Source organism: Pezoporus flaviventris, unplaced genomic scaffold (assembly GCF_033815535.1).
Source record: "Pezoporus flaviventris isolate CSIRO_AGI_PZ_B2104156 unplaced genomic scaffold, CSIRO_AGI_Pfla_v1 ptg000031l, whole genome shotgun sequence".
Classification (NCBI taxonomy): Eukaryota; Metazoa; Chordata; class Aves; order Psittaciformes; family Psittacidae; genus Pezoporus; species Pezoporus flaviventris.
In genome coordinates this window covers 40,697,378-40,841,556 of record NW_026892579.1, presented here as the reverse complement: position 1 = coordinate 40,841,556, position 144,179 = coordinate 40,697,378, and the positions used below count along the sequence as shown (strand labels likewise).

The window sequence follows — 144,179 nt, the reverse complement described above, 5'->3', positions numbered from 1 at the left end:
GCTCTGATCTCCTAGCAAATACCTTTTCCTCAGCCTGCTGCTCTGTACAGTAGTGAAAATTAGTTTTCTCATGGATGACATGTTTTAATTAGTAACAATAACAGACTGAGTGAGAAAAAAAGAAGATCATTTAGTCTGCAGACTTGTAAACTCTGGCAGGGAAAAACGTGGCACCGCAAAACCTAGAATCCAGCAGGATCCAAACATAATGATGAAAATGCATGCCTTTTCAGATGCTTAATACAGATTTCTCATACTTCTAAATGCCATCAGTTGAGTACCAGCTGGTGTCTGGAGATAAGGTGCTTTGATTTCTTGCTTGTCACTCATTTGTCACTCAAATGAAAAACTGCAGAAAGAAAACTGAACCAATATTTTAAAAATAAAGGGCATCACTCCAGAGAAAGACTGGATTCCACCTGTTAAGAGGAGGAGCACTGAGTTAAGACCACAGCTAGTTCTGGTCATATAGTATACATCGAGTTATTTGAATACTAAATAAAACACAGTAGTAAGAAATATGCATATACATCTAGGATGACCAGCTTCTGGCCATCACAGGACCAGGCCGGTGAACTGCAAAACAAGCTTTCATGGTGGTTCTGAGTTGTCTTGCAACCTCACTTATGCTCAGCCTCTCTTTCCATGAGTCTTCTGCAAATTGCGATGTTATTAACACCCAATTGTCTATATATAAATGGTTTTGTACTGGAAGGAAACAAGTGAAACTGGCTGCTGTTTCATTTTAGCATCTTCCCTCAGAAATTCTGTATCTGTCACATCTTGTCTTTGTCACAGTATGAAACATACATGGAGTTTCCATACAGACATGTGCGTGCACTGTAGCCCTCACTGTCCATACACTCACAAAGATATGCATGGGGCCAGCAAGACTCAAAGCAAAATGGAACACGCAGGAGAGTGACACAAAATCCTTTACAAGATACAAGCCTTTTTTTCTGTTTTCCAATGTATAACGTTTACATTTCTCATCTAAGTATTACCTTGATGAGTAACCTGTACTGTTTGGGTTTGATTTTGTTTTGTTTTGTTTTGTTTTGGGGGGGAGGGGGGTTTGCAAGTTTGCGAAGTTTTGCCAATTCTCCGGAACTCAAAAAATGTGCACACATGCACAAATCTGTTACAAAGTCTTCCTGTCAGAGATCCACGAGCTAACGTGCTGATTTCATCCCCATATCTAAGTGGGTTTTGGCCAAGGGCCCATTCTAGCGCTGGATGCTCAGAGACAGAGACAGTCCAGAGCTGCAACTGGGGTGGAGAAGGAAAGGAGCTGCCAGAGAAAGCTCAGAGCTCCAGAAAGATATCCCCATGGCGGCTGTTTAGCTAGAGAAAAGGCTTGGGTACCTTGTCTAAGGTCCAGCCAAGGCTTGTGATTCAGTTCAGAGCCAAGAGATAATAAAGCTACAGCTATTAAGAGCTTTAAAGTGTCTTTCTAAGTAAACCAAGGGCTGACACCAGATGTCACTTTAGAAGACTGCCATCAGCCCTGCTCCTGCAGCTCTGGGCTTTCTCTTCCTCTCAATTTAACACTGAAGTAAAACACTGGCTTTACTAGAGTTCTTACCTGAGGAATAATTAGTCCCTGGATTGAGCAGGGCCTGTGCTCAATGTGTCTATGGCTCATCTTACTGCTAGGGTCAGGACTAGGTCTGAGAGCAAGACCACAGTTGGAGCAGGGATGGAAGAAGACAGAAAAGGCTGTAGAAAGTATCTTTCCTTGGACATGGTGTAACTAGGAGAAGGTTTGGGCTGCCCTGACAGAGAAACACTCTAGGATTAGGTTTAGGATCAGGCTGAGAGAGAAAGTCAGCACAAAACTACATCTATAGGGCAATTGAAAAGAATATTCCAAAGCAAATTAATGCCCTAAATCTTCTCTAAGGAATATTTAACCCCTAAGCTCTTAGCTTTGGAAGAGTATGGTTTCCCGACCTCTCCCTCCTTCCTGAACTTTCTAAACCGCACTAAAATCTTCTGGTTTGACAGTAATTAAAGAGGTTGCATATAACAGCACCAGTAACATCACAAGGCAGTAATATGTCACAACAGAGGTAACATGAAGCAATGTTAAATAGGAAACAATTCATTGGAACATGGAAGAAAGTGCCATCTATAGGGTGGTTTTTTTTAATAATGCTTAGGTGCATAACAGCTTTTGTGCATTTGTGCCCTCTCTTGGTAGCCCTGACTGAGGATTTTATTGACTGTCCCCAAGCTCACAGACATAGGCATGTGGCAACTCAAACTGAGCACAAAGAAGAATTTACAAGAAAATATTACACACTTCTTATAAATTAACAACCATTGCTGCTTTCTACTGTGTAACAACTAGTCTTGTTAGCATTACCTCAGTAATGAATAACCTATCCTGATTTTTCTGTGACAGTGTTGTCATAAGTCTCTATTGGGTCATATGTACACAAACCCACTCACACACATTTTCAAATGGTCTGCTGAGATCACCATCAGCTAAAAGCATCAGAGCTGCCACTGAAAGGAACATAATTCTGCTCCAGGCTGCAAAGGGCACCTAGTCTTATATAGACTGAGAAATGGCACAGTGGCATCTAGTGGATATTCACTGCATTAGCTGATACCTCGCAAGAAGTCCTAATTCATTAGGGCCATACCCTGCACCAGTGCTGAGATAGAGGAGTATAAAGACAGCTGAAGGGCAGGTGGAATTGGGATTTCTGCCTTTCTGCCTTCCTCTCTACCACAGTGAAAACCTTTGGCATCAGGGGCCAACCCCACGTATGGCCACTCTCAGCTACTCTTCCAACATACAGCTTTCATGAACTGGTCCTTAATTTCTTCCCATCTCTCCTTCTGCTTCAACACACTCCAGCTAAAAACTTCCTTCATCACCTGGCTATATGTACTATACAGATATATTATCTATTTTCACCTACCTATGCAGCATTTACTTGTTACTTAGGAAATTGGTCATTCCAGCTCATCTTTCTAAACCTCTGTCACCTTGAGGCCTTCTCTAAAACAATTCCAGTCTATTGGTTAGGGGTGGGAGTTAGCAAAACAGTTCTTTTTTCTTGTTGTTATAGTCGTGGCACAAATAAATGCAGCTAATGAGGGAATTTCTGTTGCCCAGTAGCAACTCGGGCTAAGAAATTGCAGAAGAGCAAATAAGCCTGGTAGTAGCTGCCCTACACAAGCTTTTTCCAACCCCTTCCCCAAAATAATCAACTTCTTAGTGAAAAATAGGTAATGATTTGACAACATAAAACAGCAATATGAAAGCAGGCCAAAAAGTTATTCAGCACTGTACCTTGGAAGAAGCTAATAACAGCAAAAATAGATACATTTTCCCAGCACAGCCTCAGCCACCACCATTTGGTGGTTACGGGACATTCCAAGACAAGAGTTCATGGCTAACTAGCCATGGGTGGCTTTTCTTTCCAGAATTTGTCCAGTTACGTTTCTAATCCCTTTAAATTTTTACCTTTCAAAAATCCTGCAGCAAGTAGTTCAACAGTTTAACTACCCAGAGGAAAAAGTAGGAACCCATAGGAACCCATCTGTAACCTATCACTCTATCCATGCCACTCATAAATTTACTCCTTCATTTTTACTGTAAGTTAAAATAAAACTTCACAAGGTTACACAGAATGCCTCCTTACCACCACATTAATCTGTAATGTATCAATGCATTGCTAGTGAGGCAGTAAATTACAATTTTTAATCATTATTCTTCATCTGAGTCATGTCTCCTTCTCCTGGAGTCATGTCGGAGCAGAAACCAGCTCAGCTTTTCCAATTCATATAGTGCCTTTATCTTTGCTTTACATTTGCTGTTTACCAGAACTAATTGAACAAAAAAACTTCCTCTGCTGAAGCCAGGGGAAAGTTGTCATGGCTTGTAGTGGGGTCAGGTATTTCTAGGTTTTGATGGCTCAGAGTGCAAGAGGTTTAAGCCAGTCTGCCAGGCAGGCTGGTCAGCAGTTCCCCAGGCTCAATCTCACTGATCTTTCCCATAGGTCTTTGATTTACTTCTTTGTATTTAGCAGCTTCTTCAAGAATAATACTGCCTGTAGATACCACCAATGCACTTTCTTCTGGATACTGGTTCTAGCAGAATACATTTCTGGTTTATTGTGACCTTGTCTGTACTGTTGCCAGCCTGATGGCCAATATTCAGACTATGTATTTAAAATGATGACTCACATTGTTTAGTCCTGATGATAATTTTTTTTAGTCCGAGTTTCCCTTCACTTTCATAATTTTTTATAGTGTCCTGTATGCTATATGTTCCTGCCAGTGCAGTAGATGAGCCATGTGGAAAAGCCCATGCCTTCAGGATAAGGCAAAGCAGGGCAGTCAATCACAACAAATATGCAGCCTTGCTGGCCAGCCAGAAATAGAGCCTGGCATTGTGCAGAAATACTCTGCTGGAGTGCTCTGCCAGCCTGAACTGATCACATTGAAAAGAGAGGAGCAGGACAGTGCCATAGCACCCTGCTCTGTCAGCCAGCACCCTCAGGGATAAAAGGACTGCTGGAGCTGGTTTGGTGTGCAGGCTCCCCTTTCCAGCCAAACTGGGCTTCCACACCCCCATACAAACAAGCTAGTAGAGATCTACTTCTATAAAACATCTGAAATACTCCCCTCCACTGCCACGTTTGGTATTTTTCCCTTTTTACAGTTTCCCTTGGTGTACATACACGGTGGCGTTTTTCAACTCTCTCAATATCTGCTTTCTCTTAGTCTTGTTCCACCTTTTACTCTTCTTAATTAACCTTTAAAATCAACATTTCCAAAAGCTCCAATATAACACAAGCAAAGCCAGGCTGCCCTTATGAGATGTGCTTATCAGGGTTTTAAGGTGAACTCCCCTTCCCAGGGGCAAAAGAGAACCAATATAGCCCAGAGAAGCTAAAGGAAACAGGTTTCTATATTCAGTGACTTACTAAGCAAGACACAAAGAGGGGGAGCTGAGGCAGACTCATAAGCTGCAAATGAGATGCTAAGAACACAGATTTCTGCAGAAATACATGTTTGTAACAAGATTTATGTATCTGCAGCCCTTCAGGGACAACTAGATATCACTTGATTTTCTTTTAACTTATTTACATTCCCTTAAAACAATCTAACAGGAATGTTAACTCAGGTCTGTGGTGCTGGCTCTTAGCTTTTCAGTGGGCTGATGTTTTGACTTTATTGAGCAGAAGATGCTGTGCATACACATGCAGTGCTTGTCTAGCAGAGTTATGGTGATTAGATGTGTAGAACTATGCAGAGCTATAAAGAAAAACCCTTGCATGGTAAAAGCTTACCTCACCAGAAAGCCTTGTACAGAAATACTCTTTGTCATAAAAAAAAAAAAAAAACAACAGCTTTAACTACTCTAGCAATGCTGTGTGCACTGCACAGGGCAGATGCAGGGACAGGCCTTCTGAGAGCTAGTTAGGACCACTGGAGGTGGTCCTCAGAGACAAAGTTTGATTGCTCAGGGTCATATTCAGCTGTGTTTTAATAGCTCCAGGGATGGAGGTTCCAAAATTTCTGTGCTCCAATGCTCAGCCATTCTCAAAATGAAAATTTTTTTACTAGCATCTAACCAGAATTTGTTGCAATCTTCCTTGGTTGCAACGTTTCCCTTGGTTCTTTCTCAGGATAGGCATAGTGGGAATTCAAGCTGCAGGACTGAGGTTCACTGCAAACAAGCTGTGCTCATAGAAATTCACAGTGAGCTCTAAGGCCTTTCTATACAACAGGTCAACCTATATGTGATACATTTAAATCAGACCATTTTTCTTAAAGAAAGACAGCTATGCTTACTTTATTACAATAGCTTTTTCTCCTTGCCACACTGGTCAAATAAAATAAGCCAGCCATTAAACTGAAAAATGACAAGAAGCTTACTGGGCTTCCATAACATTTGGTATGTATTACACTTGTCTTTTACTGATAATCCCAAGGTGACTTGCAAAGTGACAGGCAGTCTGGCCTTCTGTACAACCATACACAACTTAGTCATCCCAGAGATTCATGAAGGCTGAACTTCTAAGTTTAGCACAAAAGAGAAGCAAACTGAAGTAATGTTAATCACCTGGATCCTGTGGTCTGAGGTATGGTCTCCTCCCCACCAGGCATCATGTTGTTTCCCCAAAAACTTACTGGTTTAAATGGTTTTGTGTATTTTGTTCTTTTAATTCAGGATGTTCTAGTGCATCTGTCACAAAGACGCTGAATATTTTATTAGCTGCTCAAAATGCTGTTTCTGTGCTGTCAAGCCGTGTTAGGTACTTCATGTTAGAAGGTTTAAGACTTACTGCATTTGCAAGTAGGCTGGTCAAGCTGAAGAAAACAGAGAAATGGACCCGGGGACACCTCCAAGACAGTTGTTCCTTGTTCCCATCACTTTTTACTAGTTCTAAGGCTTCTCCTGCCGTAAAAGCTGTCTGCAGTAAACGCTTCTGTCTGCTGCCTTCCGGTAATTACAGGCCACTAAGGTTAAATACCTGTTATTAACATAAATGAAAAATGCTACTTCAGGCGAAGCTTGCTTTACTGTAAACTGCATTCCAAGAACACTCAACCATTTCTGAGTTTTGGAGTCAGAAAGTACTTGTAAAGCCAGAATCTATGTGTGTTATGCACCTCCTACTCATCTGACAGGGCAGGAACCAGGCAAGATCCCTGGAATGTGGAATACAAGATTATTCCTCACATTTACATTTATAACATTAATCTTCTCGCAGTCTGTTCTGTACAAGTGTTCTTCAAATACTGTATTACCTTTCTCTGGTAAATATTCGTGGGTTTTGTATCAGCCAGCTTCCCTGCAGGCACCCATGAGGTCTCATGGACTCATGTACGGAACGACCCCTGCTGTACCAGTGTGCTGACCTTGGAAATCTGAAAGTCCCTTCTAATCCTGTCCCTGCAATTACCTGTACGTTTTTAAATATAGACTCAATAACTTGTGTCATTAACCTCTCCAGATAAAGTATCTTCCCATTATTCCCCTTTTTACGTAGCCATGAGTCACGAGAGGGTTTTTTTACCAGTAACACCACAGAAGTTCATGCTGCAATGGCGAAATAGCACCTAAATCTTCTTTCAGAGACTCCATTCAAGTACTGTCTTCACTGAGATAGTAAAGCCCTATGTGAACTTATTAAAACTTTTAATACATTTTGTCTGAAGGCATTTATCAAATACCCTGTATTGTTCTGTTTTCATCATTATTCATCACTCTACTAATATTTATCTTGGTGCAGGTTTTATCAGCACAATCTTACGTGTTTTTCCAGAACACACATAAAAATGTAGAATTGCTTCTGGTGTACAATCATTTCCTGTAGAAACTCACTAGGAATTTACTGAGTCAGTAAAGATCTGCATTAAAAGCTTCTTACTTGGCAATACATACTTTAATACATCCTTCTTGGTGCTATAGAAGTATTAAGCACAGCCATTCAACTTACTGTTGCATGACACTGACGAAAAATAAAACACACTACCTCTATGCTGTTCCTTCTATTAGCCACACATCCCCACTTATTAATTTTCTCTTCCAACTTACATGTCATAAAACTATCATTCTATTATTTCTGGTGTTGAGGATTTTACCTGGAGTTAATGTCATGATAACGACTCAACAGTGTCCCAAGGTGTCATGTTTGCTTTTTTCATCATATTGGTGGAACTTAAGAGCAATTTAAGAAAAATACTTATTCCCGTGGGAAGGCTGATCAGCAAAGCAGCTCCCCTTTGCTTTAGGAGTATCTAGGAACAGACTTGAACCTGCTTGCTCAGCAGTCTGCCTTTTATAGATGGAAATGAGAAGATGTTGGTTACTTTGTAGCTATTCTGATTAAAACTTGTATTCATGTGTCCCTGTTCCTCCACTTCTGAAACAACTTGAGAGTGAAAATGGCTGCCTGTCCTCACTACAGTGCTAGCAATTTCATACTCTTAAAAAGCAGGACTTAATCGTACTGAAAAGTGCTACTTCTGAAGCAATGGGTGTGGATCCAACTGCTGGAAAACTATTTCAGTGGTACATTAAGCTCAGCTACTACCTACACTAAAAAAATTCACAGCTCACTTAACCATTGAATCCTAGCTCTTCAAAGCTTTTGGACAGATCTATGCCCACCAACAACACAGCCCAAGCTCTAGTACCCTCCTGCAATGTGCCATCACTGAAAAGGATGGAAATAACCAGCTTTTTGACCAGCTGTTTCTAAAGCTTTTTAACTAGGTTGCTGATTTTTCATACTAAATAGCCATACATATATTGTGCTGCTGAACCCAAGCTTCCCAAGTCTCTGTCGAGTGCAAGCAGGTTATCCAGGCTTTAACACCGCTTGTATCAGCGTTCACTAGCACTCCCCTCCCCCTATAATTATTTCCTTGGCCTACAGCAGATGCAACCAGGCTGATACCCGCTTTCACATGCACGCTTGTGACTTGCAAACAGTTTATTTTTCAAATCTCGATGCCTGCCTTGGTTTTCACAGCAGTACTGTTTAGGCTGTCAAGTCCTGGAGGCTGATGTCTGCACTTAGAGGCAGCAGAGAAGAAGCTCGGGCACCAAACAGGACCTTCTCCCCGAAGACCTGCGTGGGCTCCAGCCGGCACCCCCAGCACCGGGAGACAGGCAGTGCCTCAGGACCCTGGGAAGCTGCTAGAAGGAAGCTGACCGCGCTCTTCCCGGGGCTGCTCCCACCATGCACACCTCCGCCTCCCTCCTGCCCATGGCACCTTCCGGCCATTCCCGCACCCCAGGCCCGGCCCAGCCCTGCTACCCATCTCCGTCCCTCCGGGGTTGCTTCGACCACCCGCTCCCCGCACCGGCTAACGCGGACCCCTCTCATTGGCTATCTCAGTGAGTGAGCGTCGGGGCCGCCAATGGGCGGCAGCCACGGCGGGAAGACGCGCGGCGCGTGGGCGGTGGGACGGGGCGGGCAGGTTCTGGTGGCGGTGGCCTAAGGAGCGAGAGGCAGCCATGGGGGCGCGTGCAGCGGGCTGCCTGTGGTGGGGTAGGATCCGCGCGCGGCGGGGCCGCTGAGGGGACGGGACGGGGCGGGCGGAGGGGCGGTGGGTCGCGGCTTCCCTGTCCGGCTGCTCTGGGCCCGGCGGGGGTGCGGGCCTGTCGCGGCCGGAGGAGGCTGGGCGGCCATTGGGCACGGATGCGGAACCGCCGTGAGTCCCGGTCGTGGAGGAGCGGGGCCTTTGAGCCGTGCGAGGCGGTCCTCGCGGTGGCAGGCAGCGGGGCGGGTGAGGGCCCCTGCCGGTTCCGGCCGCTGCGCCCTCGGGGTTATCAGTGCCTCGGTGGGCTGCTGAAGCTTAGGGAGATGATTTAAAGGTCTCGGCAGCAAAACCAAACAAACGGTGCTTGTCTCTAGCCCTAATAGGACCAGGCAAGCTTTAGTTTCCATTGAGCGGTGATGTTTACTTGCCTGGCTGTCCTGACGCGGGAGCTAGTGCTGTAAGAGCAGCAAGAAAGCAATGAGTGAAGACAAAAGGAGGAGCCCGTAGGGAATTGTGCTGCTTCTTCCCCTGCTGCTGGGTCTTCTGTGCCAAATAAATCGGTAAACCTGTGAAGCAGTCCCACTCGGGCTCCTCTGCTGAGGAAGGAGTGGATATTTTAAGGAGGAAGCTCACAGAATCATCATCCACGTCCCATAGCGAAAGGTTTTTTCTCTCTCCCCTCCCCCATCTGCATTTTCCTAGCTTAGATGCTTGTAGGAAAATTATCCTTTTATTTCCTAAAGATTAATTAAACCTTGAATGTTGCACTGTAGAAAGGAAGATTATGCCACCAGTTCATGAATGGCAAAACAAAGAGCAGTGATATATGACTTGGTGAATTTCACTGTGTGCTTTCTTTTGTGAGTTCTCTTCAGCAGGTATTTTTAGGTAAACTAGGACTTCTCTACTTGAAGTGGCAGAAATGGCTGAGGGAAGTCTGTTCAGCTTCTGAATGGATTTTGCTAGAGGTTTCCTTAGGTGATGCTAAAATATGCTGATTTAAATATAATGGTCTCATTCCACCTAAAGAAGGGTTTCTTGCTTGAGAGTAACTGTAACATTCAAGTAGCTTTTTCCACCCTTCTTACTCTACCCCAGTGGCAGCTGCTACTGTAGGTCACCGTAACATGCTGTGACAGCCACAGATTGCATTGGAAGTCAGTTAATCAGTTCTGATGAAGTGCTCTTTGTACATAGGCATGCTGAATGAAGACAGCCAATCTAGTGTATAAATCTGGTAATGTAAACCGACTAGGATCGCACCAGAAGAAAAAGGTTGGGTCCTAGGGCTAAAAGAAGCATTTAGAAGAGGGAGTATGCAATGGATAGGGTGGTGGGCTGCAGCACGTCAGTTCAGTCCAGATCTGTGGTTGAGTAACCTGGAAGATGTCAGCTTCTCTCATCTGCAGGATAGAAACTGGCTTTTTGTGAGCAGGACTAATAAAGCATAGGTGGTACTATGCAGTCTGTGTACCATGTGCTCTGAAGTTTCTGCATCATTGAATTGCATCTTCCTCCCACATTCAGTCTTGAGAGAGAATATGCAGCTTCCTATACAATTTACTAACCACTCACAGCAAAGCTAACTACTTTATTATGTAGATCTAATTTAGATGTCTGAACTCTTACTCCCACCAGTCTTTGGTGGGTTAAGGAAAGTCTTCTGTGTGGATTTTGTTACAGAGATGGTTGTCATATTTCAATCTCTCTGACTTGGTAGAAGGAAGGATTATGAGGTTTTATATGCCAAGTCTGAAGAGGTAAGATCCAGAAGTATGAAGTCTTTCTTCAGAGAAAGCAATTTCCTTGTACATTTCAATTTTTTAGGATTCTAAGAGTGCTTGAGTTGTTAACCAGAGATTTAGCTGTTCTCCAGTCTGTTGCTAGAGAGATAACTCAGTGGTAGACTAAGATCCTGATGAGCAAGAATGAAGGATCTCCTTACACTAGCATCAAGTCAGTCTTCAAATCAGTGTGACTATACTAAAACTAGTTGGGACAGTCCTGAGTTATATGGTCCTATGAAAGATGTGTTTGCCTGCTGTGCAAGAGGTGTGGGCTTAAGAGGTTCTATGAGAAAGAACTGAAAGAAATTGAAGCTAATTGTGGGGATCCCTGTGGAAGTTCTGCTGGTCTGGTAGGGTTAGAGTAGCAGCTTTGACAAACTGTTCTTTGGAGAGTTATAGTGGGAGTGACATAACCCTAGCTAGCTTTAGGCGCAGTGAATATATTGCATGATCCTGTGGAATCCTGATTTAAGTGAGGAGGAGAGGCATATATCTTGCCTTAAATTCCTTTTTTTTTTTTTTTTCCTGGTCTTTGAATCCATTGAGTCTGTTGTGTCCCCTCATCTTTTTTTTTTTTCCCCTTCCCTGCTGATTTGCAGGGAGTGGGGAGATGATTTAACTGTGGCAACAGGAAAATCATAAATGTTCTGCAGGAATGCTGATTTCTTTGCTTTTTGTTCTAGGCACAGTGAGCTGCACGTTATTCCTTGTGGTTAACAGTTTATACTCGGCCAGTGATGATGTGATAGAGCTGACACCAACTAACTTCAACAAGGAGGTCATTCAGAGTGAGAACCTGTGGCTCGTGGAGTTCTATGCCCCATGGTAAGAATTACAGCTGCATACTTGCCTGTTCTTATCATGGAGGAGCAGCATAGGAATCTGCTGCTGATCAGCGCAGGGTTTCAGTCAGTTGTTGGCAGTACAGTTATCAGTTCGATGGCCTCATGCCTAGCAAAATAACTCCAGTTATGAGCAGTTCCTCATGAGGAAAAAAGGCAGGAATTGGTTTCAAGTTGGTAAATAGGGTCTAGTAACAAAATCTTATATGCCATTTTGCTACTTCATTTTTTACTGGTCAGTGTTAAAAACGACTAATCAAAGTGCAGTAGGTGAGAAGGCCCCTCACTTCTGTCTCATTCATGCTGATGTAGAAGCACAGAGCTTGAATTCACACTTAAAATTTCCAATTTCCTTTGAAAAATACTGGATTTATGCATCTGAATTTAGCACTTCTATCTCCTGTCCTGCTCATGTCCAAAGCATGGAGTCTCTTCCATGTAAATTCTGATGATGTGTAGTCCACCTGTGCACAAGTCCTCTGTGCTATTGCCATCCAAAACTCCACATTCTGGAGAAAGGGGCCTTTCATTGCACAGCCTGATTGAATCTGGTCTGAGAGGCCTGGGGAAAGCTTGTTGTGACACCTCTAGTGTTGTTGCAGCTTTACAGGCAAAAGAAAGCTTTATTGAACAATAGCAATCAAGTGTGGAACAGGTATAAGTAAAATGGTAGCTCCTCTTTCCCTACAGACTTGTGATACTGTGACTGTACTCTAGTTGCCAGTCAGCTGTTGCTCTTGTCTGCCAGACACCTCCAGGAAATGTGCCACAAATTCTTGCTGGTGAAGAAGTTACCTCTAGAATATTTTTTTTCAGGTCCCATCACATCCGTTTTAGTTTGCAACAAGCACACTAGTGTGCCAATCTGGATTTTGCTGCTCATGTTTGCCTCTGTGCTAGATGTGTGCGCATATGTGTGTTTGCATGCACTTGTATAATACATATGGAGTACATGTGTTTTCGTCAGAAGTCTGATGATGTGATGTTGCGGCATAGCCTTTTCCCCTCTTCGTGAGAAGATCTTAACTCTCCTAAGTTTGCTGTGAGTGATTGTTTGGTAATTGCAAACCTAACAAGACCATTCTGTATTTTGTGAAATAATTATCAGGTCTGAATGACAGTTACTGTGTTTTGTTTCCTAAAAGGTGTGGTCACTGTCAAAGACTAACCCCGGAGTGGAAGAAAGCAGCAACAGCATTAAAAGTAAGTTGTTTAGCCTTTCAAATGTGCTTGTGGTAGTGGATTGAGGAGAGTTTGGCTGTTGGTCATCTGGCTTGGGGCTTGGTCCCCAAAACTGTATCACTTTAGTCACACTTGTCCAGCCAGGAAAGTGGCCAGTCAGAAGCACTTAACAGACAGTATTTTTTGTGGGTGTTTTTCTTTTTTTAAAAGAAGCCATTGAATTATAGAGGAAGCAAGTAAATTCTGTCCCTGTGAATTCCCTTCACTGTTTTCCAGGGCTGCTTTTAACAGCGCCAGAAGGCATTGGAATCTGGTCATCCCCCCAGATAGCATGTTCCTCGTTTCTTCCTCACTGTTCTGTTGCCTGCCTCTAAAGTACAGGAAAAGCATGTAAAAACAGTGTTCTAAGCTGTTGGTGATGAATATTTCTTTAATTACAGAAAACTTGGTCAGGTAGTGATTTGCTGAACTCTTGCCTATGTTAAATATATTCCCCTTCTTCAATCACAAGCTAAAAAATTACAAACAATTTAAAATCTGGTTTGTCGGGATGAAGAAAGAATGGACATATGGTATTCTGTAGGTTAATGCTTCTGGGGGGGATTGCACCTCTCTTCTGGTGACTGTTTTTGTACCCTCCTAATAACACACTCTGCACCCCCCCCCCCCCCCCCCCAGCATTCACAGAGTATAAAATGTGTTAAATCATTGTAGAGGTCTTGTCTTAGTATTTGTTTTTACTTCCACAGGGTGTAGTGAAAGTAGGTGCAGTAGATGCAGACAAACATCAGTCCTTGGGTGGACAGTATGGAGTCAGAGGGTTTCCAACTATCAAGATATTTGGAGCCAACAAAAACAAAGCAGAGGATTATCAGGGTAAATGTGATGCTTATTTGTGTGTTGCATGCCTGAAAACTTTCTGGGTTATAGTAATTATGGTGGCTGCCAATGCTGTCTTCTGTGGTGTTTCCTTCCTGTCTAGTGTTTGTAGCAACTGGTACATGGTTGGGTGGAACTAACTTGACCAAACTGTGCATGTCCTAGTGTGGGCTAACAGTCCCACCTGCAGTTGGTGGAGATTGCTAAGCAGTTCTAAAGAATTATTCCTTTCTTCCTGTTTACTGGGAGCTTGCCACAGTCACCCCACATCAGATAAGGGTGGCAGTTAAAAATTGGAGTGAAGTAATCATATTGTTTGTGCTTGTCAGTGATGTTCTACCAGTAGTACCATATCACTCATAGTCCAGTCCTGCTTTTTGTGCCTACCTTAACCTGGCCTTTGATGCTTCAATAGCTCATTTTGCTGCTTTGCAGGTGGCAGGACAAGTGATGCTATTGTTGACGCTGCTTTAAGCGCTCTTCGGTCCCTGGTGAAAGACCGTCTTAGTGGCAGAAGCGGAGGATATAGTTCTGGGAAACAGGTATTTGAGGGAATGTGTGTGTTTGAATGGAGACAGAAGAGCCTGTGCTCATTTCACAGAATAGTTGAAGTTGGAAGGAACCTCTGGAGGCTCTCTAGTCCAGCCCTCCTGCCCAGTGCAGGGCCAGCTTGAGCAGATTGCTCAGGGCTGTGTCCCACTAAGTTGTTAGTATCTCCAAAGACTGAGACTCCACGTGGATTGCACTTTTGGGGCAACCTGTTCCAGTGTTTGACCACACTCAGAGTAGGAAAGTTTTCTCCTGTATTTAAACTAGATTCTTGTCTTTCAACTTATGCCCTTTTTGTCCTGTTAACTGGGTATTGCAGAGAAGAAGCTGCCTTTCTTTTATTTACTCCCTTTCACTCAGGTATTTATATACATGGATAGGATCTGTGTTAAGTTTTCTTTCTTTCCAGCTGAGCAATCCCATCTTTCTCAACTTCTCATCATATGTCAGATTCTCAAAGCCCTTAACCAGCTTTGACCCCTGGCTGGACTTGCTCCAGTGTGTGTATACTTCTTCTACTGGGTATGCTGGGGAGCCCAGAACTACACCCAGCACCATTGCGTGTCTCACACAGTGCTGAGCAGAGGAAAAGATCTCCTCCCCAGCTCTGCTGGCAACCCCAAGTGTAGCTTGGGGGGCTGTTGGCTGCCTTTGCCACAGGGCTGCAGCGCTGGCTCATATTCAGCTCATCCACCAAGACCCCCAGGTCCCTGTGAAAAGCTACTTTACAGTTAGTCAGACCCAAATATGAGGTGATTCTTCCCCAGGTGTGTCTCCCTTTGAACTTTGAGGTCCCTGTTAGCCTGGTTCTTCAGCTGGTTGAGGTATCATTTGCCTAGTTCTAGGCTAAGCTGAATGGATGAGGCTTTTCTGAATTTGGTTGTGTTCTGAAGTTGGCTTGCTGGATTTCTCCCTGAAGGCAAATTGAAAAGCTTCTGGCTCCTACTACTGTTTCTAAATCATGGAGCAAATACACTCCAGTGTCCTCAGGCTGGGCAGGCAGAAGACTTGGGTGATCTGTGCCCTGTACTGTGTATTGCTCTTACACGTGTTTGTTTTGCCTGGAAACCAGAACACAGTGGTGGGAGAGGGGTTTGGAGAGCACTTTGTTCTTGGGCAGCTCAGAGCATGAAGAACCAGGAAAGTGTTCCCTCCTCTTGTTAGTCAGTTTGACCTGATTTTAAGAGAAGGATCGCTTACTGTTTCTTGAAAGTGCTGTGGGAGCAGGCTGTGTGTATTGTCGGTTCTAAAAATGGAGAAGTTGTGTAACCTATACTGCCTGTTTTGTGTCTCATTCAAATAAAAACCATTTGGTATGACATGATGCACTTATGTGAGGGTCTGTTTATTTCTTACAGAGCCGAGAGAGCGGAGGTGGTGATAAGAGGGATGTGATTGAGCTGACTGATGACAGCTTCGATAAGAACGTCATGAATAGTCATGATGTGTGGATGGTGGAGTTTTATGCTCCATGGTGTGGGCACTGCAAAAAGTAAATGAGCTTTTTCTTCAACAGTTGAGTTCACATTAATGCTTTGTTTTGTGTGATACCCTTAATCCCCTAAAGGAGAACTTGCATCTCTGGTATGTCAGAAGTGGAGGTTTCTGCAAGACGTTTTACCAAGCATGTATGGGCTTTGACTGCTCAGGGCACCTTGATGCTGCTCTGGCTGCAACCCACCTTAGCAGTAAAATGCCCAGTTACCAGTGGAAATAAGATCCAGAAGTTATGTGGGACTTGAGTCTCATTTGGAATAACCCTCCTAGCTGTCACTGCCTGCAGAGGCTTTATTTTTTTTCTGCGTGGTGTATGCTACATGAAATGTGGTATACTTTTGCTAGCCTTCTTAAAGCTCAGAGAACTTGTACCCTTCGTTTTTCAGCCTGGAGCCAGAATGGGCAGCTGCTGCCACTGAGGTGAAGGAACAAACAAAGGGAAAAGTAAAGCTGGCTGCAGTAGATGCAACTGTTAATCAGATGCTGGCAAGCAGATATGGGGTAAGTGTGCTCTGCAGTGGTTACAATTTCTTTTACATCTCTAGTAAGTCAGATTTCCCTGTAACGCATACTGAACTGTTCCTTAATCTGGCACCATTTAAATGGTTGTGCTAAAAATACTGTTGTGTCACACACCATTTTCCCACAATATTCTTTCCTGAGTGTCAGTAACAGTATAAATGAATAGGATGAGATAAATGAATAAATCTGGATGTTGCTGATGAAAATGGCTCTTTATGTCCATGAAATCTTGTATAGCTTCATCATCTGAAGTGAAAGGTCTCTCAGACTATATGCTGGCTGGGTATCACCAGAACTCGCACATCTACCTGTACATCTTGGAGCCACATATTGGAGATCACTGACAATGTTAGCTGCCCCCATCAGCTATGCTGTGAGTCCAAAAGGAACTGATACTTTTTAATTTTTAGTACAGTACAGGATGTTCACAGTATGCTGCTTAGTTTTCCTGTGCACATGACTGGCAGTCAGCGGGAGCACTGAACAAATTTTAGTGGGAATGTAGCAGGGGGAGCTTAAGGTCTACTTGTTGCCATAGAGGCACAGTGCTGTCCCTTCCTACCCAAGAAAAACAGGGGAAACTACTGTCTAATGAAAATTAAGAGTTAAAATAGCCCTCGTGGCACTTAAACCTGCAGTGCTTGGTACATCTGAATTAAGAAGAAACCATTGCTCATTCATCAAACCTAAGACTTGAAACAGCATATCAGTGTATGTTAACCTTGTTTTTAATTATTGCACAAGTAGGAAACAATTGTTCAAGTTCAGTTGTAACAGGCTGGGAGACTTGATTCACATAGGTGTTGAATCTCTTCCCTTTTTCTTCATGTAAAATGTGTTGGAGTATGACATAACTTCCACCATAAATTTTCAGATTTATGTGATCTGATGGTTTCAACTTTTCTTGCAGATTCGTGGATTTCCTACCATTAAAATTTTCCAGAAAGGAGAAGATCCTGTTGATTATGATGGTGGGAGAACCAGATCTGACATCGTTTCTCGTGCTCTGGATCTGTTTTCTGATAATGCACCACCACCTGAGCTCCTGGAGGTACCTCTACATCATTTTCTCAGATTGCTTTTCCATCATATCCTTTGCTGCAGTTTTTACAGGACTATGTTACTGTAAATAGCCTAAACGTGTTGCGTGTGCACTCTTTTGCAGCAGACAGTCAAGGATGATAAGTGTGATCATTCAGCTGTTATTTATTTTTCACTGAATTTCTGAACTGAAAGATTATCAGAATTGATACAGTGAAGACACTAATGGGATGGTATCAGGGTGTCTGAATCCTGTTGAGGAATGAGTGAAAAGGTTGGGTTCTGTGCCCCATCTTTCATCTTACAACAAGAGGGCATGGTTTTGTCATTGGCAAGCCATCCATTTGGAGATGCATAAGAACTGAGCTCGCTTGTTGTCCAAAACACTCCACTAGTTTCAGCTTGATGTTGGTGGATTTGAAATGGTGATCAGTTGTCCCCAAAGTGGGGTGTATCCAACACAATCTGTTGGGGTGCAGGAAGAAAAAAGAAAAGACTTGTACTATTAATATCTTTAACAATGATGTTTGTTTCATTTTTGTTACCCTTTTAAAATGTCAATTTTCTGCATGGCTTATAATGTACATAATGTTAGTACAATAGTACCTGCATGTAATTGATAGACATGTACTGGGGCTGTGTGCTTAGAAATTTTTTTACTGGCAAAGGGGCACAGTCAAAGTTTGGAGGTGTAGATAAATGGGTTGATTCCTTTTTAAGGTAGGGCACACAAAACTGGTAATTGCTGTTAACGTTGATTAAATGTCCTCATCCTCAGCAGATGCTGCACTCTGCTGGCTCTCCTTATACTAGCAGTATTATGAATGAAACCTACAGGCATACGTGTAGGTCTGGACGTGCTGTTCCCAAGGACAGTGTTCCAAGGACAGTGATTTTTAGTATCTGTGATCTTGCTGTTTGCTCTAAGCCTTATTTGGTACTGCTTATTTTTGTGTTATGAAGTCTTGGTGGAGGACTTTGTGAACTTTTTGTAATTAGTCTTGCACTGGGGGACCAGTGAAGTAGAAGAGTCTTGTAAGCATTTCTGGCAAGTTGTTCCAATGCTTATTACCTTGTAGTATGGAGTTGATAGGCAATTGGAGGGAAGTGCAGTCACAGCTGGGTAACCATGTCTTAATCTCATTGACTTTCTGCTGCTTTCTTCTAGATAATCAGTGAAGATGTTCTGAAGAATACCTGTGATGCTCATCAGCTCTGCATCATTTCTGTCTTGCCTCATATTCTTGACACAGGTAGACATACAAGCAAACAGATTTCGTGTGAATTTGTCACTTAGAGCATGTAGTTGTGTTTAACTTGTTCAATCCTGTCTAACAGGAGCTTCAGGGAGGAATTCTTACCTGGATGTCATGTTAAAAATGGCTGAAAAATACAAAAAGAAAATGTGGGGGTAAGTCTCATTGTAGACAAGTTATCTTTGAAAAGATGTGAGCATTTTTTAGACATAACAGAATCTAATTTGTATGATAGCAGTCTGTCCGCAGATAAGAGTTGTTCCTTGTTCAAGATAGTGTATCTTGGTATCTCACAAACTGTGCTGTGGGTGGGGATGAATAAACTCCTGGTTTATTCATACTCCTTGTTGGTTTTCTTTTCATCCTCTCAAATCTACAAATGAGATCTAAGCAATAGTGAGTTCAGATTAAGAATTTTTTACTTTTGTCCTGAATGCTACAATATTTTTAGGACAGCATTTATCCAGTTTCTTTTAGAGTCTTTCGCTGGTGGGTGAGTCTGCCAGTATGACTGAATCCTCAAAAAATAAAAGTAAATTGCAGTTTATTAACAAGTTTCATGCTCTCAATGAAGCAGACCACCAGGCTTCGCCTTTTCTCCTCCTCCTCCTCTCAAGCAGAGGTTAGGATCCCTGGGTCTTCTCTAGGTGAGAGTTCTGACACAGACTGCTGTGAAAGGAGGGCAAAACGGCTTGAAAGCCTGGGGAAAATGCTGAGACTAGTTGATTCCAGAGGTTCCTCAGGGGACTTGCTCTAAGCATTAGAGGAACTGAAACCTGACCAGCAAGGAACTAATACTGAGTGAAATACTGGTCTTGCAGATCTTGGCAAGAAATCCTCTGCAATGGGATTTGGGCTGTGAATTTGTCATATTTGGATCTGTGAACCATTTTAAACCTTATTATATAACAAAGTATAGCAGTTTGTTCAGATTGGTAACATAGTTCTTTCCGTGGACTGTGTTTTGCTGCTGTTCTGGTCCAGTTTCTAGTGGCTGTGAACATGGGGCTGGCCTAGAAGTGCTGTCAGGGAGGGGCTTTCTTCTGTTACATGGTTCAAGACTGAGATCCTGCTGACTTCAGTAACAGCTGACACTGTCAAGGGCAGTTCAGAGCCCAGCTTGAACTCTACAGGGTTGTGGGATATGTATGACTTATATGATTGTAGTGCTCATCCTAATTATTAATTTTCTGTTTTATAATTTCCTTAAGGTGGCTGTGGACAGAAGCGGGTGCTCAGTCAGATCTTGAGAGCTCTTTGGGGATTGGAGGCTTTGGGTATCCAGCAATGGCAGCTATTAATGCTCGGAAGATGAAATTTGCCCTTCTGAAAGGATCATTCAGTGAGCAAGGGATTAATGAGTTTCTCAGGTATGACACCTTAAGTGACTTAAATCTTTCTCTTTTGTGATTCTTTAAAACAAAATCAGGCTCTCCTGGATCAGGTGAGACTTGCACAGTTAAGAGAATTAAGGCAATACGTATTCACTGGAGTCAGGGAGTTATTTCAGTGGGAATTTCAGCTAATAAAGCAGTCACTGTTTTTATGGTGGACAGAATTAAGAAGTTGGCCATTTGGACTTAAATATTTTAGCACAAATATTGAAAACAGTTTGAAAAAAGAAGTGAGCTTTGATCTTGAAAAATTCTGGCTCTCTGGTAATCAGAAACATTGGTGGGAATTGATAATTAGTAATGTCTGATTCAGATGGTGGATTCTGATTTAGTAATTGGGGAAGTTCCAAGTTTGGGTGTCTAAATAGGTGCAGTTGAGGTTCTGTATGTTGCTGTTAAGCTTTCTGGTTTGGTCTAGTCCTGTCTTCTCTCTCCCACCTTCCCCATTCCCCTGGCATGTGATAAACTAATTGAAGGACCTGAAGTAATCCATCCAAAAAGTCAGCTCAAATTCAGTGAAACTGCCTCTAGCTGGGCAAGAGCCAGTGCTGAAAAGAACTGAATGGGGAGAGGAAATGGAAATGACAGAAGGTGGCAGCAGCAATTAAACAGAGCAGCTAAGCTTAAACTGTTACTTAAGCATGGTCAAAGTGAAGTGGGAATTCTGCTTCTGGGTAAAACACCAGCTGCCATAAGCTATGTATGTACATATATAATGTAAGCCTTTGAGAGCTTACATTAGCAGTATCCTTGCTCAGAGAATGGCAGAGGACAGTCAGAATTACAAAAGCAAATACAACAGTCTCTCCTCACCTTGCCATAGGAAGCACATTAATTGAACGTTTTTCCTGCTGGTTTAATAGATACATTGCTATATTCTCTTACCTGTGTAAGTGATCAGACTGTCTTCTTAATGCCAAAAAGGGACCATTCTTGGAACATCAAGTAAAAATTAGGATTCAGGTGCAAGGAAAGTAATACCAATCACTTTGTGCTAATGCATGCGAGAAACATCTGCCTTTCTCAGACATGGCAAATGTCTCTTAGTGTGTAAAATCCATCTTAATGAAGCCTCTCCTGGTGAGGGTGGATGGTGCTATCAGGACACAACAGCCAACTTAACAGCTTGTATTACATTAGGTAATTGGTTTGGTATTGTCTTACTGCAGAGCAGTTCTTGCTAGAATCACCTCTCACTTGACACTTCAGCTCAGCTGTGCTGCCTAGAGAAAGCAGTACAGTCACATTGGGGGCAGCTGGCTGTTAACTCAGCTTCATGCATGCAGCTTCTGTAATCTAATAGGCATTCTCAGCAGTGTTGACCAAATTGAAGAAGTTAGCACTAAGAAGTGCATAAAAATTGTAGGTCCCACCTAGGGAGGAATGCTTGTTCAGTCTTATTTGCCTCTGAAAGAGTGCAAAGGGATTAGCTGTTTGGGATTTTAAGTTTAGGCTTTTTGAGGAAGCCTAATTAGCAAGTGCAAGATGGAGTATCTCGAAGCTGGTTACCTCCACCCCACTGTAACCTGTGGATGTTTAGTCTCTGCTTAAAAACATCACTAAAAAGATGATTATAAAAGATTTCAAGTAACAGTTGCAGGTGACTTCCAACACTAGAAGGCTCTTGGAGTCGCCCTAAGTGATAAACAACACACTGTTAAAGGGGCTGTGTGTGTCCATGGTTGTTAAACTGCTGAAATAATATAATTCATATTGTTTGTCTCTTTGAATCCAGTTGCAAATTTGCAGTGCTGCTTTAAAGGCTCTATAATTTTCTGCTTCTAAGATGGAAAAGTTTTTGCTTCTAGACAGTTTAGATTTGTTTCCAGAGATCAGATCTTGAAGTTTATTTCCTTTTATCTGAAGCAGGCACTGTTCCAGGTGGATGGAACTGAAGAAACTTCTTTAACTTGTTTGTTTTGGTTTTTTTATTTCTCAGGGAACTATCTGTTGGTCGTGGCTCCACAGCACCAGTGGCTGGTGGAGCTTTCCCTAAAATTCATTCAGTTGAACCTTGGGATGGCAAAGATGGTGAGGTAAGGGGTGCTTCATTTCTAAAAGTGCTAATGATTTGCTAGGCTCAGAAGTGATTAGGTAAAATAACTAAGAACTGGCAATGTGAAAATTGTTCTTCAAAGATTGTGGTAAGTTGTATTGATGGTTTCCCATTATCTAAATCCTGCCACTAGACCAAACACCACATTCATTGCCTGACACTGTGGACAGATACTGGTGCCTGGCTGTTGGGATGTGGTCTGAAAGTTGAATCCCTTGAGCCTGAAACATGTTACTACTTGTGCTGAATAAGGGAGGTGGTAGTGTATGCATTCAAAGTAATGAGTGTTTCAGAGCCTTTCATTCTGCAGTATGCTGACCTTATTGTCAGTCTTAATGTCAGACTGTAAGGGAAAGCCCATGTAATAAATAGAATAGGGATTAAGTAGCTTCTTAAGGTTCAACATTGCTGTAAAAACTTAAGTTACTGCAATTCTTTGATCTACTTCAGATGGAATTAAAGTGCAAAATACAGTAGTATTAGTACATCTGTATTTGTCTTTATCTGGAGTATTTTTATTAGTAGAAAACAACCTCCTAGTTTAAACTCTGATCACTTGTCCTGTGCTTCATACACTTTGAGCTTTTATGAATGACAGAGATGACAGGAGGGAGCTTTACTCTCAGTATGAAGTAAGCATCTTTCAGAATCAGTGATGTCCTGTGTTAAGTGCTTCTAAACCCATGCTCAAAACATTCCCTTTTCCACAGCTTCCAGTTGAAGATGATATTGATCTCAGTGATGTGGATCTGGATGACTGGGATAAAGATGAGCTGTGAGATCTTCAGGAAACTTCTTTTCTTGGGCAAGCTTGTGCAGCAGTTTGCAACCTGGTTCACAATCGGATGGATATTCCAGTGGCCTTTTTATGGAGAACTAGCACATGCCACACTGTGCTATGTGATGCACTGCAGCAGTGAACTGTATACATCTCAAGAAAACATTGCAGAAATTCTATGAATTGTCATAACCAGTAAACTTGATTGTATTCTGTGTAACAAATATTTTGAGGACAACATGGATATTTCTTTGGAACATCTTGGGGTTTGTTTTGTTGATAGTGTGCTGTTTGAGTGTTGCTGGAGGCTGTTAGTCTAACCAATTTTAAACGTGATTTTTTTTTTCATGGAGGTGGAATCTGGTCAGCTTCTGTTTCAATTAAAGAATAAAACAAAATATTTTTGACACACAGTGTTAGTCTTATATAGAGTAACAGGTGCGCATGATAAAAGCTATCCTATTTTGGATGACTCTTGAAAAATGAGCTGTAGACTATAGAGGCTGGGGCAGAGGGGAGTCCTTAAACCACTCCTTACTGTGAATGATCTTGACAGTTTGGCCAAAAGCCTGCTTAGATGGACAATCCTAGTTTAAATGCTCTTTAGTCTTCCTCTTCTTTCTCAGGGGCTTTCTCTTTGTGCCAGACTTGGTGAGATCTTTAACACAATGGAAGCAGGGTGGCTGCTGCAGTGGGAGATGCAGGGAGCTGTTGGCCTTTCCTCAGGATTGGAGGTGAAGCTAATCTCCATTTTAGGACATAAGATAACATTTTAGGGCAAGGTGCTAACAAAAACACCATAGTGCTCTCTCCAGCAAGTTGGGTAATGGTAGTACTCTTCATTTCCCCTCTGACATTGCTCTGATTTGAAATCCCTATTTCCTTGGAAGGCGAATCGGGACTGAGCATGGCAATGGTTGCTGCTGCTTTTTAAATACAAATACTATTTTATTTTGTTGCTCTCCATGTCTTGTGTCTAGTGAAGTGACCCTCATATGATCAGTTTAGAATTATGGAATTGTTTCTGAGTAAGGAATGAAAGAGCTGAAAGTTTACCCTCCTTTCAAGGAAATAATTTAATGTGGATATTTATTGTGTAGTGTCTGTAAGAGATGGCCCTGAAAGGAGAGCTCCCTCCTGATGAAAGGCAGTGTAAGACTCACCGGTGGCCAACAGTAATTTTCTGGATTCAGTGCAGGAAATGTGCTCATCCCAGCACATGAGTTCTAACTAAAAGGTCCTGGCAAAAACTAAACTGAGGAGTACTTGGGACTAGAAGTCATTCTACAGTAAGTTCCACAGCAATTCTGAGGCTCTCTTTTCTTAAGCTTTTATTTTTGAAAAAATTAAACTTTGAGGTTTGCTCTGATGCTTTTTAGGTTTTCTGTTTTTTTTTGTTGTGTTTTTTTTAAGTTTGCTTTCTTAGAAGATAAGGACTGTATACACCTGGTAGATCCATTAGCCACCACACTTTTTAAATTGCTTTATTTCAAGTCCAGTAGATATACCATCTTTGTAACTTACCAAAAATAATAAATACTACTATAGTACCTCCTGCCTCTGAAATATGTTTTTGTAAAACTACGAGATGTTCATATTTAAGTCACCGTAGAAGTTACTGCAAAAGGTGGGAAGATCTTATGCAATTATCCTGTTACAGCATCTGCATTTGAATTTCAGTAGCTAAGGATTGTTTTACAGCAACATTAGGGTTGAAAATTAATAGACGAAGCTTGAGCCAATTTCTTTAGCTGCTGTCAAGAAGACTGAGGTCCACTTTAAAGTAGACATAAGGATAGTATTCTTGGTTACTCAGTTGTAAACCAGGGATGTCCATGCCAGGCTGCAAAAGGAAGCAATGTGATTTAGCTGCAGAAACAAGCTTGCACAGTTCCAAGCTACAATGATTTGCTTTTATGCCCTTTTCCACAGGTGGAATGGAGTTTTACATTTGCTGTGCTAAAAGTGGGGAATTTGCCACTGAGAATCTGGGGGTTGTTTGGTGGTTTTGGGCTGCCTAATGAAGGTTAGCATTGAGAAGTCAGGCTTGGTTGCAGCTTTATGAGCATGTGTAGTAGCACTGTTGCGTGCTTCAGCTCTAGAGCAACCCAGTTCTTTCTCCTCCCTTCCTGCACTGCGAATCCTGCACTTGCTGGTTTTAGGCTGTTCTAATGCCTAGTGGTGTATCCTGAATTGACTGTACAGTCAAGTTATGGAAAGGGAGAAAGTGAGTGCTGCTGAAGGTTTAAACTGAGGTATTTGATCAATGACAGCCTTTTTCAGGGGATAGAGGTGTCACAGCCCCAGTATTTGGTTCTGGATTAATTTTCTTGCTTTGTGTTGATCTGAACATAATTAAGCAGATCTATTTCAGTCCAGTGGCTATAAACATCAGATGCTTCAACAGAAAATGTAAGCAATCTATGCATTTCTGTTGTAATCTGAGCCTGTTACTCTAATCTAATCTGTAACCATCTGTATCCAGCAGCACTGCAGGGTGCGCGGAGATGTGTTCCCTAGCACCTGGGCAACGGAAGTATTCATCTGGCTAAACTGGCGCAAGCTACAGCATGTGCACTTGAAGTCCAAATACATACATACATCCATTATACTTGCTGCTGCAACTTCATCCAGGTGTTTGAAGACCACATTCAGGACATCTCTCAGCCGTTTTACAGACTTCCTGTTTGGCTGCAGCAGCATTGCTTGGAAATTCACAGGGAGGCCATACCTTGGAACATATCAACATATGTGATCATCTCTTGGGCAGAGGCACACCTTTCTGCTCCTTCCCTTCTCCCCCCTCGGCCTCCTGGCATGCTAGCTGATGTTGCACTGCAGAAACAACCTCAGTGGTGGTGTTTTGCCTCTACCTGAAAGCATTTCCTTTTTGATGCCAAAACTCAACTAAACAGTGTCTTTCTGGTTTCCACTTCCTTGAAACTGCCCCCGCAGAACTGTTTTTTATCAACTTTGAACGTCACCTTTTTTGTGGTCATCTGTCGTCTCCTGTGAACCCCTGGCACAAGGTGTGTAAGGGATGTTCCCTCCCACAAAGACCTACCCCAGGAAGAGAGCTGTATGTTTTGACTTCTACAGGAATCTCTGCCAGCACTGCGTGTTTTCCTACTTACCTCAGGACAGATTCAACGAAAACCCTCAAGGCTTTCACATGGATCCAGGCTACAAATGCTTCGCTGAAGTTCACTTTCAGCCAGCGCAACAATGGGCCCTATGAGAACAGATACAACAGCGTTGTGATCCCCTTGCTCTGTGAAGCAACTCCATAGCTAATCCCACTTCAGCCATCATGGGCTGCTGAGATAATTGTCAGGTGGCTTGTTAGTGGTTTCCAGTTTATCAGAACCTTGGGTGACCTCAGGAAAAGCATGCTATCTGTCCTGTGCCTCAGTCATATGGACTAAATGGAGCTCCCAGGAGTCTGCTGGAACCATAAAGCCATTTCTGAGTGAGGTGCTTAGGCATGCCAGTAGCAAAGGATGTCGTTACGTGGGCCACCAAGTTGATGTGCTACTTACATATTGTTGTTTCTTATCAGAAGCTAATTTCATCAGCTCTTCCTTTTCACATTTCAGTTCCTTCTCATCAAAATAAAATTCTCGAACCATGAACCTATAATCAAATGACATTCGCTCTCACAAGCCATAGCCCAAGCAATATGCACACTCACCTAGAGAAGCAAGTACAGGGTGTTTCAAAGTTGCTAGCCATTTAACGAGTTAAAGTGGGTGGAGGGTAGGAGTTGAAGTCACTCCAAGAAAGCAAGCTTCCTGCTGTCTTAGCATGAGAGCAGGAAGGACAATTCCAGGATCTGTAGTTTGGTACTTAAAGAACAGGGTCAGTGATTCTGCTGCCACAGCCCCTTCCCACCCTGCCTTCTCAGAGGCTTTAGGGCCGGAGCAGCCCGACCAGTGAAGAAGTCCCAAACCCAGTGGTGATTTCGGTAAACTGCACACAGAGCAATCTTACCCTTACCACCTGTCTGCTGCAGCCTGCCCTGCCTAGCAATCAGTGCTTCTTACCTGTTTTCCCTGGCTTTGGCCTTGAAGTCATCCATCACTTTTTTAAATAGGGTCACCGTGAAGAGTCCTCCCTCTGCATCCTCAGCAATCATTCTGCAGGAGGGAAATCACTGTTGTGGTTTGATACAGCAAATCCCCTGCGCCTCTTTACCTTCCTATTTCAGAGTTTTTTTCATTTATGCTGCTGAACACCACCCTGCTTTTCAAGAACTGATCTGAACAAAATAGGAAACAAAAACTTCATTAGCACTGGCCACGCCACCTCCAATGTAAAACTCCCATGAGTTAAGTTCGTGAACCCATCGCAGAACACACACATTCTGCCTGCCTGATTTTTTTGTGCTTCCTGGTAACATTCGCCATTTCCCATGTATTTGCGTTTTTGAGACAGGCAGTAACAAACACCTTTCTTCTTTCTCTGTGCTTTGCGCCTCTTCTATTTCAGATAACAGCACTGTCACCTCTTGTTCCCCTGGATTGGACCTCATGGTCTGTGTGAGCTGAGCAGTGGAATATTTAATTCCTAGGAAGGATTTTTTTACTCCAGGTGAAAGGAAAAGTTTATGCAAATGACAGTACACTGAATTATCCTGTTCTACAGCAGGAAACAATTAAAGATGCAAAGATAGTGTTTGATCTTTGTGAAAAGTACTTTCCGTAAGGTTGTATGTGATTGCATATGTCTGAATTATGCCTGGATTACTGTAACAAATTGTTTGGCAATTCTACACAAAAAACAAAAGGCCCTGGTCGAAAGTAGAAAGAACAAGATAATGGGAAAAGGGAACAATAAACTAATTGTAAACAAAACATGGATGATTTTTTTTTTTCTTTCATCTGCACTTCACTTCAACAGAGTAATTTCAGATTCCAACTGAGAATGAGATTGGGTAAATCTCTATGTTCAAATGGAGCCCATGCATTAGACAAATGATTCCTTCCAGGATCCAGCAATGTGAGGGGCTGAAATATGGCAGAGATTTCTGAAACCAACAGGGACTGTAACTTGGAATTTCACTTACTTGGTGGAGCGAGGTACTACCATATCGGAGAGGGATTCATAGGTCTTCTGCCACTGTACGTAGCTTGACCTTTGAGCAACACAAAACAAAGCATGGAAAACACATACCATATTATGGCAAGCAAAGGTATTGATAAATATAGTTAATTAAGCTAATGTTTTAGAATAGAAATGTTGGAGCTCTTCATGCTGGGTTATGTGATTAAGATACATTAAGCCTCTCCTATCCTTTCCTCTCCTAGTCATGAACTAGAGAGATATTTCCTTCTGCGCTGCACCCCAGTTGTCACTTTGGCTCTTGGCATGAGGAAGGGCCTGAAGCAAGAAGCTGATGGTGGGAAGAACGTAGCTTTTGGCACATACTTCCAGGCTGCCACACAACGTCCTTTGCTCCAGGACACCCCTACAAGCCTCCTACCAGGAGGCTGTTTGGGAACCCACTGCGTAACCATTAAAAACCTACATCCCGATTCTGTCCTGCTGTGAGTTTGGAGACATCTTTGCCTCTTTCTTTTGTGCCAGCACTACGCTTAGCAGAAACCATTCTTTCCCCTTTGCTAACAGCTCTACCTCTGCCCCAGCCAGAGTGCTGATGACCTGCCTCAACCTGATCCAGTATCGCCTGGATCCGGTGCTTTGGCCTGAAACTCAACACCACATCGAGCACATACGAGCGCACTATTGCCTTACTTTGGCACCACGACGAGCAGCGTGATAAGATACTCGGAGTTCAGAACAAAGTCTTCTTTATGCACAATGTCTGCTAGGGTCCGAGTCAGCAGATTTCCCCTATGGCGAAGAAGACAAATAAAAAATAACACTAGCAGGAGCCCAGCAGCAGCATAGTGGAGGCACTGAGCTGTGGGTGTAGTTGATAATACCATATATCAGGGTTGTTGCAGTAGTAATCCTGCTCAGTACAAGAGGAACCGCAGGTTCAGACCCCTGGTGCGTGTGCTTGGCTGAGGAGCCACTGGCGCGAGGCTACCATCTGCGGGTTTATGACTGAACGCCTCTAAGACAGAATCCCACCTAGACGCTTGATGTTGTGCTGTTGTGTCATCAGTCATTCGAGATTGACCCAGGAGATGACAGTCTTGTTCAGAATGTGTGTGTGTTAAAGCCCTTCCTGAATCTTCATTAGCGAAGACAGGCCTTCCTCATAGGAGAAGGAAAACTCCTATCTTCAAACCCGGTCTGATGGAGCTCGTCTAGCCTCGTAAGGTCTTCCATCGAAGAGAAGGACACTCTAACCAAACCTACGACCTGTGGACTTTGCTGTCACCATCCTAGCTAACTAGGCCATGGCAGTTAAACCTCAGGTGTAAAGGGTGGGGCCAGTTCTGCGCACGCTGCCCTCACCCAAAAAATCCACTGCGCAGGCTGGAAGGGCTCACTCTCACTTGTCTGTATGGGCGGGCGAGGGTCTAAACGGCAGGTGACAGCTTCCCATCTAAACAGCATGGGAAGCTGCAGATCCAACCTTGCATGTGAACAGACCAGCGCATGGGTCCCTCGAGATTGCTCAAGAGTTGACAGTCTTGGTCAGACACTTCCTGATTGCCTAAGCAGCCTTTTTTCCAACCAGATTTGCATATCCCACATGCCCTTGGTCATTGTGCTTGTAGTAAGCGTGGGTAAAGCCTGTCCCGAATCTTCGCTCGCGAAGCCAAGCCATCAATCAACCATATCAAGGTTGAAGAAGGCCAGGAAGAAAGTGTCTACACTTCTAAAATGGCCATTTAGTTATTTTTACTGCAACTAGAAAGAATAAAAAGGCAACTAATACTAATGACAGAATATTGGTGACTAGCACTAAGATAGTTTATGCCCTTTAGGTGAAATGACACCATTCTGCTACTATTGTTTCTACAGTAAGGGTGCAGCTGCTTGGGAAGTGCACATCTGAAGTTACCAGTCTGCTCCCAGTCACTGCTGCGTCTTACAGGAGGCACCTTCTTTCCCTCTGTGACCACACTTCAGTCAGGGTAAGCAATGGACCTAAGCCATCAAACCCTGGCAAACCTGCATTGCTGTGGACAAGCATGCAGAGATACCTCCCTCCAGGTGAAGGACAGAGGGAGCAGCAGTCTCATGCAAGGTGGGACCTGCAGGAGGGGGTCTCTTCAGAGTCTAAGCCCACCTGATCACATGAAGTCCTACCAGTGCTGCACACCTAGGATGTGTCAGTGGCTGGGGCTGGCTAGGCATGGCTGGCAGGCACTCCTTCCAAGTGCCAGGGAGGGAAGCCATGAGGAGTGAAGAAGGACCAAACCCACTAGGTTTGGGTTTGAGGTTTTCTGTGCCAGTCTAAATATTAATTAATTAATTAATTATACCAAGCTGGAAGCACAGGCCAGTGGTGCGTGCTGGTGGTGGTGAGGCATGCACACAGGAACTCAGCAGAGAGAGAAGACGCAACTGTGATACAGTTCTGTTGACCCTCATGGGCACTGCAGTCCTATGTTGAGCAGGTCTCCCTGAAGGACAGCAGTTCCTGCAGTGCCAGGAAGGTGAGGACCTGTGTCCAAGGAGCCTGAGTAGAAAGCAGTGGCAGATACGAGCATGTGTTGAGCGAGGGCTTGCTCAGCATCATCTAAATTGCTTTAAATTTACTACTTCCTGGAATTTACTATTCTCCCTAGTGATACCCTGAAAAAAAAAAACTCCAGGTATCAGCACTGCCATAGGTAAAGACCATAAACATTTGAAGACAGGAGAGAGAGCATTTGGAAAGCTCTGATAGGGCATTACCTGGACCAACAGAATGAAACTAAAATATAAGTGTGTGTGCTGCTGGTGAGGGATAGGAACAAGCAAGACAGAGAACGGCTCTCAGCAGCACACACATGGTCCATTGCACAGAAGTGGGTGTGAGCATGCACTGTTCTCAGTTCAGACATGCAGTGTTCCATATGCAAACACCATGTGCTGTACTTACACAGTTTTTTTCTCCAGGCTCTGCAAATTTCCTTTAATGTTGTTGTATGCGGCTGATCGGGTCTTTAGGTCTGCTTCTATCTGTGTCACTTGCTAAAACAAAGTAAAGAGAGAGTCAACTCAGTGCTCAAGGCATTGTCCTTGCCCACTCCTGCTCCCTCTGCGCTTCAACACAAGGACATGGCTGTCAGCCCCACATAAACGCGCCTCATTGTGGCCAGGGGGGAGCTGGTGTCAGAGGTCCCCTGTGGCAAAGCCCTCTGCAGAAAGCCGGGTTCAGTTAGCTGTTGCCCTGTGTGCTACAGCTGTACCTAAGGAGCAAGTTCACGGTTTTGTTTCTTACCTATATTGAACAACACATCGCTCCTTCGTGAACGGACTGATAGTGTAAATCATTCAACCAGCCTGCAGCACGTCTCTAATGCCAGGCCAACAATCTCACAAAAGAACTCCAAAATGGAGAATAACATGGCAGAAGATAAAAACAATAAAATGTTATAACGGAGGGGATTAAAGTGCAGAAAGTGTGTCAATGTACTCTAGTAAATCTGATAAAGTGCCATATGCTTATAGATGAGATAGGTGTAAATATACATACCATTATAATTACAGTATAAATTACAATAATATCAACTGCTTCAGTGCAGGCTTCTGAGCCTGTTCCTGCCCAAACCAAAGGCAAAGCTCTCACTGACTGCCCTGAGAGAAGGGACCAGAAACTGCCAAAAGACATGCTTACCCATGCTGATATCTTCTTAAAAACTGGAGTACAATTTACCTTTGCTAATGCTTCTGATATATTCTTCAGCGGCTGCTTTATGGGGTATTTGGCCATGTCCCACTCAAACCGTGTCAGGTAGCTAATTAGGTCAACTGAAAATGCAAAGAGATGCATGAAAGCAGATCACTTACCAGATGGCAGATCAAAGTTTGGGTAGAAGTCCCCAGCTATAGCCTAAGCACAGCTTTGATTAACATTAGAGATGGGAGTGAACCAGAAGCCCACCTCTGAGTCCTCACATAAATTTGACCCAGATCAAATCTTCACAGATCATACATCAGATCTAATAATCTTTCCAAACATCCCTGAACTTAGAAGTTGAACCAGAAATCTTTTCTTCATCACACCTAACAGTAGAGAACAAGTGTTACTGTAAAATTGGCTGTATCAGCAGGACACAGCAATGTGCAGCCATTCTTCTTCACAGGAGAAACAGCCTCATGTAACCTCAATCTAGATTATTGCAATATGCCTGAATTTAATCCTGGCAAGGGCTATCAGAAAAATATTTTGTGCCCAAGACCAGCAATAATACTCCAGGTTGGTGAGAGTTCGATCAAAGGTATTAAGAGCGTAGCTGCTGCCACTTCTCTGTGATTCAGTCAAGCACTCCCTAGAAATCAAATTCAGGTGTGACAAGAAATTCCTCATTAGTTTTGCACACAGAGCTCACCATCTCACACAAAGCTGTATAGTATTTCTCTAAATGGATAAATCCAGTCACAACATCCAACTCAGAAACTCACAGCAAGGCCCTGTGCATGCAGTCCCCCAAAACAAGGCACCCTCAGACCCTGGGAGCCATGGCTTCTTCCCAGAATTGAGGGGAAATGACACATCATGACACCCAGCTCTCAGAAGAGGATCATGGTGTTTCACTTTGAACACCAAGCTTCCTTAACGTGAAAAAATATTAAGGCTTGGTACATTATGGTACCAAATAAGGAATTCTTCTCTAGCAGCTCATGAAATCAGAGAGCTCTTTACCTGAGTCCTGAGAGTCTTTGGGATGCCAAACACACCCCTACATAGTGTTCTTGGTCCGCTTTATGGGATGGGAAAAAGCCACACATCCTGCCACAACAAGCACAGGGGCAGGTTACAGAGTCCAGAGTAAGGCAGTAGGCAAAGAGGCCAGAGGAAATGTCACCTAGAGGGTGGGCTTCCTTCCACACCAGGAGGGCAAACATGGAGAATGCTCTGGGGAAATGGGGAACAAAACAAGCTTAAGGCACCAAGTAAAAGGAGGGGCATACTGATGCTCATTGCTCTTTGCTGCCTTGTCCGGAGTTAATTTAGTCCCACATCAAGGTTTGAGCAGTTTCTTGTGGGATGGATTTTGAGGGTGTGGGGAAAACTTTATGAACCAAGATGCATGAGGAATGTGAAAAGTTGTGTAACTGCCATACTGAAAGGCTGAGGTTACTACCCTGTCTCATGTGATACTGAATACCTTTGGCAGGAGAGCACTATCCTTTCCATGGGCTTCTCTCACCCCACAACAGAGTCAGTTTACCCTATTAGATTTCCAAAGCACGGAAAGTCTTATGCTAGGAGGAAATAGGCTTCTTAGGAGGGGATAAACTGCCTGGGAGGCAGAGACTACTGGTACAATAGTGCTCTTCCCCTCCTTCTAAAACTACAGCTGTGTAAACCTCAGCTACATCAAGGGGTAGGGAGGTGACAGGAGACATAAGGCAAAGATCTAGCCCTTCCTGTTAATGTGGGATTGGGAATAAGCAATTTCTCCTGCACAGGGAGGGTGTGGGAAGGGGGCATGACTGCAGCAGGCAGGAAGAGCTATCACGAAGCCCCTGTGCATGTGGTTCTCTGGCAGAGCTTACTCATGGTCTCTGGGCAAAAGGCAGGGAGGTAAAAAAAATACTTGAGCCACAAAGTTCACAGAACATTTCCAGCACAGGGTATGTGACACAAGGATTTCATCCTGCTGCCTCTCTTCTAGGCTTTCTTGCTTAGGCTTTGCTGAATTGGATAAGAATGAAAACTGCAAAGAACATGGTATTACAGGGCTGAGTGGAGGAACAGTGTATTCACAGGTTCTTTAAAGACAGACACTGACCTATTTATAGCTGAGGAGATATGAAAGTTCCGTGAAGACCTACACATGCCCTTTCTATCCTTGCATTCCTTGAATCTCAGCAGAATTTAAATGTTAGACAGTTAAGCACGAGTTCTCAGCCTGCTTTACAAGTTTACTCCTGAGCAGTGTGCTGGCTCTGGTGAAGTTCAGTTCAGCAGGCTCATCTTGGGGATGGCACAAACCTCTGTGAACACACTGGCAGAGCTGAGCTTAAAATGCCACACAGTCCAAGCACTCTGATGCTCCTGGAATGACACCAGTCACATACGGAACCTGTCAAGTCACACCTAGAAGACTTCACATAGTTACCCATACAGGGGAGATGCTTCCTAGCTGCCCCAGTGCCTCCACAGCTTCCCAGAAACCCCACAGCATGAATCTCTGATAAGTCTAATTTACTCATCCAGCTCTAAGAGGCAATGTTAAACACATTCCCTTCAAAACAATTACTCAAAATTGTTATGCTTCCCATTTTGCTTTGTTTTGAGCTCATTGTAAAGAATGGAGTTATTTCACCACTTACCAAGTCTTAAAAATCCTTTGGGTTTAACATTACTATAAATGGAAGATAATTTGATGCAAATCTTTGAAGAAAATCTTTACCTACATTTCACAATTTTTATTGTCATGAGCAAGAAAGCATTTCCTGCTGTGGTGATATACTAAAATTCCCTTTATTACACAAACACACATAAGAGAGACATCTCCACACAGCTGCTTCTGACCATTGCCCACTGGAAAGTAGGGGGGGTGTTCACTTAAAGTGCTGTATTTTCTCGTACTTCGAATTTTTCTTCACACAAATCTAACCAAACCATTGTTAGACACACGGCCACCATCTTCATCAGGCCCTGGACCAAACTGTTGTCAGGATTACATACAACTGAGCTAAAATCAGAAAACTTGTATAGGGTGACTTAAACCAAAGTTTGAGTTGGAACAGTGTAATAGTCTGAACCAGGACTATGCAGCATGAAGTCATGTCTTATAGTTCTGTTTCTGATTTCATGACCTTGAGGAAGTCTTCAACTTTAGGGTCCTTTTGCTGACCAGAAAGGGGAGGAGGAAGAATTCATACAGCAAAGTTGCTGTTGTTGATAAAGAATGACACTGGAGTATTTTAGAGGAGTCCCCATATAATAAAGTTGACTCAATTTTTTAAGATAATAGTAATAATAGATAACCTTGGAAAAGTTAATGGCTCAGTTTAGTATGAGTTGTTTGAATGACCAAATCCAGATAGAATACAGAAATTAGTAACATACAAATAATTTTCATATCCTTCTATGCAGAGTTAATAGGGAAAGAAACTGGTGTAAAAAGAGGAAACAAAGGAAATAAGCGAAACCTGTTGTTTCTCAAGTCATAGGGATATCGTGATCAAGCTACGAGGTTGTTACTTGAGAAATCCATCGTAACCTGATCACTGTATCTCTACAACCAGACCAAGACTTTTCTCTAGCACTAGTACACACAGATGCATGCTTGTAACAACACAGCAATCATCAATCCTCAACATACTTTTGAGGCATTTCATTTTATCCTTTAGTCCTGAAACACAGTAAGTGAGATTATCATATTTGGCAAAGAGTTGCACTCATCAAATGTCAGTCTTATGTCATACGAGGAGGAGATTTCTAACAGAACTTCCTCCCCATCATTTACTCATATGGGTCTGAAGTACAACACTGGAGACAGTCAAAGGGAGATGGAGTGTGCATTCTTAGCTCATGTAAAAGCATCACTCTACAGGCCTGTTATTAGCACCTGTAACAAATGCAATTTTGTACTTTTCCAGGATAGCTGGGGCGGAATTTGCTCTGAAACATACTCGTTGTCTAATTGAGTGTGGTGAGGTCTAGCAACTGTCAATTTCTCAATGTTAATTTTGTCCATGACACAGGTTCTCTTTATGGCCTTGAGTACCATACTAGATAACAAGCAGGGAAAATTACTTCATGGAGGTTATAAAAACACTGCACTGACTACTTAGAGATGATGTAGGGGGGCATACTGGAAGGTAATAGGCTCCCACAGCCCTTTGGCATGTCAGAAGTGCCCCTGCTGTCACTGCCTGCTCTTCTCTGCCACACTACCGCAGGCAGCAAGGACAGGACTACACTGAAGGACATTTCCTCCTAAGAGGAGTAGCACCTGTATGTCCTGCCAGCCTCTAGCACAACCTTGTGAGTGCAGCCCCAGCTCCATCTTTTGGATCTGTTGCCCCACAGCCAGCTGTGATGTCAGAAATCCACGGTCAACAACATGACCTATCCCAGCACTGCAGGAGGGAAGGCAAATCGCTGCCAGACCACTGACAGATGTCGTGCAGCCATACAAAATGAGATTTAGCTGCCTGTAAGAGATCAAGCCCATACAGGGCACAGGAAGCTGCTAGGTCATTTTAGAAGTGCAGAAAGATGTCTCCTGCTTTCCTCTTCACTCCTCAGCTCTGGTGTTAGGAATCGGTTCAGTACCAGTGCTGAACACTGCCCTGGAAGCAAAATTGGTGCCGGATAGAGCTTCTGCTACCTTTGAGAAAAATAGGAGGGCGAGATGTGTTCTTTAAAAATGTTGCAGTGGTTGTCCTTTCTAAGGTGTGTGTGTTTGAATGCCACATGTTCATTTTCTGAAGCAAACAAAAAAACCATATTCACAGAACCTACCTCCATTGGCCAGAAGATTTTCCTGCACTTTATCTTTTGAGTCCTCCATAACTTCTCCTATGTACTGGACTATTTTCTTTATTACGCTGACATGTAAAAAGAGAAGATTTGTTAGTGAAGAAATGATTATAAAAAAGGTTGCCACAATGATCTGATAAACATGGAGATGTCCAAACAAAACACTTCTAAAGCAAGGCAGGTTAATTTGAAATTCAAATTAAGATAAACCATCTATAGCATATTGCAGAACTAAATGCCTTATTTCTAAATACACTGATCTCTGCAAACAAACAGGCAGTATCATTTCCACTATGCTCTAAATTTCCAGAAGATCAAGATTCAGTCTTCTGTACACTCATGATATTCAGCAGAAACCAGAAAGGAAGAAACCCACCTTTAAAGTGCCAAAGGTGATGGAGGAACAAGAGGCAACATACAGGCAACATACAGGCTGAATATCTGTTCTGTGGGACGCTAAATAAACCCCTAGGACTTGCTGAGATAAGGTTCTTACAAAGTACTCTGGAAAATTACAGTGTTCCCTTGACGGACAGCGAGAAGTTCCTTCTTACTCCTCTTCTTTAGGGGACTCTTCCTCTCTTTATCATGGTAGACAAGACACTCCTTTAAGGTGTGGGAGAATTAGATTCAAAACCTCCTTCTGCCTGATTCAGAGCAGTGATTTGAACAGAGTCCCTCGCTGTGAGCAGTCTGCAGGGACAGTGAAGGGTCCACATCAAGCTTCCCCATCAGCTGTGGTCTTGCCAAGCACTTCTGCAATATTCAGCTTGCAGACACAGCTGGTTTTTGGCTCCTTCACAATGTTCAGGAAGCCAAAGGAACTTGGAACAAGACAGGACTCCAGCCCAGTTGGTAAAATCAGTATAGCAGGAGGATAAAGACATTACAGAGAAAGTAGCCAAAAAAAGGGGTACAACCCAGCAGCTTTTCCCAGGGAGCTGAACTGCTTTCATTACTGTGGAGTGCAGCTGGTGGCTAACCTGATAGCTGGGAGACAGTTAGCTCTGGTCTCTCTCCACAAGTATAAATAGTGGGACAGGTATGTGCTCTCATGCACCTGACAGTCACAGCTGCCCAGGCTAGGTCCCTGCAGCAGGGCACAGCCAGAATGTATGTATACACTGGGACAGAGAAACATTCTCCAGTCCTGGCTTAATTTCTGTGCCTTGCATGCCATGAAATGTAAGTGGGATTCACTCATCCAATACATTCCTCACACAAAGACAGAACACACACACTGTGCACCACTGATGTCTGAGGCAAGTGAGAGGAATCAGATCTCTGTAGAAGCCCCATCACCTACTGTGACATCCACCAGCAAGCAGCTTTCACATCCAGCCCTTAAACCTCTGCCCTTAAATGAGACCTTGAGCAAATATCATCCTCAAATAATGCATTATAAAGGGAAAGGGTTTCAGCTAAACTGCCTTGAGAAGTAGTAATAAAAACCTGTAAAGAGAATAACTCCATTTAGCCTATTATTATGGCTTGGAAGACTCGCATATTTTGCTTTTGGAATTGCTGCAATCCCATTACTTTAAAAAATGAAAAATAAAAAAGGAAAAAAGAAAAAGGTCTAACACTCTTTAAATGTTAACTGTGGGTTAAAAGTTGCCACCAGCTAGGCCTTCAAAATACTGCAGGGAGCAGAAGCCCTGCAATCTGATGCTGCTGCAGAATGTTCCACCAACCAAGCATCCAGGAGAACCCCCGGGCTAAGGGTGACTGAGGGGACTGTCAGCTTCAGAGAGCTCCACATTGCCACAGGGAGACATGGAAAAACACTCTGCCTCCCTGCGTAAATAAATAATAAAAGTATGTGGAAACAATAGATCCTGCAAACTCCTGCCCCTTCTCTGCTGTCCTGGCAGGAGGCAGCGCTGACAGGTTTGCACTGCCTGGCTTTATGGGCAGCTGTGTTTATCCAGCAACAGTTTAGCAGGTAGCTCTTTCAGAGGAACAGGAACATAAATGCTACAGTCATTTGAATAGGCTTGTAGCCCTCTGGATGCCATTCAAGCGCTTGGCATTTTAACCCCTGAATCACTGTTTAGGCTCATAGCCCTGGGCATTTATTTAACACAAAATGCTTTTTATGTCCTTGTGGGACATGGCAGAGTAGTGTTGGTTATTCTCTGTTATTACTCTAATGAATTTTTCTTATTTTCCTACACATTCTTCTTATTTCTAAAACCTTTTGATTCTTCTTGGTTACCCAGCTTAACAGGCAAACAAGACAAATAGGAAAGGTCCTCAAATCAGCAGGTTAAGGGCAGGGGCCTCACTGACCCCTTTACTTGTGGCTATAGTAGGAGTTGTTACTGGCATTAAAAGGACAACTTGTGGAGTAAAGTGGCATTGAGCTGTACCATGTTGTCAAGACATAGGTAACTAAAGGAGCCAGACAGCCTAGGGAGCTCATACTGACATTTCACTTAAAACTACCCCCTGTGATCTTACACAGATACTACAGTCAGCCTTTCAGAAGTCCTAATTCTTCAGAAAGCTGGGGATTAGTTAAGTCCTTCTGAAAATCAGTTCTGTGTGATTTTTGGCAGTCCTCAAACCCAGATCCTACAGTTGCTTGCCCATCTGTTGCCCTGAGTAGAGACATGTTCTGTCAGAACAGATAGGGTGCACTCTGGCGTTGTCTCTCCCCAAATTTGCCCCCATTCCTGCTTCATGAAGAATCTCTGCAGTATGAACCAGAGGCCTGAACATGCTTATAAATAATTTGTGGCAGGTTTTTTGCAGGATCACAATGGAAAAGGGGTTTGGGGTTGGTATTTTTGATGAATTAAATTGCTCTGTCCTGCTACAAATCCTGAAAAATGGTTTAGTTTTAGGTAGCCCTCTGAGGAGCAGGGAGTTGAACTCTATGATCCTTATGAGTCCCTTCTAATTCAAGATATGAGTCGTATTCTTAAAAGTTCAATGTTGTATACAACCCAGAAGGATTAAATGTGATCATCCTAATACTAGTAAAGTAAAAAATCCTTTGGAGAAATGTATTCTAGCAGACTTACTTTTACCCAAACTGCCTAGCACAGATGTAAGCAGTTTCTATCAGTGTGTGTTTGCAACTGCCAGAGAAAAGCTATGAAAGTATCTAGCATACATAGACAAGCAAATCCTTATCGCTCATGGCTGGGGGAAAAAGGCAAAAAGCCCCAGAACTAACATGCCTGTTATCAAGACCCAGAACTCCCAGCAGCTTATACTTTCATTGCCTGAACAACAAGTCTACTTTGTGCCAGGTCTTACAACCTGAGATTTTCTCAGCCTGATGTACTATTCTTTGAACACCCAGGTCAGTTTGGCCCAAAAGGCAAATTGGGCAATGAGCCACAATGAGATCACGTGAGTCTTTGCATAAATAAGTTTGATATAATGAGAGTCAACATTCTGGTTTTCAAGAAGTTTAAAAGCCTAAGAGGGAAGAGGTCCAGATTTCATTTAGAACAACTTACTCTTCAGAACTCCTGTATTTGGTTGAAAAGGGCAGAAGGCTCAACAGAGCTAGTCTTGTGAAATAAGGTCAGGGAAGGCTTCATATTCTCTAAATGCTGTTTTATTAATTTAAGTTTATGGATGGGGTGTTCTTAAAAATGTTCTTAAAAAATAAATAAAGAACCCTCATAAGAAGTTTCCTTTTGAGAAACACCTTCCCTCACACTGCCACTCAAACAGATTGCTGTGCAGACAAAACTATCACAGACTTAATTCAGCTAAATTTTAAGGAATTATCATTCTTTCTGATATGACAACCAACAAAAGGGTTAAAGTCGATCCACTTTAGTCCAGGTGTAGTTCAGATTGAACTGAGTCAGACTGAGGTGAACACAAGGACATACTGTCCCATAAAAACAACGTCTGTTTCTCATTTGTAGGTAGTAAATAAGATCTATTTTACCTTTCAGCAAAGCTATCAAGTTTTCCCAACTCATCTGACAGACCAACAAGTGCATCCAGTGTCCCCACCTGTGCAAAAGATAAGAAGTAGGTGAAAGATGCACAAGTCTGCCTAACGCTTCTGTTAGCAGTCTTAGGGACACCAACTTGTGTGAATTCAACAGTTGGGCAGAACCTTATTTACTTGGTGGAAAATAGTAGCAATTCTTTTACCGAGACCTACTGGAAACCTTTTCCAGTAAAGGAAAAAAAGTATGTGTAGTCTCTGGAGCATACATCAGTGTCTTCCTTCCTGTTTTCATTTCTGTATCATCGAATTGCATACTCTACTCTTCAACCTGATAAAATAGTGACTAGAAATGCACACCATATACATACAAACAAATCAGACGTACCAAGAGAAATGAGGAAAGGAGCACTTATTCAAAAGGGGGTCTCTGCATTCTTTGCTACTACCAAATAGCAAGACTCTCATAAAGCCTTTTCCTCCAATATCAACATCTGCTTTTTGTATGACTCTGTTACAGTCATAGTCCCATGCTTATGGTATTGTAGTATATTGCTAAACCTTTCTCTTACAATGTTGCCAGCTCAACACCATGAAGGGTCAAGCTGAAGAAGAGACAAATTTTACATAGAAAAATTAGCAGAATATTAATGTGCTTTAACATTAACAGACTCACATCAATCTGAGTAAGGCCCATAGGTGGTAAAAATCACATGAACCTCAGGGGCACATGCAAAAAGCAACATTCCCAGACTGTCAGTAATTACTTAAGCACAGGCTCCCCTTTTACTTGCATCCTTATGTAATTGGAATAGCTCAAGTTATAACTGTTAACAATCTTTTTGGATTAAAGCCAGATTTTGGATGCAGTAAGTGTAGCTTTGTTAAGTGATTGGTGATGATAAATCCCCAAGGAACCAAGTTCCTGTGTAGCTCCATTGACTTTAATGCAGTATATTTAGATTTTTTCATAGCCAAAAGTGAAATAAAAATAAGGTTCAGATCGTATAAAATAGGATTAAATAATGCAAAGATATTAATAATGCATTAATAGTCTTCCTATTTATATGCTGATATGAAGCTGGATAATGTAGCTGAACAAACACACACATCCATTTCCCAAGGAGTAATGTGCATTATAGCACTGTTTTCTGTCAGTAGTCTTACTAGCATGGTTCTAGGTACTTGGCTACTCCCTTTGCAGTAGCGATTCAAGATGTACAATGCTGTATGACTTGCACAACCAGGAGCAAATGGCACCTCGAATACAGAAGTTTAGTTATTTGACTCATCTCACTTTCGCTCCTCATATGTACGTATATCTTTCCAACGTGAAGGTCACAAGGACACTGACTTCTTTTCTTTCTGATCAATTCTCAGTTGACTGACCACAACTCATTCCCCAAATGCAATCTTCTGCTCTCAGCATATTAACCCAACTGATAAATCCCACATTTAACCCAAATTTATTTAGCCACGGTTAAAACCGCTTCCTCATTTACCTTTAAGTCCGGAATATGGAATTTGCTGTTGCTGGACAGGTTGGATTTAGACGTCACCGTGTTCATCCTCTCCCATGCCTGCAGATTTGTTTTATCTCCCGGGGCAGAAATTAGCCAGAACTCCGACATGATCTAGTATTTTCCCTTCAGTCCCAGTTGCTGTAAAAACACAAAACAGGTAAGTGGTTAAAAAGAGCCCCACACTAAACAGGCTCTTCCCTAAGAACAGAAAGGGTTAGGATGGATCTCTGATTATTTTTCCAGAAACAGCAGGAGAGTGAGTCAGTCCTGTGCCTCAGGCTGACATGGAACATGAACTTCTCCAGAATGTCACAGAGTGTGGTTCCTCCTTTCTCAGGGTTGTTACATCCAGTTTCTGAATGAAAAAACAAACTTTTCTCCTCCCCTTTTCCTTCCCAGGCTGTTCCATTCTCCTCGCCCTGTTATGTGCAGTCCCCCTGTGGAGTTCAGAGACTTCACTAAACACCCCAAACATGATTGTTTCTGCTTGATAAATATTCTTTCAAATTTTTGGACACTGCTATGAAAAAGTGAAAGCAAGGTGTGCAAAGACCTCTGCCGAACACATAGGCTGCAAAAGATCCTCCTAGCAAGATGAAATACTGCTTTCCCATGTGTTTTAATTCCCAGACTGGATAGCAAGGAGCGGCAGGAAGGCAGGTCGCAGTGTACAGAGGCGGTATCAGCACAAGGTAGGCAATACAGAGAATCCTCGGAGGACAACTAAACCGGTGTTAACAGAGGAGATCAGGACAGGACAGCGAGGCGCAGAGCCACACTGGAATCTCCCGCTGCTCTGGGACGCTCTGCCGCGACTTGGCACCCTCTGCTCTCAGGTGCGACGGACAGAAGCGAAGATGCGGCACCGGCCTCCCGCGCACCCGGCTATGCCCGGGACCGGAGCAGCGCCGAGGGGCGCGGTGCGAGGCTGCCCCCCTCCCCGAGCCCTGCCGGCGGTGGGGGGAATGCTGCCGGGGGGGGGGGGGGGGGCTCTGCCCGCTGCCTCACCTGCGCGGCACCCGGCGCCGTCCCGCTGCTGCCAGCCCGGTGGTGGCGGCTCCCGGCGGAGCGGCACGGACATGCTCGGTGAGGCGGGATGGGGCGGGGCGGGGCGGAGCGGAGAGCGAGGTGGGCAGCCGCTGGATCGACGCTGAAGTGAGGTGAGGGTGTGCAAGCTCCGTTTCCGCGCGGAGAGGGCAGGGGCACCAGGTGAGACCAGCCCCCAGCAGCCGGGAACGGCTCCAAATCCCGCTGCTTCTCATCTCTTGCAGCTTCCCACCTTTTTGCTTCTAAACTCGCATTAAAAAAAAACAAACAAAAAAACCAAACAAACAAAAAAAAAAACAAAAAAAAAACAAACCAACAAAAGGCAGAGTCCATTGGTTTTATTTAACGCTGATCTCCTTTAGCAAGTCTGAAGGTTTTGGAGTAAAGAAACTTTTAGGAGATCCTCCATTTTGGGACTTACCTACTTTATTTAACAAACACTCAAGCTGTGCAGGAGTCTGTCTGCAAGGTAGTGATTCTTCCTCCCCCGTGGATGCTTATTCCGTGGTAGAATATAGCTGTGGATTTTAGTCCTTACTAAGTCGTGAGTTTGCCTTCTGTCGCCTTTAAGCTTGGCTAAGATACTGGGAGTATTTCACAGGTCAGGTGGAGTAAGTAACGTTCTCCAGAACGTGCAGGCAGTTCTCATTTTCCACCTGATTTAGTCACTATGCTGTCATACAGCAGTAGGGCAATCTCTTCACTACTGCTGTTTTATTTTTGTCCATGTTTCTGCATATCAAGTGGAAATGAAGCCCCACAGGAAATTAAACAGAAGGATGCTTTTGCGTTTCCAAAGGATCTGTCCTAAACTGAGAGGGTTTGGGAGTGCTGGTGCCAGGCAGATCTGGTCATGCACAGAAGCAAAGCCCTTGACACTTCCAAGAACATTAAATGAATACCCCTAATGGGTTTAAGCTTCTCCAGCACTAGAAAGAAGCAGCTGATGGAAGACATCCTGAATCATAGTCTTGGACTTGAACTGTTCCATTTAAATCATGCTTTAGGTAGCTAATGTGCAGGTCACGGTCTTAGACTCTAGATTTATGAACTCTTCAGATTAGCCAAGGCTTCATCTTCCTTTGCTTTAACATTTTTAGTGAGATATAAAAAAAGCAATACATGTGTGGAGGAGGAGAGTCTCTATTGAAAGCTCTCCAGAAAAAGATTTGTAGCTGAAATAACAATTCTATGGGTAGTTTTTTCCTGCCTTGTTTGTTTGTTTGTTTGTTCTTCTTCCTTTCTAGGCTAGCATTCAATGCTCATAAGTGTGATTATTATAGTTCTTTTCAATCATAGTGTCCCCTAGGACACAAAAAAGGACTTTCCAAAAGTTATGCAAAATAACTAATACATAGATGTGTGTGACGGCATTCATATAAATAGCGATTATTGCCAAATCTTCCTTTTTTCTTGTTCCCTTAGACTATATGTTTTAATAATGAAAACAGAATTAGCTGATATTTGGGTATGCACATGATATATTTCTACCCACAGACTAGTGATCTGAAAGGTATAGTAAACCTCATCCCCTAACAAGGAAGTTCTTTCCCATCTCAAGTGCAGTTCTCACTGGATCCTTGCTCCAGTCTCAAGCCATGGAAATGCTTAGCATGATTAATTTTTAATTAATCATAAGCATCTTATATATAGAATTGTGTTAGCTGACGCTAGTGTTAACACATGAGAAATGTTACTTGCTGCAGTGGCGCTGGCTGTTGGAGATGCTCCTGTACACATGGATATTATAGTGAATAAGGTAAAGTCCAAGCTGAAGAATTGTTGGATTTCTAGATTCTACAATATACACTATTTCCTTCCTAAACATTTTTATTGAGCAATGTCACTTATTTTTTCATATGGACTCATTTGCTTTGATTACTCATATTAAAATGGAAAATATTATGCTACTTAATGTTTTAGTAGAAAATTATCAAGGAAGTATGATGTTAATGCTTAAACAATGCCCTATTGAATGTTTTCTATTATCACATTTTCTGGTTCTACTGTGACTTTTTAATCTTTCTTTCCCCCATGACACATTTTTTTTCAGGCTGGATGAAACAGTAATGGAGGTGGAGGAGGGAAGCAGCATGCGGAACCACTTGCCATGGGATATGGAGAGTGTGCTGCATGCTCTGGTGGTAACACAGCTACAGCCGTTTGTGTCTCCCCTGCCATTCCCCTTCCTGGTCCTGTGTGCAGTGCCATGTGATCTCAAAGTTGTCTAATTCCCTCGTGATCATCATGTGTTTTTCTGCCTCCTTTGATCAATCAAGGAAATGAACCTTAAGTGACTTTGCCTCTCTTAGTGTGACATCTCTCAGATGCCACACTAAGGAGGAAAACTCTGCCTCCAAACAGCCATTAAGAGTACTGAAATATCCTGCTTGAAGTTATCTCCCAAGGGAAATTTCTCAAACAGATAACCAAAATTAATTACCTAGAAAATTATGACATTGATACTAATGGGAAATCTTGTTTTAAGCTTGCAAAACAGCAGCCACAGAGCTGTAATTCTCTATAAAACAATTTATACATCTATCACGTGCATTACCTGTTTAGTCTTCTAGTAATGTGTGGGTTGTTTTTTTTTTCTGCCTGCTTAGAATCTTTTAAGTCCTATTTCCCACTCATGTGTTTTATTATTATTGTAGCAAGGTATTTAAAATTATAGTCTAAAATATTTTAATGAAGGAACTCTTAAATAACTTGATAATGGATAATAAAATATTATTTAAATGAAAACATTCTTTCTATGTAGTTTTAAGATTAGTGCATAAACTGCTTCTTTATCGTAATTCCTTAGCTGTGTATCTACTTCTTAGTTATGTTAAAGAATACTGGAATATTGGTTCTTTGCTCTCTCTGTACTGTGAAGGGCAGCAGAGCCTTTCTGATGAATTCCTTACTGAATGTGAAATGCTGTTTAATGTGAATGTACCTGACAACTAGTACTCATATGTATGTATGGAGCACTGCCTAGCTGTCATTAAAATCAGTAAAGGCAACATTTGATTTGCTTATCACCACGTTATTTCAGAATATTGCACTACATTATCTGTCACCAGGTAATGCACACAGCAAATTCTGACACTAGAAACAGAAAGAATAAGCAAGCAAAATGATCTGCTCGTGGCTGAAAGAGCCCTCTGTCATGCTCATTGTAGTCAGTATGCCTATCTGCTCCATGTATGTTAATTTGAATGGAAAATCTAAATGTATATCGTTATACATGCAAGAAGGATTCATGGTTTAGTGTGACCCTGCCCACGACACGGGGGTTGGAACTTGATCTTAAGGTCCTTTCCAACCCTAACTATTCTATGATTCTGTGATTATATACAGGAAGCAATATGCCTTTTCAAAGCTTCCCCTGCACAGTTCAGGTCCCAGTGGTTGTCTAAGTAATGAGACAGTAGAACTCGGTAATCATCGATCTCCTCCCGGAGAAGACACCTAGTGGCTACCGCGCTACATTGCTCCTCAGGGTTCCTTCGCTGCGTTTACTAGGGATGAGATTGAGCTGCCTGAGCTTCTAGTGCCACTTGAGATGTCCTTGCACACCTTGACTGGCCTTCAGTTCCTGCTGCAGAAGGGCACGGGTTGTCCATAGGTCTTGGTCAGCCCCATCTAGGTGTCCTGATGCCTTATAGCATCTCAAATGCCACTAGACAATTTACATTTAGGCAAGTGAAGCTTCAGCTCTGAACCGAGAGTTTAGACATAAATCTACTATCCGCACAGGCAACTATATTTAGGTGTGTTGATCTCTCACGAATCTCAGCTACAATGCCCTCTAATACAACCTAGAATAGTCTTCTTTCGATTTATGATATTGGCATCATCATTGTTGCAATATATCACCCAGGGAATACTATAGTTAAGACCTACTTGAAACAGCTTCAGCTTGCATCTTGTACCAGTTACCAAAGAATCACAGGATGGTTTGGGTTGGAAGGTACCTTAAAGCTCATGCAGTTCCAACCCCCCTGCCATGGGCAGGACCATCTTCCACTAGACCAGGTTGTTCAAGGCCCGTCCAACCTGGCCTTGAACACTGCCACAAATGGGGCAGCCACAGCTTCTCTGGGCAACCTGTTCCATAGTCTCACAGTAAAATTCATTTTCCTAATATATAATCTAAATCTACCTTCTTTCAGCATGAGACTTTAGTTGCTTTCATTGTTTCTTGAGTTAATTTGATATACATTATTCCAATACTTGCTGTTGCTCTTGTAAGTTACACTAGGAACAGTCAGAATTTTGCATGCCTATTCTTTAAACGGTGATGCTACAAAGCAATATAGAAGGGTCTTTTATGTTTGCCGGTGAGATTCAGATCAACCAAACCCTGGATTCATCACTTTCCTTAGGCAACGGGCATGGTTTGCTGTAGGGTGAGAAAATTAACCTCCTTCACCTCTTCCACCAACCCTGCAGAAGCACCTTCTGCCTTGGTGATTTAATCACCCGTAGTGGCACCACAGCCTGCCTCACGGACAGACAGCGCTCTTCATCTTCAGGTGTTACAGGATGGAGAACAATAGGAGAGCCACAGGCACCTCCGGATCGCTAGAAATGAACGCTCAGGAAACTGGCGGCAGATAAGTCTCCATGGATTTGCTTCATTCCCGTGAGAGAGTGGCAGCCGGAGAACCCAGACTTCCGCCGTCCCCGAGCACGGATGCTCTGCCCTCCCGCCGGCGGAAGCAGCAGTGGGACGGAAGCGAGCCGCCTTCCGCTTCCCCTCCGCCCCGGAAGAGGTGGGCAAAGCTGCGGCCATGCAGGTCTCCAGCCTCAACGAGGTGAAGGTCTATAGCCTCAGCGCCGGCAGGAGCCTCCCGGAGGTGAGGGGCGGCGGGGCGAGGGTGGGCCGGGGGACGCGCTGCCGGCCCGGGCCAGGAGCTCCCTCAGCCGTCTGCCAGGGTGGGAGCGGTTAGAAGCGCGTTGCACGCTTTGGGCCTGAGCTGCAGCCTGGGCCCGAGAGGCTCATGGAGCTGCCCCTGCTCCGTGTGCGCTTGTGGTGAGGGTGAAGGGTCGGTAACTGAAACCAGCTGCAGGTATTTTTAAGCTGCGAATGCAGACTGAGTGCGTGCATCTGTAACTGTAGGTGTGTTACTCTGTAGATCTCTAAAACCCACGAGTTCCTAAGTTTTTGGAATTTTTTTTTTAATGTGGAATGATTAAAAATACCAGTGGCAATTTTAAAATAATCAAGGAGAAAAAAAAAAGATCATTAATGGCCTGAATGTCTTGTACTTACAAATCAGATAAACCTTAAGTGATTCTCTGTTTTGTTTATGAATAATGAGCTCAAGACTGATTTATGTATTTTCTTGCAGTGGCTCTCAGACAGGAAGAAAAGAGCTTTACAGAAGAAAGATGTGGGTGAGTTTTCCCATCATATGATCCCCTGTAATACTCAGTTACATATATAGTGTGCAAGTCCAGAGGGAGACACTTCATTGATACAGGGAAGTTATGCACAGCTTATATTTTAGAAACTACAAAATTAAAACTATAAATAATTACTCCAACTTCTTGTATAGCTTTATGTGAACAGCACATTATCTGTACTGTTTTAAATTTCAGATGTTAAGTGTAGATTCTACAGAAACATGATGGATGAATTATGTGACTACTTGACTGTATAGAAGAATGATTGATGAATTACACATATAGCTTATAAACCATATACTCCATATATATATGGTACAACCATGCTACCTAAACAACAACTTACTTTTTTTTTTAATAGATATCCGTAGAAGAATTGAGCTTATTCAAGACTTTGAAATGCCCACGGTTAGCACAAAGATTAAGGTATCAAGAGATGGACAGTATATTATGGCAGTTGGTGAGTTAACAGTGTCTCTCTGTAGCAAAGCTAGAAAACCTTGTTGCAGAGTGACTTAGTATTTTAGGTAGAATTGGTAAGAGTTCATTTTTGAAAGTAACATTGAACTGTTTTGGAAGCTTACTCTTCAGATGTGATAGACTGCTGTCTTGGTAGTGGTATTGTGAAACTGCTTTTTAGAATACAGATGTTGTTAGGAAGGGACATTTGAAGTCATCTAGTTCCAACCCCCCTGCCACTGGGCGTTTATAATACAATTAAAACCTAAACTGTTTATATGACAGTTAAAAACTAAATTCTTCATTATTTTTGTTGTCTGTAAATTTGCTTTAAATAACTTCTGAACGTCATTGTCAAGTATTGTTTTAAAGAATGGGGGATAATGCTACATTTTATAACTTTGTCAAAGCAGGATCCAAACATCAGTACTTCAGTAGGTAGTAATAACATAAGGAAATTTGGTCTTTCAGACTTAATGGAAGGTATTATTCAGTTCTGTATGATGTATCTATTAATCAGAAGAACTGACATACAAGAAGGGTGCTTTCAGGTACCAAAGACAAAAAACAAGGCTGTAGAGTTGTGTTACTAAGAGAGATGTTTTTCCAGTCGCAGAGGCTTTGGTAAGATTGGAATACGTACAGTTGAAGTGCAGTAAAGTAATATAAAACATTACAGTAGAGAGAAAAAAAAGGAAAGAAAAATAAGCTTTAATGTTATGTTTTTGTTAAAATTTTTAATTAAAGATCAGATTATTCTTCCAGGAACTTACAAGCCAAGAATCCGCTGTTTTGATGCCTATCAGTTGTCCCAGAAATTTGAAAGATGCTTAGATTCTGAAGGTTAGTATAAGCTATAGCTGTTAGCACAAGATGTCTTAAATGTGTAATTCAGATGGTACTCAAATAGAAACTTCCATCTCTGTGCTGAGGGCAAAATGTACATTGGGGGAATACAAGAATCTAGAGTAAAACATCACCTTGTCATTACCTCTGTATCTTTCCCTTTTCCTCCTCCTTCAAAATTCTTTCCTCCCTTGGGGTGGTGTGAAGAATGTAAGATTTACCTTCAGCTAGTAAGCATGGTGCCCAGAGTGTGAGTGAGGCTGAAGTCTTGTTCTCTGTTTGGGGTGGGGATTGTGACATGGGTACGATGGCTGGATGATGGCCAGGTCTACCTTCTTTCCCCTTTGAAGCAGTAAGGTAGAATGCACTATGGTTGCACCATTGCTCCTGAAATGAGCTCCCACGGCTTGCTTTCTGGAGCCCAAGCTCAGTTACAGGGTAAAGAGCATTTCCTGGGAGTGGGTTGGTTGGTTGGTTGGTTTGTTTGTTTTCTTGGAAGCAAGGTACTTGAGGATAGATGGTAGCATGGCCAAGAATCTAATTACACCTTGTTTGCTCCTAATTTGAACAGAGAACAACTGTGGTGAGGAAAGCCAGGAGCCACCTAGACAATGGGAAAAGGGGAATCTGCTGGCAGTTAGACTAGGGGAGGAGATCAGAGCTGCTGGGGCTCTTGAGTTTTAGGGTGCACAGATTTGAGGAATGGTGTTTGGGTTTTTTTGTTTTGTTTTGTTTGGGGGCTGGGATGTTAGAAGACAGATGGTTGAAAACTGGGATAGGGGGGTGACCAAAGCAATGAAAGGGTGAGCATAGAGTGGCAGAAGTCCTAAATCATTATGGAAAAATGAAACTGGTCTGTGTTGTGTGTGAAAGTAGTGTAAAAATAAAAATTGAGAACCACTGAGTTAGGTAAGAAAAAGGGGAGTGTTTTTTTACCCCTGTGCCTCAGGGCTACAAGGAGTCAGGTAGGGTGAAGGCATGGTGCTACAACATAGGGGAGGAGTAGTGGTGGAGCAGGGGTTCAGAGAGGTTGGGGAGAGGAAGGTATGGCAAGAGTGAGACCCACTTCGAAAGAGTAGGAGTCATAATAGTAAATGATTGCTGGTAATTAGAGCTTAAAGTATTTTTTTTTTGAACTGGCATCTTACTACACTGTGAAAGTATGTTTAATTTGTAAGGTAGCATAGAGTCACTTCAGGTAACTTTAAATGAGCTACCTCATTTAAATGGAACTAGTTTAGCTGAGGGAGCTACTCCCTAATGTTCCCAACCCAGCTCATTTGAAACTAGGCAAAGCTCAATAAATTGCAGTTTTCAGCAGTGTAGCTTTCAAATTTGTGATTTTTTTTTTTTTTTTTTTTAATATTGAAACTCTTTGGAAGTACTAACCCTGTAGAAGGATTGCATGTGCAAGTTTGTGCATAGTATGTCCAAGCTTATGTCATTTTTTTTTATCATCTTTGACGAGTTACTAAAGGTCCATGGACCACACACTTACTGAAAACCATTTGATTAGACCTTCCCTGAGCCAATAAATACGCAGGTGAGCATTGTGTTGAGGAACGTGTCAGGTATAAAAGAACGATAAAGAGATTACAAGATGCTTCATATGTTTCAAAAGTTTTAGAAAACTACTTGTTATTTTGCAAATAGAGTTATATAATTAAAGATTATATCACAGTGCCAGAGTTATGCATTGACACCTGTGGGGAATACTTATATGACTAAAAGTTAGCATGAGTGTAAATATTTTGAGGATTTATGCCAATGTTTGCAAGAAAGTTTGCTTACTTAGTTGACTTAAATTTCTCTTGCTCTCTCCTCTAGTGGTTACATTTGAGATTTTATCAGATGATTACTCAAAGGTATGTTGAATGCTTTCAATGTATAAATGAAAAAATGGTTTAATATGTATATTAAAATGCATTTTCATATATAGTAAATGCAGTCAATCAACACAACTTTTGGAACAGAAAGGGTTTTTTTTTTTAAAAGCAAACAGAACATTTTTTTGTACATACAAAATGTTGTTTTCTTTGTCTCTTTGTATTACAATTTGTCTTACCACTCTTAAGGTCTTTTGTCTGCAGTAGAGAAAAACATCAAATAATGTTTTTTTTACAAACAAAATAATGAGGAAAATGGAATTAGTTATTCTTTCTAGGATGACATTTAGTCACAATCCATTATGACAAGTGATACACCAGTACACCATTTTTGAGAGGTGAGATAGCTGCAGGTTAGTTAATAGCCTAATTTCTCAGTGTTGTTGTAGCCAGCATGATTGTAAGCATATGAATTAGGCAAAAATTGTGGAGAGAAGTAAAGTTGTTTTGTTTGTGTTTTTTTAAGTGTTTATTTTGATTTTTTGTTTGTGGTTTTTTGTTTGTTTTTGTTTTTTTGTTTTTTTTTTTTAGAAGAGACCTTAGCACTTCTGGTCCAGGTTTGTTTTAGCAAATACTTCTTATTTGATCAGAGACAGTGTCATCTAGCCTTCTAGCTTTAGTCTTTTCAAAATTTTCCCCATATTTCAAAGATGTGCATGAATTCAAGTAGCAGAAGGCAGTGACTGACACAGTACAGTAGCCTCTTGCTTGTTTGTAGAGGAGTGTGTCTGGTTGTACAAACCAGTTATTTGGGAGACTGAGGAATACACTGTGTTTGCAAATATGATTGAGTAGTTATGAACAGTAGCTGTTATGTGTGTTTTCAGCTGAAATTGGTACTGTATTTCAGACTGAAGCCCTACTTTCACAACTTAATACAACCCAATTTTCAATTTCATTTTTCTAAAACTTACCAATTATTAGAAAGAAAATAATTTCAGGTAGCTGTCATCATGTTTTGAACATGCCAGGAAGAAGGAATATTATTTGAGAAATTACACTTGAAGTACTTAGAATCATGAAAATGCTGATATGAGGGGGACCTTCAGACATCTGAGCAGGACTGTCAAAACCTGCAAGCATGGCAGTTCCACAGTTTACTGAATAAATTGTTAAAATACTGCACTACATCTTAGTAAATAATTTTTTCTTCCTGTTCAACCTGCCCAGGAAAATTTTTTACTGTTGCTACTGCAAAGAGTTTGACTCTTGTCATTTTTGTAACTGTGCTTCTGTTCTAGCTGCTGTTAGGTTGCCCTGCAGGGTGCTCTTTGCCTGGCTAAACAAGCTGAGATTCTTCCGACCTTTCTGTATGTTTGCATTTTGCCCCTTGTCTGTCTTGGTAGCGTTCTTGATGCTCTCGACATCCATCTTGAGTTAGGGTCCCAGCATTAGACACACTGCCTCGTTCTTTAGTAGCCCAGGGAACTTAGCTTCTCTCCAGTCTACTCCCCCTATCCTCATAAGATTGCCACTTGAGGCTTATTTTCATTTTCACTGTGAGAGCGCATTGTTGGCTTTCATTCATGCTGGTATCCATAAGGCCAGTTGAACTTCTGTGAAGAGCTTTGCTTGTGGTAAATTTCCAGTTAAAAGCATAAATCATTAGGCAGATAAAAGCGTAAAGGCATTAGGCACACACAGGATTGATTAGGATGTATATGAAAAACATTATGTAACACTGACTGTGCAGCTGCATCTGTAATCTCATACAAAATTGTAGTTACAGTTTTGAAAAATGATATTCCACTTGGTCTTGGACCAGGATGAGCGAGTCTACAAATATGGGTTGAAACATTAGGGGTTTCAACATTTCCGATATCAGTATTTTGATAAACATTTTCTGATATCAATATCAGAAAAAGCAGGGGGACTTGATAAATAAGCATGAAGTTCTAGCCCAGATCAGTACTTTTTCTGTGTCTTGTAAGGGAAGAATGTACAAATACATCAGTAAAGATGACATTCAGAATAACTTTTGTACTTCTCCTTTCCTGAGCTTCTCATCCTTATTTTTAGTTAGTGTTGCTAGCAATATACTCCAGCGGGAGGGAACTTAAAATCTTCATTATCTGCTACTTTTAGAAGATTCATGGACTATACATATCCTAAACTATATTACAGCTTTTCTAAATCTAAGCTAAATAGGGATGAGGCTCAGAGTCAAGAGTTAGCCTGTAATTATCCATATAATTTGTTTGCATGTTTTGTGGCATGAATTTGGGCCAGGCCAACTGTTCCTCTGTCACATAGTGCCTGAGCATGTTTTGAGATACAGCATGAATGTAACGGAGGTTGTGGGCGATGTTGTCTCTGGAGTAGGAAGAGCTCTTTCATATGGATATAAGTTGTGCTATGTTAACTTGCCATCAGGACTATAGAGCCAAGTTCTGGCCTATTTTATTTACTAGCATAGATCTAGCCTTCTAAAAATAACTTTCCTGTGGGGTTTTCCAGGACTGAGGTGTTTGCCTATGTTTCAGAAAGAAAATATATGCTTATTCAGATGGCAGACAAAAAAAAATATACAAAGGTCTTTGGTTTCATTTATTGGAACGCTCCTGTGCATCAGGATGTACGTACAGTTTTTGTTCTTAATATCTGTGAGCAGACTGATGTCTGCATGATATTATACCTGAAAGAAATCAGTAAATCTGGTGCCTGAAGGAAGTACAGATGTTAATTTTGGTGCAGCACAGCACCAAGATAACTAATACTGCTCTGGTTCCAGAGTTGCTTTTAGGGTGTCTGTCACATATAATCTTGTGGATATTCATTTAGTATTTATTAGTAAAGCTCTTTGCTGTACCTGGTGAGAATGATGAAGGACTAGTTGATTATAATTTTAATAGAAGTGGTTTAAAGAAGTTGTGATTAACCTGTTTGAGCTTGAAAAAAATCACTGAAGTCTGTGCTGTAAAATGAGGAGATTGTAATCTGCTTCTGTATGCTTCAGTGTTTTCTATTTTATTTTCAGGTTGTCTTCCTGCAGTGTGGAAGATTTGTGGAGTTTCATTCACAGCATGGCCATTACTACAAGACAAGAATACCAAAATTTGGTAGAGATTTCTCTTACCACTATCCATCATGTGACCTGTATTTTGTAGGAGCAAGGTATTGATTAAATGAATTCTTTTATTTCACTACTGTTAGCAGTATTTTCCAAGAATAAAATGAGCATTAAAAGACCAGAAAAGTTAAAAATTTGAAGTGGCATTTCCCTCCAAATTAATAATGGAGACTGTTTGTGAAGAGTGGTTAATGTGGGAAGACTAAGATTAATTTGATTTCCTGTACTGTTTTAAGACTTTCTGATTCTTAAACCAGGTACATCATATATTTGCAAATTTGTTATAGAAACTGCAATTCATTGTACTGTTTTAAAAAGTGATTGGCATCTAAGCAAGGAAAATTACATATGTTTTCTATCCTGGTTGATGTTTTGTGAGTCAAATCACATGAAATGATTAATTGACTTTGTGAGAAGACAGTAATAAAATGAGGTCTGTAGGGTTTCAAGCAAGGTAGCAATTCAAGATGTAACAAATCATAGGAAAAGATCTTAAAGGAATTCATGCATCTTTTCCCTGCAAAAGGAATAATTGGTAAGATATTGCAGTGTAATAAATATTTGGTAAACATGCACATTTTTCTCTGTTTTTAACACTTGAGGATAGATTTGTCTTATGTTTTTATGTTGTGAAGTCTGTAAATTATGTATTTGGTAAAATTAGGCTGTTAGAACTTTATAACTGTTCCTAACTTATGACCGTATTTTTCAATATTCATAAGAGAAAGGAGTAATTCTAGATTTTTCCTTTGTAGTTCTGAAGTATACAGGCTAAACCTGGAACAAGGAAGGTTTCTGAACTCCCTGCAAACTGATGCTTCGTAAGTTATCTGGGCTGCGTGACACCTATCTGTCATTTCCACCAGGTGGAAGCAAACTACTAGCATGCTTGCCATCAGTGCTGTATCTGAATATTGCCCAAATGCATTGAAGAGTTGAAAAGGAACATATGCGGAGCCTGAGCCTTATTTTATGTTCTGTAATTATTTGTTCTAGTTTTTATGTTTTAATTGAGTTTTCTTTTGTGGATATTTTAAAATTGCTTAATATAGACTTGTAATAGGTATTATATAACTTGATCTTAAGAGCGTTTCATTAAAACTGTGCCATTATTGCTCAATTTAGCCATCTTATAGAGATCTACCCACAGGGTATGTACTTTCCCAGACATGTCTTTGTCCTTCTGCTCTTGGAGTAGCCCAAAGAGAATTTTTATATCTCCGGCATTTGTTTCATTCTTTTGAAAACACTACTAGAGCAGAAGCCCGGCTTCTTTCATGTTGGGAGAGGCAGATGAGAACAACAGACTTGATGAGATAAAGTGGCTCGTTGGTGGGCAGCAGCTGGTGTTCAGTGGGTGGGGTAGCTTAATGGAAGAAGCAATATTTGGGAAGGCACGTTAGAGAAACTGAGCAGCAGAGACAAAAAGGGGAATCCTGCAGTGAGAGTGCCAAGTGTGTAGTGTAAAATCTGAATTGAGAGAGGTGAGACTTGGAAGTTGTGAAAAGGTTGTGAAGTGAGGAAGTTGGATGGGTAATAGAATTGGAGGTGGAGGCCTTTGAATGGAAGAAGCTGGAAAGCACCGTGATGAGTGGTGTAAAGAGAAATATTTGTACTTTGGAAGAGTTGCTGGAAAAATACAGGGCTCTTGGGTGCCCTGTTGAGAAATAGGATGCTTGGGTGAGGGAAAGGAAGACAGGCCATTCATCAGAATGCGGTGGAGGTGTAAGCTTCCAAACGTGAGTAATTGGGAAGACCTTTTGACATAACTGGGTTGTTTAAGAATGTATTGGAGCAGAGCAATATGGCAAGGCTTGTTGGTGGGTATGGGAAGAGAAATGCAGAGTCATTCACGTTGGAGAGAACTGTAGAGCTCAGTCTCCTGCTCAAGGCATGGTCATGCTGAATTCAGGTGAATATTTCCCAGGGGATATGAAAACGCCAAGGATGGAAGTTCCACAGCCTCTGTGGGCAACCTGTTCCAGTGCTTATTTATCCATATAGCAAAAAACCATTATCCTTACATCCAGTCGGAGCTTTATCTATTTCAAGTAATCAGCAGTGTCTTTGATGGCTCCAAATTCTTGGTAAGCTCCTCCTAGTGTAAGAAACTGCTATTAGGTGGCCATCTGTCTGTCCCTGCCTCTCTCTCTCTCCCTCCAGCTTTTACTTTTCCAGGCTGAGCAATTGTGTACCTGATTACAGAAACCTTTTTGGTTGTTCATGTGTTAAATTAGCATGAGGTCATTAAACTTGCTCCTTTTTCTGTTTCAGAGAAAGTAATGTCTGTGACATAAATCCTGTGCATTTCCTGTTTGCTATGGGGACAGCTGAGGTAAATATTAGCATTCCTTTTAATGAAAGGGCAATAATGTTTGCTTTTTTTATATTGGTTTGCGTGAGGATAAGAAGTCATGACAGGAACCTAATTAATTAATGTGATCTCATTGCTGTGTTAAGCATAGATCTGTTAAACAAGGTGACTTTTTAGAGCATAGGGCAGATACAGTTTCTAAGCTGCTTTGGTTGCTGAGATGCTCAAGAATTTTGCTGATGGGAGTGAAAATATTATCTTGCTTTACAGTGTAGCCATCTGTAGAAATTAGCTAGCATGTGTACCCTGTTAATCATCAGAGATTTAGTGTTAATTATACTGATTCAGATCACATTTTTGAAAATCAAAAGTGAAATGTGTGGAGCTTGTATGCTACTATTAGAACAACTCATGTTAACCTAGGAAATTCGATTAATCATGGATTAAATAATACATATTGTAAACATTTTCAGGATACCAGACATCAGTTGCATAAGCTTAAAATGTATTTTCTAAACTCCTTAGGGTAAAGTGGAATGCTGGGACCCTAGAACTAGAAATCGAGTTGGGCTGTTGGACTGTGCTTTAAGCAGTGTGACAGCAGATACTGAGTGAGTAAAGGCCACCTTTTCAAAGTGTCATCTTTTGGGTTGGTTTTTTTTCCAGAAGTTTTGCTTTTAGAAACAAATCCCACTTTGTGTTAAAATGGCATGCCCATGGTCCTCTCTTCTCACTGCTAGTGTGAATAAAGGGTTTTCTTAGTCATAAAGGAGTCTCTTAGTCATTGACCTTAGTAGTGGCTATTATTATATACAACCACAAGTTGTAAATGTAAAGAATGCAGCTTTTTGAAGTAGTGTTTCTGAGTGATACCTGTAAATTAATTTGCATTAAGTGTCTCAGTTGTTTTTAACATTTAAAAATTATTTGCAGCTTTTATTAAAAGAATGTCTAACTTTTAAGCATTGTGCTTTGCAGGATAGAAGGTTTACCATCCATTTCAGCACTGAAATTTGATGGAGCTTTGAATATCGCTGTTGGAACATCTACTGGACAGGTAGACTTAACTTTATCTACAACAGTGCTAAAGAGATCCTGGTTTTGCAATTGCCAGCCCAGGTCTATCACATGTTGAGTGCATTTATTGTAATGGAAATACCTATGACAATACAAATAAGTACAAGTATTTGCAAAAGCATATATCACATAGAGTAGCAATAGCCATTCTTAAACTACAGATTAATTTTGTCAGATGATCTTGCCCTTCAGAAGTAGGGACCATATAATATCATCACAACCTACATACTACACAACTTCAAATTCTGTAGTTTTTTTATGAAGTATGTGGGGAATTTCCTACTTTTTGAGACTCTTAATCAGTATCATCTCAATTCAGCAGATCTGCTTTCCCTTACCTTGATGGTGGCTAAAAAGGTAGAAGTCTTTCAACTACTATTTTTACTGTCTTTTCTGTAAGGGATCATTTAGATTCATTTATTCATTGTTGCCATGGTATTTTTAAAGTGAAGTATGGGGATTTTTTCTACTTTGGTCAGTCTTTTCATGGGTTTAGAAAACTGTAGCTTGTTCAAGAGCAGATATATATGGTGTTTCACTGAGTGAAAGTGATAGTCGCTGAATGTGGAAGGGGGTAAGAAAATTCAAACCTTGTAAGAGCAGCACAAGAATCTGAAAGTGAAATATTAATAATTAAGGAATACATAGAGCCTTGAAAACTATTATTTTTTAGAATAGATACTTAAAATACCTTCGAAAGATGGTGAGCTCTTAATTTTTCTAGACTGAAGCACATTGAGGTTAAGATATATTGCCAGAATAAACAAGGCACTCTTAATAAGTAAATTCTGTTTTCAGAATTTAAAACTACTTATGTAAGTCCTGTCCTTGCTTTTAAGTAAAAAACCCTCAAGTTTAGTTAAATCTTTAGTGTATGTGACTTTCTCTTGATCTTACAATATTCTAAGTTTAATCTGTCTCATTCTTCAAGGTTTTATTATATGATCTCCGGTCTAGTAATCCGTTAATAGTCAAAGATCACCACTATGGCCTGCCTATTAAGTCAGTTCTGTTTCAGCGTCAGTTGGATTTAATTATCTCTGCAGATTCTCGAATCATAAAAATGTGGAACAAAGATACGGTGAGTGTTTTTATGTTGGTGCATTCAGTTTTCTCAATCTTTACTTGTTGGTTGGTTTTTTGTTGTTGGGCTTTTTTTTTTTCATGCAGCTTAAATAATAAAGCTGAAATTGAGTGTAGGAAGTCGTGTTTTTAACATGTCCTAATTTCCATAGTATTTTGTCCAGTCTGAATGAATAAAGCAACATCTGGGAAATTATTCAACAGCCTGTCAGGGATAGAGTCAGGGTTTTTTTTTAGCTGTTTGTACATGTCTGCCTAAGATGCTTCTTTCAGTAGAAGGATTTAAACAGAAAAAGTAGTATCTTAGCAATTGCCCTGGTTTGCGTATTTCTCAGTCTGCTTGAACACATCCAGTTACAATTTTCGTCAGAGAGAAACATGGTTATTCAAGTTCCCTTGTGCAAAGAAGGGCCAACTTCAAAGGTAGATTAGTTAGTTTATGACCCATTAAAATCAGGTGCTGCTTATTTGCACAGAAGCCTATTTGGATATTGAAGCCTGGATCCAAATAACACATATTAGGCTGTATTGATGTATTATATTGCAGCAATGTCTCTATCCCTGCTTTTCTCACCTTTAAGTGAAACTGAAATTTTTAGCTTTCATAACACTATTTCATTGTATTATGCTGTTATTTTCCTTATCTTACTCTTCCAATGAAGCCTGCACAAAATACGTTACCCCATAGATTCATTGTGATACTACTGTAACTTGATTTGTTCGGCTTGAGGGGCTATGTTTAGTCATGTATTTCTTCTCAAAAACGTGCTCCATCTATGCTTTTCTGGCTTTACAGTGAAACATATCAAGAGCAGTTATAGTTTAGGGACACTTTTTTCTTAGTATTTCAGGCAGTCATTTCTCTATTGTGCTTCTTCATGAACTTTCAGCAGCCTCTTTTATTTTTCTGTGATCACAAGCAGTTTTTTGTAAGCTCCTCTGCAGTTATTTTTTTTATTGTTTAAAAGAGCAAATAAATTCTTGGTTATTATTTAAAACATCTGCAGTGGCCTCTCTCCACTTTTCCTAGGTATATATACATCTCCCTCATTGAGAATGAAACACTGTAGGGTTTGTCAGGTGGCCTCTGCAGTGGGAAAAGGGAGGTTTTCTTACTGCTGGAAGGCAAAGATAGCTTTGGACTCTTTCCTAGAGTATGTTCCAGCTGGCTCCACCTCTCCCAGATGTTGGTTCCTGACTATCTCTGGCTGGGAACCAACTGCAGAGGCAGACTGTGGGGTGGAGAGCGTATGGCTTTGATACCAGAATAGCCCCATGCTGAGACGTGCCTTGGGGTGGGGAGCATGAGGCTTTTGTCTGCTAAGACCGGGGTGGAGGAGGACTCTTATTAATCATCCAAGAGAGACCAGAGGTGGGTGGGGTAACTGCACGTAACTGGGAGGGAAAGGATGGGCCCAGAAAGGTAGGTGGGATTGCTGCAGGGAAGAAAAAAAGAGAATTAGGATCAAAATTTGCTCTGTTCCTGTCCCTCATTTAGAACTGTGTAGGCATGTACTCTCATGCTTCAGATTCTGTGGCCCAGTTCTTAGAGACTCTTCCTTTACTGGCTGTCTTGTGTGTTGGCTTATAAGAGCACCTGTATTATGTCTGGGTTTTTCAGACTGTTCCAATTCTTTTTCTTTTTTTGGGGGGGGGAGGGGGGGAGATGTTTCCTGCTTGTACCTCTTTCTTAAATAACCTTTATAACTTCAATTCTGGTCTAAGCTAAATGCCACTGGGTGCTTTTACTACTTTTATATTTAGACTGCTTTAATACTGAGTTTATAAAGTGCTGAGCTATATTTCATGTAACATGAGCAAGGTGGAAGAACCAAGCTCCAGACTCAAATTCCACTCCCAGTCCATAATTTCAAAAAATAAAATGATTTAAAGATACCACATTGAGTTGAACAAGATGGGAGTTACACTGACAATGTGCCAGGAGCTTATGGACTTCACCCCCCTTTTGCACAAAATAAAGTAAATCTGACACATATATTTTCAACACAAAAGTGTGGGCTGAGAAAACAGAGGTGCCGCTGTATGTTGCTGTGTCTTCAGCAACTAGTAGGCTAGGCTTCCTTGTAAGAGATCGGATCAGAGATAAAATTTAATGTTGAGTTCCTTGTGTTATATTCAGATACTTTAATTCTGCAAAATCTGTTCCATCTTTATTCCATTTTATTTCTTAGCTTCTATAATGGCCATTCTTAATGTTAAGGTTTACTAAATCATGTTGTTTGGAGTGCTTCATAATATAATTTCTTCCTACAATTTCAGGGGAAGATATTTACTTCAATGGAGCCAGAATACGATATCAATGATGTCTGCCTTTATCCAAATTCAGGTACGTTAGCTGTATTAATGTCTTTATTAAGTTCAAAAGGGAAAGCCTGTATTAATCCAAGCTGTGGTCTTTTTTTCTGTTTAGGTGATACGAATTAGTTCTACTTTCCTCCTAGAGCTAGGAATAAATGGTTACTTGTCAGTTAGTGTCATTTCTTCTGCATCTGTAGTAGATTGGAGCCTCTTCACAGTTAGAAGCTGCTGTGCTGTCAATTAAGTGGTTGACCTCTTTTGCTCTTTCAAATATCTGAAGTGTTTCATTTCATAAGAATAGGAATTTTGGCTTTTTGTCTTGGCTAAGTCCCAAATGAGTTAGAGCTTGCTTTCTAGAGCTAGGAAAAACCTCTTTACAGCAAGTTTACAATTTTTTACAAGTGTTTACAGCTGTTTGGTCTTCCCTTGTTTTAGATACAGCCCTTGCTGTGCCCTCCCTTAGATTGAATACTTTGGTTTTAAGTGTAGATTCCTAAGTGCACAGATTTATATGCTTTTCATGATTGTTTTCAAATTTATGTTGTCTCAACATTATGTTTAGAGGTCAAAACTGAGGGTCACTTTTAACTTTTCCAGATCCCACCACATGAGTAAAAATATTTTACAAAATGGTGTTTGTATGTGCAGGTGTGCTTTGGTTGTAGCTCAGATTGCACCTGACCTTAATTTTCGTTGCTTGATCTGAGTTGCTTAGCTCTTAACTACTGTGTGACACCTGCTTCCTTTTTAGAAGGAGTATTGGAAAAGATTAAATAAAAATTAGTGCCACAAGGATGGCATAGGGTAAAAAGCTCTTGATCCAGACAATGCATGTGTTGCAAACTGCTGTTATCCTGATTTTAGAGGTAGCAGTGAAGACAATGTGACTTGGACTTTGATTCATGCTAGCAGCTCAAATTCAAGATTGCAGATAAGCGAATTTGAGATTTCTAACAAGTTAAAACTTGTCTTTTCTGCCAACTTCAGTTAAGAATGTGTTCTTTTTTCTCTATTTCTGTAAGATGAGCACTTAAATCTTGATCCCTGCTGGGCATTTTTGACCTTATGCAGCCACAAAACCGTAGCAGGACCTTGCTGCTGAAAGTGCAAAGTCATTTCCATGGTGCTCAGGTTTAGCCCCCTCTGATGATGTTCCACTACTTATGAATTGGGCTAGGTTTTTCTGAGCCCTCAAAAAGACATTGCTACCGTTTTTGTGTGCCATGTATTTGTTTTTCTCAGATCAAAATGCCAGAAATAATGTAAGCAAAGAATTGGAGCCTGCCAAAACTGGGACTTTATGGCATGGGCTGAGCATGCATCTTGTGTGCCTTGTTTCTGTGTCTGAGTTGGTCAGGTTATATTTGAGAATAAATGTGTAGTAACACTGTGGACTGTGCAACATGGGTGTAGACAAACCTGATCTTCTCCCATCCATAATTGCTACAGAGAGAGAGGTCATTGAAGCCTTTCATCCAGGTATCACCTTTGAGTTTATTGATCTGATCCAAAAGAGAGCCCAGGTGTGAATTAACATCCATGCAGCATTGATAACAAAGAGCTCATGACAGGGAGTGAAACAGAAGTAAGGTATTTGACAGTGTTGAATCTTCGTATAATTTAGTTTGGAAGGGACCTCTGGGCGTCATATATTTCCTGCTCAAAGCAGGGCCAAAGTTGAAGTTGTATATAACTTCAAAGTCTAATCAGGTTGCTTTGGTCATAACCAGCCAAATTTGAATATGTATGAGGATGGATGTTACTCAGCTATGGATGCTCTGTAACCTCCCTGATACGTAGGCATTCCTCAAGTGCTGTTGCAGAAGTCATTTTCATGAGATTGTGGGGGAAGAATCTTGTAGCACAAAGAATTTGATGCACTCCCTAAGAATTGCATATCTCCCTAATGTTGCTTATTGGACATAGTTTTTCACGTGTCGGTGATTGTCGTGGTTTAAACCCAGTCAGGTAACTTGTTCACTCACTCCCAGTGAGTGGTGCCAAGCTGACAACAATCAAGGTCCGTGTTCGTCTCCCCCCCCTCCCTGCACCGGGGCTCTCCCCTTCCCCGCTCCCGGAGGAACGGGGAGGAGGATCGAGAGAGTGCAACTCCTACGGGTTGAGACAAGAACAGCCCAGCAACAAATCACCACCGCTACTATCAGCTAAAACAATGATAAGGGAAAATAACAAGGGAAGAGAATACGATACCACCGGCCAAGAAAACGAGTTCCACCCGGAAGCCCCTGTCCTTCCGGGTAACTCCCAGTTACCCCCCACCCCGGGCATGACGTGCTGTGGTATGGAATACCTCCCCGGCTAGCCCGGGTCAGGCGCCCCGTCTCTGCTTCCTCACAGCTTCCCCTCCTCCCTGGCAGAGCATGAGCCTCACAGAGTCCTTGGTCAGGGTAAACATCACTTAGCAACAACCGAAAACATCGGCTTCACCAACGCTGTTCTCAAAACTAGAAGTCAAAACACAGCACTGCACCAGTTAACACAAAGGAAAAAACATGACTGCTACTGCTGAACCCAGGACAGTGATCTAGATTGTTCGTTCCAGTCTTGGGTCTCCTCCTTAAGTCAGTTCTGCTTTTTTTACTGTTTTGTTCTTTGAGCGTGTCTGTAGGGCAGCAGGTTGATATCTTTTGGTAAGAACTGTTAGGTTGTATTTCATAATCATACAGAGACAGAAGGGAAAAACTAGGGCATGTTGCAATGGAAATGAAGAGATTTAAGGTAATAGGTGGTGCATTGCATGTTTGTCATAAATACTATTGCTCCAGAATTTAGGATGCTTAGGTCCACCACTTGCTTATTCAGAATTTAAAGAATAATAACAATTGAATATCTGAAAATAAGGAAATACTTCCAGTCATATGAGGTTGTAGTTATGGAAAACTGGATGAATAATATCTGTGTGCTAGTATAGCTATGGCTTAGTGCTCTTATTAGTGCCCCAGCATTCTCAGAGCAGTGCTGAATGTTTGTGAAGCCAGCATGGCACAGGAAACCCAAAAGATGTTTGCCTAGCTTGTGTTCTAACACTTGGTGTGAAACTGCTGCTTAGAAAGTCCATACTCTAATCTCACCCTTATAGAATGGTTTTAACACTGCATTGCCACAGTCAAAAAAACCAATGGAAAGGTGAAGTTACATTGTAATGTAAAATGCTCTGAAATAGTGACTATGTCAGTGGACAAGGGAAAAACTACAGATGTTATCTGTTTCTCTAAATTGGGGGGTTGGACTGAATTTGAGGGATGGACTGTTTGCTGGATGAGGACTTGGTTGGATGATTGCATCCAGAGGGTTATGGCAACAGCTCGATGTCCAGATGGAAATGAATGACAGGTAGTGTCCCCTGAGTCATCCATACGGGGACCAGTACTGTTTAATATCTTTATCAGTGACATAGACAGTGGGATTGAGTGTACCCTTGGCAAGTTTGCAAGTAACAGCAAGCTGATGGTGTGGTTGACACACCTGAGGGATAGGAAACCACCCAGTGGACAGGCTCAAGAGGTGAGCCCATGCAAACCTCATGAGGTTCAACAAGGCCAAGTGCAGGGTCTTGCGCTTGGGTCAGAGCAATGCCTGGTATCAATACAGGGTGGGGAATGAAGGGATTGATAGTACCCTTGAGGAGAGGGACTTGGGAGTGCTGGTGGATGACAAGCTGGGCATGACCCAGCAGTATGTACTTACAGCCCAGAAACCCAGTATGCTGGGCTGCATCAAATTGTTCTTTTTCAGTAGCTTTGTGTGAGTTTTGTTGTAGTTGTTTGTTTTGGTTTTTTTTTTTAATTTAGTTATTTTACCAACCAGCTTGAGTATTGCTGTCTTTCATGGGAAGCAACCCCTTGTGTGTCTTTGACCAAACTGCATGATGACAAACTTCAGTGTGGATGTCTTAAACTGGTTGTGGATCTCTTTTCTCTGATCACACATGCACAGAATGGGGCTACAGGAAAAAAGGTTTACACTTAGGAGTAATGTTGCCTCAGCTTCAGTAAAGTTTTAGACTTATAAATGAAATTCAGCAACATCTTCAGGGTATAGAAATCTGTGCCTCATTTGTTTTAATTACTGGAAAACAAGTTCTTAAGTTAAAACTGCGTTTTCTAAAACTGCTTCTCCCCTTTACTGTCACTTCATATTCTTGTTTTGGTTCCTTTAAATTGAAGATACTGTATTACAGAGAACTTTCCAAAGATGGTCTTACTAAAACATCTCCTCTAAAAAAAGAGTTCTCATTTATTTCCCTTTTAAAGTGATCAAACTAGGCTGCTGTGTAGTTTGTTAGGGTGTGGTCTCTCTTCCCATAAAAATTGCTTAAAACTAATGAGCTGAAACAATGAGAATGTGTGGAGTAGACTTCTCTGTTCCCAGAGTTGTTCCTTATTTTTTTTATTCTTTCATTTTGCCTGTAGTATACACCCATATACTGTTATAAAGACTGGTTTTGCCTCCTTTAATTATTAGTGGAAGACTCAAAGAGGAGGTTTTCCCTTTACTGTCATCTTTGAAGCACCTGCAGAATTAATTTCTGTCCTTTTATTTCTAGTGATTCATATTAAGTCAGTGGAGAAATGTTTTGTCTCCTGAAACAGTAGTGAGCATGCTGATATGTTATGGGAGCCTGTAACCTATATACAGTACGTCGTGTGTGTGTCTGTATATATATGTATATACTATAAATTCTTGCTTTTCCCTTAAATTGCCTGCAGACCTTTCCATGTATGGTTTTTAGCCTCAGTGTGCTGACTAAGCTTTCACAAATGCCCTGCTTTGCCAGGAAAGCAAGCCCCCTTTTTTCTGACATTTTGAGTCCAGCTGCATTGTGTATTTTTAATAAAAGGATTAGGTAGGAAGGATTACTCCACCCATGTTAATTGCGTTCCTCTACTTGGGTGTAAATTATATTTCTACCCTCTGGGTGTGTAGTAATTGACCCAGTTATTCATAGTCTCAGTGGCATATGTTAGAGTACTTTTAGATCAGAATGTTATCTAACTTGACTGTTCTTTTCTTCTTCGTATTCCATTTGTTGCATTACCTGGTGATCAGCTATGTTCGAAATAAAAAGTTGAGATAAATGTAAAAGTATAAGCCAGATGTCCTTATTATTCCCTTATGTGAAAGGAAATTGAGGGTATTTCTCATTTTGAGCTCATAAGAAGTCTTGTGGTAGTTGGAGATTTTCCATGGGTTTCAACATTTCTTCAGTAGTATTTTGTATTTAGAGTATTTACAGCCCTTGTTTGCGGTGTTTCTTAGATATATTTATAGATATTTCAGATTTCACTTTTGCCCCTGTTGGCTAATATCACTGCATTTGAAGCCACAATATCCTTTCTCTCATTTCGTGCTGAGAAGCTACTCTTGTGTTGGTTTCCCAAGATAAAATAGCAACAGAGGTATTATAAACCATGTTGAGATTTATGAATTTGTTTAGACTGTAGGTGTGTGTTTAACAACAAAACAAACCCAAACCCCCTTGTATTCATAATACAAGTTTATGCCTAAGGTAGGGTTTTGAGTGCAGTACTAACTGGATTTGTTCTAAACAGTATTATGGGATGAACTGTTTAAATTTGGTGTGAAAATTCACAGCCCACAGTTGTCAGGACTTAGCGTTGCTTGAAGTGGTGCTGAGCAGTTAAGATAAAGCACAAAAGGGAATGAATGTAGGAAAGGAAGCTTGTTAATTGTGTTGCTTTCAGATATTTTTTACCTTAGCATTTAATACAACGTAGACTGATGATAGAACCGAATTAGCTGTTCCACTGCAGGGCAAGAATGTTCCCTCTATGAGCTACAGGTAACATGATTTCACCCTACTTCCCTAACCTAGGAAGAGTTTTTTCCTTACAAATACTCACGTTGCCATTCTGATATTTTTACTATTTTGGTTTTGGTGCCATCAATTTTTCCATTTTCCCCATTTCTTTTCCTGGAAAAATATTTTAAGTCTGATGTACAAATCTACAGAAAACTGTGAATTAAAAGCCTCAAGTTTTATATATATATATATTTATTTAAAAAGTAGTTTTATTCTTTTGTGACCAGTTTTTTTAAATGTGGAAATCTCTTTTTAGGAATGCTAATGACTGCCAATGAAGCCCCTAAAATGAATATCTATTATATACCAGTAAGTAAGACAAATTGTTGTTGATACTGCTTTTTTAAAACTTAGTAGTTTGGTGCCATTGAAGTATTCATGTTGGAAAATTACTTATGCAAATTCCTATCTACATTCTCTGACTTTTCCTGATAAAGTAAATTTAAGCCTACCTTATTTTATTAATGTAGCATATGTAATTACTAAAAACCCAACCTGTAAGTTGCCCTATGCTACCAGTTCCAAAACTGGCTAGTAACAGAAGGAGATTCAAACGGAGCTTTGCCAGGAAAAGCAGGTTTTTGATAGCTGATCAGAAAAAATTCCTGAGCTGGGACCATGTAGCTTACTTGCAAGACAATTTTGCTTTGGTGTGAAGTATTTCGTTACTGCCTTTTAATATGCAATGTATAGTGACATAGTCATGGCAGTAGATACTCTGTTCTGACAAAGAAATGTTACTGTGTGGCTTCAAGTACAGCTCTTGTCTGTAGCTTCTGCTCAATGCCCTACTTGAATTGCAGCTTTTCCCTTGAGAAACTCTTCACTTGAAAGGCTTAACTGTAGGTTAGCTATGTTGTATTTCTGCGGGTTGGTTTCAGGAGACTTAAGAGCAAGTTGCCTGGGGTTAGGGAATGTTACAGAAAATTACGTGTGCGTTTCACACTTGCTTTGCTTCCAGTTCTGCAGTGCATTCACTGGGGTTTTTATTTTTGGCCTGGTAGGAGATAAATAATAGGATATATATGTGAATATGTACACAGAGTATCTGACCAGACTTTAAAAATATGTACACTTGAGTCATTTTGTTCACATTCTAGATAAATGATAAAATTTGTTGATTTTAAAATATATATTTTAATTAGTTTTTAAATCAGCTGAGAAGTCTTCCTTCAAATTGTAAATTTGAAATTAATTTTAATTCATTTCTTTAGTTTACTTCTGAGTTATCCCTGTGTGCCTTGTATGATCTTGATTACATTTTAATATGGAGATTCATCAGTTTATATCTTTCTTTGTGGAGTAGACACTATATACCTGTTGTATGTACGTGTCTAAACACAACAGTATATCCCTTTAAACAATTCTATGGTCTGGTTATACCTTCTTGTATTACTAGATTTTTGCACTTAAAGGTAAAAATTTGTACATGAGTTCTTTGTGTGTCATTTATGTCAGGTTGTTCTTTGGATGTAAATTGTTTATGTCTCTAATTCAGCTCTAACCAACTTAAATTTTATTAACTGGAGTTATTTGATGCTTTGGATAACAAGGGGTGGGGGGACAACAAAGGTTTTTTGTATTAAGACAAAGTTTTAGTTGTAGTTAGAAGCTGAACACTTTGTTTCTGTTCACTTTGTCCTTTGTAAGGTTTTGAAGAGTGTCTCTACAACCATCCTTTTATCTGTCTTTTTAACTAATGGATTGAGGAAGATAAACTCCCTTATTTTCAAAGTCTGTTTATTTTTTTACACTTGAATGGACTAGTTACTCAAGTAATTCAGGTGGAAAAAACATTCCTTCTGTCACTAAGGGTAAGGTTCAGCTTCTCTCTGAAAACTGTGCATTGAGATTTTTTTATGCAGGTGTGTATGATGTATGGACTTTACACCTATAGTACATTGCAGGCGCATATGCAGTGTTGCTGCTTAGCCAAAAAATTATTTAGTTGTCTTGACTGTCACCAGCAATGAATGTTAGAACTTGTTCTAGCCAGTATTATTCTGAGTATTCTTCCACATACTGTAAATCAAAATGAAGAATGCTTTTTTTTCACTCTTTCAAAAATCTTGCTCTCATAAAATCCTCTGTGAAATACTGAATTCACGTTCCTGAAGTCAGATAAGTAATTTTACTCAAGAAAAATAAACAATATATGTTAAATCTTAAATCATACTTAACAGATATTGTTTCAAAAATAAATACTGACTAATACTGTCTAGTATTTTTGCAGCATGCAGGCTATTCCAATGAGAAATAACACAAATCTTTCCTTAAACCTTCTTCCTTTTTCTCTGTTCTCTGATTATTGGTATCTCGGTCTCCCTTTTTATGGGTTTTGCATTCACAGTAACACGAGTGTACAAATGGACTCAAATTATGAATGTTAAAGCATAAAACCAATTAAGAGTTCTATTTTTAAGTTAGTATTGTGTATAAGAAAACTTACAACCTGATTCTAAGGCTACTACCCAGATGAAATTTGCTTTTTGCATAAGCTAAACTTTTCCAGTTCATGTCAATGGCTTTGAGATTGAAGGATGCTGAAGATACCTTAAATACAATAAGTATTCAACAATCTGTAGTTAATTTCAAAACATGGGATGCTTATTATAGACAACAGAAAAGTTAAAGGTATTGAAGTTACTCTAAAATAGGACAGAAGTCTCAGTCTCATAACTGGCTTTTTTTACCCTGTCTTCGTTTTCATGGCCAAAACAGAATGGGCTGGGATAGTGTTGTGTTCAGTTGTGTTCAAGAAACCCTTCAATTAAGGGTTTCTTACTGCATTTCCTAAAAATCAAATCTGTAGCTCACTAAATCTGTCTTGGGTTTTTTAATCTCCGTTTTAAATGAAGGCAGTATAAAATGGCGGAGTCGTGTCAGCCTTAAGCTGCTCCAGGGCATTTGTTATTAAGGAAGACTTGATGTTATTAACGTGTTCATGTTACAGTTCTGTACCTTGATCTTTTGGGCTAGTTATTTGAGCTCAGAGATGCACACCTGTCCTTTGGTTTCTGTGTCAGTAGATTACTAAGACAAGGGTTTTTTCCATCCTTGGAACACTGAGTAAATTTCCTTGCATGGGCAAAGATGAGTTTAGTTGCATGTGTCTTTGGAGCAAAACATTAAAGAACTAGTGGCTTGTTTTATTATCTGATCTCTTTTCATAATTTCATTTTCTGTCATTTTGTAACAACTAGGACTCATTGTTTTTCCAATGAATAGCTTAATTTTCTATTTGTTTGTTTACTTTGAGATAGATGTGAATACTACTTATAATGTATTCTCCATTTTTGAGATGTTGACAAGAACTTAGTTATAGTTCTTGAATTCCACAACAGAATAAATGCCTTGGGGAAATGGTACTACCAGAAAGGACAGTTACGTTTCAGAGCTCTTGGAAGTACTTTTGTGTAAATAGAATCCATTCGATTGCCCTAGCCCTTCATTGCCCTATAGTGCTAGTAATTACTCTCTTTTTGTAAGTCTTCACTGGAACAGCTACAGGGAATTATCATGATTATGGTCAAGGAAGATACTTAAAACCTAAATGCATGGTGATGTGCGCTAGCCCTCTAATTTACAGCATAAGAAGTAAAATCTTCACAAGAAGATACGCACAGAAGTCGGAGTCCTGCAGAGCAGGCATGCATATGTACACGATGGGTGCAGACATACCCATCATCCTCTGTCCTTGACTGAAGTTGGCCAGACAGTGTAGGACTGTGCCCAGTCTAATATACCCTGCTTCTCAGCAGGTTTTATTAGTGTGGGCACAGTGCTGTGCTAACACAGCTACATGGCTTGTGAACGAGAGCTGGCTCGTGTCCGGCCAGCTTGGAGTATGGTCTGACTGAGCTCATGTCTGACTGAATTATCTGTGTACATGTGCCCATTCTCTCCATTGTTAATGCCAAAGCTAATTTCCATTGTAAAACGAAAAAATGACTCTGTCTTGAACGTCAGGATTATAAAAGAATTGACAGCAGGTATCATAATACTGTCTGCAAATGAAATGGCATGCATCAGCTTTTCCTGCAGAATTTTCAGTAAAATAGGTATGACAGTGGAGACTAGGAATGTCTGAGAGAACTATGTGTTTCTTAAAAAAAAAAAGTACAAAAACCCCCAATCGGTTATTTCTTTTGCAAAGCTATTAGTAGAGGGAAAAGGTGGTGATTTTTGGTTTGCTAGAAAGGACAGGCAGGTTTGCTTTTAAATGGCAAGATGCCTTATGCAGGTACACAGTTCAGAGAGCGAGTATAGCCAAATTGAATCTGACCATAAAAATGAGATATTTGTTTTACATAGGTAACATCTTCAGTGGCTTAGCTTAGAGACTTTGTTTTTGTTTTATTTTGTTGGGCTTTAATGAGGGCAAGTGCCTCTGACTGGAATTGGGCTGTTTGCCAATAGCTTAATAGTTAACTTGCAGTTTATGCAAAAATTTGGAACCAATTTCTTGCCAGCTGGCTCCCTGGTATATTGCTTTGATGTGTGCCTCAGGAAGGTTGAAATGAAAGTTGTGTGTGCCTTGGGATACTTTTCAGACTACTGACTCAGAAACATAAGTTGAGTCAATAGTGCAACCAGGTCCTGGCCAAAGAAGTGAAGAAAGGAAGAAGATTCACTGACAGACACATGATGGTCCACTGGCCTGGGATCTAAGATGAGCCAGGTTCTCTTAAGTTTAATTGAGGCTGTCAGCTTCCCTGACACATAATGTTCTCTTTTCAGGTTGTACAGAAAACAACCTGCATGTTAGCTCAGGGTGGAAAGCAAGGGTTATTTATTCTGAGTGTTTACTTCTGCTTACACGAACATGTCTGATCTTAGCACAGACATTTCAAATCAGTCCTGTCTCCTTTATTGGGCTTGAAACTTTGGGCTACATATACATACTGAAACTGAAACTTGTTCTGTTCATTAGGCTGTTAAAAGAAGAGAGCAATTAAGTGTGTAATTAATTGAGTGTAATATTCTGTGTCCTGGGTTGTTTTTTTTTTTTACTTTCCTGCAGCCTTGGCAAAAAATTCCTTGTTAAGGCTAGAAGCAATGTACTTTTGGTTTAGAGAAGATATTAAGCTCTTTAAGAAAAAATAAATCCTGGAGCGTCTCTGGCTTTTTTTCAGGTGGTTTTGGAAAATCATTTGATATCCTAGCACACTCCTAGTGCAGGATTGTTGGAGTTCTAAACTGGAAATTTTTCAAGGACAAGTATTTCTTGCCTACTCAATGATTCAGTTTCTCCAAGAATATCTTTGAAATGGGTCTGGTTTCTAATACAATACCCGCTTTGGATGCGTGGATCTCTTTATTGCAAGAAATATTTATGAATTTTGCCCTCTTCAAATTGGGTGACTTTTCAACTAAACCCTGGTATTATTTTCCTTTCATACATGACATCTTAAATTATTTCATTTCTCCATTTTTTAGGTCCTCTACTCTCCTAATTTAATTATTCTTTATCACCATCTTCTTGCTATTAATATGCTTCAAAAATGCTCATTATTTAAAAAAAAAACACCTTAGATTTAGAAAAAAAAAAAATAGAAAAATTTAGAAGCTAGTTTTTCCTTTGTAGCTAATGCTGAAATAGCATGATCACAGATTGAGACACAAGATTCTACTAGCTTTTATGTCTTCATTTAATGCACTGGATATTTGCTAAAACAAGTCCAGAGAGGGAACTTGCACTGAAGGAAATGGCAATGAAGGCAGTTTTTAAGACCTTAGTTCATCCCCTTGTTTGTTTGTTGTCGTTTTTTTTCTTGATACTAGTTTTGAACAGTCCTGGACTGCAAATTAAGGATGAACATGCTTTGGTTCAATTGTAGGCCTCTGGGTTAGCTGCCTCTAACCTACTTGTGACTGAATTGACCGAAGAGTTGCATTCAGTTCACTCACAGACAGATAAAACATTTATCTGCAATCAGCTGGTAATTTCTGTCAGTCTGGTGACAGTGTTTTCACAAGGGTTTATGATCATCGGACATCTGTCCTTACAGACTATCATTTTTTCACTTTAAAAGATGTGGGATATTTCTCACATGTGGCACACTCGACACATACCTCTATGGTCATAGATAGCCTTTCAGAATAATTTAATTGCTCTAAGACTTACCTTCTCATAGTCCAATTATTTTGGGATCTACTAATTGTCTTCTCTCTTGGGTCTTTATATGGAGGGGATGCAATTAGAGAAAAACACCTACTCACAGTTGTACTTCATGCCCTTAAGACTGATTTTCCGTACAGTCAGGTGTCTTTCAAATAGTTTATGGGTGCTGTTAGAGTTAGAGCAAGATCTTCTGAACTGATTTTTGGCTTCTGCATGGTAAAAGGTGTGAAGCAAATGATGCAATTTTTTTAAGATTTGTGCCTGGGATTTTGGCATTAATAGATCATTGTAGGCTAGAGTGTGAAAATTTTGATTTATTTTAGGATATTTTCATGTTTTCTGATTGGCAGAATTAGGTCATTCTGGGTTGAGTTCTTGTCTTGGAGATCCTATGGTGAGGCTGTATTTAATATTTAGAGTTCATCTCCTTCAATGCAGCCATGGAACTGAATTAATTGAATTGTGCTAAGAGATTCTTTGATATTAATTTTTTTTTTAATTTTTTTCCCTTTCCTGAAAAAACATGTGGTGTAGAAAAATGTTTCATTCCCTGGGAAAAAATTTTGTAAAATAAAAATACAGTAGCTGTGAGGTAGAATAGGGAGTGTTGGTCTTAACAGTCATTCGTGCATTTTAAGAACTGTGAAATGAGTGGAAAGCAGGATTGTTATGAAGTAGCATATTACAGTTGTGCTTCGAGGCTGCCAAGTATTAAGAGAAAAAAGCTTTCCGTTAATAGAAGGAAATTTGAGTGCATCTTTGGCCTTTAAACTAATTCTGATTTTTGTTATAGCAATCTTCTAGAGCTGTGTTTTCCATCCAGAACAGTCTAATCGTTTACTCAGAATATTGTGCAAACAATATAAAAAGAATGTCTGGTGAAGGGTACATTACCTATCTCACAGTATTTACAAGCATAAGAAAAAAGTTGTTTATCTTCACAAGCAGAAATGTGAGCTTCCTACTTTTGACCTAAACACTTTCAAACTGAAAAATAACATGCTGGGCTTACTCCCAACAAAGGATATCCTCCATTTCCCATGCACTGGCTGCAGGACACTGCACCATTTATCACACATATATAGAAAGAAAATACCAACATTTGATAATCAGGAAACAATTTCTGATCTTCCTGTAAAACTTGTTTTAGATGTTTTTTGTTGCTGGTGATGTAGTAGTTCAGTATAATGTTTAGATTATTGAAGGTGTGTGATCCCTGCTTACTATTGTAGATGATAGTATGATAGGCAGCACTTAATTAATATTTTTTTTTAATAGATACAGCAACATGCTGACTGATATGTCAATACTTCCTTATAGTTTACATCATGTTCTTCATCTCTTAAAAGCTGAAGTTTTATTGAATTCTTAACAGGTCATTGTTCTGCTATGCTACTTGATAGATGTCTTTTAGTGCTGTGACTTTCTTAAGTAATTGGTAGTATGGGACCCTCTGCTCATGAGTTTGTATTTTGAGGGAGGATTATTTTCACCTTTTTAACTTGAAGAAAATGTAATCATTGAGTATCTGAAAGATTTTTTTTTTTTTTTTAATTACCTAAGTTGCATTTGTTCCTTCCTTTGGGCCATCTATTCTTCACTTTGTTTCTGAAAATTTAAATGCAGTTGCTCAGCATCTGTCACTGAAGAGAGAAGCAGTCACAGATAATGAAGGATGTAATTACTGAAAAGAAGTTTTTTGCTATGCTGTGGTATATTAGCATGTAATAACAATTGGTGTCTCTTTTAGCTTTTGTATTAGAAAAGATACAAAGTACATGAGAATTTTCTCTGATAATTTCAGGTAAGCATTTCATTATATTTGAAAGCAGAGGGAAGTGACCTGGGGCCTAACTGTATTGTCATCTTCTGAACTGCATTCAGTAGCAAACCAAATCTGTTGTGAGTTATGACTGTTTCATACAAAACAAGTAACAAACCTGTGAGGATTTAAGATCTGTATCACACAAATCTGAGAGGTAAATAAAACCATCAAATATATGGAAGGTTTCAAATACATGTTTGAAAGATGTTATTTCATAAATTCTGTAAAGTTTCTTCTCTCTAGCACTATGCTCTGAGTTTATACTGAGGTTATCTTCATTATCTGACTGAAGGAGTTGCAGGTTCCCAACAGGTAGTTGCCTTTCCTTCTCTTTGTGTTGTCTGGCAGTAGTTGTATAAACTCACAAAGCAATTTTCCTCTCAGCTTCGCAAAGAGAAATAAAGCTGCTATGGTAGAAATGGTATGGTAGAAATTTGTTACAAAGCTCACACTTTCCTAGATTTCCAGTACAGCTGGATTTGCTGTTGCCTTTTTATCTGTCGCATCCCCCATATTTCCCTAAAATGCGACATGCTATGAACTCCACAACAGTAAGTTGTTTTTTTTTAATGACTGTAAAGATATTTATGCTGTAATGTTCCTTGGCATCTGGCTTGTACTGGGAGAGTTGTTCCCTGTTGATCCCAGACACTTAAAAGCACAAGAGGCAAGGCATCGCACAATGCGACAGTTGGAATTCTCCTGTCCCATCAGAGAAATGGAGGAGGGAACATGCCAGAATTTTGCATTTCTTCCTTATTCTTGGTGGTTCATACTTGTTAATTTAGATTGCAGTTTGAGGCTGTTACTATAATCTAGGCTACCCTGCATTTGGAGAAGGCTGAGGTTCTGAATGACTTCTTTGCCTCAGCCGTCATTTACGAAGGCTCTGACCACACCACCCAAGTCTTGGAAAGCAGGCACAGGGACTGTAAGAATGAAGACCCCAGACCCATTGTAGGAGAGGGTCTGGTTCGAGACCATCTTAAGAACCTGAACGTGCACAAGTCCGTGGGACCTGATGAAATCTATCCACAGGTCCTGAAGGAGCTGGCAAATGAAGTTGCTAAGCCACTGGCCATCATACTTGAAAAATCATGGCAGTCAGGTGAAGTTCCCGATGACTGGGAAAAGGGAAATATAACCCTCATTTTCAAGAAGGGGAAAGTTAATGACCTGGGGAATTACAGACCAGTCAGTCTCACCTCTGTGCCTGGCAAAATCATGGAGCAGATTCTCCTGGAAGGCATGCTAAGGCACATGAAAAACAGCAAGGTGTTTGGTGACAGCCAGAATGGCTTCACTAAGGGGAAATCCTGCCTGACCAATTTGGAGGCCTTCTATGATGGGGCTACAGAACTGATGGACAGGGGTAGAGCAGTTGATGTCATCTACCTGGACTTGTGCAAAGCATTCAATACTGTCCCTCATGACATCCTTGTTTCTAAATTGGGGAGACATCAGTTTGATAGGTGGACCACTCGGTGGATAAAGAACTGGCTGGATGGCCGCATGCTAAGAGTTGTGGTCGATGGTTCAATGTCCGGCTGGAGACCAGTAACGAGTGGTGTCCCTCAGGGATTGGTGTTGGGACTGGTCTTGTTCAATATCTTTTGTTGGTGACATGGACAGTGAGATTGAGTGCGCCCTCAGCAAGTTTGTCGATGACACCAAGCTGTGTGGTTCGGTTGACAGGCTGGTAAGAAGAAATGCCATCCAGAGGGACCTTGTGAAGTGGGCTGATGCCAACCTCATGAAGTTTAACCATGCCAAGTGCAAGGTCCTACACCTGGGTTGGAGCAATCCCAGGCACAGCTACAGGTTGGGCAGAGAAGAGATTCAGAGCAGCCCTGCGGAGAAGGACTTGGGGATGTTGGTCGATGAGAAACTGAACTTGAGCCGGCTTCAGCATGTGCTCGCATCCCAGAAGGCCAACTGTATCCTGCCGCATTAAAAGGAGCGCGACCAGCAGATCGAAGGAGGTGATCCTGCCCCTCTGCTCTGCTCTCGTGAGACCTCACTTGGAGTATTGCGTGCAGTTCTGGTGTCCTCAACATAAAAAGGACATGGAACTGTTTGAACAAGTCCAGAGGAGGGCAACGAGGATGATCAGGGGACTGAAGCACCTCCTGTAGGAAGACAGGCTGAGGAAGCTGGGGCTGTTCAGCCTGGAGAAGAGAGGCTGCGTGGAGACCTCCTAGCAGCCTTCCAGTATCTGAAGGGGGCCTATAGGGATGCTGGGGAAGGACTCTTCATTAGGGACTGTAGTGACAGGACAAGGTGTAACAGGTTAAAATTTAAACAGGGGAAGTTTAGATTGGATATAAGGAAGAAGTTCTTACTGTGAGGGTGGCGAGGCACTGGAATGGGTTGCCCAAGGAAGTTGTGAACACTGGCAGTGTTCAAGGCTAGGTTGGACAAAGCCAACCATGGGTGGCATGATTTAGCGTGAGGTGTCCCTGCCCATGGCAGTTGGGTTGGAACTAGATGATCTTAAGGTCCTTTCCATCCCTAACTATTCTGTGATTCTATGTACACACTAAAATCCGTGTACATGTTGCATCTATATTAGTAGTGGAATTTTTGTCCATTGGTGGCTTACGGTCTTAGTATTGCAAGAAATGCTGTTGCATTTTAAGAAACAGATTTCTGAGCGTGTTGGAACAGGTAGAAGCTGTGTAGAGGTTCTCTGCTTCTACAGAGTAGAAAAAGGCTAAGGCATTTATGAAGTCTCCCACTTTCCATTGCAGTCACAGATGTTAAGGGTGGGGGGTGAACTTCATGAGAGATATGTATTCTTTAGAAAGTATTGTGATAGGGAAAGGTTAGGGTTTTTTTGTCAAACTTCATATAAAACGTGGAGGTTGTGTTTGTCAGGGGATTGTGCTGGTTCAGTGACATTGAGTCACTGAACAGTAAATTGGCTTTGTTAAAGGCCTAATGAATACCAGAACCTATGCAAGCAAATTTGTAAGAACATGTAGTCAGATGTGATATGGAGTGGGACGGGTGGATGGCCAAAGTGTGGTTGCTGCCTTTTATTGTTAGCAAGGCATTAGATCAACAGATCATACCTGATCTGCACCTTTTATTTTCATGGATAAATATCTATCAGCAGATGTTCACAGGTAAATACATCACGTGAAGTGAGTCTCAATTTATTGCATGGTATTCAAGTAACTTACCTACATGCCTCTGTTATTACAGCAGATATGTTATAGAATCTGCTGTCAGAATAGGCTTTCAGGAACTTCTAATTCATGTCCAGCCTATATTTACAGGAAAATTGCTTGAAGCAGATTATGATTGAAACATGCTTTGAGAAGCCACTCTCTTACCTCTTGAGCTTAATTTTGATGAGTTGACTTAATGTGAAAATAGTGGCTCCTACTTCCAGTTTCTGTCTATTTTTCTGAGCTCAAATTGTCTCAGCTCCAGTTATCTGAGGATCTGAAATGTGTAGGGAGTCTGATAAATTAAAAGATAAATAGCAATAGCGACAAGTGTTTATCTTTTATGTATGTTAGCATGTCAGAACATTATAGGGACAATAGCGTAAGCATCAGACTCTGTACTCTTAATGCTACGACTGGTAAGTTACAGATGACATGAAAAGTGTCCCATTTTTTTCCTGTCTTTGTGAGGAAGAGAACTATTCTGATAACCTTATTTACAATTCTAAGGAGTAACTTTCATTGCTAGACAGTTATTTGCTGTTCCTGTCTTGGAGGGCATTTTTCCCCAACATGATGAGCAGTAGCAACAGCACCATTTCCTTCTTTGAAAGATGATGGTTTTATCAAGATGAAATAGTGAGAACAGACCTGTGACTAGTTAACTGACAATAATACCTGTCAGACCAGAGTATGAGATTAAAAAAATCCCAAAGCACACTATAAAGCCAAATTGTTTAGGGTTTGAAAAAGAAGTACTATCTGATAACTACCAGGGCTGAAAGATTTAGTATCTCATTCCTAGAAGATGTGTGCAAGTTCTTGCAGCAGTTTTTGTTTAACACTGGGAAGATCTTAAAAGCAACATTTCCTTCAACATGCTTTCTGAAGAGTAAAACCTCTGCATTGTTGATTTGGCACCTATCATAGCATAGTGAAAGGTAGGAAAACCAACCTCTCTGATTAATGAATCTGCCAAAAATGTCTAGATGTGCTGGAGTTAGGATGAGAGAGCCAATTCATTGTATAGTTCAGTAAAATTTATGAGTATGTGGACTTAAAACCAGATGCAATGCTGTTGTCAGTAGTATGCTGAAAAGGAAAAATGTGCTATTCAGTCTCTCCTGGCCATAAAAGCATGAAATGTACACCATATCATGTAGAGTGAACGAAAGCCTGAAATTATAAAAAATGAAAATGAGGGATGTACTTGGAGTTTATTCCCAAAACCCATTTAATTTAGGGAATTAAAGAATTGCTTTCAGTACGTTAAATGGAATTACTCATGAGATTAACAGGGTGCAATTGGAGTTGATTGTAGATAGAGTGTTCATGGGAAAAATGTAGATTAAAAAAGAATGGCAGAATAAAATTCAAAATCACAGATTGTTGGGAGTGTGTTGGTTGCTAAGGGAAACGCTGTATGTGGAAACATGGTGGATAAAAACATAACAAGGTAATGTGATCCCAAGGCTCCTTTCCGACACAGGCTGATCTCCTGGGCTCTCTGAAGCTCTTGGGCTGGGTATGACTGAAGCCCAAAAGCATAGAAACGGGAATGGAGACCTGCAGCTTTTCATGTCTGTAAGTTAGAAATAATCCATCTGTTTTTTTTGAGAGTTACCAATTGCAGTTGAAATAATTCTTGACTGTTAACAAGGTGCTCTTTCTTCTCTTGCTTTTTCAATGCATATAGATGGAAACTTCTCAAAGTTACTACATTTTAAGAGTTAGAGCTCAGTATTAGAGAACAAAACATTGAAAACAGTACTCTTAAAAATGAATAGTAATTAATTACTCATGTAATTGCATTAATTAAACTTGGCTATGCAATTAGGGAGCTAATTACCTTTAAAACGCAATTGCACATTTCAATCACTGCCCACACCCCAGGGATCACCTGGTTTTTTGTCTTCTCCCTCATTAGACCTTCTGTAATCTCCTTTCTCCTGTGCTGATTGAAGCTGAGAACCTGCATGTGTAGATGTGGGTTTGCTTTCTTCAGCAAATGTGTCCTGTTAAAACTTAAAAATGCTTTATTGTTGTACCATTTGATTAAAAAGCAGATAAGCAAAAACCCACAAACAAAATGTACACGCTACAGTCTGCATTCATGTTATTGCATGGAGTTGTACAAGATGTCTCCATTGAGTCATTATTCCTATTCTATATTAATATAATGGCCTTCTATGACTGTTTCATAACTATATTATATATACTGTGTACAGTTAGTATCTTTTTCTCCTATTCTCTTTTTTACAACTAATAGATACTGGCTATACATTTCATCCAATTTCCAGAATCTTTGTTTTCAAGGTAGCTTTTTTTCCCTGAGAGATTTTGACCCTTCTTGTGTGACAGTTTGTCATCAGCAGATTTTATAGGTGTTTTGCTACTATTTATGGCAGTCCTTACTGTAAATATTTAATAGGATAGTCCTTGGAGCTTCACTTGTAACTTGCTTTCTGTGCAGCAACACAGCTTTTGACATAAAGTCTTTCTCATTAGCTAGTTTCTGTCTTGCCTTACAATTGTTAAAGTTCTTATCTTAGTAATTTTACACAATATACTGTATCCAGAACTCTGTTGAAGGCCTTGAAATGTGCTATTTTTGTTGTAATCGACGTTACCCAAATAGTATAGCGGGGAATGATTTAGCTAGTACATTTCTGCTACCTGGTAATGGTCTTAGAGTCTAAATCCATAGAAGGTACCACAACAAACAATTTGAATTTTTTTTTGAAAGAAGGTTTCACTTCTAAAATGCATTTTGAAAGAGCAATGATGCAGTCTGTGTTTTCATACTTACTTGTTATTAGCTGTGTTACTGTGCTATGGCATGATGTGGCATCACAGTACTAATTTTTGTGAATCTGAAGTTTCTGTGAAACTGCTCATTACTCTCTTGTACAACCATGGCAGTTAATGCTTCTGCTTTCCAAAGCCTCTGGAAGTGTTCTGTTGAATGATGTCCATGGACATTAAGTTAGTCTTCTAGAGGCAATTCAGGCAGTGTAAACTTAACAAATTCTAGTTAATTGTTTTCAAATCTGATTTATGCTGTGAGCATTTTGTTTATTTTTTATTGCTAAAATGCATCAGTGAAGGTTGGGAGGAGTTTCTGCTAGTTGAGTCTTCATATGTTTTGACACCTTATTTACAGCTGAAAAGTTAAACTTATTTAAACTGAAGAGTTAATCACTGCCTTGTATGAAATCTTCCAGGGACTTACTATTTGACATCCTGGAAAATAGATTTTGGAACCTGTTTTGACTCCCTGACAAGAAAAGGTCAGCTCTTCAGTTCACTCATGTAGGACTGGCTGCCGAAACCTTCAAAAAGATACTAATACTCACCTGTAGGTGTATTCGAAGTTGCTTAATTTAAATCTCATGATGCCTGACTCTGGAAGTCTCTGCACACCTTGGGCATCTTTCGAATTGTTGAGTATGTTTAATACTCATTGGGATTGGGCCAGTTTTTCTGTGGCTCTAAGGGCTCTGTGGAGCTGGCTGTCATGTTGAGTGTATTTAAAAGCATACAAGTGCTCTCTGCTGTTCCAGATCGAAGATAAGGAACATCTGTTGTGGGTTGGGAATAATACCTACTCTTTCCTAGTGTTGATTAATTTCAGGGGAATTACAGACTGATGACAGCATGGTATTTTCTACAGAAGTGCTCAGGAATTAGGCAGAGGTGTACCATGTAAGAATTGTGGTTCTACAAGACTGTTAAGTTAAACATCTTGTAAAATAGAATACAAGGGCCTGTGGTTTTTGAACTTACAATATTAAAAAAATATTTTTCTGTCAATATTTTTATCTTTTCTTGAACAGTTTGGCGTTGCATTTTTCTCTGCTTGGCTCCGTGCTAGATACTCATCATATTTTGTTTGCTGTGTCTGAAGTTAAAAGAAAACATTCTAATATGTACTAAAAAAACCCTGGCGTTAGATGGCACAATACTAATAATTATGAAGTCCGCATCTTCTTGTGGTTGGTATAAGACACGAAAGGCAAGGCGAGGTACCTGTGTGGAGGAGAGGGCTGTGCTCCCTGGCTGCTGCTTATCTGCTGCCTGGCATCACCCAGCCATTGCTGATTCTTGCAGGGTGATGGTGGAATAACTGCATTTCGGTCACCTCGTGGGTGCTATTTCCGGTGAGTTAAGGAGGAGAGTGCTTGTGGGAGGCGCAACTGCAGGCCGCCCTGCTCGCTGCCAGCAGAGCCCAGCCTGTAGGTGAGGCTCCTCTCTGGATAAGGCAAAAATATTTTCAAATTATCATCTTAGCTTTCACCAGCAGTTGGCAGAAATTGTCTCCAAGAGTGGGTTTTCCTACTGAAAATAGAAAAATAATGAAAATAGCAAAAGTAGTTCTTCAGTCACTGGTGATGATGATGTCTGGTTTTCCTGTCCTAAGAAATATTTGAATAAAAACCAAGTGTAGTTGTGCACTCATTTCATAATGATTTTCCCATTCGCTGTGTGCAGCTTTTCTAAAGCTTGCAGAGAAACTTATTTGGTATATCATAAATATTGAGAAAGTGAGGTCTGTCAGTTTAGTTGCATGTGATTACCTACCTTGGTAACATTTCCTTATCCTTGCTGTGAATTCCAGTGCATTTTTGTCCCCTAGGTGTGGTGGGAGTTGTACATTCCCAGTCTAAATTGACAGCTATGTTAATTAGCCTACATAAGATCCACAGTTTGGTGGCTTTTTTGGTGGGGGCTGCATACCAGGCCGAGGCAGTGGCAAGATCTCTGGGGAGTCCCAGTCGTGCTGCATGGAAACCCATATGGACCGCAGGGGGACAGGCTGGCATCACCGAGCTGCTTCGTTGTTGGTGACACAATGCAGAGCAGCCCTCTGAACTGTTCCACATGTGTCTGGGTACAGGAGTGGCAGAGCCTGACATTTCAGAGTGGTGCCATCCTGGCATGTCTGTTGGTTGACAGGGGATAAGAGAGGAACATTAGCTTTTGCAGTTAAAATGTAGTAGCAATCAAATTCTTTGAAGAATTACTATTGATGATCTTAAAGGTCTTTCCAACCTAGATGATTCTATGATTGCAACAGAAGGATGGGTTTTGTTTGGTTTTTGTCATGGTTGGTATTATTTGCCTTTTCTATTCTTAAATTTCTTTCTAAACTTTGTTAAAAATGTTCCATTTTAATATTTGAAGCAAAACTCCTAGAATAGGTAGGCAGGTGTTTTCAGTAGGATGGGAGAGAGGGAAATAAGGCAATAAAGCATACACAGGCATCTTGGTGGGTTTTCCTTTTTGTCAGTTTGCAGTTCCCTCTCCTTCTTTTCTATGTTCTGATCATCCTACTCACTCGGCAGATTATAATGAATAATTGGGTCTTTTGGCTTTGTGCCACGAAAAGTTTTACTCTTGATACCAGTTTTGAGTACAGTGAGTGGTGCTACAGCTGAAGAGCAGATAAACTGTTTTCCTTTTTTTGTGAGACTTCTGCTTTAGTTACTTGTTCAAAGATTTATACCAGTCAAGATCCCATTGGGGGTTACCCTAACTGGTTGGAGAGGCCTGAGTTCTAATGAATAATGTGAGCTTTGTAAGGTTTGAGCAGATCGTGTTGTAGACATGGAAGTGATGAAAAAGGTTCATTGAAGTGATAGAGATCTTTACATAATGTGTCAGCAGGGTGGAATGAAGGGGAACTTTGTATTTAATGGGAATGGATGTGAGTCAAGGATTCTTTAATCTCATTTCTAATAATCTTCAGCTTAAATTTGATTGCAAGAGAAGTTGTTTTGGGTTGTTTTTTGTTTTTTTTTTTCTTCCTAGTTAATAAGCAACTTGTTTCATTGAAAACAAAACTATAGGTAAATTTTAGAGAAGATTTTTCCACCCCACTCATGCTTTGATGTGGTAATGAAGCCCAGATAATGGGTTTCTTGAATGGCATAAAACCCAGTGGTTTATATATTGTACATATAGTATATGTGTGTATATATATATACACATATACATAATATAAAAATATAGAGAGATAATATAATATATATACATATGTTATATGTGTATACCTAAATTGCTTTCTTATATTAATATAAAAATATGGCATTCAGATTTAAAGAAGTCAGTTTTGAGGAATAACTGAAAAAAATTAAAATCTGGGTGGAGACAAAAGCTTCTGCAATGTTGGCAAGAAATCAGTGTTATATAGTGTTTAAGCTGAGTATTACTGGAGCAGACATGGGGATTTGGTTAATCATTGAGTAGGCAAAAGCTTTCCTCTTAGTGACATCTCAGGTCTTTCCTTGGAAGCTCTTCCTAATTGGAGTAAAATATGCAGCACTGTTTAAAAAAGTATTATTTTTTTTTCATTTGGCATATTACAGTTCTCAGCTGGAGCTGAAATCTTAAAGATAAATCATATTTGATACAGAGACTGTAGTGGTCTGGAATACAATCTGCTCGTGGAGTTTTACTGTCTAGAATATTAGTAGAATATTGTGGTTTAGAAATTTATAACTTTCTGTGTATAGTTGCCTTACAAATAAGAATTTTTTTTCGTTTGTTAATCAACAGCATTATCTCATACTGTTACCACACTGTCATGTTAAAAAAAACTATATGTATTTTATATATATAAAATTACTTCAACTTTTTTCCATAATCAAATAGGATCTTAAAATGGTTTTGTTGAATCACAACAGTTCTTATGGTCCTGTTGACTGCAGAGTTTTTAATGTGAATATTTAGCAAACAAATCAGAAGCCTCTTTAAAAGTGTAGCTCTAGGAGTTTGCCACTTGATGATCTAAAATGTCAGCTGATTTGCTAGAGAGAGAAAAAAGGTGGTGTTGGATTTTTCCATTTAGCTAACCCACCTACTAAAAAAATAGTACTGGAACAGTTGAGTATGGATGCATGCAGCAGGATAGAGAGGAATTTCAATCAGAACAGCAGGAGGGAAAAGTGGAGGGAGCTAATTTGTTAACTTGGGAAGTTGGAGGAAACTTGTATGGAAAAGTAGATTGATAGTGCAATATAATATTGTTTGAATAAATCCTTTGCCTCATGGTGGAAATATGCAAGTTTTAAAATACTTCCTGTTATCTGTTCATGCAGTCTGGGTTTATCCTTGAGTAAAAATACATTAAGTATATCTGTAGTGTTTTAATTAAAATCAATAGGGCAGAATAGGTTTTAACATGAACTCATTGGGTTCACTGTGCAATCAAGATCCAACAGTGCTGTATAGATTAGTTGCTGTCTAGTGCCATTAGCTCATAATGTCTGGCTCTGAGCTTCTAATAAATTAATCAGTTAGGCTGGGACAACTTGAAACTCTAGATAGTTGGTCTGAAATAAATGACCAAAATGAAAATAACAGTTACATAATCTATAGTACTCATTACTGGTACTGCAAGCAATGGGTTTAATTGTGTTCTCTAACTGCTGTTGCTCCTCAGGTCTGCTTGATTTCAGAGGTGTTCCTTTGTTATTCCATTACAGCACAGTAGTTGGGACCCTAAATGTAGGGTTTTTTTGGTAAGAATATACAGCTCTAACTTTCCATAATGTCCACAGGTTTTAGGACCTGCCCCAAAATGGTGTTCCTTCTTGGACAACTTGACTGAAGAACTGGAAGAGAATCCAGAGAGCACAGTTTATGATGATTACAAATTCGTCACCAGAAAAGACCTTGAAAACTTAGGTAAAGCAGTTGAACATCCTCTTTAGGTGGCTTCTTTGTTCAGTTTTTAATTACTTTCACACGCAAGTTTTGTAATTCTGATGTGATGTACGAGGACTGTTAGAAGTTCACTGGCAGAAGTTTCCTCTAGTCTTCTTGGTTAGTCATATCCCAGACTGATGGATTTGTGTTCTTTGGTTCTGAACCACTGCATCATTAGATACGTGTTGCAAATATCTAGATGATAATTGGCTGATTTAATATATTTTGGAATCTGTTGTGTATGCTTTCAGACACTAAATGAAAGGCATAGGAAGAGAAGTGGGTTTAGTTTTCAATGTGTTTTCAAGGTGCTCAAATAGGATGTTGGAACTCGCAGTAAAGTCTGCCGAAGGCTACCCTATTTGTATGTAGTAATTTCCAGGAAATACAGATAATTCTGGGACTAATAGAAGCACAAGTTCATGGAATTGGAATGCTGAGAATTACATAGCAGACAAGGCAAGCATGCTTCTCCCAAGCCAGTTAGACCTTTTTCTGTCCATTACATACTTTAATTGCAGTGTTTTGATACAGTTTAATTAATTTGCCTTTGGATATGGGAGTTGGGTTTGGCCTTGCAGAAGCTATAAAAGGAGGAGGTCATACAAAGGACCTGCATCTTCAGTGTTAACAATCCTAGAGTAGGTGGTCTGAATGTAGCCCTCAGACCCCTATCCAAATTGTAACAGAATAAAGCAATGTAGTGTCATCTACAGAGACCTGACTTGGAATACTTATTCTGCTTTAAATTCACTATAAGTTAGTCAAATTTATTTTGCCATAAATTTAAGCTTTCAAATGAAGAACCAGCCTGAGGGATATTTTATATTTCATATGTCAGGGTTTCTTTGTATAGTAATACTCCCATGAGCGGGAGTACTCATATTTTGGAATATGGGGAAAGATTGTTTCCTGGAAACAATTAAAATTTTAGCAAAAACTTTGCTTTCTGAGGCATACAGTGGTTTCTTTCAATTTTTTTTGTTAGTTCTGGAAGAAGTTTGTTAATTCTTAATTTCTGAAGATTTGGGGTCGTGGAGGATATTTTGCTGTTAAAACTTTTTCTCAGTCTTGAAATTTGGTGATGATACAGGGAAAGAAAATGAGAGAACTCTTAAGTATTCATTCTTACGTAGGTTAGGGCTTAGGGTGACACTTTTATGACTTTTTTTCAAAATGTTGTTTCTTCAAGGAAAGTTACACAAGGCAAAATGCTTTAATTAAAAACATCTCTATACCACACTAGAAGAGTGATTGAAAGCTCATAGATGTTTGACAAAAAAAAATCCTCTTGGATTTTCCTTTCTAAACTGTTACAGAATGGAGAGCATGTGACCATTTTAAGAAGTGCACAGTAATATATGTTATGGCAAGAAAAATGGATTTTTGTGGCCCTGAAGCAACTCAAATTTCTTGCCGATCAAACTGTGGGGTGCTATTTTTTTTCTGTTTTGGTTGTCTTTTTGCGGTTTTACTTAGTTTGTATGTAATGGATGTGACTGCTAGATTGATGTGTTGGCACTTCTCATTTGTCTTGAGTCAGGTAAGTGAAGTGCCTGGCTTGGAACAGGAATTCTCTAAATATGGAAGCTCTTTGAAATCCTCTAACTTTTTTTTCCCTAGGCCTTGCTCATCTCATTGGATCATCATTGCTCAGAGCCTATATGCATGGCTTTTTCATGGACATAAGACTTTATCATAAGGTAAAGAAGGCTGATCCTTCTCAGTTTTTAATCTTAGCAGTAAAATCTGCGTGTTGGGGTTTTGTTTGGTTTGATTTTCTGTTTGGGTTTTTTTGTAGGTTTTGTGGTTGTTGGTTGGTTGGTGTTTTTTTTTTTCTCCAAATAATGGACTCTGTCCTGTATTAAAGGTATTTTCTTTTTGCTTTCTCCTGCTTGTTTAAAGGCCAAAATGATGGCCAATCCTTTTGCCTATGAAGAATACAGAAGAGAGAAAATAAGGCAGAAGATAGAAGAAACACGTGCACAGAGAGTTCAACTAAAGGTAAATACTGTAAACAGTGACTGTACTTCTGGGAAAACTACTTATAAAAAGCAATATACTCTTAAGACTATCTCAGATGTAGTGATGTAGGGTTTGATTCTGTGTATCATCACAGACAGAAAATAATTTATAGAACCTTTTGAATGGAGCTGTGTAGTTCCCGTGTGATCTCCACAAATGAAAAATATAGATACCAAGTGTAAAAGAGTAGCTCTCATCACATTTGCCATTTAAGCAGATAACCCACTGGTGAAATTTGCAGTTTCTACTTCTGTCATTAAACTAAATGACTTAAGTCATTAAAGCATTATACTCTGGAAAGAGGTACATAAAAATAGTATTGTTTTTACAACTAGTAGCTTTCTAGATTGAATTTGCTCAACATATAAGAAGAAATAATTCCTTTTAAGGTACTTTAAGCTCTTGATGCATTACAGGGAAAAAATTATAAAGTAGTTCTGCTTAAATTTTCCCCAAGTACTATTGCTTTAATAGTACCTAGAAATATCTGGAACCAGTCATGGAGCTTTCCTGAAAGAGTTATAAAAATGAGTAAGAATTCTCTCCTCGACGCACTTAGGAATGTAAAGCATGTGTAAAAGAGTAATTTACTGATTAATTGCTTTTAGAAACTTCCGAAAGTCAATAAAGAGCTTGCACTCAAACTCATTGAAGAAGAAGGAGAAGAGCAACAGGTTACTAGAAAAAGGAAACAGAAGGTGAGCATTTGTTCTGGGGACTTGTGTAACTGGGGGCACAGAAATAGTAATGCTTACAGTATTGAGGTTTTTTATTGTTGGGTTTGTGTTTTTTTTTTTTCTGCGCTTATCTGGCCAAACAGATTCAAAATTCTGTTGTCTCTGTTTCTCATATACAACTTATTCTAGTGGGTGGCTTCAAGGTGGATTTTGCAGTAGCTGCAGCACCAAAAAGGCCATGTAGTAACTTAAAGCTTAAAATTATGAAATACTCACTGTGAAGGTAAGGGCCTTGTAGGACTCTGCTAAATGCAGAGTCAATACCAAAGTTGACTGAAAAAGGCCTGTTTGCATTTGGTGGTATTTTGGTGCTGACCATGACAAAACAGATGTTATTGGAAGATAAAATTGCCTTTGTGTACCTGGTTAACAAATATAGCCAAAATTATTTGCTCTTGTGCACTAGGAATTCTTCCTGATATTGAAAATAATCCATTTTTATCCTAACTGAAGTTTGAAGTCAAAAAATGAGTTAATGTTTCGTATCTAGTCAGGGGGTGGAGCTTTCTATAGGTAGCACTTCATAGGTGTTCATTCCCACAGGAATATAGCATACATGTAAGGCAGGCATTAGCTTCACGTGGCATCTAATGAAATCCTGTGTGTTATAGCTCTTAGGAAGCATTAATTATTGAAGAAGCAGGTGGTGGTAAAACCTTAAATGCAGACTGTCTAAGCCAGTTTTACAATGGAAATAGGAGTTCAATAACTGGGGGCTGATGTGTCTAGGAGTACATACAGATTGTGTTACGAAGCAGACTAACAAAGTATATTTAAAAATGAACATTCTGGTTATTTTTCTGAAATGCCATTCAAGTCTTACGAAGAAAATTTTATTTTTGTCTGTATCTTCTCTCCCCACCGTCCCCCCTTCTTAGGTAACACTGAAAGTTTAATGCTGGGGTGGAATGAATGTGCTGGTATAAGTTTGGCAATGTTGAAAGATCAGCTTTTTATAGTAAAAAGCTATGTATTCAGTGATATTAAAATAACGACAGGAGGTATTTACATAAGCTGAAAGCATAACTTGAACTGCTTCTGATTCAACAGTAGCATAATATACTGAGTTCATTTTACTTTGACGTGAATAAAACTGCCTTTTCCATTCTGTGTGCGTGGGCAGTGAAGAAAAAATATTCTAAGATGTATAGAAACATTCTTATTTTCAGTAAAACATTAGTAGCATTGCATAAAGACATGTTTACCCTGATAAGTTGTTGCACACGTTGTAGAATCATCCATGTCAGACAGAGTATTTGCCTTGGAGGTACTTCTGATTAGTCAATAGATAAAAACATGTCTCCAGACTAGCTGGCTGAATGTATGAGAAACGTTAATTCAGAAATATTAGTAATTGTGTACTTAAGATGTCTGTAGTGTGCATTTAAAAAGACTTGCTTACAGGTAGCTTTCAATGATATTTATGTAATAAAATATAAGAAACATAAATCTTGATTTTTGTATGACCTGGAAGCGTAAAGAAACTGGCATTTCAAATAGTGGTTTTGAGTTATGTTTAATTAAAAAGGTGTTACTTATTTTACCAATGTGTGTTTCAGAATTTTGTAACTCATTCATGCTTTGCTGCTTTTCTAGAATCTGCCTAGTCTTCTGAAAGATGATCGTTTTAAAGTCATGTTTGAGAATCCAGATTTCCAGGTGGATGAGCAGAGTGAAGAATTTAGGCTACTTAACCCACTTGTTTCTAAAATAAGTGAGAAAAGAAAGAGGAAGCTAAAGATGTTGGAGGAACTGGAAGCACAAGAACAGGTAAAATATTTTCCATTTGGATGGAAATGGAATCCCTTTGTTTCAGGTATTCAGATCTTTCACCTTAGAAAGAAGACAAAGACAATGCAAGAATATCTTAACAGCTGTGGTAATTAAGTGTAATTTATAATGTCATCCAAGCTTTTAGACGTGAACAGTATTGTGTCTACATGAGTGTAGGTCTGAAAAACATAAAATATGTATGTGGAAACAAATTTATAATCTACCTTCTACTTAGTTTGCTGTTCTTCACTTCAAATGTTAGTTCTCTTCAGCTGTATCTATGTAAAAGCTGTCACGTACTCTAATTGCAGGAATCGTTTGAAAAGAAAATTAGTTGATGATTTGTTATTTTACACTATTTTTGTCTGCAGGAAGAGGAGGAAGAACCAGAAGGAAAAGCAAGTGATGCAGAAAGTTCTGAGAGTTCAGATGATGAAAAAGGCTGGGTTGAAGAGGTCAGGAAACAGCGCAAGCTTCTACGCCAAGAGGAAAAAGTAAAGAGGCAGGAAAGGCTCAAGGAGGATCAGCAAACATTACTGAAACCTCAGTTTTTTGAGATTAAAGAAGGAGAGGAATTCAGAAGCTTCAAAGACTCTGCCAAAAAACAAAAATTAATGAAGTAAGACTAACGTTCCTATTTTAATAGCTGGGGGTGGAAGATACTCAAGTATTTCTCTGCAGTGCAGGCCAGTGGCATTTTGGCTTGGAAGCAGTAGCTAGTAATGCCGCATCTGGCCACTCAAGGGTATATTTTAAAGCATCATAGTTGTTGAAAGCTTTGTTTTGTAGTTAAGCAAACACAATGTTTGAAATATGGCAGAGACACAGATGAGTAAGAGATTAATATTCTGAGCCAGATTTGGGGATCCATTACTCAGTGTTGGTAAACTGCTGCTCTCAAATAACACTGTGAGACTTGGTTGTATTTCTCCACCATGTCAGAATGAGGTTGACAGTGTGGATGTTTCTCATCTGACCCTCCAAAAAGAGGTAGAATACTGCATCATTAGTCACTATTTTTGAGGGTAAGATCAGGGTGGTAAAACAATTAAAATGTTTTATCTGAGTATTTTTATGACATCCAGAAACTTCCAAAAAATTATGCTGGCCTTATATTGTCAGGCCTTACTATTTCCGGTTTCCTTTTTGCGATACAAAAAATCAGATTTGGTTTTGTTGTTTTGTTTTTTAATTTGGGGTTCCTTGAGTTGATGATCAACTAAAGTAACTGGGTGCTGTATAAAGTACATGATACTAAAGGACTTGGCTTTGAGTATGTCAAACTAAAGCACTTTGAAGTGTTTAATGCCTGAAAATTTCACTGATATTTTTTTTGTAGCCCTTTGGAAGATGAGATTTAATAGCCTTTTATTATTTGGAGTGTAGACGCTAATACTGAAAATTTGAAACACAACAGCTTCAAAGATCTTGCAGTGTTCTGGATGCAGAGCAGAACTAACGTTGGAAAAAAGTGCTGGGCTAGATGGATCTCGTAATAGCCATTACATTTTTGCTTACAATAAATTATACAGTCAAAGGAAGTGAATAATATATATATATAATGGGGTTGTTTCTTCATGTCACTAATGACTGATTCTAAAACCTAGTTGTTTTGTGATGGAAGTTTTCTGGAGTTACATCAAGAAACATGATAAAAATTCAGCCTGTCCCTTAAATGTGCAAGATTTTAACTGGAATTATAATGTAAAATGGTCTTTAAGGATTACTGAGACAATGTTTCTACAGTAATCTAGTAGTCTGTTTTCCATGTTGTAGCTATAAGACCTCTTTAAATAGAAGTAGTAGTTTTTATAAATTGGGGTTTGTAGCAGTTCTGCAGAACTCATTCCCCCTTTTCCTTAGCTGTTTTTTATCATCAGGTGTTTTAGCACAGAGGTTTTTCTTTGTTCTTCATATTGAATATATCCATTCACTCTGAACTTTTTCTTAGATTTCTCCATCAACTTCCTTGTGATTATTTTTCTTTTCCAGGAGATGAAGCAAATTTTTACTTTTGTCAGGTTTTGTTCTTTTGTCAGGAGAAAATCCACACTGGACACTCTGTCAGAGTATTGTGGGTTAAGGATGTTTTTTCATGGTACTTAGATCTATTACACATTAGCAAGTGACTTGAAAGGAGCAAGATACTGGTCAAATGACACTGTATTCTCATTGCCATTGAAATACTTCACTAAAAGGCAGTATGGCTGCAGCCTACTCACATGCTGAGTTTTTTACACATATTCAGCTGCTGACCTCAAAAGAAAATTCTCGAAGACACTCAATTTGAAATACTAGGATTTCATTTTGTTCAAAACATGGAAGGCTTAAATGTGAATAGGGATACTGAAAGTTAAGTAAATAAGCCAAGACAAATGTAAGGAAGAGAAACATCTGGAAAAAAAAATAGTACAGTGTAACACAGGACAAAGTAAATTCTTTCATCTGGTGTACTGAGGGGGAAAAATCATTGCTTCAGCTTGTAAAAAATGAAAGCAAATACCACATACCTGTCCAGTGGAAGGAGGAATATCGATGTAAACCACAGAAAGACTTCTAGAAGACTGCATTTAGGAAAAAGAGAATGTGTCATAAAATTTGATGCTAATTCTTTGCAGAATATTTTGCAAGGTGTGATAGAATCATAGAATAGTTTGGGTTGGAAGGGACCTCTGAAAGTCATCTAGTTCCAACCCCCTGCCATGGGCAGGGACATCTTCAACTAGATGAACATTCAGCTTGTTCAGAACATTCAACCTGGCCTTGAATGTCTCCAGGGATGGGGCATCCACCACCTCTGAGCAACCTGTGCCAGCATTTTTCCACCGTCATTGTAAAAAATATCTTCCTCATGTCTGGAATCATAGAATCATAATTAGGAGGCTCAGGTTATATACCCTCTCTGTGGCAGATGCACAGATGTAGTGTGCTCAAAAAGGAAAAAAAATGGGAAAGGAGAGAAAATTGAGAGTGGAATAGGATGACCAAAAAATGGATATGACAGCATCACATCCTTTCTGATTTTCTGAATTGCTGTCATTGAATTGTCTTTTCATTGTTTTTTGTTTATGTCTAAGTAGTTAGCTCTCTAGTCACTGATGCCCTTTGTGTTCGTCCAGAAACTCCAGTATGGAGTTTGATATTTGTCAAATTCTTAGACAAAATATAGAAATTAACAGCTGGTATCTATTTCTTGTATACTATTCTGTAATCACAATGACCTAGTTTGCATGGTGAGCTAACTTGTTTGGTTAAAAAGCATTTTCACGTATTAGAATTTTATGAAGAAAATACTGAAATATGTTTTCAGCTGGCCTTATTCACTGGTAAGTAGTCAGCATAAAAATAATTAATTCAAGTAACGTACTGAAAATTGGACAGACTGTAGTGGCATGTACAATCTGGTGAGGCTGGCATGTTTGTCTTTGATTTGATTTATCCAAGTTACAGAATGATGGTCTGTGACCAGTATAATTAAGTACCTTAATACCTTCACTATGCATTTAATGGCTAGGTGTTCTTTTTTTCTCTAATCGTATAATGTTCTACCCGAGGAAACAGTTTATGACTTATATAAAACTGGGTGTTTCTTTCGACATGTTCCTGACTCAGCACGGCTCTAAGCCCAACTTCTAAAGCACTGGTGCGTACTATAAATTTCTTCATAGGCCAACAGTCTATGCATTTCTTTGCACAGGAAAGCTGCAAAATTTACTCATGGTTGTAAAAACTTCCTTGTCTCAAATCCATCTGCATTTCGTTTTCCCTTTTTGCACTCCAGTGCTTGCACATAAAAACCTGCAGAACTTTGCTTTATTTACTTACTGTGTAAGTTCTTTGCAAAGTGACTTAAAAGGAATCCAGAAAAGGAAAAGGCGTTTGTCAGCGTGCTGAGAGCTCTTTTGATTTTCTTGATGTCCCATTAAAAGGTTTGTTATTGAAGTTAGAGCATGTCAAAATGAAAAAATACAGTAGTCATGCTTTATAAAGTATGACAGTCACTGTATATGTGTTCAGAGGTGGGCAAGAAAGCCAACAAAAGCATAGTTGACATTCCTAGGTATTGGTGAAGTAAAACAGCAAGAAAAGTCTTGAAAAGCTGCCCTCTTTATAATGAGGGAAAAAAAAGAAGTGCCTGGGCAACTTTGTTGTTTGTTTTTTACTGCAGGGCAGGGAAAGTTGCTTTTAATAACGGTGTTACTGCATCCCTTGAATCAGTTTGTTGAGAATGATTTAAACTAACAACTGACCTAGCTGTTGTGTTTGTGTATCAGTGTGTGCAATTCACTATCATTTAAGGTCTGCACATTTTCAGATAAATACAGCCATACCTGCATTTGTCCAGTAAAATAGGAACCCCACAGTGTTTTGCTAATATCAACTCATTTTAGTTTTTCTCCTGACTGAAGCATTATCTAGGCAGTCGTGCTGAATAATTGCTGGGTAGTAGCCATATTTCTCCAGTTCACTTTCAAAGGGGAGGAAAATAGGACTTCACTTGAATGTAGAAATCCCACCACAATGTCAGTGACTGATCTTCTGCCATAGTTAGCTCTAAGGCTTAGCTTGTCTTCCTGATTCACACAGAGGAAACAAGTTTTTACATGTACTGAATGAAAAATGTACTACAGAAAAATACAATCAAAGTACCTAGTCATGAGAAATAAAGTAATTCTTGACATTAATTTTTTATTGTTAATCTGAAAAGTCTTTGTTACATAAAATGGCTCATTAACTAAAATTCAGTGGACTTCAGAGGCTTCGTGCATAGGCCACAGTCCATGAGCCCTTCATCGATAGTAAATGTCATCAACTTTGATGGCTGCTAATCATCTGTATTTTCATGATGACTTATTTTCCACTTTAAAACTTGTACAAAAAATGTGGCTTAGCCCTTTCCAGAGAGATGTAATAGAACATCAATAGCAACTTCTCAAATTGCAGAAACTAATTTCATTTGCAGTTAAGTGAATGTTTTCTAAGCGTATTGCAGAGTGAGTTTGTCTGATCCTACAGGCCATGTCATATTCTCAGGTGGTACTACGTACTCATAAGCACCCACATTATAGAAGGGAGGACAAGCTATGTCAGGACTCACAGGTGCCTTTTGGGAGGCTGGCTGAAGCGACCACCATCCCTGCCTTCCTGCCTGCCTCACCCTGTGCTGGAGGCTGTGTGGGAGGAAGGTGCATTTCCACTCTTCAGCTGTTCCAGTTTGCAACCCAATGTAACTGAACTCAGCAATGGTAATACTAAATATCAGCCTGCAACCTAGAGCAGCTGGGGCACGTCCATGAGTCTTCTCTTTGTAGGGCATCCTCCAGTGGAGGAGAGCTGAAGGCAGTATCTGTTTAGGCCACAACAGCTACTACCTCCTCCTCTGTAGAAATGCCACACTTCAGTGGCCAAGAGAGAGGTTCTGTACGAGGTTGCTTACAGAAACTAATAGACAAGCACAGTGCGCTTGAAGGCATATGCTAATGTCTGTCTACTCTCTTGTCTTATCACATTTGTTAGCAGTGTTCTTTTATTTAGAAAACTCTTTGCATTATTGCAAGCACAGTGTCCGAGCAGTCATTTGTATTTGGACTCGTTTGTCTCCATCACTGAATTGATTTATTTGGTGATGATGTATTCGAGATTATTTCCTTCCCTCAAAAGTGTTTCCAATTGAGAAATAATAATATTTCAAGAAAATTGTATATATCTACCCTTTTTTGGAGGGGGTGTGTGTGCAGATCTTACTCTGCAGCTGAATATTCCTGACTTTTTCTGACATTTCATAGAAAACTACAGTGATGGAAGGGTGTGGTTTCTTTCTCAACTAGAGTCCTGTTGCTTTTTTAGCAGAAAAAAACAATGAGTTTTACATAAATTTTGGAAATGTTTCTACTAAAAGCAGTATCTGGAGGGAATGATTAGAACTTGTCTGTTTTCTGTTTACCGAATGTTTATTTTTTAGAGTTCAGGCGTTTCAGAGAAATTGAGATTAGTTTTGACTGTATTATCAGTCTTTATTATAATAAAAAGATGGCAAGAATAGGGACTAATGTTAATTATTCTCTGCAGGAAAACTCTTGGAGATCGTTTAAAGCTTGAAGAAAAACTTGGCACGCTGAATGTGTCTGATACCACGGTAGGCAGCAAACAGGCAACATTCAAATTAAAGAAGGTAAGCTATATATGTAATTTTTTTAAGATAATACACAAGTAACTTTAGTTTTTGCATGAAAGAACAGGAACTTTAAAACCGTCAAACAAATGTCCCTCTTTGTTTCTTTATAAGCTGCCAACTCTTCTGCTAGTTGCCAGGAGAATGAAAGCCTCCGGTAGTACTCTGTGTGTTTATATCCTTATAACTTAAGCAGCACTCATAAAATCTTATGTTCTGGTGGAAAATAATGGCTCCCATCTTTTAATAGTTTATGTGCAGGCATACCATCAGAAGCTTGTGACCTTACCTGACTTCTGTGCCAGGACTGATCAGATCTTGATCGCGGGTCCAAATGCTGTGGATAACAGACTTTCTCTTGGTTGATAATGTTGCTAGGCCTCACCATGATAAAAAGTTCCTAACTACCTTTGTCATTGAACTTGTGAAACAGATCACAAGAATGAGCTCTGGTCCTGTTCTACTTGCCAAATTCCATTGGAAGTGTGTAGATGACTGCTGCCTATCTGCCTTTCCTAAATGGTTTTGATTTCCCATCCTAAGGAATTTTGTAAGGCGATTAATTTATAGTGTGGGCAGAGTTAACTGCGTGTAGAACACTTAAAGATTTTTTGGTAGAAAATTGCCTTAGAACTGAGGAAGGGACACAGTATAAAACCAGAAGACTCATATTAATTGATGTTAAGCTGATAAAATATGCTTAAGTTAAAACTGGTTTTCTTCAGGTAAACCTCTGTGCTGTAGTATGTTTCTCCTTATCATTGGTCAGATGTTATTCTCATCAGTAAAACTGCTGTCAAAGAATGGCTAAAAGTAGTTACTTGATTTTACATTGGGTATGCCTGAAAAAAAATAAATAACCTGGATGTATTGGACTATTTTTATTATTTTATGTTTATGGACTATTTTACGTTTTATGGACTTTTTGATGTTTGGAGACATTATTTTTCATATTCTTTTGATTCCTTTATTGCTGGAATTTAAAACATGTTGACTGTGGAATTCCTCAGCAGTGCTGTGTAGGATAACAGTTCAGGGGATCTAACTAACTGCTGTAACTGAGATGTTAGTGTCTTGCAGCTAATTAAATGGGCATTGCAGGCTTCAAAAGCACAGCCTTTTTTATAGTAGCTTTAACTTAGAAAGCACAAAGCCACAAGGTTTCTTGCAGTCAGTGATGAACAATGAGCTGCCACCTTCATACTAACAGTTTGAAGATTTGGGAGTAAGGTGGGAGAAGACAGATAAGCGGTGCTTCAGAATACCATTTTTACTTGATACCATCAAGCTTTGAAGTCCTAAATTATTTTGCTGCTAATGTATATGGATTTTTTTCTTTTAACTGATGTTGCTTTATTGAAATATGTACATTGTGCTCATTTGCATTAAAACGCCTTTTAAAGTCTAATTAAAAGAAAAATAATGCCTCTACAGTGGAGATCTTTTCTCCTATCAACAGAATAGCAAAATAAGACTTACAAGTCTTCTCTCAAATAAACAGACTCTGTGTATATATTCTTAAATCTCAGGGAATGAAGCAGGGAGAGCTAGGAAGAGATAATGTTATGCAGTATGCTCTGATCTTGCACTCCTTTTTAGAGGATGAAGAGATGAAGTTGGCAAACCAAAAAAGGGGTTTTAGTGTTACTCTCATCATCAACTTCCAGTTTGTGGTGCCATTTCCTTAAAGCACAGGTGTGTTTAGGAGTAGGTAGGAAAATTTAATAGGGGAGAGAATTGTGCTTCAATAGGATTGGTATCACTCAACCTTGCAAGTCAGTGGAATTGAGACTGAACTTGGCTGCTGAGCTGTAGTGTGTTACCAGCCTCCTGAATGCCCACCAGCCACTGACAGACTCAACAATGAAAATGTCATTGGTATTTCTCAGTTTAGTTCTCAGGGGGTTTTGGTATGGTGTGGTATCCTGTTTTTGCATTTTCAGCATGCTTTATGAGAGCAAATATATACTTTAGAAATCCTGCTATTTTCTTATACCTAAGCACTTATGCTACTAAGGAGGTATAGAGGACATTAAAAAAACCCAACAAAGTACACAAAAACAAACCACAAAGCTTCAGATAAAACCACGATCATTTCATTTCAGTACACTAGCGGTAGAAGTCAACATTTAAATTCAGATTTCCCAAGACTGTTGCAAGTGAATTCTGGAGGGAGAAACTAGTTACATATTGAAATCTTGCAGTGAAACAGGAGTCAATAAAGTCTCTAAAGTCTAGAGACCACTAGCTTTTATTACCAAGATACCATTATGGGCTTACTGCTTCAGATGATAAACTGGTTCATGTCTTGCCTCAGCCAAAATGCTGCCTCTGCATGCAAATCTCTAGCTCAAGTTTAAATGGTGCTTTAATGGGAGATTCAGGGAGAGATGGGCTGGTGCATGAATGCTGCTGCTGATAGAATTAGGTACAGTGGGGATGCAGCTACATATTCAGTAGTTCTTCTGTCACACTATGTTAACCTGTGCTGCTAATGAAATTGCTCTAATTGCTGCCTGAGTTTGGCTAGTCAAGTCTGCTGGTTCCAGTTTATGCTTGGTTTGAAGACAAGCCTTTGTCTTCCAAAGAAAATAGTTTATAGGTGGAAGAGCCACTTCATCTATGTGGTCTGTAAATGAAACCCTTTCAGTGTGTTTTTGATGAAGAGGAAAAACTTTAGTAGAACATGTGCCACAGGAGCAGAGATTTACAATTATTTTCATGTGGCAGGTCATTCTAGAATTGCATACAGCATTTCATTCTAAGAACGCTTTTTAGAAAAGGTTTCAGCAAATTGAAGTAACTGGTCTGTCTTTTTAAAATCCATTTGTGCAAATATTAAATGTGGGAATGCTGGTTAACCAAAGGGGGTACCGAATAGCCTCAAATTGTGCTCTGCTTTCTTAAAGACATCAAACGATAAATTCTGAATAGCTCAAATTGTGTTTTACTTTCTTAAGGGCACTAAATGTTAAAATCTGGACTGTAATTTTTACAGTCTACTGTTAAACACTGGTTTTCATCTGAAATGCATTATTTTATTCGTGGGTTTTTGCTGTCTTTGTCTTAAATATTTGCTCTGAGTTAATTGGAATGATAATGCCTAGGGACACCCAGAATTAAGTTTAAGGCAAGATAGCATGGGACCATTTACAGTAACATATCCAAATTTCCCTAATGGAATTCTGACTTGGTATCTAGATACTTGAACAATGAGGTGATATGTAGGTTTATAAGAATCTGAGTCTATTTTTCTTTTAATATTCCAGTCAGAGCAGCAAAGGAAACAGCAGGAAGCTGAGAAACGACATCGTCAAGAGAGGAAAACCCTTAGGCGCCCCGCTAGTCATCTCAAGAGCAAACGAGGAAGAGGACGACTGTTTCATTGATTTATGTTATCTTTTTAAGAAACTTAGGTTTTTATTTGAAATGGGGACTTTTTCAAACTGAGGCACTGTATGAATGTATTTGTATTTTGTTTCATGGACGAGCATAAAAGCCAGAACTTGTGAAACCCTGTGTTAATTATTGGAGAGTTTATAAAGGTAAAAGCATTGACAGAGGACGCTACAGGTATGGTTTGTTATAAACTCCAGTGTGAACTGTATTTGTGCAGAAATCACCAGCAACTGTTTATTTTGTAACCCTGGATGTTTTCTATGTAAGAATTTATGTTTACAACAAGGCTGCCTGGTTTTTATTTAACTTAAGAGCTGTGGGGTTTTGTTTTCTGAAATCTTTGTGTGTGATCAAGGGTAAGTTGCTTTGTTTAAAAACTTACCTTTACAAGGGCACAACACTTCTCTTTTATGGTTCTAAAAGGATGGCACACAATTGTGTTTTTCAAAAACTGACTTTGGCTTTATTTTCTTGGGTTGCCTTAGTAGCCAGGAAGAGGTACAAATGGTTGTCAAGAGAGCAATTGGGAAGGCCTGATTCACATTTTTCTAAGGCACTCTATAAGGAAGCCTGTTTTGACACACCAATGTACAAAGGGAAATCTTGAAAACATAGTTTTGTTAAGTTAAACTTCATAAATATTGCCTTTACTCAGAATCCTTAGGACCAGGTTTAATACATTTTGATAAGCCAGCCATGTTTCAACATAGACCAAGTGATGTATGTTCACATAATAAACATATTAAGGCCACACCAGTAGCCTCCTGTCCTTCAAAAAGTTAAATAACTTGAGAAGCTAGAAACTATATTAAGGAAATGGTGGATCTTTTCTGTGTCTTCTTCTGATTCCCCAAATCATACTTGTTGCTAACCAGGGTACAGCATCTCTTCTTGACTTTTACCTTGCAAAACCATCATTTATGTAAGTAGTTCACTAGTTAAGAAGATAAATGATTTTTTACCTTTGATCCTAAAGGAGTTTTGTTTATTGCTGTTTAAAAGGCTTTATAAATTGTCTTTTTTGCTAAATCCAGGAAACTGTGAACTTTGGATCTAGCAATAATCAGTGAATCTCTGCATTGCTCCAAGTCTTTTTTAAGAGATTTGGAGGTTGTTAAGTGTTTTGCTTTATAAACCAGAGAGGCTGTTAATGTGATCAGGTCTTCTGGACAGTATTTGCCATGAAATTTTTGCAATTACTTCAGTAAAAAACCTTATTTTCTGATAGCCAGATGCTTTCTTTTTTTTTTGGTGTGTGTTAGAGAACAGAATAATCAGTCATATGGTTAACTTTTTTTCCTCTCGTCCCTTATTTAATTTTACCTGCTTTAGTTCCTTGCTTCTGTTTTTAATTATATGGTTTCGTTCACATTAAAAATGCCTTTTGCACCTGGTATTTTCATCTTTAAAACATAAATTGTAACCAACACCTCTCTGTCCTTGCATTCAACTAAATGATGAGTCTCATTACCTGTTTTTTACCTCTAGCTGTCAAATTCCTGCAGTGACCATAAGCTTCTCATGCTTTCAGTTTAGCACAGGACTGTCCAGTATTCCTGTGTCAGTCTCACCCATACTGTGTATGAAGTACCATAATTACTTCTCTGTAGCCACTGAGAAAATGTAATGCAGTTGTGAGTGCTCTAGGGCATGTCCCTTTTCTTGGAATCTCGTCTTTTGATAACATTCAAGCCTTTTAAAATCCATGCACAGTGACAAGTTAAAATTTTTACTGGTGCAACATCTTTCCCCTGGAGCATTGTGTTATCTCTTAAAAATTATCTGCATGGAATGCAGGTGTGTTTACTTCATATGCGTGGCTATATTGAGTGTGGAAAGATTAATGGTGGAAACTTGACACCATTCTGGTTGATACAGGGAGAACTGAGGATGAGGTGGACAGAATTGGCACTAGAAGAACAGGAATTGGGAGGAGTTTGTTCTTTCTCAGGGTGGGCCTAAATCCCGTTATGTTTGATCAAGAATTAGAGATGCATTTATGGTGTAAGGCATCCTTATTTCAGCAGTGATTCTCTTGGCTGTCAAGTACAAAAAGACACAGTTGATCTGCAGGGTAGCAGTGAACTAAGTTTAAAATGGTTAACTTTCAGTTTAGGAGTGTACTTCTGTTTTGAGATTCTTCTTACTGACACTGGCTTAGGTCAGTGTTTTGCTTTTCATGCACTTACGGAGTACCTCATTATGATAATACTGGTCATGTATTTGGGTTGGAGCCTGTATAGTTAAAGGAATATACATGGTCCTGTTTGAGAGAAGGCACATGCAAACTGTCTTTAGCCCACCATTTATTTCACATAAAAGAATTCGGGATACACTTTAAACAGTGTTTAAATAGGCATCATTTGTGAGATGCCTGGAAAGGTAGGGCTGTGACTGTGATTTGCATATTATAGGCAGCAAATGTGGAAACTGGAAGACAGGTTTGATGTATTTTTCACAGCTTATGTTGTTTGAAGTTAGACCGTACTGCATTGGGTTTCCAAAGCACTGCAGGGTTTGCCTGTGAGTTTGTTGTATTTTTATGTGCAACATATATAAATTTTATATATATATATATGTATAAAATCTTGCTAGAATCAGTCTAATTAGAGATAGAAATACAAGTCGAAGGTACTTGGTCATTATGCAGAAGAATCCTGGAAAACTGGAAGTTGCAGGTAGTATTCGTGAATGAGAGCGTTAAGAGTTGGCCCAAGAATCTGAATATCTATGAATGGTAAACATAACTTGACTGGCCTGGGTTGTAAATTTGCCTGCTTGTCTTTGCCCAGGAACACCTACCTGCCTGACGGACAGTTCTTTGTTCAACAATTTCTTAGCTCTGGATTGCTGAGGGTTTGTGTGAGACTGCGGTGGAGTAGGGCATGTGTGTAAGGTGGAAAAGAGGCAAAGCTGTCTCCGTCATAGCTGTAGCTGAATTCATGCTCTACTAGATAACCAGTGAGTGATGCAGAATTGAAGAACCAGGGAGAATTAACTAGGAGCAGGTCTGCAGTGCCAAAAGTGTTTTCCTGCTGTGGATACATTCCTGAAGGAGGCATACATTAATACAGGCAGATTGGATACCCAGCATGTCTCTAGGACAGAAAGCTAGTCTGTAATTTTAAAACTCATAAATTAATTGAACTAATTTTTTTATCTCATGCTCCTTTTTCCCATGAGCCACCAACTGATTAGAATCAGTTGCATGCAGAAAATCAATTTCCTAGCCTTGATCTGGCTATTAAATGTCTGGAAGGGGGTGGTGGTGTTTGTATATTGCTCGTTTTGGGCAGGAGAAGTGATCAGTGTTTGTATTTTGCTAGCAGTGAGGCATGGCTCTCCAGGGTGTCCAGCACTAGAACTCTGGAATACAGGTGAGCTATACTTGGTGGCCTGTGCCCGGCTGCCTGACACACATTCAAGCCCAAGAGCTTTCTGCTGAAATAGAGATGAAAATTCCGTGCAAGCCTTGCTTCTGAGGTATCAGGGAGCAGCAGGGTTGGGCAGCTCTGGGGGGGAAGGTAGGGAGCTCAGGATGGCAGGGCTGGCAGGGGCAGTGACATCCCTGACAGAAGGTGCAGTTCTGTAGTTAACAAACAAGAGCAGCAGTGGGGTGACAGCAATGAGGTTCAGCCAGTAGACCAGACAGACAAATTCATAGTGATGAGGCACATCCAAAGTCAAGAGAGAAGATCAGGATCATGAGGTACTTGGGCAGGCATGGACAGACCTGCATCATAGTTCAGACGAGGACCAAAGGTGATGGGCTCCCTGGCAAAATAGGGGCAAGGATCTGATGGGGCTGTTGAGAGCTCCTTCTCACACAGATCCTCTCATAGCAGTCTGGTCCCCAGTTGTTTGGCCTTGCTGTTACCAGAGCTGGCCTTCTGCACAGCCAGCCAAAGCCTTAGCAAGGTGGGGGAGAGGTAGCAGAGCCCAACAGCCCACATAAGGACCTTGCATGAAGCATGTTTGGATTCTTGAGATCAGTAAAGCAAGGTAATGTCCTTGAACAGCTACCTGGGGGGAAGATTAGAAATTTCAGACAAGCTGACATACTAATGCAATGTCACTGCAACTGATTAACTTTGTAATGCAACCAAAGCAGGTGTTTGTTAGCTCTTAGCCTGATTACATCAACCTTTTTTCTCTCAGCAGTGCTTCATTTTCTGGACTGCAGGAATTGGTATTGACCCAGTATTGCCATTCCTAGAAGCTGAACAACTGCTGGGATCCTGTTTGAAGTTTAAGGTTCATACTCTTATTTTAGAGTGATCAGATGCTGTCACCTCGTGAAACCCTGCTCATACATAGGAGAATTTAGTGGTGAGAATCAGTTTTAAAAAACTCCCTGTAAATAAACGTACAGACAGTTAAATGTGAGTGCAGAGATAAAGACCTGGATCTGATGCATCACCTATATATACTTCAGCACTTTTCTCACTCCACAAGTAAGAGGGTTTACTTCAGATAGGCTGTTAATCACTGAACAAACATCAAACCAAAACTATTTGTGAAATGTTCTTTCCAAAGTGCTATTGCCAAGCCAAGAAGCATGCTGTGTTCCTGTGGCCAGTATAATTGTCTGAAATGGAAAGCATCCATTAGTTACACAAAACAAAGAAAGAATATACTGTACCACACTACTGGTTTTTAATATCTGAGCTAAATGGTGAAATAGGATTTAAAATATTGCCCTGCATAAATAGCAAGTGTGTGTAAAATGTATATACACATTTTTATACTCATGGGGTTCGTTTATGTGTTTAGCTTAAGGTAGGTATGATCGAGATTACCAGCTGCAGGAAGGGTTGTGAGGGAAGGTGTAACAGTTCTCACATTACTCCATCTTGCACTATAACATCCTTGTATATTTGTGTTCTCTGTGTTTCCAGATGAGAAAACGAGTAGTAGAACGGAATCCCAAGAAGAGAGGACGGGCTGCCTTTCAGATGCAGAAGCAACAACTTACCTGGGGAGGTTGTGCAATGTCCACTGAAAGACTTGCGATGTCAGACTAAACATCTGCAGGAACCCCCCGGCTACAGTGGAGCCTGCCGTAAGGACGATGAGGAGGAATGGATTAATGAACTTCAGAGGATCTCTCCATCCCAAAGACTGCAAATGTTGTAAGGCATAGGGAAGATGCACTCAGCTTTAATTGACCAGAGTAATTTTCTCCCTTTGTTCCATCCTTTAACTGAATCACTCACTAGTTTTATCTTTTTATCTCTTTCATGAAGATTAAATACTTTCATTGGCTTGTTTCCATAGCTAATATATTTTGTCTGATCTTGGGAAGTATGGGGTTTTTAAGCTGAATGAAAGCACATAAATCTATTAATAAACTTTAGCTCTTGATCATTATCTCTGTGTTTCAAAGCCCATTTTGCTCAACAACTAAACTCTTTGTGAAGAACATGAAGTAATTCTGTCACCAAAATGAACATTTTATAGTACAGCCTGCAGAAAATAATCAGATTTAGCAGAGCTTGTAGTTTACACAACTGGAGGAAAAAGAATTCCTGCATTTAAAGGCTGTAGATGGATAATTGTAAACCTTCCAACATGGTCCATAAGTTATTCTGCCTGTAAAACTGCGTATTGCTAATTTCCACACCCATTCTTCCACTCTCTCTGCCCTGCATTCTCTCTCTGCCCCATTCCTCTCTCTGACTCTGCTTGTGTTAACTGTGTTTTAGTATCACTTCCTTCTTCCTCTGTTTTTTGACTTGGCCTGTGTCCTTGATCCACATGTTGCCTCTTGGCAAATTTCTATTTATAATGTCACCTTATCCTCTGTTTGTACTGTAAGTGCTATTTCTGCATGAAATACTTGTGAGCATCCTGTGGACCAGACTAGTTTGAACACTCGCACATGAGCAGAGGTAAAATAAGTTGATTTCTGTACAAGTGCGTGAAGACTGCAATGACAAAGTCATCCACACTAGTGTAAATTCAGAAATGTATCTGGCTGTAGTTTACAGTGTTTTTCAGTATCTCACTGTTCTTCGTTTAGTGTGTTAAACAGTGGTGCCTGTGCAAGGAGTGAAGTTCAACCCTGAGCATGTTCAGGAAGGAGTCATTTTTCTCTTTCTATTTGAAAGAAATAATTGCAGAGATAAGTGCTTGTCCTGGGTTGGACTGGAATAGTTAGTTTTCTGATTAGTAGCTGGTGCAGTGCTGTGTTTTGGATTTAGTCTGATAACAATGCTGATAACACACCGATGTTTTAGTTGCTGCTCAGTAGCACTTACCCTGAGCAAGGACTTTTCAGTCTCATGCTCTGCCAGTGAGGAGGAGGAGCACAAGAAGGCAGGAGGAATCAGAGACAGGACACCTGACCCAAAGTAACCAGAGGGGTATTCTGTACCACAGCGTGTCATGCCCAGTATATAGACTGGGAGAGTTTACCCAGAAGGGACCAATCGCTGCTGGGGTCAGGCTGGTATTGGTCAGTGGGTGGTGAGCAATTGTATTTGACATCACTTGACTGTCTTGGGGTTGTGTTCTTCTCTCTTTCAACTATTATTAATATAATTTATTTCAATTATTAAACTCTTCTTTCCTCAACCCACAGGTTTTACCTTCTTTTTTTTTTTTCCCCCAATTCTCCTTTCCATCCCACCAGAGTTGTGGAGAAGTGAGTGAGTGGCTGCATGGTACTTAGTTGCCAGCTGGATTTAAACCACAACAGTGCTGCATTTCCTGTGACAGTTACATTCAATTACATCTTAAGTAAAATAGTTCTACAGCAAGATAAGGTATGAGTTTAAAACGCTGTTGTAAAGTATGATGACGCTAGCAACAAGTGGCATTTGGGTCAGCTTACCTATGAAGGCAAGCCTTTGTGCATTTAATTTACATTGAGTGGAGCAAAAGTGAAAATCCCATTTCCTTATTAAAGAGAAAACTAGGCAGTTGAAGTGGGAAATACCAGCCCAGCCCTAATCAAAATTTATGCTCCTAATTCCTGGAACCACCCTTCCCTTCCCTACAGCAGTATCTGCCAAAGCTACTTTGCTTATATCTTGTTTTAACATCTGGCTATTTCTTGTGAGGTGTCTATCTCTACATTTTTTTTCTATTAATATCAGGATCTATAGTAAAATCGGTACAGATACAGCACAGATTTGAGCACTAAAATGGTAATAGTAGATAGGTTGTGTATAGGCATATCTTGAGCAGAATGGATTTGTTTGAACTCGGAGGTATGGAGAGCTGTGACATCAAAGTGCACGGTGGGGTTCGGAGAGCTGGCACATGCTCCTGTGCATGTCATTGGTGATGGGGGGGGGATGTTTTAAAAAAATTCCACTCATACTGCTTTGTGTGCATCTGTACCACTGTGCTAGCTCTGCTTCAGTGAGGGTCTGGGTGGTTTGGGTGGGGTGGTTGTGGTTTTATAGTTTTTCTAGATTTTTGCTACTGCATTAGTACAATTGCAATGTACAGTTACATTATGTACAATTACGCAAAAGGTTCAATATTAAGCAACCTGGTCCAGTGGAAGGTGTCCCTGCCCATGGCAGGGGGGTTGGAACTAGATGATCTTATGGTCGTTTCCATCACAAACAATTCTATGATTCAAATTATCTAGCATCCGATTTCAGTGATGAATATTATATCCATTCCATTTACCAACATTTCTGTAAATATATTTTCTCATGTATTTCAACCTTTAGACTACTGCAAGTAGATATCTTAAGTGATGTGCATACAGTGGGGGTCATAAAAGCCTACATGCTTACCTTAAGGATTTAATCATCTTGTGCAAATGAGAACTTAGTGAAAAGTAATTATCTTGTCTGTTAGGGTTTTGCTGATTTCCTTGTAAACTGAATCAAAAAGGAAGTTTGCAACACTCCCTAGCTACTGTGTTTTAATCCTTTCCCAGATGTAAACAGGAGATTGCTCAACAGGACTGTGACACTCTTACACTGAAAATATGAGGCAATGTTTTAAACGGGTCTGCACAGCCAATAACTATCCTCTATCTGAGATATTATAGACAGGTTACAACAAATCACTTTTGCACAATGCCATGGTAACTACTTTGCTTCAATTTAAGTATTACTAGGAGCAGAGCACAGATGATCATGCTCCAGTGCTTGGGATGGGACCTGATGCTCTTCAGTTTATGAGTATAGACACTGGTAAGAACATGTTGTGTAACAATATCTTGTGTGTAGCTGGGGACTAGTATCACTAACTTAACTGTAGTTTAGCCAGTTAAGGGAAGAAAGACATTTAAAAGTATTGATAAAGTTTTGGGAGAATTCAAAGCCAATGATCCTTTATTTCTGTTGTCAGCCTCAAACCATGAGAAGTTCAAGGCCAGGTTGGACAGACCCTTGGGTGACATGGTCTAGCGTGAGGCGTCCCTTCCTGTGGCAGGGGGGTTGGTGCTAGATGATCTTAAGGTCCTTTCCAACCCTAAACATTCTATGATTCTAGGAATCCTAAGTTCCAGTCAAAACTGGAAGAAGATGGAAGCTTCTCCAGAGCAGGCATGAGGTACAAAGCTATTTCAGTGTTCAGGAAATGTTTAACCTCCCTGGTATAGTGGCAATGAAGGCTGATTTCAGTGGTGGCATTTTGGATAGATGTGAGTGCAGGGCTGATAGCATGTGGTGGATATTGAATGTGACCAAAGCAAGTGAGGTTTTACACCCAAGTGGAGAGAACACTGTGCCTCAGGATACTGGTGGATGAAATAACCAAGCAGTCAAGGTAGGCAGCTCCTCCTCTCCACTGTTCTGCCAGAGAACCTCTTGTTAATTTCCCTTGTTATATGATGTGTACATGATGTCTACTGAAGCAATTTCTAGAGAGTAATGCCCACAGTGGATATCCTTCTTGGGCACCAGTGATACCTCCAGAAAAGTAATTGACCTTTTGTGTCAGTTAAGACTTACTATTTCCTCTTATCTCTGGGGAAGCAGAGCTCTTTTCTTCAGAGGCTCCATATGAAATTAGAGGAATTTCTCATGGAAAAAGATAATTTGGAAGAAGATAAGTGTCTAGTAAGGCAGTCAGTAAAGCAGCTGGGAAAGAAGGGAGAAAAGTGAGGTGGAAAATCGTTTGAGATCTGGCCAAATGTTTCTTTTAAAACACTTTTCAAGAGAGAAAATAGCTTATCAATGTAGATGTCAGATTTTCAAGAGCTGAAACACAGCTGAAACGACTGTGTTCTGGTTTGGGGTTTTATGGTTTTTAATTTTACCATGCCCAAAGGAGGTTGTGAGTCCATGGGAAGCCCACACTGGAGCAGCCTTCTGGCAGGATCCATAGCTCCATGGGGAAACAAGCCCACACTGGAGCAGGCAAAGAGTGTGAGAAGTCCTCCCCTGAGAAGGAAGGGGCGACAGAGGTAACGTGATGAACTGACCACAACCCCCATTGCCCATCCCCCTGTGCCATTGAAGGGGAGGAGATAGGGAATTCTGGAGTAAAGCATTTAAGACCACAGCTCAAAAATCTTCAGCACAAGGGTGTCCTAAAAGCTTGGCAATAGCCGTGCTTCCAGCCTTCCCTCTGCAGTCCATTCTCTGAGCAACCTTCTTGCTCTTTCTTGAAAGCCTTCAGTATGTCAGTGTGTTTTGAGGCCAGTGCATCTAGAAATATCTCTGGTGCTTCAGAAAGGTACCACACACTCCCTAGCAGGGCCTCCTCACCAAGCTGAAGAGCAATAGAACCAAAACTATGCTTAAGTAGATTTTATTTTCTTCCATAAATATTAAGGGTCTCTGGAAGTAAGGAAAAGCTGGCCACTGGGTTCAGAGAAAGGAAGAATAAGGCAGAAGGACCTTAATAAACAAGGGACAGTAATGATTCTGAGGCATTTCAGTGTTGGTCTCTCAGAGCATCTGATGAAAATACTTCAAAATAAAACAAGAAATCTGAAAGCTATTCTGTTTTCTTTGAGCACCCTTTTGCATGTGGATTTCAAGCATTAAAAGAAGGAAATGCTGCCATATCAATGGGTGTTTTAACCAGAGAAGCAATGGTACTGTCAGAGCTAACTGTGGTGACTATGCTCCAAATCCCTCAACAACAGATCTGTAGCTCAGGTTGGCTAGCATGTGATTGTTGAGAAAGACTTACTTTTCTCTCAATTAAAAGTTCTTACTTTGGTACACAACTGCAGCAGCCCAAAGGCAGAGAGTTAATCTGAACAACTGGTACTTAATTTGTATTGGCTCTCATGGATGCTGCTTACATTAATTATAGAGAACCCATTGCACAGGATGAACTATTACTGAATCATTTCTTAGATTTATGGAGCATAAGCCAGCTTTCATCCCACATGTAAGGCTTTGAACTGTTTCTGAATAATTTCTCAATTTCTCTTTGGGCTTTTATTCCACCTGCAGGTCTCGTCTTTTCCACCTACACAGCCTCCAAAACAACAGGGTCAATCCTGCTGCTTTGACGCAAGCCACACTTTCACTGACATCAACAGAGTTTTGCCTGCGTTGAGATGACGACTAGTGTTTACTGTGACAAATGCAAGGTACTGTCAGGCTTACGGGCTGCACGTTGGTCTGGGTTGTTCTGGTGGATGGAGTTGAGGGGAAGGTTTATATTGGATTGGGGTAAGGGAAATTAGCTGTTTAGGAGTGGGGAATTTAGTAGCTCTAACATTTGTTGCCCTAATACCTAAAGATGGCCATGCAGAGCAGCTCATGATGCCCATGATCATGCACAAGTCTGTCAGGGTGCCCTCCTCAGGGTGCCTCATCTGCTGTATGCTATGCTTAGACCTGGCTCCTGGGTGCCAAATGATTTCCCAAAGTGGAAGGCGCATACAGGAAAACAATAGAAACTCTGTAAAATTTCTGCTGTTCCCTTGTTTCGCAGCCATTCCCAATGTATGTGCTACGCTGGATCTCAAAATTGGAAGGGATGAGACAAGGATTATGTCTCAGAGAAGCAAGGTGAAAGTTTCTGAATCTGCCAGGTGGTTCTGTCAGAGCACTGTCTTAACTGGCATGGGAAGGAGCTGAAGTGTTGTTCTGCTCTGACTGACATGACCTTTTACATCTTTGCTTTGATTTTCTGACAGTATGGTACATAACACACCCAGAAGGTGGTTAAATGCAAATAGGTTCTGCCTTACACAGAAGGCAGGGGAAAAAAGGTACATTCCCTTCACCTTAAAAAGTGACTTAATTAGAGACAGTGTTTGTCACAGCATCTCTGTCCCCAGTTGTGTTGCTAACGATTTAAACCAGACACTTTTCTCTGAGAAGATACAATCTCAAAGGAAAAATTAGAGAATCTTTAAAAAATATTCATAATTAAACAAAACAATTTGTGATTTTTGCTTTTCTTCTTCCATTTTACTTCTGATGAGCTAACGGAGAGCAGTGGAGTTGACTTTTGTTGTTTTGTGCCCTTGAAAGTCTGTGGATCTGGCTTACAAAGATGTATGCCACCACAATCAGGAGCAGGTCTTAAATGCCATGTTTGTTTGAGTGTTGTATGTAGAAAGGACTTGAAGTTTCCCCTGGAGAATGAGTATCTGTAGATGACTGCACATTTTCTTATGTGGTTAAAGGATTAGAAAATTGCAATGGGATTGCAAACAGAGTGCATGGGGAGAGACAAAACCCCTATGAACATGTGCAGCTTCAGGTGAGTTGGTACTTCTCTTGTGAATCTTTGAGCAGTGCATAGTTACGGTATAGCTCATACCTACTTGGAGATGTGACGCTTGTTTCTGCTGCAGTGGTGTCTACCTAATAGTCACCCAGCAATCAGCACTGTAAACAGCTAAAGCTTGGGGACAGGCTTAGCTGATAAAGCTTCCATGTCCTTGGTACCTCAGCTTCTTTGCATTTCTTCAGCTTCCCCTTGAAGCCTGCAAATTTTAGCATCCACAAAATGTACTGCCACTGCATGGGGAGACACTTGCAGTGCTGTGCCTGGCTTCATGGCTTCACTTAAGTTTCATTCCAGTTGCTGGCTTTGAGGAAACAGTGAGACAGCTGTTCCCTTTTTATCCTCTTTGTGACAACATTCTTGATTTTGTAGAACTTCCTTCGTGACCATTTAAAGTTGATTCTTTTCCAGACTAAATTCCTAAACTATTCAGTCACTCCTCATACAGAAGCTGCTCAATGTTTGGGATATCCATAAACATGCAAACAGTTCAGAGCACTTGCCTTTCTGAAATGCTGTTAATAATATAGTTTGCCTTTTACTTGAAAGCTAGGCTTGGTTTCTGTCAGCTGGAGAGGTCGTCCTGTGTGTAATAATTTGTTAGGAAAGAAAGGGTGACAATAAATGAGTAGTTTCCCTGCCAGGAGGAGGGTAGTGGTGGGGTTTTCCAGGGACCTATGTGGAGCCCTGTGCTGTTTCATGTATTTACAACTGATTTGAAAAGATGACTCATCACCCAGGAAGTAAATAATAAGGAAGGCTGCAAAGGGCTGCAGGAGAATTTGGTAAACCTAGGTAGAAAACAAAGTGACAGCTGTCACTTTGTCACATGCTGTGACATGGCAGTGGCTTGTCAGCTGTGCAAACTCATGGAGGCAAGGCAGGAAAATCCAGTCAACTGCAGGGACACAACAGTGAGCCCTCAGCTGCTAACTGGTATTCAGGAAAGGTGTTGTCGCAGGAGAATGTTCTCTGAGAACACTGATTCAGTGTTCAGCAGTAGTCAAATGCCCCTGGAAATGAGACGAAAGGAAGAGAAAACAAAACAAACTGTCGGTGCTACACATAAACCCTGAGAGCTCCTGTACCTTGGGTGTTCTATTTCTGATCACCTTGCTTTAAGAAAGGGTGTGGTATAACCATGCACTGAAGAGAAACAGCATTTTTGTAAGTGATATGAAGAAGTTCCTTGCAAATAAAGGTTAAATAGTGTGGGACTTTTCAGCTTAAAAAAAAAGACACCTAAGCAGCCATATGATAGAAGCCCATATAATAGTTGGAATGGTATGTGGAGGAATGTTACAAAACTACTACTAAATATTCTTCAGAATGTCAGATCCAGGTGTCATCAAGTGAAATTATCAGGTAGCAGGTTTAAGACAAACATATGGAGTATTTATGTATATGATGTATTTATGTGTATGATGTATAGGTACATTATGAAGCTAGTTATCTTAGGCTATTATGGAGGCCAAATGCAGGTACTAGTCCAAGAAGGATGCAATAACGTTCACAAATGATGAACCTGCTGAGATTTACTGTACCGGAGAACCTGGATGCCATTTCAGCTCAAGAAATCAGCGATTGCCTGAAGCTGGAAGCGCATATTGAGAAAAAGATCGTTCCGTACTTGTCCTGTTTGTTATCCCTTCCTGATGTATCTGCAATGGAGCAGGTAACTTTGGTCTGCCTGTATTTGTATGTTGTTGTGAGCATGCTGAAGGCTGTGAGATTTCCATCACAGGAGCTTAAGAGCAGATTAACTAAAGGTCTCTCTGACAAGGGGTAGGTAAAGCTTATCCTGCTTCAGGAGGGAAGGGACCCTCTGAACATCGTTTTGATCCCATTTCCTGCAATTCTATGGAGTCAGTGAATGAAAATGCCTACTTTTCCACTTCCCACCTCTGGGCTTTCATCAGGACACGACAGAAAGTGGTCCTGGGTGCTAAAAGGAGAGGAAATCTGAAATAAGGGCAGAGCTTCCAGCCGTCATATAATCTTCCCACCGCTGCAATCACTGTGGAGGCTGAGGGTGAGTTACACCAGAGCAGACATGCCAGGATGTGACTCAAAGGCCAGGCTAAGCCATAAGCCAGGTCTGTAGGCGCTGGAGCCAACATCATGTCAGTCTGCTGTGTTACTGGCAGCCTGCCCATGGAGGAGTGCAAGTGGCAGAACAAGGTTGTTTCCAGCCCTGGGAGAAAGGAATTGCAACCACTGAGCCTGTAGGTATGAGCGGTTGTTGTAAGATCCCAGCAGAAGCGGTGAACATCCAGATGAAGCAGTTTCACAACACATCTGGCCCTTGAGGTTTCCATGGAAAAAAGGACCGACCCGGAATGAGCTTACAGGACAGATAGCAATCTCATCCTTACATACTGCTCTTAGCTTCTCATTTTGGTATGATTGTGGTTTTTGACTGTAAGCTAACCTGAAGGACTCTGTTGCCAGATGCAGGCTAATCTTCATGGTAGGGAGGGCAATTGCAGCAGATGCTGATTCTCATGCATTTCAGAATGCACATTCGAGGCAATGCCATAGGGAAGTTACCACTGACTGTCTGCCTCCTGCTCTCTCTCGCCCAACAAAATGAATCCTTGTAGATAGCACTGAAAATGGACAGTGATAGACTTGAAGAGCTAACAGACTGGGGAAAAAAAAAACATGAAAAAGATTAAGAGTTCTATACTTGCAGTTACAGGGATGAATTGAGCTCCCAAAGAACATAGCAAAAACTTGCATTTGAAAATCACTGCATACAAGAAAAGGTACAAGCAGACAGTGAATTAGTACATATTCCCATATGTCCTCTTTTAAAATGATTGAAGATTTATGTGAGCTACAGCCTTTTTTTTAACACCAACTTACTTTGAGGTCTTCTGTTACTAACAGACAAGTGGGACTGCCAGGAAGATAGCTGAACTTGTAACTTTCAGTCCAGCTCGTCAGCCCTCAGTCCAGGAGACTGGAACTGTGTCTAACCACAAACACCCAAATATGCCTCTGGATATTTTCCAGAGGCAAATATCCAAATTTTCCTCTGGTAATCCCTCCTCAGAGGCAAAACAGCTTCCAAGCTCTGACTAGCTATTGTGAAGAGACCTGAAGATGCCTTCCATGGCCATATCATGCATGCTATGAGGTTGAGCAGTCAGAAGTGTTTGATGGCTCCTGTCCAAGTCAGCCTCATAGTGTCTACTACATGTGAAGTATGAGTAACATCAAGTCTTTGAACCACAGGAAAACCATTTCAAGTGTAGTTCTATTAAGGTATATTCTCCAAATAATACTCGCAACAGAAACGTGCAGTCCATAAATGCGTTCCACCTCCACAAGCCCTCTCCTTTTCATATGGGGCAAGACCTTTTGAAACCAGAGCAACAAATGAAAATACTTCTAGCTTGTTTTTAACTGTTGCTGACAACCTCTGACAACAATGCATTTTGCTCAGCAAGCAGAACAAATATCCTTTACTCTATAGCCTAGGGTTTAAACATTCCGTTGTGGGGATTTTCTGCACTCAAATCCCAGGACAGTTTCATCAGGTAAGGCTGGGATAACTCCACTCAGAATGGTGTATGACACCACGCAGAGGGAGGTCTCCGTCCACATACCTGCTTTCATATAACAGAAGCCTCCAAAGCCAGTTCTCTGCCATGTCTGTTCTTCCTCTCTGTGCTAACTGTCAAAAACTTTCATGATAGGTTTGCCACCTGCAGCTGGGAACTCAGCCATTGGCTTTCACTGCAGATAGAGCAGGCCAAATCTGAGATTTCCATTTTCTTGAAATTAATTAAAATCAAACATTTTCAATTTATAGCCTACCTGAAATAATTTTTATTCAGTTTTCTGTTCAATACTGCAAGTCCCCCTCTGTTCCCTTCCCCAGTTAAATTTGCCTGTTCCTAATACTAGGATTTACTTGAGCAACTACAGAGGATCCTGAAATGGCTTCTCTTCCAACTGCTTTGTCTCCAGCTGGAGACAATTACCGATTTGTCCAATTCTCACCACATACATCATTAAGATCAAAGGCAGACCTCAAAACATTGGCAACTAATTTCAGTGTTGTAGTTATAAAATAAAAGTGGGCCACTATTAGGCAACATCTCTTTTGTATGTGGTAACTTCATTGAATTCTGAGGTTTTCTTCATTCACAGATAGAATTAATCATAATTGCAATGATCTGTGGATTACTGCTGCTTTTAAATTTGCAGCAGGGTGGCAGATGGGAGTAATTTGGGTATGTCCCTGGCAGGAACATGGAGAGAGGCAGAATAGTGTTAATAATTTGTTTTTTTCTTATTCTAATAAAATTCTGCATTCAGTGCTAGAGACTTTTTATGCAAGGGTCTCCTTTTACCACAAGGCTTGGTAGCGGATGTTGATTTGTTCTGTATCAGTGCAAACAAGAGGAAAAGAAAGTGTCAGAGTTCAGTCTTCCGGACAGTAGACTTGGATGAGCCCAGGGATGCCAGATTTCAGAATTTGAGGAGTGATGAACATGGAAGGTGGAAAGAATAAAGGGGATGGGGAATAACACATCAATATAGGAGATAAAGGCAGCTGTAAGTCACTTGCCCTCACTGAACTGGAAGATAAGAATAACTGCTTTCTAAAAAAGTATCTCAATGTTTAGGCCCTGCTTCCCAGAGGATACATCTCCCCTTTCAGCTCCCAGCTCTGGCAAAGAAACTCAATGGCCTTTGAATCTGGACTGAGCAACTGTCTATAAGGCACAATCCTGTGATCAGCCCTGAGACCTCTACCCTGACCCTCTGCTAGGTTAGGGCTCTGATGAAGATGAAGGTCTGAAACAGGGGCTGCACCCTAGCCCTGCCTCTGCCCACTCCAGGAGCTCAGCCGGGGCAGGGGCACAGGAGATGCCAGCACATGGCCGATCCCTAACCCTGGTCCTGCCAGCCTGTCTTAGGACACTCCACCTCCTGCTCATACCCCTTGTAACTGAAAACAAGCGTGAAAGGAGGCAGAGACTGGCTTTACTGTGAGGCTGTGCTGTGGGGATACAGAAGTCCACAGTATAGGCTGCAGAAAGGATCTGGAAAGCAAAAGAGCATTAATTCACTTTATGGTGCAGGTCATTTAAGCTTGAAATATACCACCAGTTAGGAAAGCAGACAGGCAAATCACAAAATCACAAACTGGTTTGGGTTGGAAGGGACCTTAAAGATCATCTATTTCCAAAATCAGTGGTGATGAGAGGACTATATTTGGAACCACCTCGTTTGACTTGTATCCCAGTGTTCAGGTCAAGGCTGGAGTAGGACCACTCTTGCCAGCAGGATTCATAGTCTAAGAGGCTATCCCTGGGGTGCTGGATAGGGCTACCCAGGAGTGATAGGTGTTAAAGATGAAAGATGCAAGCATGGGAGCCTAGGATACATCTTCCCATCTCTTCTGAGGTGTGGACTGGACTGCAGCACAGAAGATGCTTATTGGCTCTGAATTATTCTCCTCTTTTGCAATGAATGTGGCTCCTGCTTTTTGGGCTGTCGGTGACCTCTGTTGCAGGTACCCCTCCTGAGTGGTACTTTCCAGGAGCTGTGTGCTGGAAGTCTTGGCTTGGCAGGGTGATTTTGTCACTGAATTGCTTTACAGCACCATCCTCCCCGTCATCACCCTCCTCATGCTGGTCCAAGCAATGGAAGAGGCGATGTGGTGGCAGAGCAGTACAGGTGTCTCCAACTGGGCTTGATGCCTGTGTGCTGAACAAGCTAATTCCCTGTGCCATGAGCTGGATAGCTGCGGTGCAGTTGCAAACTCCATCTGTCTGGATGCACTGCACGATAAAAGGGGGTGTCTTAAACCACTGCAGCAAAATTTGTTAGAGCTGCTCTGCTAGAGCCTGAAGTTAAAAGGGGCCTTTTCCCATGTCATGCCAGAAGAGATGATCACAAGCAACAGGCTGTCACTGATCTGCTCTGAAGTCTTGGCTTTTGCAACACCCTGATTTAAGCAGTTCCATCCCCCAGTGACTCCAAGGATACCAGTCAATCAGGCAAAGCATCCTGCTTACAGGGAAAGCTTTGCAGGAGGCACTTGAGTCTCAGAGCTGTAGCTGCTTCATCAGGGCTGTGCAGAACTCAGCTGCTGCTAAAGTCTAGGCTCTGGCTCCCTGTGTCCACATCCCCTGGGGTGGCCCTTCTATTGCCACATGGTCAGCAAATGGTGCAAGTTGATCTCTTTTGAGAGATCCCCTGTGTGACCTTGAACCTTCAAACGTTTTTTTAAAGGTGAAATAATCTCTAATTTAGAGACTAATGCTCTAAAAAGTATGGGCCTGGATTTCTCCCCTGCTTCATGCCCGCAACATTATACTGCAACCATGTTGTGTATGGTGCAGGGTGCATCATTGCAACTCCAGAGGGCCTCTCAAAGGCTAATCTGAAAGCTGATTTATGGCAACCTACCTCAGCCTGTCACTTCTGACACTTTGCTAGGTTTCCTGACTTTCTGCCTCGTTTATTTTGGAAGCAGAAGGGGAAGACAGGATCTGTTGGATAGGTCAGCTCTTCAGGCGATCACTGGAGCTTTGCCAGTTCTTGCCATATGGGGATTGGGCACTCTGTTTGTCAGATGAAATCATACCTAGCTGCATTTTAGTGACATCTGGCTAGACATTCTTTGCTTTCTAAGAGATTTCCTGTTACTCATCCCAAATATTTTGGTCTTGGATCTGATATTATCAGACTATAGCTTTTCCTCTAGCTACAGTGTGGTATTTACATGCACACAATCACAGTAGATAAATCTCTTTTAAAGAGATAATCGTAACCTCTTTTATCAGCACACTGTAGTAATCCGCTGTAAACAGGCTGCAGCAAACCTTTTACTAGGTCAGTGTCACCAATGATATTTTCTCTCTTTTGTCCAGTGTCAGCCATGGTAGCAGGAGGTGTTTCAGAGACATCAGGAAATTGAATGATCCTGTGTACATACAGGAGCTGATAATATACATCTTGCATGCCTGCTTTATTTGGTGACAACAAATCTGAGAATAGCATGCAAAGACAAGTAGGAAGAGTGCAAAGACATTTTCACTGTGATTTGGCACACGGCAAATTCCAGTGACTCCTGTCTTGGGGCATTCCCTACTAAACCAGCATTTGCAATGTGCGTTTGTTTGCCCTTCATTCTTGTCACACGTGCTACACATACATTATTGTAAATGTACTTGTATGAATGAATTACTGGAATAGGAGGGAATGTGAGCTGCACACTCACCTCCAGCAACCTCCTTGTCTGGGTTTGTGCAGTTGCTGTAGGAGCAGTAAAAACATTTCAAAAGGAAAAATGATTCATCCAAGGAGCTCTAGCAAGAGGTCAGCTCTGTTCAGGTCCACCCCAGAAAATGGAGGGGATGTCTGACCAGAGGAAAGCCAGTGGTGTTATCTGCCTGTAGCCCCTGCTCCAGCCATTCTCGCCATGCAGGCATTAACACTTCTGCATGCATTTTTTAAAGCAGGTTGTTTCTAAGTACATGCTATGGGGGTTCAGCATGTTAAGTACTTCACTGGAGGGACTCCAGGTAAAGCAAAGAGAACCAACGAGGTTTGGGAAATTGGTGGGGCTCATCTAAGTTCATAGAATCACAGAATCAGATAGGTTGGAAAAGACCTTTAAGATCATAAAGTCCAACCATTACCCCAGGACTGCCAAGTCCACCCCTAAACCATGTCACTGAGGGCCTCATCCACATGGTTTCTGAACACTTCTAGGGATGGTGATTCCACCCCTGCTTTGGGCAGCCTGTTCCAATGCCTGACCATCTGTGTGAAGAAATTGTTCCCAAAATCCAATCTAAACCTCCTCTGGAGCAGCTTGAGGCTGTGACCTCTTGTCCTATGGCTTGTTACTTGGGAGAAGAGACCAACCCCCCACCTCACTATAACCTCCTTTCAGGTAGTTGTAGAGAGCAGTAAGGTCCCCCATGAACCTTCTTTTCTTCAGGATAAACAGCCCCAGTTCCCTCAGCCATTCTCCATCACACCTGTGCTCCAGACCCTTCACCAGCTTTGTTGCCCTTCTCTGGACCTGCTCCGGCACCTCAATGTCTCTCTTATAGTGAGGGGCCCAGAACAGAACACAGTGTTCAAAATACTCACCAGTGCCAAGTACAGGGGGATTATTACCTCCCTAGTCCTGCTGGCCACACTACTTCTCATTTCAAGCAAGGGTGCTGTAACCCAAGTTTGGGGCTGTCTGAAGAGACCAAGGAAGTATGATTGCAACAAAGAGTGCTTCAGGCACCTGGGCATTTGCCTTTGAAGAGAGGACCGTGTATCCTCTGCTGTTTGCTCTCTTCCCCGATTTGCAGGTCAGCTTTTGCAGGCCTGCACGCACTTGAGAAAAACCAGCAAGCCGCGTCCAGTCCCATGGGTCTTACTCATGGGACTAGTCCTTACTCATCGGATCAGCCCCCGCAAGGCTGATGAGACTGCTTGTTTGATTGAGCCTTTTGGCAGAAGGGCCTGTTCATTCAGATGGGAGCTGTTTGTTTTGCACACTGTAAAACTGCAGCCGTCACTGGAAGGCGGCAGTTGTACCCGTGCAAGCTCAAATGCGCAATGGTGACAGGCTCACCCAGGACAGTGCAGGAGTCCAGGACGGTCCGGGCAACCCAGCAGCAGCCTCCAGGAAGCCACCATGAATGTGTATACAGGCACAGGACTGGCTCATCATCTCATCCTGGGACCCCCAGAACTTCCCCCTTCCCAAGGCTGTGACAGCAGGTAGGGCCCTCATGTCTTTTTAGCTGCTGTAGGATTTATGCCCTTTGAATCAATCGAAGAAGGATGGAGTGGATGCAGAATCTTCCCATTCACGCGATATGTTGCAAAGGACATTCCTTTGTGTCCATATTTTTCCCCACACAAGCAAAAATGTTGTCACACTCAACTACAGAGCAGCAGGGAGCCAGGAAAGGAGCAAGCTCTGATCTGGGCAGCTGAAAGTTGTAAAGCTCTGTGTTGGAACTGGTCCAGGTGCAGAGACCCCCTCCCTGCCCAACTCTGATGATCACAAGCATCCTGCATGTCTGTTTCAACATGACATCTTCAGCTGTGGCTGCTGATACTGGCTGTATTTTCACTGCAGAGGTGGATGTATGGAGTTTGCCCAGCTCAGAATAACAATGGCGCTTCCTGCTCTGTGGAGCAGGCAGTGGTGAGGCACAGCAGCACTGCAAACCTCCTTTTTTATCTCAGCTTCCTGCTAAAGCTGAGAGCCTGTAAGGAAGGATGGTCTTACAATTAGGACACTGGACTGGTAGGGCTGAACTGCAGTTGTAGTTTCTACCTACGCTTTCCCATGTGATTTTGAAAGTCATTTAAACTCTGCTTCATTTTGTTGCATTTTAGGAACAGGAGCAATTCACTATTTCAGAGGAAAAAAGGTCATGAAAATTTGTGGCTTAATGTGAGAACATGGTCATGAGAACCTAACAAGTACGAGAGGAAAAGGCCATAGGCTGTGGTACTCAGGGATGCTGTTTGATGGTGGTAAAAGTATCACAGTGGCAGGAGTCTTGTCTCCTACAGACAAAACGTTCAGCTTTTTGTAGCTAGAGAAATCTTTGAAGTGTGCAGCCTAGAACCAAGGAGAAACTTTACCCTGCTGTGTATAACTTTTAATGATCTGTGTGTAGGTAAATTTGCCCATGAAGAAAAGTCCTTCCGCATGGTTAGCACGAGGCTTCCATGACAGTGCATTCCTACATTGCCATCACCAACAGATGGTCTCAGCACTCATGAGTCTGTTTAAAATTACTAATTTTGTCCACTTCTGAAATGGCTCCTCCTGTTTCTAAAGGTAACACATGCCGTTGCAGTTAACAGTTAACATTAGATAGCTGTGCTGTTTTAGCTGTTGGCAGTTCTGCTTTGGCTTTGCTTAAATCCATGTTTTCAAAGGCTCTTCTGCATCTACAAACAGCAACAGTCTGGTGATCAACCAGAGAATTTTTTTGCATGAGCTCTGAACCACCTCCCACAGGCAGTTTAGCACTGGTTTAACTAGCACGTTTTATAGCCTGTTAATTAATATTGGCAAATTGGTCAGGTTGCTGAAATCAATTTGAATATAGTTTTCCTTAAGCCATTTTCTAAACCAGTCTTCAAAGCACATCACTACCTTGGTACAGAACAGTGAGCATTTGTTTTTTTTTGCACTGTGTTAGACCAGCCTGGATTTGTACAACAATGACAGTTCAAATCAGAAGACAATATATTTCTTTGCTACTTCAAAAAGGACTTTGGTAGACTATCAGAACTTGTCCTTGCTACTTAAGAGTGTGCCAAATATAACTGGAGAAGATGGGCTTTTAAAAAGACAGGAAGTAAAACAAAAAATATCCACCCTTCTTCATATGCTATAAAGCAGCAGAAATACCACCTAAGTTAAAATACTTTCACAACACCATTAAATCTATTTATCTATTAAAGACCTCATTTTGGTCAGCTCACTTTGGTTATTCTTCTTTATGATCTCTTTTTCACTTCCAGCTCACAGGACTAAGCTTGCTTTATTTTTTTCATGGTACATTTCCCTTTTCCTGTTCTTGCCTCCTCATACTCACCCAAGAGATCTGTGATGGTCTGAAGACAAGACAGCTCCTTCTGTGTCTGAAGATAGCTTCTGGGCTACATGGGTAATGTGATAAGGACCCTTTCACTCTCTGGGTTGCTAATTTGGCTATGAATTGGATGGGTCGTGACTGAGATAGGTTGTTCTTTGGAAGCTTTCTAGTGTCTGTTTGACATGATTTATTCATGTTGATAGCAATCCAATCTCATTTGTCATAAATCACCACCACAACTGAGCTTAACGTGCTCTCAGCTTGATCCCCACCAAGATGCTGTGAGCCTTTGGATACATCTGTCCTGTCTGGAGTTTCTCCTCGTGGTGTGTTGCATGTGCTCTTTTTACAGAAAAATTAATACGGTGCTTTTCATCAGCTGGAAAAGACAAGTCAGTGCCCCAGCAGTAAGGGCAGAAGCAAACTTCCCCTTTGCTGTCAGCTGTGCCATTTGAAGATGTTATTGCCTCTTCAGGATGCAGGTGACTGTCCCTTTGCTGGAGATGAGCATTTCCAGAGCTCTGGTGCTGTACAAGCCCATATAGGCAACTTCTGGTCAGCTTCAGTCAGCTGTATGTGTTTGAACAGTCCACACTGGTACCTTAAAATCACCTAGCTGACCTACAGCAGGTTGGGGACTCCTGCCGTAGAGGGTCCCTCCTGCTAGTAGAGCCCAGGTGTAGCCACTGTGAGTAAGAAGGTGCCATTGTTCCCCTGGAAATGAAAATGCTTTTTGCTGTCAGAATAACCCTGAAAGTCTGTTCACAGCCTGTGTGTGAACACTCAGAGCTGGACTTGGCATCCTTTCCAAAGATGGAGGAGGTTCACATCTTGTGGTGGTGTCTGTGGAGTCCTGTTGACCTGCTGCTGCTGGGCCCGGCATGATTTGGACCTGAACCAACTTGGACCTTGAGGCAATGTTCAGTCCATGGTCTTGGACCCAGTCTCACTAAGTGGTTCAGTTGTGGTCACCCTGCTGCAGAAATCTAAGCTGGACAGATGTGGTCTGGTGGGCCACTCATCTCTAGATTAAAGGGTGAGTGTGGTATTACTCTGCACCTCACTGTTTGTCCAGTGTCTGCACCCCAGTTTTTTTAAATCCTTCAGATGTCATTGTTATACAAATGTACGATCTGAAATTAAAGTGGTCATTTAATACCCAGGGAGATATCTCTAAGGGTTTTCAGCACCCCAGAGGTCACCCTGTCATTCCATTGCACTTAAGGGACACAGGAGATCTACTTGATTAGGAGCGGTGTGGTCTCTAGTCATACTTACAAGTAGCTTCACTGGAGTCCCTGCTCTTGGTGCACCAAAAGGCAGCAAGACCAGGGGAGCTGAAACATGAACAGGAGCTGGAAGCTTGGAGCTCTTTTCTGGCATGGCAGGTTTACTCTGTGGCTTCCGCCAAATTTCTCTAAGCTTCAGTCTCTTGGCATTGAAAATGGAGAAAATGCTCCCATGGTGCCTGTAAAACTCATTGAGGAGCCATCAGCAGAGTTCTTTAGATCAGCAGATGGGAGGATTTGTGTGGTATTCATTATTTGCATTGTAGACCTCCCTTTTTGTCCAATCAAATTTGTTTTTTCACCTGGGTATCTTGTTGGAACTGCCACTGGCGTCCTAGTTCTGGGCATGTACTACACATTTTACCTGCTCTCTGAACACTGATCAAAGCTTCTGGGAGGAGAAGCCAGCAACATACTAAATACATGTCAGTTCAGTTGTTTTCACATGCAGAGCTTTGCTTTTCCTGCTAAAGCTCATTGTCTCCAAGCCAAGTAATTGAAGGAGTCAAGGCCCTATTTAACCTCTCAGGAAGAGCTGATGCTTCGACATCCACAAAGAAGTTCTTTGTTTGAGGAGCTAAAGGATCTTTGCAAGGTTAGGCTCCGGTGTTACAGCCCAGCACATGTTCACTAGCTGTAATGAGCAAGGTAGGTGGTTGGGGCTGGGATGTGAGACCTAGGGCTTCACTGATTCCTCTGCCCAAGGGAATCTGGAACTGCACCTCTTACCTCTGAGGACTTTGCCCTGGCCACCAGATGTGAAGTAGTGTACTCCTGAGGGAGGTGGAGAAAGGCACTGCAAGCAGTCTGAGAAGTGTGTGATCCTTGTGTCAGATCTTCTCCTTTCTCTAAGGTAACTCGGATAATCACTGATCCACAGGAGAGAAAACAGTCTTCTAACCCTTGAATAAGTGATTTCAGGCACTGGTACCTGCTCCTGTGAACAGGAGGGACTGCAGGTTACCCACACCAGGGTACATTAGAGTTTGTTTTGTGATGGCAGACCCTCAGTTTGGAGCCTTTTGCTGAATGAGACAAGGAGTGGATTTGAACCAGGAATGTCCTAAACCCTGGGTTAAAGAGAATAGTGGCCTTCCCTAGTTTTGGACCTTGGCTGCCTGTTTAATGTGGTTAAATTCAGGGTAGAACAAATCATCTTTTCCCAGGAAATAGTCTTCCTGAGATCCCGGTCACGACCACAGGCAGTCTGCCTGAGTAAGGTGGGCTCTGTCACAGGAGTCAGGCAATAAGAATTTTACTCCACAACTGTCCAGCATTCAGTATGGCTGTTTGTCGTGGTTTAAACCCAGTCAGGTAACTTGTTCACTCACTCGCAGTGAGTGGTGCCAAGCTGACAACAATCAAGGTCCGTGTTCGTCTCCCCCCCCCCCTCCCTGCACCGGGGCTCTCCCCTTCCCCGCTCCCGGAGGAACGGGGAGGAGGATCGAGAGAGTGCAACTCCTACGGGTTGAGACAAGAACAGTCCAGCAACAAATCACCACCGCTACTATCAGCTAAAACAATGATAAGGGAAAATAACAAGGGAAGAGAATACGATACCACCGGCCAAGAAAACGAGTTCCACCCGGAAGCTCCTGTCCTTCCGGGTAACTCCCAGTTACCCCCCACCCCGGGCATGACGTGCTGTGGTATGGAATACCTCCCCGGCTAGCCCAGGTCAGGCGCCCCGTCTCTGCTTCCTCACAGCTTCCCCTCCTCCCTGGCAGAGCATGAGCCTCACAGAGTCCTTGGTCAGGGTAAACATCACTTAGCAACAACCGAAAACATCGGCTTCACCAACGCTGTTCTCAAAACTAGAAGTCAAAACACAGCACTGCACCAGCTAACACAAAGAAAAAAAACATGACTGCTACTGCTGAACCCAGGACATTATCCACCCCTTATTCCATACCATTCACGTCGTGCTCAGATCCCACATTTTCAATACACCATCGCTCTCCCACATATATACATCCATATACATACAGACCAAGAGGAAAAAAAATCATTTTCTTAGTGCATGGACCAATCCCTATAATGCTGCCGAGTCCATTCGGTCCATGATGTTCCAAGTTCATTCTCTGTTGGGATGATGGCTGGAGGGAAGTCAGGGCCAGTCGCTGGTGACCTGGAGACATCTAGTTGATGGGCTATAAAAGCATTACACAGCAAGCAACAGCATACAATTGAGTTCACTGGCTGTTTTCCCCTAAAATCAAATCCCCTTGAGGTATACATCGGACTTCCCCATCTTCCCGCATTACCCACCAAGTATATCCAGGTCCCTGAGCAAAAGCAATCCCACGAGTGGGTTTGCCTTTACCTGAAGCAGGAATAACCCAGACTGTCTTCCCCAGCAAATTCTTCATATGCACCACGGGAACTTTGTCCCCCTCTACAATATGTAAAAGTTCTGACTGGGCTGGGCCGGCCCTGTTGGTAGATCCTCTGGTGTTGACCAACCAGGTGGCCTTTGGTAAATGTGTATCCCAATGCTTGAAAGTTCCCCCACCCATCGCTCTCAGTGTAGTTTTTAACAGCCCATTGTACCGTTCGATTTTCCCAGAGGCTGGTGCGTGGTAGGGGATGTGATATACCCACTCAATGCCATGCTCTTTGGCCCAAATATCTATAAGGTTATTCCGGAAATGAGTCCCATTGTCTGACTCAATTCTCTCTGGGGTGCCGTGTCGCCACAAAATCTGTTTCTCAAGGCCCAGGATGGTGTTCCGGGCAGTGGCATGGGGCACAGCGTATGTTTCCAGCCACCCGGTGGTTGCTTCCACCATGGTAAGCACATGGCGCTTGCCTTGGCGGGTTGGTGGCAGTGTGATATAGTCAATCTGCCAGGCCTCCCCATATTTATACTTCAACCATCGTCCTCCATACCAAAGAGGCTTTAACCGCTTGGCTTGTTTAATTGCAGCACATGTTTCACACTCATGAATAACCTGGGCAATAGTGTCCATTGTTAAGTCCACCCCTCGGTCACGGGCCCATCTATATGTTGCATCTCTGCCTTGATGGCCTGAAGTGTCATGGGCCCACCGGGCCAAAAATAATTCACCTTTATGTTGCCAATCTAAGTCCATCTGAGCCACTTCAATCTTAGCCGCTTTATCCACTTGTTGGTTGTTCTGGTGTTCCTCAGTGGCCCGACTCTTGGGTACATGGGCATCTACATGACGTACCTTCACCACCAGGTTCTGCACCCGGGCAGCAATATCTTTCCACAGTGCAGCAGCCCAGATGGGTTTACCTCTGCGTTGCCAGTTGCTCTGCTTCCATTGCTTCAACCACCCCCACAGGGCATTTGCCACCATCCATGAGTCAGTATAGAGATAAAGTACTGGCCACTTTTCTCGTTCAGCAATGTCCAGGGCCAGCTGGATGGCTTTCACCTCGGCAAATTGACTCGATTCACCCTCTCCTTCAGCAGTTTCTGCAACTTGTCGTCCAGGACTCCATACAGCTGCCTTCCATCTCCGATGCTTTCCCACAATACGGCAAGAGCCATCAGTAAACAAGGCATACTGCTTTTCACTTTCTGACAGTTTATTATATGGTGGGGCCTCTTCAGCACGCACCACCTCCTCCTCTGGTGACATTCCGAAATCTTTGCCCTCTGGCCAGTCCATGATGACTTCTAGAATGCCTGGACGACTGGGATTTCCTATTCGAGTTCGTTGTGTAATTAGTGCAGCCCATTTACTCCATGTAGCATCAGTTGCATGATGTGTAGAGGAGACCCTGCCTTTGAACATCCAGCCCAGCACGGGCAGCCGGGGTGCCAGGAGGAGCTGTGCTTCAGTGCCAATCACTTCCGAAGCAGCTCGAACCCCTTCATAGGCTGCCAGTATCTCTTTCTCAGTTGGGGTATAGCTGGCCTCAGATCCTTTGTATCCCCGACTCCAAAAGCCGAGGGGTCGACCTCGAGTCTCCCCTGGAGCTTTCTGCCAGAGGCTCCAGGTAGGACCGTTCTCCCCAGCTGCAGTGTACAGCACATTTTTTACATCTGGTCCGGTTCGGACTGGTCCAAGGGCTACTGCATGAACTATCTCGCGTTTAATTTGCTCAAAGGCTTGTTGCTGCTCAGGGCCCCATTTAAAATCATTCTTCTTCCGGGTCACATGATAGAGAGGGCTTACAATCGAACTGTAATTTGGGATGTGCATTCTCCAGAACCCCACTGCACCCAAGAAAGCTTGCGTTTCTTTCTTATTAGTTGGTGGAGACATTGCTGTTATCTTGTTGATCACATCTGTGGGGATCTGTCTACGTCCATCTTGCCATTTTATTCCCAGAAATTGTATCTCCTGTGCAGGTCCCTTGACCTTACTCCGTTTTATGGCAAAACCGGCTTTCAGCAGGATTTGGATTATTTTCCTCCCTTTCTCAAAGACTTCTTCCGCTGTATCGCCCCACACAATAATGTCATCAATGTATTGCAGGTGTTCTGGAGCTTGCCCCTGTTCCAGTGCAGTCTGGATCAGTCCATGGCAAATGGTAGGGCTGTGTTTCCACCCCTGGGGCAGTCGGTTCCAAGTGAACTGGACACCCCTCCAAGTAAAAGCAAACTGTGGCCTGCACTCTGCTGCCAAAGGAATGGAGAAAAATGCATTGGCAATATCAATCGTGGCATACCACTTGGCTGCTTTTGACTCTAGCTCATACTGAAGTTCTAGCATGTCCGGTACGGCAGCACTCAATGGTGGTGTGACTTCATTCAGGCCACGATAGTCTACTGTTAGTCTCCATTCTCCATTAGACTTTCGCACTGGCCATATGGGGCTATTGAAGGGTGAGCGGGTCCTGCTGATCACCCCCTGACTCTCCAGTCTACGGATCAGCTGATGGATGGGAATCAGGGAGTCTCGGTTGGTGCGATATTGCCGCCGGTGCACTGTTGTGGTCGCAATTGGCACTTGTTGTTCTTCAACTTTCAGCAACCCCACAGCAGAGGGATCTTCTGAGAGACCAGGCAAGGTGGACAGCTGCTCAATTTCCTCAGTCTCCAAAGCAGCAATACCAAAAGCCCACCGGTACCCTTTTGGGTCTTTGAAGTACCCTCTCTTGAGGTAGTCTATGCCGAGGATGCATGGAGCCTCTGGACCAGTCACAATAGGGTGCTTTTGCCACTCCCTCCCAGTCAGGCTGATTTCAGCCTCCAGCACAGTCAACTCTTGGGATCCTCCTGTTACTCCAGAAATATAGATGGGTTCCACCCCTTGACAGCTTGATGGCATCAGGGTACACTGTGCACCGGTATCTACTAGAGCCTTATACTTCTGTGGGACTGATGTGCCAGGCCATCTGATCCACACAGTCCAGTAAATCCGATTGTCCCCTACCTCCACCTGGCTGGAGGCAGGGCCCCTCTAATGGTCGTCACAGCATTGGACACTTAAGTCGTGTTGAAAGGGATTATTCTTCGTTATCACAGGAGCTGGAGTAAAATCAGCTCTTCCACTCCATCTGGGAAACTGCTCACCAGAAACTGAAGCTGTAGCTCTCATGGGACGATCAGTCTTGGCCCTTGCTCCCCTCTTCAGTTCACTCACCCGTTCCTCCAAAGCTGAAGTAGGTTTTCCATCCCACTTTGTCATGTCTTCTCCGTGATCCAGCAGGTAAAACCATAGGGTACCCCGTGGCGTATACCTTCTGTATCTCCTCTCTTGAACAATAGGACGTCTTTTGTTAATAGCTGAGACGCGTGTTGGTACACGTGAGGAGCTGGATAAATCAGATACATCGTCCCTCAATTTGTCGAGGTCCTGGGACAGTTTTTTCACAGCTGAGATGATGGAAGGAGTGAGATTGTCTTCGAACTCTCGGAGTTTATGAACCATTTCATCCACTGTTAGTGGTACTATGTCATTCCAGGTCACTGTTGCCAATGAATGGGCATATGATGACGGTGCATTCCGTGTAAGTTTTCGCCACATGGGTCGTGTACATTCAACTTCATCTGGATCTATAGGTGTATCCCCGTTATTCGGCTTGATGTGATAGATCATCTCTACGATGGCCGATTCCCTCAGAGACTGGATGCCTTTGTCTATAGTAGTCCACTTGGCCGAACGACTCGTAACATCGTCCTTGTACGGAAACCTTTCTTTCACAGCTGCCAAGAGCCTCCTCCAAAGGCTGAGGGGCTTTTTCTCTCTTGCAATTGCTTTGTCAATTCCCCCTTCTCTAGCAAGTGATCCCAGCTGCTTGGCTTCTGTACCTTCTAGTTCGTGACCATCGGCCCCATTGTCCCAGCATCGGAGTAACCAGGTGATGATGTGCTCCCCTGGTTGACGGGTAAAATCTTTTCGCATATTCCGCAGCTCGGTTGAGGTCCGGGGTCGAGAAGTTACCTCTTCTTCTTCTTCTTCGTCATGTGAGGATGACTCCTGATCAGATTCTGGACCGGGTGGTGAATTCATTGGTTCTTCATCTCGCTTCACCCTTTTTGCCTCCTTCTTGCTTGTTCTCTTGCGTACAGGGGCAACCGATATTGGTACGAATTGGTCCTCTGGTTTGGCTGCAGTGATTATCACTGTGGTTTGAGTAGCGACTGTACTTGTTGCTGGGGGTGGTGTAGCTACCGTGCTTGGAGCTGGGGTAACCGCGCTGTCTGTTGCAGTTGAAGTTTGAGCAGCTGCTGTACTTGCCACTGGGGTAGCTGCGCAGTTCATTGCAGCCAAAGTTTGAGTAGCGACTGTCGCTTTGCCCTCAAATCCGCCGACATTCTCTTCCTTTTGAAGGTGCTGGATAGTGTTGAACAAGGCCCTGTAAGCATAGGCCAAGCCCCAGCACGTTGCCGTGATTTGTCCATCTCTGGTATGGCCAGAATGACCACACACCTCATTTAAGTTTTTTACTAATTCTTCTGGATTTTGCAGTTGTTCGGTAGTGAAATTCCAAAATACTGGGGGGGCCCACTGACCTAGATACTTGCCCATACTATCCCACACACCCTGCCACTCATGGCTGTCCAGCCTCTGGGAAAATCTCTCGGTCCTCCTACATCGTCGTTTGACCCCAGACAAGAGCCAAACCTGAATCTGCTTAACTCTTGAAATCAGTAGTGGGCAAAACACACTCTGTATGCGTGTTAGCATGGTGATTCCCATCACCATCAGCAAACAAGTCTCAAGAGCATTAAAAGGCCATTTAAAAAATTCGAAACTCTCAAATGTAAATGGTCTGGGGGGACGACTAGGAGGGTAAAAGGATGTCTCCTTCACAGGTTGAGCACCTGAGAAGGAGAAAAAAGATGTGTAATTGCTAAGCACCTCCATCATATACCTCCCAAAGTATAAAGGTGGTGACCACACTGGGAACATAAGCCAGATCAGTTTCATGATCAATGATTCTATTGTATTACAAGTCATTACCATAAAGTACAATGGGATAAAAACCTTAGCCCAAGCCCCACACTTGAAAAACACTAATACAGCCAATACCGGATGGACGTAAGATATGGTATACTGAAACTGTGAGATCAAGAGGAAAAACCTTGAGAGCCAATAAATCAGCATTGTGACGAGTGACTATCAATCCAGTCAGATCTGTCGTTATCTCAACCCTTCGTGCCCCACGTTGGGCGCCAAAAAGAACTGTCGTGGTTTAAACCCAGTCAGGTAACTTGTTCACTCACTCCCAGTGAGTGGTGCCAAGCTGACAACAATCAAGGTCCGTGTTCGTCTCCCCCCCCCTCCCTGCACCGGGGCTCTCCCCTTCCCCGCTCCCGGAGGAACGGGGAGGAGGATCGAGAGAGTGCAACTCCTACGGGTTGAGACAAGAACAGTCCAGCAACAAATCACCACTGCTACTATCAGCTAAAACAATGATAAGGGAAAATAACAAGGGAAAAGAATACGATACCACCGGCCAAGAAAACGAGTTCCACCCGGAAGCTCCTGTCCTTCCGGGTAACTCCCAGTTACCCCCCACCCCGGGCATGACGTGCTGTGGTATGGAATACCTCCCCGGCTAGCCCGGGTCAGGCGCCCCGTCTCTGCTTCCTCACAGCTTCCCCTCCTCCCTGGCAGAGCATGAGCCTCACAGAGTCCTTGGTCAGGGTAAACATCACTTAGCAACAACCGAAAACATCGGCTTCACCAACGCTGTTCTCAAAACTAGAAGTCAAAACACAGCACTGCACCAGCTAACACAAAGAAAAAAAACATGACTGCTACTGCTGAACCCAGGACACTGTTGATTTATATGTTGTGTTGCATTCTGCTGTGAAAATGCCTATAATGAGTAAACCTGTAATGCCTTCATTATTCATTCTATATTCATACAGTAGTCATTTTATCTCTTTTCTGATTTCTTTTTTTCCTCTCAGTTGTCACTGGTGCTATTGTGCTTCTGCCTGTGTTGGAAGTGAATTTGGACTAACACACTAAAATACTGTTGTTCTTTATCTAATAACAATCCTATTCAGCAAATTTGTGTTCAAAATGATGTAGTTAATAGGAGGGAATTTTAATTTCACCATTTTTCTTTAATTTTCTTTATTTCCTTTGTCTCCCTTGGAATTCTTCCTTTGTCATGTGCAGTTGCAGACTTGCCCTCTTTCAACTCGAGTCACCCTCCAACTGATCACTATCATTCCGCAACCTGGAAAACCATGGATCTGCCTTGCTGTGAGCTGAAGCAGGAATCATATGAGGAGTTTCTTCAGTGTTCTGCCTGGTATTAGCAAGGTACTCTACAAGCTATTTTGAGATCTTCACCCCTATAAGTCATAGAATCATAGAATCATAGATTAGTTACGGTTGGAAAGGACCTTAAGATCATCTAGTTCCAGTCCCCCAGCCATGGGCAGGGACACCTCACCCTGAACCATGTCACCCAAGGCTCTGTCCAACCTGGCCTTGAACACCGCCAGGGATGGAGCATTCACAACCTCCCTGGGCAACCCATTCCAGTGGCTCACCACCCTAACAGGAAAGAATTTACTCCTTATATCCAATCTAAACTTCCCCTGTTTAAGTTTTAACCCATTACCCCTTGTCTGATCACAACAGTCCCTAATGAAGAGTCCCTCCCCAGCATCCCTATAGGCCCCCTTCAGATACTGGAAGGCTGCTACGAGGTCTCCACTCAACTAGCTCTTCTCCAGGCTGAAGAGCCCCAACTTCCTCAGCCTGTCTTCATACGGGAGGTGCTCCAGTCCCCTGATCATCCTCGTGGCCCTCCTCTGGACTTGCTCCAACAGTTCCATGTCCTTTTTATGTTGAGGACACCAGAACTGCACACAATACTCCAGGTAAGGTCTCATGAGAGCAGAGTAGAGGGGCAGGATCACCTCCTTTGACCTGCTGGTCATGCTTGTTTTGATGCAGCCCAGTGATGCAGTCTGTCTAGTATAATGAGGATCATGGGTTATTTAAGGTGGAGGGCTATCAGCTAGAGTACTGAAGACCTGTCTTTCATCCACACCCTTCTGTAAGCAATTCCACATGATTGCTGTCCATATGGACATTGGAAAAACAGAGGAATCTTGCAAAAGCACTTAATTACCTTATGTTACATAAGAAAACCTTTGACTTGCTAAATTCTTCAATAATCACATTTTGTAGTCAATTTAAAATTGACAACAGCAGCATCCAGGTCTCACAGAGTGTAACGAATACATTGATTGTAGTTAATTGATAACATGCTCCTTTTTATTCCAGAACATGGCCGGAAAGCCAAGTGTATCCTTAGCACCTACTGAGGGAGTAACGATTAATTGGGTTAACTATTTGTATTATGTTTGGCATGCTTGTGCTGTGGAGAGGCACTAAGATATATCCTCCCACTTCTAGGGGGAGTTTAGTTTATGTTGCACACAGAGGGGTGATTCTTGCTGTCCAAACCCTGGCATAAGCCATACAACCCTATGAACAGCTGGGCTAGTGCTTTGCAGTTCCACTTAACTCATCCCCGATGATGCCTTGGCAATGAGCCCAGTGTAATGTGAGGCACCACCTCATGACCCTGAACCTATAAACTCAGAATGCTTAAAGGACTCTGGACCACAACTGCATAAATGTTTTTCAAGGACAGGCTTCCTTGAATATCGATTACTGGAAGTGAAATGATTCAATGAGCTGAAATGAGTGCAGGATGGAGGCTGCTGTATTGCTGCATTTCTTGAGGCAGTTCCCCTCTGCCTCATGCTCTGCGTGTGGCTGGTGCTACCAGCACGCAGGCAGCTCTGGACACTCTCCAAGTCCCCTCAGCCTGGCTCACCGTTTTCCAGCAGGTTCTTGAAGCTGGGTATGGAGTCTTTTGCAGTTCTTTTTTTTTTGTGGCCCTAAGTCTGTTTCTTATCTGCTCTTTATCAGAAGGTCTTTATGCAGCTTATGATCATGAAATTCAGGTGGTTCTGCCCAAGGAACAGTACACAGCCAGCCATATGCCTGGAGTATACTTACTTACCCATAGAGACACTGGACAGATCTTCTAGTGTCCCAGTCTGGGAGCAGGCACACAAATGTTTCTTCTTGGGGAACACGTGTATTTTGGCCACATGGTGGTTGTGCATCCAACTGTGTGAAGAAGATGGAGCTAAGCAACTGTCTTTTTTATCTCTACAGGCAGTTACAGAAATCTTCTTAGCTAAAATAAAATTTTGGTCAAAGAGAAGAAAAAATGTCCTCCTCCTACCTCCTCCAAAAAGGTGCTGGAATGTGAGGCAAAAGCATACTTTTGCCTTCCAGGTACTAAGCAGGGCTTTGTGGTTGACCACTGCCAATTGCTGGTGCACAAAGCCAGGACTCCTGAGGCTTGAGAGTATATGATGCTGGGAAATCTCTGCTCCACCAACCACCTACTGTTTGGCCTTGGGGTAGTCATGTCATCTCTCTCTGCATCTCTGCTTCCTTCTCAGAATATGCCTTGTCTATGTACACTGGATTTTCTGGGGTAAGGTCCAGCCCATGACATTTATTAATACAGTGCTTGGCATGCTGGAGCATGACTCCACTGAGGTCTTCAGATGCTACTGAAGTGCAAAATAATTGAAAAAGTATGTTAAGGCTTCTTTTACATAATGCTGTCATCTAGACAGTTGACGCTTGTTGGCTTCTAGGTAGAGTTTGGCTTAGACCTCAACATTGTGCGTCTTGCTTAGAAGAGTATTTGCTTGCTGTATGCTATACTGTCATAGTTACAACCACTGCAGAACCCCTCTGTATGTGGAAGAGTAACCAAGCATTTGTTCTGCAGGGCCCTTAGACTGGAACTTGTCCTTGCTTGTCCCAGAAGAGCACTCAGTGGAAAATACCTTCACAAGCATTTTAGAAAGTGGTCTCTGATTTTGGGGACCCACAGAGAGACACCTTGGTGTGGCCCAAAGATCTGAGCAGCCACAAACCAAAGTGCTTGGTAGATCAGAAAAGCCTCCACTAGGCACATGAGCCTGGAATCTGAGTGTGAGTGAGTATCAGCACTCCCTATGAGACTATTGAACAACCCATTGACAAGTTCTGGGACGTCTACAATGTGGCACAAGAGCTGAAAACTTGCACTTTATTTGTGGAACTTTTACCCTCTTCAGCAAGTTGTAGTCTTTTGCATGGTGCCATTTGGCTGTGGAGTCCGCATGTGTGTCCCAGAAGAGGGGATGCAGGACAGCTGTGGCTCAAGGCAGCACTAAACTTGCAAACTATCAATAAGCTCAACTTCGAACTTCCACCTTCACTCTGCCTGGCAGCTTGCCCCTTTCATGCAGATGATGTAGCCCTGAAAAACATGCTCTGCCACACCACACACACAGGTAAACAATGCAAACTGTGTCAATGAGATGATAATCCCCTATGAAAGAGCACAAATTAGAGAGGAAATGCTCATTTTCAGTAACTAGCTTTCAAATAAAACAGCCATGACAGGACAGCTTAAAAAGTCTTTTAATTAGTCAAATTTACTTTCTCTGTTTAGTGCCTTATGATTGCTAAGCTTTTTATTGCTTTACATTTCTGTGCCAGCTTGTATGGTAACCCACTAGCCTACATCAGGCTCTAGTAGCAGCAAAATCTGTTGTACCAAAAGCAGCTGACAGCTTCCTGAAATTCACCTTAGGTTTTATGAAACACAAGTGCAGTAACTTCTGGCAAAGGGATGGTCAGGTATGGTGTCATTTCTTCTTCTGTACTTCAGTTTTAACAAGGGGCAAAGCTTCGTTTGAGGAAGACGACATTGGAAGAACATTATGTTAAAGCCCAGGCCTACACAACTGCTGATATTACTGCAAGCACCTGTCAGAAATACAATGAATTAGGGAGATTTATGCCTTAGGTTTGGGTGGTATTGGAGTAACCACCCAATCAGTATTAGGCAAGCAAATTGCTTAAGGGTAGGAAGCAGTGCCCTGGAGATCATGTATCTTGAAACAACGGAGTTCCCTGAGACCAGGTAAAACAATGGAGAAAGGGTTGATTCTAACTTGCCTGATAAATTACTCCACTGAGCTGATCCTGTGTTGCTAAGGGGAATGACTAATTCGTTCTGCATTATGCAAGTTAAGAAGAGATCACTTCCCATGCTGTGCTGTTTCTGTGACTCGCAGGGCTGGAGTACAGTGGCTGCTGCTGCCGTGGCTGAGAGCCTGCATTGGCTCTGCACAGTTCAGATTTCACTGAGGTGAGGTAAACTCCTCGCAGCTTACTCCTGCTGAGCATTTTTGATTAGATTATTTCCTCCTGCTGTCACAAAGCTGGAGCAAATCCAAAAAAGGTGTGGGATGGATTAGACATGGACAGAGAGTACATGGTCAGGTGTCTGGACACCAGGCTCACCACAGAGCTATGAAGGCAGCCTGGTGCAGATACCCAGCCCCACATGTGGTCCATAGTGAGAGGTCAATACCACTGCAGAGAGATGCAGAAAGCCATTAGGCTATGCTGGAGGCTTTCGAAAGCCAGTCAAAATGAAATGCTGTGCATGAGGCTGTCTGAGCAACTGCATCTCTCCTGAGGATGGGCATCTACCCAAGCTCCACTGCCCAGGGCTTGGTGCCAGCACTTTATCTCCAGCATTGCCATAAGACAGGAGTGGAAAAGCCCTTTTAGGTAGACGTTTTTGGGGCCCTTGTCTTTGGAGTTGCTGTGCTGGACCTTTCTTCTCTGCTGTTTCCCTTGTTCTCAGGAGGCTGGAAGAAAAGTTTTTTCTTCACCCACTTTAGCGCTGGGACTAAGCATTGGATTTCCTACTCACCACAACCTTTTCTTGGAAAAGGGCCAAACTGCCTCAGGCTAGTAAAAGCTCCAGCCCTGGGTTTGGATTTCACATGTTCAGGAATGCGTGGAAGAGCCATAATGGGCATTGTAAAGACTGTAGGCAGAGAAATGGTGCATACAGAGGTACCACGAAAAATGCACAGTTACACAGGACGTATATATATGGGGGGGTGTATATGCATGTCCATGTATGGTTCCATGTCCAGTTTCCCTTTGGGTAGTCACTGACCTACGGTAGTGTTCCCTGACCTATGAAGTGTTTCTTCTTGGAAAGACTGCAGTGATGTGGCTGGTCCTCTGCTATGATATCATGCCTTTCCCCTGCTGAGACTTGAGGCTTCTTCTGAGGTCTCCCAAAGCTGCTTGAGAACTAGTTTTCAAGAAGCAGAACTAATCCTGTTGCTTTGTTCTTCTGTCTTGGAATTACTTGCTAATCCCTGTTCTTCTGTAGCAACAACAGAGAAATAAAACATTTGATTTAGTGTGGAGATAATGTTTCAGTCCAAAGGACTGAAGGGCAGGGTTTAACTTTCGAAGATATCTTTGGTCTAGGAGACATGGGTGACACAGCCTTGGCAGTGCCAGGGATGCTAAGTCACTGAGATTGGATCCAATCACTGAGTTCATGAGCTACACATGGAGAGATCCCCTAGGCAATCACAGGAAGTCCATTAGGTCACAACATAGAGCGTTGGACCCATTTATAGGTACCACCCTCAGGCATGAATGTTCTGTTGTTTTGTCCAAAGCCCGTTTTCTGTTCAGTGGTCTCATAAAAAAGGTACAGTAGACAAGGTATTCTGGACAGAAATCTGCTGAGCAGGAGAAATCTTTGGTTGGAAAGTACCCTTTCTGCAGTCTCACCCAACCCAAAACACTGGCTTACAAGTTTGAAATTGTATCACTTTTTAATTAACTACTGACTGATGTTACCTTCCGAATCATGGGCTGGAGACACAGGATGCTAATGATTAACTATCTTGATCCCTATCCCATAATCCTAATGTTCTGCCAGTAGGTTATCAAACTATGTCCGGAGCAGAGCAAGCACTTGGCAACATTGCAGCATTCAGTGATTTAAGAAAAACCCCAAATGAGTCTTTAGTTTATGTTCCCATTTTAATCTATAAACAGTATCTACAGCTGCTGAAGAAAGGTGTTCAGCATTTCCTGGGTTTCACAAGCTGTGAGGAACAGTCATGATGAACTCTTTTTCTGAACTACAAGTGTTTGGTAGTTTAATAACAGGCTTTGGACACGAAGATCAAATGCTTCTCCGGGGAGTGACAGTAGGAGTCAGTGCAATAAAAAGACGTTAGTCACAGTCATGTACGGACAGTTGCAAAGGCACACTCCTGGCTGCAAAGACATAATCTTTGGGGAATTTTGTGTGGAGGACACAACTGGAAAATCCTTTGCCATAGTCTATCACCTTCAATGATGGATTGCTTATTATTTTGTGTAGAACTGTGTCAAGCTTCTTGAGCTTGTTTTTTTGTGTTGTATTTGAACCCATTCTATAGAGTCTATAGAAGTCTATAGAGTATTTTAATGAAAAACTGAGCTGTATCTCTCAAACCTGCATTTCTCACAGTACTGTCACTGTGCCACGTCTGGCCAGAGGGCAGTCAGGAGCCAGCAAGTGACCTAAAGACAGCCCCTCCTCTGACAGACAGGTTTTAGTGGTATCATATTGAGCAAAACAAAAACAGACAGGGGTAAGTAGTCCTTCCTAGCAGGAGCTCTGACACCTATAGCCAGACATGCTGGGAGCTGGAGCAAACTGGACATGGAAATCTGTCTGCAGGACAAGAAAAATGAATCAGTTGCCTGAATTTAGCTCATTTTATCATCAAATGTGAACCCAGGTCTTTCTGAAAAGGGAGCCTCTTTGAGATGCCACAAATGGTAATCAAGAAAAAGAGACTGCTCCAGCAGCTAGTAGTCTGTTGGAGGACTTGTGCTAATCCCATTACCTTGTATGTGTATTTCGTTCCTACCCACTCCATGCACTTCCCTGGTGCTATTTCCTCCTGGAGATTTCTGACCTGAGGGCAAAGTCAAAGAGTGGGATCTCTCTGCCATGGCAGTTTTCATTTGGTGGTTAAAGGGATGGTCCTGCAATGATGCCACATCCTTCCTCTTCCTTCCTGGTTTTCAGGGCCCTTCGGGCTCTCCCCACATCTCTTGGGAGGGTTGGGAAAGTTAAACAACACTGAGGAGTGCAACTCAGTGATTTTCACCATGCTGAAAACCAAAAACTCTTCATGCTGAAAGCAGTGTGAAAGGTTTTTGCACTATGTCATTGCATTTGCTCTCCAAAATATAAAAAACAGCGAGAAAATACCTATTTCTCCTTGGAGCTCCATGTGTTTTATTGCCATTAACACACTGAGACTGGCACTAGGAATCACACCCCAGCACTTAATGAGGTATTTAAGGATATTTAACATGCATTTCATTACTAAAGCAAAATTTCTGCTGTTGCTGCTCTGGTGTTTCCCAGGCACCATTATCTGATCTTCTAATTATCAGTTTCGTTCTTGTGTGGGTAATTAACAGGATATATAAGGGTTTTCTGTGTGAAATGCTGTATCCAGTTTTTATCTTCAGAGCTTATTTAAGACCAGTTAAACAAAGTGCTGTAGCAGTAACTGCAAGTCCCGGTTTTGGTGGTGGCTGAGGCAATGACAGGCAGGATCCTTGGGATATTTTAGGAGGTGTAAATTTGCCACATCACTGTCCAGCTTTGCACTGGGAGAGAATATGACTCTGCAGAAGCAGAAAATGCATCAGAAATGTAATATTAGGGAAGAGGGTGTCTGCTTACAGTGCAAGACAGACTTTGAGAAGGATAGCAAAGTGCTTTGATAGCATCATGCCAAATGGGAGCAAGTGCAGGAGGGACCAAATGGGATCATACAGAGAAAACTGCATACCGAAGCAAAAATGCCAAGTCCTTGTGCAGCCTGTGCTCTGCCTGATGTGTGATATGGGCCTGAACTGTGCTACTTGGTACAGAGTGTCCCTTGTACAGCAATTGCAGGAACATCAAGAGCAAGGAGCTTTGCTCTTCATCACCATCCCGTGTTTTTCCTGCCCTCCTTCATTTGCTCACTGCCTCCTCAAAGGAGTCACCAGTGTAGGGTGATGGTTTCAGTGGCGTTTTGCCTGCTCCCCACAAAACAGCCTTGGGAAACTTGGTTTTCTGTATGGAGAACAAGGCAGTTACAGAGGGGAAGACAGGCTGGCAGCACAGCAATGCCCTGCTTCCTGCCACTTCTCTCCCTGCAGTTTTGGAGTCTCATCACCAGCCATCTACCACCAAGCTTAGCAAACCTTCATCAGTGATTCTTTTTCTCATCCCTTGTCCTTGATTGGCTTGACTGAGATTTATTCACCTGAGGAAGATGATGTCAAGATTGATAAAGGAATAGTTAGAAGAGGTAGGACTAATTCTCCTGAAAGAGGATGCACATTGAGCTGTCAGCCTCATGGGAAAAGCAGGTAAGACCTTCCCTTTCCCAAAAGCCAGCCTTAAAAAAGCCTTCCCTAGATGGTTCTGTATCCATGTCTCCCCCTTCCCAGTTACATTAATAGGAAAAATTATATCCTTGTCCACTGAGTTACTGCTATCATGTTTTTCAGCACTCTGGGTGGTGAGCAGGTCCTGATGATTATTTTTCCCCTCAATGCTGTTGACATGCACCCCCTCTTTTTCCATTTGCAAACCCTGGGTTTTGCTGTCTCTGGTCCCAGAGCCACTGCCTCCTGATTTCTCCTCTCCGTCCTCCCATGTGCTTTGTCCTTGTGCTTCTCATTTCTCATAGGAGAGAGGTGCAAAGCCTCTTCCAAACACAGAGCTGGGCTACAGCAGTGCCTTGTGAGCAGGGGGAAACTACCAAATGTGCCTACTCGCTCATCAGATATCTTCCAGAGGAGTTTTCCAAGCCTAATTCCCCAACTGCATGGAATGGGAAGTGTGCTAAGGAATGGTGAGCTTGCAAACCGTGCTCACAGAGCATGAGCTCAACATGGAGCTGTGTCCACCCAGCCTGTGTCAGGTTGTGACACTCCTCTGCCAAGTGCTTCCCCACACAGGCTGTGTGGCAGTGAAATTGGAAAGCAGATGTTTCTCTCCTGAAAAAGCTGTAGCTGAATCCTGGATTGTGTTTACGTTCCCAGCAGATATGCAATGTGGAAATGTCTTGAAATAGGAAATAGTGTCCCGGCTGAATGAGTAAAAGGCATGAGACTTAAAAAAAGGTCGCTATCATCATTTCCGAGAGACTTGCCAGATTCCTCGTTTCTGTGCTTGATTTGCACATCCTGCAGATGTGTCTGCTCAAATTTCCCTTCTGGTATTTTCCTCTTACACAGTGTGTCAAGCACAGATGCACATTCACCTGAAAGGAGAGCTAGTTCAGATAAGTGAAATACCTACTGTCGGTGTGAGAGTGTGAGGAACGGATGTGACCAGGTGTACGCACACATGCCCACAGACAGCATGGTGGTAGATAAGCACACCATGAGTTGTTCATATTTTTCTAGGCAACAACAAATGGTTCTCTGCTGGGGACAGCAGAGGTTTAGCAAGTGAGAAACAATATATGACTAGTCCTGATGAGTGCTGCTATGTGCTCCCTGTGGGAGGTTTAAGAGCCAAGTGGCCTTGTGAGATGTGGGGACTGTCCTGCAGAAGATTTCCAAGTTGATTTCCAAATCTTGTTTAAATGTAAAATATCCTTCCTCCTTGTCTTTCAGAGGTTATCAGCTGCACATTTAGTTACAGGTACTGTTGGGAAACATTGCAAGGAAACTGAGAAAGGCTAGGAAAGCAAGGGCTTTGCATAAATATAGACTGAATTTAAGAGTATGGTTCAGAGAATTACTTCTTTGTAATAGCCTAGACCCAGAAGATCTGGTCATGAGACACTATGACAGCAGATTCTATAAACTGCAACTTCTACCTCCCACCAGGCCAGACTTTGATCCCAGCCAGATGCTGACTCCCATTTGCTGTCTCTTCTGGTTTAATCTGTGTTGAGATCAGAGCAGGGGAGAGCTAGGTGGCACCTCTAACAGACCGTGACCTCATTTTGATACAGTCAGAGTCATCTGCTCAAGCAGAAGGGACTTGTCAACAGGCTTGGGAGTATAGAACTTTGAATCAAAGCAACTAAATACCATCTTCTTCTTGCAGAAGTAGCATCCTCCAATCAGGCAGATGACACCAGAAGATCAATGCTCCCAAACCAGTGCTTCCAGACTCCTGTTTCTTGCAGAGTTTGTAATTTTCTTATTTCCCTTCATCCTGTTTTACTTGGAGGGCCAGCAGTGCTGTGAGGAGCTGCAGAGGTACCAGGTGAACTCTGCGTTGGAGTGGGAGCTCCCTACTTTGCAGGGGACAGCGAGGACCTGGCTGGAGTGATGAAAAAGGGGAAACTAACATAGCTCTTGCTTGGCACGGCACAATATCGTGTGCATAAGCACAATAATGAGATTATCATGAAAGACAGAGCTGCCCAGTGTGGCAGATCCAGGTGGGAGCATCAGTGACTCTGTTATGGACCTGGTGGTAGGATGGGATTCCCCACATTTCTCTAAAAATGTTGCTGCAGGGCCTGTCTAAGGCAGGAGGTGCGATCTGACAGACCCATGGAGTGATGTGATGTACTGAACCCCATCATGCCTACTACTGCTGGGAAAGGGGGAACTTTGTCAAAACCTCCGTGGTTGTCATGACAAAGAAATCACCAAGAAGCACTGGGAAGATAGTATCAAAGGAAGGAGATAAATTAAGGAGACGCATTTAAATCTGACTCTTATGGACTGGAAACATCAAAACTAATATCGCCCCAGGGAGCTGGAGTGCAAGTCCAATGCCAGCCACAAGTGGAAATGAACTTTCAGGGTAGTTCTCTGCTCGTCCTCAGGAAGCCATGCACCTCACTGCCATTAGTGCTCTGGGCTGCCAAGGAGCCTGGGCTGGGAGGAGCAATAGCACAAAGAGATTAAATGAAGAGATTACAGTCTTGTCTATACAAGAAAAGTTGTATCAGTTTATCTAGGTGGATTTAGTGATGTAGTAAAACTGAGGAAAACCCCAAGTGTAGGGGAGCTTCAGATCCAGCTGCAGTAGGCTTAACTAGCTGCAATGCAGAACTGCCTTGGCCCCTTTGAAGATGTGGGGCCAGATGTTTATCTGGACATCTGAATACTCCTGAAAATGCCTTACCCTCAATGCTGTGAAATGGGGCAATAACCCACAGAGGTGGGGTGAGGACAGACACACTGGGGACTGCAAGACACCGAGGTGCTGCAGTGGCTGAGGCATGCCAAGACAGGGCTTGGCACCAGCGTCCCCCTCTCCCCATTGTGCTGGGGTCAAGGACCCTGGGGTGCTCCAGGACATCTCCCTGCTCTCCCATCCAGGCACAAGGACTGTGTCTATGGGCAGCTGTGATGGTGCACAGGGAATTTCCATGGCAAGTACTTTCATGCCTTCTGCCTCGGGTGCTAGAGAGTGTTTTTTTCTGCTGTGCCTGCAGAAGAAAATGCAATCAGAGCAACAGAGTATTGGGCCTTCCTTGGGATGTGGTCTGAGCTGACATTCAGTGAAGTTTCCTCACATCTTTGCTGTCCGTGTTTCTCTCCCTGTGTGGCTAACCCACTGAAGGTGCTGAGGTTTTTATTTTGCTTTTCAAGCTACCTAAGTAATGAGTTAACCTCTCTCTGCCAAAAAGGGCAGTAATTTTTCCTGTAGAATCATATACCAGCCACTACTTTCCACCAGCTGAGCCCTGTCCTACTGTCACAATTACGTTATCTAAATGCAGTGTGAAATCTACAGCAGACAAAGGGGACAGCACAATTTGCCGAGGCCCACTGGCATCTGCACATCACTCTGGGGAAACAAATCACGGATTTTCTCAGCCTGTTGCAAAAATTTAAAAAAAAAAAAAGATATATTCATAGGGGTTGATCCTGTCAGATGCTGAACACACATTTGCATGTATGGTGCTGAGTGCGTGCACCTCGACTGACATTAGTATGAAACTAATATTGGTGAGAATGTCCGTTCGTTGGTAAACCACCGAGTGGCACTTGGCTCTCTACAGAGGCCAGCACCCTCTCCGCTTGCATGCACATACAGAACTTGCATAACTCCACAGTGAAAGCAAACGCTATTATTAGTTTATAAAGCAAGTTTTGTTGAATTTGGCAGAAAACGTGCATGTGTAAGTTCCCCCAAATTAATTAAAGCGTTTAGAGCGATCGTGGAGATAGCAGCAC

The 144,179-nt window shown here is 41.6% G+C and overlaps 3 protein-coding genes across 3 annotated transcripts; 2 read left to right on the top strand and 1 right to left on the bottom strand.

Moving 5' to 3' along the window:
- Window positions 1-8,879: 8,879 nt before the first annotated feature.
- On the top strand, window positions 8,880-23,211 carry PDIA6 (protein disulfide isomerase family A member 6). The gene is made up of 13 exons (XM_061460804.1): window positions 8,880-9,029; window positions 11,492-11,633; window positions 12,796-12,853; window positions 13,582-13,708; window positions 14,147-14,253; window positions 15,619-15,752; window positions 16,144-16,258; window positions 17,190-17,330; window positions 18,489-18,573; window positions 18,659-18,731; window positions 19,788-19,946; window positions 21,910-22,006; window positions 22,737-23,211. The coding sequence occupies exons 1-13, from the start codon at window positions 8,996-8,998 to the stop codon at window positions 22,803-22,805; spliced, it is 1,341 nt and encodes a 446-aa protein (XP_061316788.1). The 5' UTR covers window positions 8,880-8,995; the 3' UTR covers window positions 22,806-23,211.
- Window positions 23,212-24,272: 1,061 nt separating this feature from the next.
- Window positions 24,273-42,140, bottom strand: ATP6V1C2 (ATPase H+ transporting V1 subunit C2). The gene is made up of 12 exons (XM_061460805.1): window positions 41,799-42,140; window positions 40,291-40,358; window positions 36,357-36,442; window positions 31,587-31,681; window positions 30,810-30,901; window positions 28,559-28,657; window positions 27,870-27,938; window positions 26,848-26,940; window positions 26,344-26,437; window positions 25,939-26,036; window positions 25,406-25,535; window positions 24,273-24,647 (listed from the first exon to the last, which is right to left on the bottom strand). Exons 1-12 carry the CDS (start codon window positions 41,925-41,927, stop codon window positions 24,552-24,554), a joined length of 1,149 nt encoding a protein of 382 aa, XP_061316789.1. The 5' UTR covers window positions 41,928-42,140; the 3' UTR covers window positions 24,273-24,551.
- A 5,429-nt stretch (window positions 42,141-47,569) lies between these two features.
- Window positions 47,570-101,078, top strand: NOL10 (nucleolar protein 10). Its single transcript, XM_061460812.1, has 21 exons — window positions 47,570-47,716; window positions 48,212-48,257; window positions 48,628-48,726; window positions 49,491-49,568; window positions 51,399-51,436; window positions 54,435-54,571; window positions 55,283-55,348; window positions 56,802-56,862; window positions 57,367-57,452; window positions 57,820-57,898; window positions 58,850-58,999; window positions 61,282-61,348; window positions 67,422-67,474; window positions 85,850-85,976; window positions 87,621-87,700; window positions 87,903-88,001; window positions 88,631-88,720; window positions 90,356-90,529; window positions 90,904-91,151; window positions 96,602-96,704; window positions 99,974-101,078. The coding sequence occupies exons 1-21, from the start codon at window positions 47,651-47,653 to the stop codon at window positions 100,091-100,093; spliced, it is 2,067 nt and encodes a 688-aa protein (XP_061316796.1). The 5' UTR covers window positions 47,570-47,650; the 3' UTR covers window positions 100,094-101,078.
- Window positions 101,079-144,179: the final 43,101 nt, after the last annotated feature.

Coding starts and splice junctions, on each gene's coding strand:
- NOL10 (XM_061460812.1), top strand. CDS start 47,651: ATGCAGGTCTCCAGCCTCAACGAGGTGAAGGTCTATAGCCTCAGCGCC. Junction 51,437..54,434: donor TATCAGATGATTACTCAAAG/GTATGTTGAATG, acceptor TTTTATTTTCAG/GTTGTCTTCCTGCAGTGTGG. Junction 57,453..57,819: donor AGTGTGACAGCAGATACTGA/GTGAGTAAAGGC, acceptor TGTGCTTTGCAG/GATAGAAGGTTTACCATCCA.
- PDIA6 (XM_061460804.1), top strand. CDS start 8,996: ATGGGGGCGCGTGCAGCGGGCTGCCTGTGGTGGG. Junction 11,634..12,795: donor GTGGAGTTCTATGCCCCATG/GTAAGAATTACA, acceptor GTTTCCTAAAAG/GTGTGGTCACTGTCAAAGAC. Junction 18,574..18,658: donor GCCTCATATTCTTGACACAG/GTAGACATACAA, acceptor CCTGTCTAACAG/GAGCTTCAGGGAGGAATTCT.
- ATP6V1C2 (XM_061460805.1), bottom strand. CDS start 41,927: ATGTCGGAGTTCTGGCTAATTTCTGCCCCGGGAGATAAAACAAATCTG. Junction 40,359..41,798: donor TCCATATTCCGGACTTAAAG/GTAAATGAGGAA, acceptor TCTTTTGCACAG/GTGGGGACACTGGATGCACT. Junction 36,443..40,290: donor CTTGATAGCTTTGCTGAAAG/GTAAAATAGATC, acceptor TTTACATGTCAG/CGTAATAAAGAAAATAGTCC.